The sequence below is a fragment of the Oncorhynchus kisutch genome, linkage group LG29 (assembly GCF_002021735.2).
Source record: "Oncorhynchus kisutch isolate 150728-3 linkage group LG29, Okis_V2, whole genome shotgun sequence".
In the NCBI taxonomy this organism is placed as follows: Eukaryota; Metazoa; Chordata; class Actinopteri; order Salmoniformes; family Salmonidae; genus Oncorhynchus; species Oncorhynchus kisutch.
The window spans coordinates 41996672-42140850 of record NC_034202.2 but is presented as its reverse complement, the minus strand read 5'-3'; the positions used below and the strand labels follow the sequence as shown (position 1 = coordinate 42140850).

Here is a 144179-nt window from a genome sequence, read left to right as displayed (position 1 = left end):
TTAGAGTACTGTCTGGTTATATGGTCAATCCCTGGTCCTATCACACTTAGAGTACTGTCTGGTTATATGGTTAATCCCTGGTCCTATCACACTTAGAGTACTGTCTGGTTATATGGTCAATCCCTGGTCCTATCACACTTAGAGTACTGTCTGGTTATATGGTTAATCCCTGGTCCTATCACACTTAGAGTACTGTCTGGTTATATGGTCAATCCCTGGTCCTATCACACTTAGAGTACTGTCTGGTTATATGGTCAATCCCTGGTCCTATCACACTTAGAGTACTGTCTGGTTATATGGTCAATCCCTGGTCCTATCACACTTAGAGTACTGTCTGGTTATATGGTTAATCCCTGGTCCTATCACACTTAGAGTACTGTCTGGTATATGGTCAATCCCTGATCCTATCACACTTAGAGTACTGTCTGGTTATATGGTCAATCCCTGGTCCTATCACACTTAGAGTACTGTCTGGTTATATGGTTAATCCCTGGTCCTATCACACTTAGAGTACTGTCTGGTTATATGGTCAATCCCTGGTCCTATCACACTTAGAGTACTGTCTGGTTATATGGTCAATCCCTGGTCCTATCACACTTAGAGTACTGTCTGGTTATATGGTTAATCCCTGGTCCTATCACACTTAGAGTACTGTCTGGTTATATGGTCAATCCCTGGTCCTATCACACTTAGAGTACTGTCTGGTTATATGGTTAATCCCTGGTCCTATCACACTTAGAGTACTGTCTGGTTATATGGTCAATCCCTGGTCCTATCACACTTAGAGTACTGTCTGGTTATATGGTCAATCCCTGGTCCTATCACACTTAGAGTACTGTCTGGTTATATGGTCAATCCCTGGTCCTATCACACTTAGAGTACTGTCTGGTTATATGGTTAATCCCTGGTCCTATCACACTTAGAGTACTGTCTGGTTATATGGTCAATCCCTGATCCTATCACACTCAGAGTACTGTCTGGTTATATGGTCAATCCCTGGTCCTATCACACTTAGAGTACTGTCTGGTTATATGGTTAATCCCTGGTCCTATCACACTTAGAGTACTGTCTGGTTATATGGTCAATCCCTGGTCCTATCACACTTAGAGTACTGTCTGGTTATATGGTCAATCCCTGGTCCTATCACACTTAGAGTACTGTCTGGTTATATGGTTAATCCCTGGTCCTATCACACTTAGAGTACTGTCTGGTTATATGGTCAATCCCTGGTCCTATCACACTTAGAGTACTGTCTGGTTATATGGTCAATCCCTGGTCCTATCACACTTAGAGTACTGTCTGGTTATATGGTCAATCCCTGGTCCTATCACACTTAGAGTACTGTCTGGTTATATGGTTAATCCCTGGTCCTATCACACTTAGAGTACTGTCTGGTTATATGGTCAATCCCTGATCCTATCACACTTAGAGTACTGTCTGGTTATATGGTTAATCCCTGGTCCTATCACACTTAGAGTACTGTCTGGTTATATGGTCAATCCCTGATCCTATCACACTTAGAGTACTGTCTGGTTATATGGTCTGCAGCAATGAAAGATATATAAAAAAAGCTCCAAATGCCTCTAAACAGGGCAGCCAGATTAACTCTCCATTGTTCTAACAGGGCAGCCAGATTAACTCTCCATTGTTCTAAACAGGGCTACCAGATTAACTCTCCATTGTTCTAAACAGGGCTACCAGATTAACTCTCCATTGTTCTAAACAGGGCAGCCAGATTAACTCTCCATTGTTCTAAACAGGGCAGCCAGATTAACTCTCCATTGTTCTAAACAGGGCTACCAGATTAACTCTCCATTGTTCTAAACAGGGCTACCAGATTAACTCTCCATTGTTCTAAACAGGGCAGCCAGATGAACTCTCCATTGTTCTAAACAGGGCAGCCAGATTAGCTCTCCATTGTTCTAAACAGGGCAGCCAGATTAACTCTCCATTGTTCTAAACAGGGCAGCCAGATTAACTCTCCATTGTTCTAAACAGGGCAGCCAGATTAACTCTCCATTGTTCTAAACAGGGCTACCAGATTAACTCTCCATTGTTCTAAACAGGGCTACCAGATTAGCTCTTCATTGTTCTAAACAGGGCTACCAGATTAACTCTCCATTGTTCTAAACAGGGCAGCCAGATTAACTCTCCATTGTTCTAAACAGGGCTACCAGATTAACTCTCCATTGTTCTAAACAGGGCAGCCAGATTAACTCTCCATTGTTCTAAACAGGGCAGCCAGATTAACTCTCCATTGTTCTAAACAGGGCTACCAGATTAACTCTCCATTGTTCTAAACAGGGCAGCCAGATTAACTCTCCATTGTTCTAAACAGGGCAGCCAGATTAACTCTCCATTGTTCTAAACAGGCAGCCAGATTAACTCTCCATTGTTCTAAACAGGGCTACCAGATTAACTCTCCATTGTTCTAAACAGGGCAGCCAGATTAACTCTCCATTGTTCTAAACAGGGCAGCCAGATTAACTCTCCATTGTTCTAAACAGGGCTACCAGATTAACTCTCCATTTTTCTAAACAGGGCAGCCAGATTAACTCTCCATTGTTCTAAACAGGGCAGCCAGATTAACTCTCCATTGTTCTAAACAGGGCTACCAGATTAACTCTCCATTGTTCTAAACAGGGCAGCCAGATTAACTCTCCATTGTTCTAAACAGGGCTACCAGATTAGCTCTTCATTGTTCTAAACAGGGCTACCAGATTAGCTCTTCATTGTTCTAAACAGGGCTACCAGATTAGCTCTTCATTGTTATAAACAGGGCTACCAGATTAGCTCTTCATTGTTCTAAACAGGGCAGCCAGATTAGCCCTTCATTGTTCTAAACAGGGCAGCCAGATTAGCTCTTCATTGTTCTAAACAGGGCTACCAGATTAGCTCTTCATTGTTCTAAACAGGGCAGCCAGATTAGCTCTTCATTGTTCTAAACAGGGCAGCCAGATTAGCTCTTCATTGTTCTAAACAGGGCAGCCAGATTAACTCTCCATTGTTCTAAACTGGGCTACCAGATTAACTCTCCATTGTTCTAAACAGGGCAGCCAGATTAACTCTCCATTGTTCTAAACAGGGCAGCCAGATTATATGACTGGACAGGAAATAGACAGAACATCTAATGTGATAGACCATATGACTGGACAGGAAATTGACAGAACATCTAATGTGATAGCCCATATGACTGGACAGGAAATTGACAGAACATCTAATGTGATAGCCCATATGACTGGACAGGAAATAGAAATAACATCTAATGTGATAGACCATATGACTGGACAGGAAATTGAAAGAACATCTAATGTGATAGACCATATGACTGGACAGGAAATAGAAATAACATCTAATGTGATAGACCATATGACTGGACAGGAAATAGAAATAACATCTAATGTGATAGACCATATGACTGGACATGAAATAGAAAGTATCAACTGAATGTTAAATGTTTCCTGTCAGGTATTTTAATGATCAGTATTGTCTACTTGTTGAATGTTTGTGAAGGCTTGATTGTGGTTGTTTGTAATGTCTTGTTAATTGGTGTTGGACCCCAGGAAGATCAGCTAGCGTTACGGCGTTAGCTAATGGGGATCCTAATAAAATAATAAATATTAGACTGGTGGAAATCTGTCCTTTGGTCTGATGAGTCCAAGTTTGAGATGTTTGGTTCCAACCACTATGTCTTTGTGAGACGCAGAGTAGGTGAACATATGATCTCCGCATGTGTGGTTCCCACCGTGAAGCATGGAAGAGGAGGTTTGATGGTGTGGGGGTGCTTTGCTGGTGACACTGTTAGTGATTTATTTAGAATTCAAGGCACACTTAAGCAGTATGGTTACCATAGCATTCTGCAGAAATACGCCATCCCATCTGGTTTGCGCTTAGTGGGACTATCATTTATTTTTCAACAGGACAATGACCCAACACACCTCCAGGCTATGTAAGGACTATTTGACCAAGAAGGAGAGTGATGGAGTGCTGCATCAGATGACCTGGCCTCCACAATCACCCATCCTCAACCCAATTGAGATGGTTTGGGATGAGTTGGACCGCAGAGTGAAGGAAAAGCAGCCAACTAGTGCTCAGCATATGTGGGAACTGCTTCAAACTGTTGGAAAAGTATTCCAGGTGAAGCTGGTGAGAGAATGCCAAGAGTGTGCAAGGCTGTCGTCAAGGCAAAGGGTGGCTATTTTGAAGAATCTGAAATATAAAATATATTTTGATTTGTTTAACACTTTTTTGGTTGCAACATGATTCAATTTGTGTTATATCATAGTTTTGATGTCTTCACTATTATTCTACAATGTAGGAAATAGTAAAAAATAAAGTAGGTGTGTCCGAACTTTTGACTGGTACTGTATCACACATTACATATACACACATTATATATACACATGTTATATACACACACATTATATATACACACATTATATATACACATGTTATATATACACACATTATATATACACACATTATATATACACATGTTATATATACACACATTATATATATACACACTTTATATATACACATGTTATATATACACACACATTATATATACACATGTTATATATACACACATTATATATACACATGTTATATATATACACACATTATATATACACACACATTATATATACACACATTATATATACCCATGTTATATATACACACATTATATATACACACATTATATATACACACATTATATATACCCATGTTATATATACACACATTATATATACACACATTATATATACACACACATATATACACATGTGGAATATATATATACACAGTATATTCTCTGTGATTCTACGTCAGAATGTCTAATCTAATATATTCTCTGGGATTCTACGTCAGACGGTATGATCTAGTTTATGCTGTGTTATTCTACGTCAGACGGTATGATCTAGTTTATGCTGTGTTATTCTACGTCAGACGGTATGATCTAGTAGATTCTGTGTTATTCTACATCAGACAGTCTGATCTAGTAGATTCTGTGTTATTCTACATCAGACAGTCTAATCTAGTAGATTCTTTGTGATTCTACGTCAGGTCCTAATTGGGTGGCGACACTGAATGCTGGGAAAGGAGGAGCTCATGCCAGCTACTACCATAGAGCTAACAAACAGGTACACATTGACAAACACAATACACACACACACACACACTAGAAACACTCAACACACCAAACCACACCCCACTACACCAGACCAAACAACACTACACTCCACCAGACCAAACACCACCACACTACACCAGACCAGACCCCACTACACCAGACCCCACTACACCAGACCAGACCCCACTACACCAGACTAGACCCCAGTACACCAGACCAGACCCCACTACACCAGACCAGACCCCACTACACCAGACCAGACCCCACTACACCAGACCAGACCCCACTACACCAGACCAGACCCCACTACACCAGACCAGACCCCACTACACCAGACCAGACCCCACTACACCAGACCACACTACACCAGACCAGACCCCACTACACCAGACCAGACCCCACTACACCAGACCAGACCCCACTACACCAGACCAGACCTCACTACACCAGACTACACTACACCAGACCAGACCCCACTACACCAGACCAGACCCCACTACACCAGACCCTATTACACTAGACCAGACCCCACTACACCAGACCACACTGCACCAGACCAGACCCCACTATACCAGACCAGACCCCACTACACCAGACTAGACCCCAGTACACCAGACCAGACCCCCCTACACCAGACCAGACCCCACTACACCAGACCAGACCCCACTACACCACACTACACCAGACCAGTCCCCACTACACCAGACACCATTACACCAGACTACACTACACCAGACCAGACCAGACCCCACTACACCAGACCAGACCCCACTACACCAGACCCCATTACACCAGACTACACTACACCAGACCAGACCAGACCCCACTACACCAGACCAGACCCCACTACACCAGACCAGACCCCAGTACACCAGACCAGACCCCACTACACCAGACCAGACCCCAGTACACCAGACCAGACCCCACTACACCAGACCAGACCCCACTACACCAGACCAGACCCCACTACACCAGACCAGACTGCATCAGACCAGAACCCACTACACCAGACCAGACCCCACTACACCAGACCCCATTACACCAGACCAGACCCCACTACACCAGACCAGACCCCACTACACCAGACTACACTACACCAGACCAGACCTCACTACACCAGACTACACTACACCAGACCAGACCCCACTACACCAGACCAGACCCCACTACACCAGACCCTATTACATTAGACCAGACCCCACTACACCAGACCCCACTACACCAGACCAGACCCCACTACACCAGACTAGACCCCAGTACACCAGACCAGACCCCACTACACCAGACCAGACCCCACTACACCAGACCAGACCCCACTACACCAGACCAGACCCCACTACACCAGACCAGACCCCACTACACCAGACCAGACCTCACTACACCAGACTACACTACACCAGACCAGACCCCACTACACCAGACCAGACCCCACTACACCAGACCCTATTACACTAGACCAGACCCCACTACACCAGACCACACTGCACCAGACCAGACCCCACTATACCAGACCAGACCCCACTACACCAGACTAGACCCCAGTACACCAGACCAGACCCCACTACACCAGACCAGACCCCACTACACCAGACCAGACCCCACTACACCACACTACACCAGACCAGTCCCCACTACACCAGACACCATTACACCAGACTACACTACACCAGACCAGACCAGACCCCACTACACCAGACCAGACCCCACTACACCAGACACCATTACACCAGACTACACTACACCAGACCAGACCAGACCCCACTACACCAGACCAGACCCCACTACACCAGACCAGACCCCACTACACCAGACCAGACCCCAGTACACCAGACCAGACCCCAGTACACCAGACCAGACCCCACTACACCAGACCAGACCCCAGTACACCAGACCAGACCCCACTACACCAGACCAGACCCCACTACACCAGACCAGACCCCAGTACGCGCGTGCGTGTGTGTGTGTGTGTATAGATCCAGGTGGGGGTAGAGTTTGAGGCCAGTACCAGGACCCAGGAGACGACGGCCTCCTTCGGGTACCAGATGGAACTACCAGAGGCTAACATGGTGTTCAGAGGTACAGTGGGGTGTGGTGGGGTTATTATGTAAATATCACAGGAAGTTGGTGGGGAGGACGGTCTCGTTGTAATGAGCAGAATCAGTGGAAAGGTATCAAATACTTGATGCCATTCCATTCGCTTTGTTCCAGACAGTATTATAAGCTGTCCTCCCCTCAGCAGCCTCCACTGGCAAATATGTATTCCTGATGACAAATGTTGACTGCAGCCTGTGTGTGTGTGTGTGTGTGTGTGTGTGTGTGTGTGTGTGTGTGTGTGTAGGCATGGTTAACAGTAGGTGTATAATTGGAGGAGTACTGGAGAAGAGTCTGTCTCCTCTCCCTGCTACACTGCTGATGGGAGCCTTCGTTAATCACCGTGGTGACAAACTGCAGGTGGGGGATGGTGTTGTTGTTTTGGTTATGGCGGTGGTGGTAGTGTGTACTTACCGTAGCATATCTGTGTGCAGGTGGGGCTGGGAATCAATGTGGGCTAGACTACAACACCCACAACCCTCTACAGAAGGGACTCCCTCACATGCCCCTCCCCCAGCCCTGTGGCCTCGTGGGAAACGGCGTTCCTGTTTTTGGAGGAAGAAAATGGTGCAGCAAGAATTTCCCCCCTAGCGACCACATGGCAACTGTTACATCACTTCCTGTTGAAAAACCTGAACTGGACAGACTCACGAGATGTCAGCTCCACACATAGAGAGCGATAGAGGACTAAATTTAGTATCTGTGACATTATATCATCTGACATAGCATGGGCATTTTGAAGTAGTACATTCTCTTCTTAAACGATTGGCTGATCAATCTTGATGACCCAGTTAAACATGGCTCCAATAGGTTCATCAGGAAGGATCAGCCAATAAAGTTGGAAGTCCCACCCAGTTGACTACATTAAAATGGTGGAATCCATCAATGGCGCTGTCCATGCTAATATGGCCTTTTGGCCACTAGAGGTCTCTATCATTCTCTATGACTCCCCCACACCTCATAATGCATAATGGACAGCTCATAGTAATAGCTGGAATCAAACCATGTGTTTGATACCATTCCAATGATTCCGTTCCAGCCATTACCACGAACCCATCCTTCCCATGTAAGGTACCACCAACCTCCTGTGCTCACCTCCCATCCCCCATAATGCACCTCACCTCCTATCCCCCATAATGCACCTCACATCCCCCATAATGCACCTCACCTCCCATCCCCCATAAGGCACCTGACCCTTCATCACCCATAATGCACCTCACCTCCCATCCCCCCATAATGTATCTCACACTCCATCACCCATAATGCACCTTACTTCCCACAACATACTCTATGTATACTATATATTGTAATATCATAATATATTTGTACTCTATGTGGGACCCTCTAGAGATTAAACTGATGTTGAGACTGGGACCCTCTAGAGATTAAACTGATGTTGAGACTGGGACCCTCTAGAGATTAAACTGATGTTGAGACTGGGACCCTCTAGAGATTAAACTGATGTTGAGACTGGGACCCTCTAGAGATTAAACTGATGTTGAGACTGGGACCCTCTAGAGATTAAACTGATGTTGAGACTGGGACCCTCTAGAGATGAAATTGATGTTGAGACTGGGACCCTCTAGAGATGAAATTGATGTTGAGACTGGGACCCTCTAGAGATTAAACTGATGTTGAGACTGGGACCCTCTAGAGATTAAACTGATGTTGAGACTGGGACCCTCTAGAGATTATACTGATGTTGAGACTGGGACCCTCTAGAGATTAAACAGATGTTGAGACTGGGACCCTCTAGAGATTATACTGATGTTGAGACTGGGACCCTCTAGAGATTAAACAGATGTTGAGACTGGGACCCTCTAGAGATTAAACTGATGTTGAGATTGTGGGGCCCTCTAGAGATTAAATTGATGTTGAGACTGGGACCCTCTAAAGATTAAACTGATGTTGAGACTGGGACCCTCTAGTGATTAAACTGATGTTGAGACTGTGGGGCCCTCTAGAGATAACGGCCAGCCAGAATTATCTCTAGAGATAACACCCAGACAGAATGATATCTAGAGATAACGGCCAGACAGAATTATCTCTAGAGATAACGGCCAGACAGAATTATCTCTAGAGATAACGGCCAGACAGGATGATCTCTAGAGATAACGGCCAGACAGAATGGTATCTAGAGATAACGGCCAGACAGAATTATCTCTAGAGATAACGGCCAGACAGGATGATCTCTAGAGATAACGGCCAGACAGAATGGTATCTAGAGATAACGGCCAGACAGAATGATCTCTAGAGATAACGGCCAGACAGTATGATCTCTAGAGATAACGGCCAGACAGAATGATCTCATCCTCCACAAGCCCAGGAGCAGGAGATATTACTATATTATACACTGAATGTACCAAATATTAAGAACACCTTCTTAATATTGAGTTGCACCCCCTATCTCCCCCTTTTGACCTCATAAGAGCCTCAATTCGTTGGGGCATGGACTTAAGGTGTCAAAAGCGTTCCAATGGATGCTGGCCAATGTTGATTCAAATAATTCCCAGTTATGTCAAGTTGGCTGGATATCCTTTGGGTAGTGGAACATTCTTGATACACACTGGAAACTGTTGAGCTTTAAAAACCCAGCATATTTGCAATTCTTGAAACAAGTCGGTGCGCCTGACACCTACTACCAAACTCTGTTCAAAGGCACTTAAATATTTTGTCTTGCCCATTCACCCTCTGAATGTCTCAGTTGACTCGAGGCTTAAAAATCCTCCTTTATTAACCTGTCTCCTCCCCTTCATTTACACTGATTGAAGTGGATTTAACAAGTGACATCAATAATGGATCCTAGCGTTCACCTGGATACACCTGGTCAGTCTATGTCATGGAAAAGAGCAGGTATTCTTAATGTTTTGTTAATGTTTTGTCTACAAATACATCATATATACAGCTAAAATCTGCAATGCCATGTAAAAACCTCAAAAACATTGAAGTTACACTGCAAAAAGTGATTTCTAAGCAAGCCTAAATATCTTGCATCAAGGTTTTTGTCCTTCTATTGAGGGATAAATCACTTCAAATGTGTTTTTTTTTTTTATTACCAAGATAAATTGGCTAAGCTCATTGGCAGAACATTTCTCTTATTTTAACCCAAAATGAATAATACAAGTGATTTATCTTATTTGAAGCTATTGTTGGGGGTAAAATATAAAATATCTTGATGCATAATGCATCTCCCATCCCCATAATGCACCTCCCCCATAATGCAGCCCACCTCCGCCATAATGCACCTCCCAGCTCCCAAAATGAACCTCCCCCATAATGCAGCTCATCTCCCCCATAATGCACCTCCCATCCCCATAATGCAGCTCACTTCCCCCATAATGCAGCTCACCTCCCCCATAATGCATCTCCGATCCCCATAATGCATCTCCCATCCCCCAAAATGCATCTCCCATCCCCCATAATGCACCTCCCATCCCCCACAATGCACCTCCCATCCCCATAATGCATCTCCCATCCCCTATAATGCACCTCCCATCCCCATAATGCACCTCCCATCCCCTAAAATGCACCTCCCATCCCCATAATGCAGCTCACCTCCCCCATAATGCACCTCCCATCCCCATAATGCACCTCCCCCATAATGCAGCTCATCTCCCCCATAATGCACCTCCCATCCCCATAATGCAGCTCACTTCCCCCATAATGCACCTCCCATCGGCCACAATGCACCTCCCATCCCCGTAATGCATCTCCCATCCCCCATAATGCACCTCCCATCCCCATAATGCACCTCCCATCCCCATAATGCAGCTCACCTCCCCCATAATGCACCACCCATCCCCTAAAATTCACCACTCATCCCCTAAAATGCACCGTCCATCCCCTAAAATGCACCTCCCATCCCCATAATGCACCTCCCCCATTATGCATCGCCCATCCTCCATAATGCACCTCCCATCCCCCATAATGCACCTCAACTCCCATCCCCATAATGCACCTCCCATCCCCCATAATGCACCTCCCATCCCCCATAATGCACCTCCCATCCCCCAAAATGCACCTCCCATCCCCTAAAATGCACCTCCCATCCCCTAAAATGCACCTCCCATCCCCCATAATTGACTGTATTTATACTATATACTGTAATACCATAATGTATTTATACTTAATGTTCTAAACATGTTAGGGCTCGCATCAAAGCTGAGACTCCTATGACCATGTACAGTTGACGTCTGATGTTTAGATACACCTTAACCAAATACATTTAAACTCAGTTTTTCACAATTCCTGACATTAAATCACGGTAAAAATTCCCTGTCTTAGGTCAGTTAGGTTCACCACTCTATTTTAATAATGTGAAATGTCAGAATTATAGTAGAGAGATTTATTTATTTCAGCTTTTATTTCTTTCATCACATCCACAGTGGGTCAGAAGTTTACATAAAGTCAATTAGTGTTTCGTAACATTGCCTTTAAATTGTTTAACTTGGGTCAAATGTTTCAGGTAGCCTTCCCTACTTCCCACAAGAAGTTGGGTGAATTTTGGCCCATTCCTCCTGACAGAGCTGGTGTAACTGAGTCAGGTTTGTAGGCCTCCTTGCTCGCACACGCTTTTTCAGTTCAGCCCACACATTTTCTATAGGATTGTGGTCAGGGCTTTGTGATGGCCACTCCAATAGCTTGACTTTGTTGTCCTTAAGCCATTTTGCCACAACTTTGGAAGTATGCTTGGGGTCATTGTCCATTTGGAAGACCAAGCTTTAACTTCCTGACTGATGTCTTGAGATGTTGCTTCAATATATCCACATAATTTTCCATCCTCATGATGCCATCTATTTTGTGAAGTGCACCAGTCTCTCCTGCAGCAAAGTGTAACGGATGTGAAACGCTAGCTTAGTTAGCGGTGGTGCGCTCTAAATAGTGTTTCAATCGGTGATGTCACTTGCTCTGAGGCCTTGAAGTAGTGGTTCCCCTTTGCTCTGCAACGGCCGTGGCTTTTGTGGAGCGATGGGTAACGATGCTTCGTGGGTGACTGTTGTTGATGTGTGCAGAGGGTCCCTGGTTCGCGCCTGGGTATGGGCGAGGGGACGGTCTAAAGTTATACTGTTACATCACCCCCACAACATGATGCTGCCACCCCCGTGCTTGGGATGGTGTTCTTCGGCTTGCAAGCGTCCCCCTTTTTCCTCCAAACACAACGATGGTCATTGTTGCAGTTCTATTTTTGTTTCATCAGACCAGAGGACATTTCTCCAAAAAGTACGATCTTTGTCCCCATGTGCAGTTGCAAACTGTAGTCTGGCTTTTTTATGGCAGTTTTGGAGCAGTGGATTCATCCTTGCTGAGTGGCCTTTCAGATTATGTCGATATAGGACTCGTTTTACTGTGGATATAGATACTTTTGTACCTGTTTCCTCCAGCACCTTCACAAGGTCCTTTGCTGTTGTTCTGAGATTGATTTGCACTTTTCACACCAAAGTACATTCATCTCTAGGAGACAGAACGCGCCTCCTTCCTGAGCGGTGTGACGGCTGCACTGAGTTTGAAGGTAGGCCTTGAAATACATCCACAGGTACACCTCCAATTGACTCAAATGATGTCAATTAGCCTATAAGAAGCTTCTAAAGTCATGACATTTTCTGGAATTTTCCAAGCTGTTTAAAGGCACAGTCAACTTAGTGTATGTAAACTTCTGAATTATAAGTGAAATAATCTGTCTGTAAACAATTGTTGGTAAAATTACCTGTGTCATGCACAAAGTAGATGTCCTACCTGACTTGCCAAAACTATAGTTTGTTATCAAGACATTTGTGGAGTGGTTGAAAAACGAGTTTTAATGATTCCAACCTAAGTGTATGTTAACTTCCGACTTCAACTGTACATGCAATCTGTTTTGCTCTATGACGCTCAGAAGCCAGGCAAGAGAAGATGGAAGGTACATAGACCCCAGGAAATCCCAGGACATAGTGTCTATAATACTGTAAGGGGTTCTACATAGACCCCAGGAAATCCCAGGACATAGTGTCTATAATACTGTAAGGGGTTCTACATAGACCCCAGGAAATCCCAGGACATAGTGTCTATAATACTGTAAGGGGTTCTACATAGACCCCAGGAAATCCCAGGACATAGTGTCTATAATACTGTAAGGGGTTCTACATAGACCCCAGGAAATCCCAGGACATAGTGTCTATAATACTGTAAGGGGTTCTACATAGACCCCAGGAAATCCCAGGTCATAGTGTAATAAGCTCACATAGTTACTGTCAGAAACTCCCCACAGTTGTCACTGGGTAGTTGGATATTTATTTCCCACTGAGCAAACTATTTCTGTACTTACAGGATTCTTATACATTCATTTTTTATCTGATTTTTGCTTGGCGGGCCTTATCTGTCAATAAAACTCATGAATGCAACTGTTTATGTCAATTATTTATGTTTTGTGTTCGACTTGTAGCCCTGATAAGAAAATTGTAAAACACTTCATTGTGAAGCTAAATATAAGGGCTGGACATGGAGATAAATAAAAGTAGTGAAAAAGAAAACAATTTTGCAGAGGTCCTCGGGCCTCTACCTAATTAACAATCTGAACCAATATTATACATATGAACTCTACCTAATTAACAATCTGAACCAATATTATACATATGAACTCTACCTAATGAACAATCTGAACCAATATTATACATATGAACTCTACCTAATTAACAATCTGAACCAATATTATACATATGAACTCTACATAATTAACAATCTGAACCAATATTATACATATGTCTTCAGTTATGTTGACAACAGTGTGTTTCCGGTTATGTTAACAACAGTGTGTCTTCAGTTATGTTGACAACAGTGTGTCTTCAGTTATGTTGACAACAGTGTGTCTTCAGTTATGTTGACAACAGTGTGTCTTCAGTTATGTTGACAACAGTGTGTTTCCGGTTATGTTGACAACAGTGTGTCTTCAGTTATGTTGACAACAGTGTGTCTTCAGTTATGTTGACAACAGTGTGTCTTCAGTTATGTTGACAACAGTGTGTCTTCAGTTATGTTGACAACAGTGTGTCTTCAGTTATGTTGACAACAGTGTGTCTTCAGCTATGTTGACAACAGTGTGTCTTCAGTTATGTTGACAACAGTGTGTCTTCAGTTATGTTGACAACAGTGTGTCTTCAGTTATGTTGACAACAGTGTGTCTTCAGTTATGTTGACAACAGTGTGTCTTCAGTTATGTTGACAACAGTGTGTCTTCAGTTATGTTGACAACAGTGTGTCTTCAGTTATGTTGACAACAGTGTGTTTTCCGGTTATGTTGACAACAGTGTGTTTCCGGTTATGTTGACAACAGTGTGTCTTCAGTTATGTTGACAACAGTGTGTTTCAGTTATGTTGACAACAGTGTGTCTTCAGTTATGTTGACAACAGTGTGTCTTCAGTTATGTTGACAACAGTGTGTTTCCGGTTATGTTGACAACAGTGTGTTTCCGGTTATGTTGACAACAGTGTGTCTTCAGTTATGTTGACAACAGTGTGTCTTCAGTTATGTTGACAACAGTGTGTCTTCAGTTATGTTGACAACAGTGTGTCTTCAGTTATGTTGACAACAGTGTGTCTTCAGTTATGTTGACAACAGTGTGTCTTCAGTTATGTTGACAACAGTGTGTCTTCAGTTATGTTGACAACAGTGTGTCTTCAGTTATGTTGACAACAGTGTGTTTCCGGTTATGTTGACAACAGTGTGTTTCCGGTTATGTTGACAACAGTGTGTCTTCAGTTATGTTGACAACAGTGTGTCTTCAGTTATGTTGACAACAGTGTGTCTTCAGTTATGTTGACAACAGTGTGTCTTCAGTTATGTTGACAACAGTGTGTCTTCAGTTATGTTGACAACAGTGTGTCTTCAGTTATGTTGACAACAGTGTGTCTTCAGTTATGTTGACAACAGTGTGTCTTCAGTTATGTTGACAACAGTGTGTTTTCCGGTTATGTTGACAACAGTGTGTTTCCGGTTATGTTGACAACAGTGTGTCTTCAGTTATGTTGACAACAGTGTGTTTTCAGTTATGTTGACAACAGTGTGTCTTCAGTTATGTTGACAACAGTGTGTCTTCAGTTATGTTGACAACAGTGTGTTTCCGGTTATGTTGACAACAGTGTGTCTTCAGTTATGTTGACAACAGTGTGTCTTCAGTTATGTTGACAACAGTGTGTTTCTGGTTATGTTGACAACAGTGTGTTTCCGGTTATGTTGACAACAGTGTGTCTTCAGTTATGTTGACAACAGTGTGTTTTCAGTTATGTTGACAACAGTGTGTCTTCAGTTATGTTGACAACAGTGTGTCTTCAGTTATGTTGACAACAGTGTGTTTCCGGTTATGTTGACAACAGTGTGTCTTCAGTTATGTTGACAACAGTGTGTCTTCAGTTATGTTGACAACAGTGTGTTTCTGGTTATGTTGACAACAGTGTGTTTCCGGTTATGTTGACAACAGTGTGTCTTCAGTTATGTTGACAACAGTGTGTTTCCGGTTATGTTGACAACAGTGTGTTTCTGGTTATGTTGACAACAGTGTGTCTTCAGTTATGTTGACAACAGTGTGTTTCCGGTTATGTTGACAACAGTGTGTCTTCAGTTATGTTGACAACAGTGTGTCTTCAGTTATGTTGACAACAGTGTGTCTTCAGTTATGTTGACAACAGTGTGTCTTCAGTTATGTTGACAACAGTGTGTCTTCAGTTATGTTGACAACAGTGTGTCTTCAGTTATGTTGACAACAGTGTGTCTTCAGTTATGTTGACAACAGTGTGTCTTCAGTTATGTTGACAACAGTGTGTTTCCGGTTATGTTGACAACAGTGTGTCTTCAGTTATGTTGACAACAGTGTGTCTTCAGTTATGTTGACAACAGTGTGTCTTCAGTTATGTTGACAACAGTGTGTCTTCAGTTATGTTGACAACAGTGTGTCTTCAGTTATGTTGACAACAGTGTGTCTTCAGTTATGTTGACAACAGTGTGTCTTCAGTTATGTTGACAACAGTGTGTCTTCAGTTATGTTGACAACAGTGTGTCTTCAGTTATGTTGACAACAGTGTGTCTTCAGTTATGTTGGATCTGTGTATAAAATGATATGTATATTTATTGTACATGGAATATACAGGTAGAAACCTACACTCTGCACTACTCACTCTCAGTCTGTCTGCCTGTTTGTCTGTCAGTATGGCTGGCAATCTGTCTGTCTGTCTGTATGGCTGGCTGGCTGTCAGTTTGGCTGGCTGTCTGTCTATCTGTCAGTCTGTATGGCTGTCTGTCTGTATGGCTGTCTGGCTGACTATTTCTCTTCTTGTCTGGCTGGCTGTCTATCTGTCAGTCTGTATGGCTAGCTGTCTGTCTATCTCTGTCAGTCTGTTTGTCTGGCTGGCTGTCTGTCTCTCTGTCTGTCTGGCTGTCTGTCAGTAATTGTTACGGCTTTCTTCCGTTGAAAGAGAGTCGGACCAAAATGCAGCGTGGTTAGAGTTAGTTAGATACATATTTAATGATGAAGAAAAAACAAACAAACCAAAACAACAAACGTAACGTGAAAACCTAAACAGCTTGTGCTAACACACACAGAGACATGAACAATCACCCACCAACACACAGTGAAACCCAGGCTACCTAAATATGGTTCCCAATCAGAGACAACGAGAATCACTTGACTCTGATTGAGAACGCCTCAGGCAGCCATAGACTATGCTAGACACCCCTACTCATCCACAATCCCAATACCTACTAAAACCCCAATACAAAAACACAACACAAAATAACCCCATGTCACACCCTGGCCTGACCAAATAAATAAACACAAAATACTAAGACCAGGGCGTGACAGTAATTCTGTCTGTCTATATCTCTGTCAGTCTGTTTGGCTCTGTCAGTCTGTTTGGCTCTCTGGTTGTCTGTCTATCTCTTTGTCTGTCTGTTTATCTGGCTGACTTTCTGTCTGTCTATCTCTCTGTCTGTGTCTGGCTTTCTGTCTGTCTCGTTGTCAGTCTGTTTGTCTGGTTGGCTGTCTGTCTATCTCTGTCCGTCTGTTTGTCTGACTGGCTGTCTGTATGGCTTTCTGTCTGTGTCTGTTTGTCTATCTCTCTGTCTGTCTGTTAGTCTGGCTGGCTGGCTTTCTGTCTGTGTCTGGTTGGCTTTCTGGCTATCTGTTTGTCTGTCTGTCTGTTTGTCTGGTTGGCTGTCTCTCTGTCTGTCTGTCTGTCAGTCATTCTGTCTGTCTATCTCTCTGTCAGTCTGTTTGGCTCTCTGGCTGTCTGTCTATCTCTTTGTCAGTCTGTTTGTCTGGCTGACTTTCTGTCTGTCTATCTCTCTGTCAGTCTGTTTGGCTCTCTGGCTGTCTGTCTGTCTATTTGTCTGTGTTTATCTGGCTAGCTGTCTGACTTTCAGTCTGGCTGTCTCTCTGTCAGTATGTTTGTCTGGTTGGCTGTCTGACTTTCTGTCTGGCTGTCTCTCTGTCAGTATGTTTGTCTGGTTGGCTGTCTGACTTTCTGTCTGGCTGTCTCTCTGTCAGTATGTTTGTCTGGTTGGCTGTCTGGCTTTCTGTCTGTCTGTCTCTCTGTCAGTATGTTTGTCTGGCTGGGTGTCTGGCTGGCTGTCTGTCTATCTCTCTCTCTTACTGGTTGGTAGGTGATCAAATACTTATGTCATGCAATAAAATGCAAATTAATTGCTTAGAAATCATACAATGTGATTTTCTGGATTTTAGATTCTGTCTCTCCCAGTTGAAGTGCACCTATGATAAAAATTACAGACCTCTACATGCTTTGTAAGTAGGAAAACCTGCAAAATCGGCAGTGTATCAAATACTTGTTCTCACCACTGTATATGTTGAAGAGGGTGGGGCTTAAGCTGCATCCCTGTTTCACCCCACGGCCATGTGGGAAGAAATGTTTTTTTTTGTGCCTATTTTAACCGCACACTTGTTGTTTGTGTATATGGATTTTATAATGTTGTGTGTTTTCCCCCCAACACCACTTTCCATCAATTTGTATAGCAGACCCTCATGCCAAATTGAGTCAAGCTTTTTTGAAATCAAAGAAGCATGAGAAGACTTTGCCTTTGTTTTGGTTGGTTTGTTTGTCAATTAGGGTGTGCAGTGTGAGTACGTGGTCTGTCGTACGGTAATTTGGTAAAAAGCCTATTTGACATTTGCTCAGTACATTGTTTTCACTGAGGACATGTACGAGTCTGCTGTTAATGATAATGCAGAGGATTTTCCCAAGGTTGTTGTTGACGCATATCCCACGGTAGTTAATGGGGTCAAACTTGTCTCCACTTTTGTGGATTGGGGTTCCTTGGTTCCAAATATTGGGGACGATGCCAGATCTGAGGATGAGGTTAAAGAGTTTAAGTGTAGCCAATTGGAATTTGTTGTCTGTATATTTGATCATTTCATTGAGGATACCATCAACACCACAGACCTTTTTTGATAGGAGGGTTTTTATTTTGTCCTGTAGTTCATTCAATGTAATTGGAGAATTCAGTGGGTTCTGGTCATTTTTAATAGTTGATTCTAAGATTTGTATTTGATCATGTATATGTTTTTGCTGGTTGTTCATTGTTAGAGCCAATAAGATTGGAGAAGTGGTTTACCCATACATCACCATTTTAGATAGATAATTCTTCATGTTGTTGTTTGTTTAGTGTTTTCCAATTTTCCCAGAAGTGGTTAGATTCTTCAATTACATTGAGCTGATTTCTGTCGTGCTGTTCCTTCTTTTTCCGTAGTGTATTTCTGTATTGTTTTAGTGATTCACCATAGTGAAGGCGTAGACTCTATGTTTTTGGTTGGACAGGTTTATCCATTTCTTTCTTAGATATTTGCATTCTTCATCAAACCATTTGTCATTGTTGTTTATTTTCTTCGGGTTTTCTATTTGCGATTTTTTGATTTGATAGGGAAGCTGAAAGGTCAAATATACTGTTAAGGTTTTCTACTGCCAAGTTTACACCTTCACTATTACAGTGGAATGTTTTGTCCAGGAAATTGTCTAGAAGGGATTGAATTTGTTGTTGCCTAATTGTTTTTTGGTAGGTTTCCAAACTGCATTCCTTCCATCTATAGCATTTCTTATTGTTACTCAGTTCCTTTGGCTTTGATGCCTCATGATTGAGTATTGCTCTGTTCGAGTAGACTGTGATTTTGCTGTGGTCTGATAGGGGTGTCAGTGGGCTGACTGTGAACACGCTGTGAGACTCTGGGTTGAGGTCAGTGATAAAGTAGTCTACAGTACTACTGCCAAGAGATGAGCTATAGGTGTACTTACCATAGGAGTTCCCTCGAAGCCTATCTTTGACTATGTACATACCCAGCGTGCGAAAGAGCTGCAGGAGTTGGGACCCGTTTTTGTTGATTATGTTGTCATAGTTGTGCCTAGGGCGGCATATGGGGGAGGGAATGCTGTCACCTCCAGGTAGGTGTTTGTCCCCCTGTGTGCTGAGGGTGTCAGGTTCTTGTCCGGTTCTGGCATTTAGGTCGCCATAGACTAGTACGTGTCCCTGGGCCTGGAAATGATTGATTTCCTCCTCCAGGATGGAGAAGCTGTCTTCATTAAAGTTTGGGGATTCTAGTGGGGGGATATAGGTAGCACACAGGAGGACATTTTTCTCTGTTAAGATGAGTTAGGTCTGCTCTATACCAAATTAGCATACCCCCTGAGTCCCTTCCCTGTTTCACACCTGGTAGTGTGGTGGATGGGACTACCAGCTCTCTGTAACCTAGGGGGAAACCAGTGGGTTTGTCTCCTCTATACCAGGTTTCTTGTAGGATGACAATGTCTGTATTTCTTTGAAGTCCAGGTTCCTGCTCTTTAGGCCAAAGGCAGATGACCTCAGGCCTTGGAAATTCCAGGATGAGATAGTGAAGGCTTTGTGTTCTATAAAGTGTCCAATGTTGTTGGTTGTGTGGTTTGGCCTCAGACCAGTAAGTTTGAGCAGAGCCTGCTGAGCATCTGGTACATTCCATTGGCTTGGGCTTGTTTAAGAGTGTGGGTTGGGCCTGTTTGCTTGCTTACAGCCTGGGCGTATGTGTGACTTCCATGTTGAGGCCCTCTTTGCTGGGGAGGGGTGCATGGGGTGGTCAGGAGGGGCATAGGTCTGATCTGAGGGGGCATAAATGGGGTGTGGGCATGGTTGACTTGGGGGATTGTTGATTGTTTGGGGTGGGGATGTGTATGTGGCTGGTGGTGTTGTGGTCTGGATGTGCGTGGGTCCTCTATGTGTAGGTCCAGGGGGAGGTCCCGCAGGTCTGGGAGAGTGTCGCTGGTATGGGCGGGGTGTTTATTGATCTGTTTCTCCTTTGTGAAGTGTAGGGGCTGCGTTTGAGAGCGATGTCCTTTAGAGTCCGGGCGAAGGTGGGCACTGCTGCCTTGTAGAGGTTGACCTGGTCATAAAGGCTGTTCAAGTCCAGGTTGGTGTGGTGGGCCAGGAAAACATTTGGTTTTCACTGGAAATGCTTGCATTTACCTGTTGTATGGTAGCAGGGTGGAAGTCTTTTTGTAGTAGCAGGGTGGAAGTCTTTTCGTGGTAGCAGGGTGGAAGTCTTTTCGTGGTAGCAGGGTGGAGATAGCCACTTGGGGAAAGTAGAAGAAGCTTTTTCAGTCACTCCCTTTCCTGCTGTGTTTCAGGTGGTTTGTGCCTGTGTGTATTATTATGTGGCTGGGTGAACCTAGTTGGTCCTCAGACAGAAGGTCTAGGGCACGCTGGGTGAACCTTGTTGGTCCTCAGACAGAATGTATAGGGCGCGCTGGGTGAACCTAGTTGGTTCTCAGACAGAATGTATAGGGCGCGCTGGGTGAACCTAGTTGGTCCTCAGACAGAAGGTCTAGGGCACGCTGGGTGAACCTAGTTGGTCCTCAGACAGAAGGTCTAGGGCGCGCTGGGTGAAGCTAGTTGGTACTCAGACAGAAGGAGGGCTATCATGGTGGGCTTGGGGTTCTTCATTTGTCTGTTCTGCTGTGATGTCAACGCTGTGGTCAGGATCTGGTGTGGACTTTTGTCAGGTGCTGAGGTGGGCTGTTCTGCTGGCTTCTCTGTGGGGGTGGCCACCTCTAGTGGGTTGTTCTCTGTCACACGCCATCTCTCTCTCTGTCTCTGTCAGTTTGTTTGTCTGTCTCGTTGTCTGTCAAATTCAATTCAATTCACTTTATTGGCATGACGTAACAATGTACATATTGCCAAAGCCTATTTTGGATATTTACAATAGAAAAATAAATAAAAATGAGAATCAAATTGTCAACAGGACAACAGTAACAACAATAACCAAGGGTCAAAAGAACCATACATTGAACAATAACAATAAGTATACAGTAGAGGACATGTGCAGGTTGATTGGGCCATCAGACACTGTCCCTCATCTTATTTGTTTGATTGTCTGTCTCTCTGTCAGTCAGTCTCTCTCTCTCTCTCTCGGTCTTAAAAGTCAAGTATCAGCCTTTAATCAAGAGAGTACTGAGTACATACACATTTTACCACAGGTTATAAACTGAAAATGACGTCAGCGTTTTCTAAATGTTCCGTCTCTTCTTGACACTGGTAGAAAGGCTCTATAGCTCTCAAACCTTCCCTCCTCGCCTAGAGCCAAGGTCAGTCAGTGTAGATAAGCATTCTAGTCAGTCTGGAGATATAGTTCATTCATTTGTACCAAGGAACAGACCGTCATTGTTCTAAACTCTTGACTACATTCACTACATTATATTCAATACTGGGATCAAGAGAGAAAATTCATACATGTACAGTAGCATAATAGTATTCTGATAGTACATCCTGATTGAAATGTATACATAATTAGTCATTATAGATCAAAAAAAATCCCTGAACAATATATAAAGTGAAATAAACAATAAAAATCTCTCTCTCTCTCTCTCTCTCTCTCCCTCTCTGTCTCTCTGTCAGTCAGTCAGTCTCTCTCTCTCTCTCTCTCTCTCTCTCTCTCTCTCTCCCTCTCTGTCTCTCTGTCAGTCAGTCAGTCTCTCTCTCTCTCTCTCTCTCTCTCTCTCTCTCTCTCTCTCTCTCTCTCTCTCTATCTCTCTCTCTCTGTCTTTCTCTGTCTCTGTCAGTCTGACTCTTTCTCTCTCTCTCTCTCTCTCTCTCTCTCTTTCTCAATTCAATTCAATTCAATTCAAGGGCTTTATTGGCATGGGAAACCTGTGTTAACATTGCCAAAGCAAGTGAGGTAGATAATATATAAAGTGAAATAAACAATAAAAATGAACAGCAAACATTACACATACAGAAGTTTCAAAACAATAAAGACATTACAAATGTCATATTATATATATATATACAGTGTTTTAACAATGTGCAAATAGTAAAGGACACAAGATAAAATAAATAAGCATAAATATGGGTTGTATTTACAATGGTGTGTGTTCTTCACTGGTTGCCCTTTTCTCGTGGCAACAGGACACAAATCTTGCTGCTGTGATGGCACATTGTGGAATTTCACCCAGTAGATATGGGAGTTTATCAAAATTGGATTTATTTTCAAATTCTTTGTGGATCTGTGTAATCTGAGGGAAATATGTATCTCTAATATGGTCATACGTTGGACAGGAGGTTAGGAAGTGCAGCTCAGTTTCCACCTCATTTTGTGGGCAGTGTGCACATAGCCTGTCTTCTCTTGAGAGCCAGGTCTGTCTACGGCGGCCTTTCTCAATAGCAAGGCTATGCTCACTAAGTCTGTACATAGTCAAAGCTTTCTTTAAGTTTGGGTCAGTCACAGTGGACAGGTATTCGGCCACTGTGTACTCTCTGTTTAGGGCCAAATAGCATTCTAGTTTGCTCAGTTTTCCAATGTGTCAAGTAATTATCTTTTTGTTTTCTCATGATTTGGTTGGGTCTAATTGTGCTGCTGTCCTGGGGCTCTGTGGGGTGTGTTTGTGTTTGTGAACAGAGCCCCAGGACCAGCTTGCTTAGGGGACTCTTCTCCAGGTTCATCTCTCTGTAGGTGATGGCTTTGTTATGGAAGGTTTGGGAATCGCTTCCTTTTAGGTGGTTGTAGGATTTAACAGCTCTTTTCTGGATTTTGATCATTAGTGGGTATCGGCCTAATTCTGCTCTGCATTATTTGGTGTTCTACGTTGTACACTGAGGATATTTTAGCAGAATTCTGTATGCAGAGTCTCAATTTGGTGTTTGTCCCATTTTGTGAAGTCTTGGTTGGTGAGCGGACCCCAGACCTCACAACCGTAAAGGGCAATGGGCTCTATGACTGATTCAAGTATTTTTTGCCAGATCCTAATTGGTATGTTGAATTTCATGTTCCTTTTGATGGCATAGAATGCCCTTCTTGCCTTGTCTCTCAGATCGTTTACAGCTTTGTGGAAGTTACCTGTGGCACTGATGTTTAGGCCAAGGTATGTATAGTTTTTTGTGTGCTCTAGGGCAACAGTGTCTAGATGGAATTTGTATTTGTGGTCCTGGCGACTGGACCTTTTTGGAACACCATTATTTTGGTCTTACTGAGATTTACTGTCAGGGCCCAGGTCTGACAGAATCTGTGCAGAAGATCTAGGTGCTGCTGTAGGCCCTCATTGGTTGGTGACAGAAGCACCAGATCATCAACAAACAGTAGACATTTGACTTCAGATTCTAGCAGGGTGAGGCCGGGTGCTGCAGACTTTTCTAGTGCCCGCGCCAATTTGTTGATATATATGTTGAAGAGGATCGCTACCTGCACCTACCCGCCTGTCCAACATCACTACTCTGGACGGCTCTGACTTAGAATACGTGGACAACTACAAATACTTAGGTGTCTGGTTAGACTGTAAACTCTCCTTCCAGACCCATATCAAACATCTCCAATCCAAAGTTAAATCTAGAATTGGCTTCCTATTTCGCAACAAAGCATCCTTCACTCATGCTGCCAAACATACCCTTGTAAAACTGACCATCCTACCAATCCTCGACTTTGGCGATGTCATTTACAAAATAGCCTCCAATACCCTACTCAACAAATTGGATGCAGTCTATCACAGTGCAATCCGTTTTGTCACCAAAGCCCCATATACTACCCACCATTGCGACCTGTACGCTCTCGTTGGCTGGCCCTCGCTTCATACTCGTCGCCAAACCCACTGGCTCCATGTCATTTACAAGACCCTGCTAGGTAAAGTCCCCCCTTATCGCAGCTCGCTGGTCACCATAGCATCTCCACCTGTAGCACACGCTCCAGCAGGTATATCTCTCTAGTCACCCCCAAAACCAATTCTTTCTTTGGCCGCCTCTCCTTCCAGTTCTCTGCTGCCAATGACTGGGCCGAACTACAAAAATCTCTGAAACTGGAAACACTTATCTCCCTCACTAGTTTTAAGCACCAACTGTCAGAGCAGCTCACAGATTACTGCACCTGTACATAGCCCACCTATAATTTTGCCCAAACAACTACCTCTTTCCCAACTGTATTTAATTTATTTATTTATTTTGCTCCTTTGCACCCCATTATTTTTATTTCTACTTTGCACATTCTTCCATTGCAAAACTACCATTCCAGTGTTTTACTTGCTATATTGTATTTACTTTGCCACCATGGCCTTTTTTGCCTTTACCTCCCTTCTCACCTCATTTGTTCACATTGTATATAGACTTGTTTATACTGTATTATTGACTGTATGTTTGTTTTACTCCATGTGTAACTCTGTGTCGTTGTATCTGTCGAACTGCTTTGCTTTATCTTGGCCAGGTCGCAATTGTAAATGAGAACTTGTTCTCAACTTGCCTACCTGGTTAAATAAAGGTGAAATAAAAAAAGGATGGGGCTTAAGCTGCATCCATGTCTCACCCCACGACCCTGTGTGAAGAAATGTGTGTGTTTTTTGCCAATTTTAACCGCACACTTGTTGTTTGTGTACATGGATTTTATAATGTCGGATGTTTTACCCCCAACACCACTTTCCATCAATTTGTATAGCAGACCCTCATGCCAAATTGAGTCGAAGGCTTTTTTGAAATCAACAAAGCATGAGAAGACTTTGTCTTTGTGTTGGTTTGTTTGGTTGTCAATTAGGGTGTGCAGGGTGAATACATGGTCTGTTGTACGGTAATTTGGTAAAAAGCCAATTTGACATTTGCTCAGTACATTGTTTTCATTGAGGAAATGTACGAGTCTGTTAATGATAATGCAGAGGATTTTCCCAAGGTTACTGTTCTCTCTCTCTCTCTCTCTCTATCTTCAGTCCAGTTCAGTACCTCTCTCTCTCTCTTCCTCTCTATCAGTCCACGTAGTCTCTCTCTCTCTCTCTCTCTCTTCTCTCTCTCCTCTCTTCTCCTCTCTCAGTCAGTTACGTCTCTCTCTCTCTCTCTCTCTCCCCTCTCTCTCTATCTCTCCAGTCACGTTGAAGTCTCTTCTCCTATCGAGTCAGTTAGTTCCTTCTCTCTCTCTCCTCTCTCTCTCTCTCTCTCCTTCTCTCTCTCCTCTCCTCTGTACCTTCTCTCTCTCTATCAGGATTTCTTAACTTTTGACTGCCTTTTATTGATTTGTAATAACAATAATAGTGATGTATTATATTAGTGTATATGTATTATTATAGTGATGACAGTTATATAATGTTAATGAATGTAATGTAACTACTGAATCATGCTTTTTATTACACCTTTTAGTTGTGATACAGGGAACTCTACCTGATGGAGAGAGAGTGTTATTTATACTTATTTTCCACCATAATTTGCAAATAAATTCATAAAAAATCCTACAATGTGATTTTCTGGATTTGTTTTCTTCTCATTTGTCTGTCATAGTTGAAGTGTACCTATGATTAAAATTACAGGCCTCTCTCATCTTTTTAAGTGGGGAGAACTTGCCACAATTGGTGGCTGACTAAATACTTTTTTGCCCCCACTGTGTGTGTGTGTGGGTGGGTGGGTCCTACAGAATTGGTTTCTGGTTTGCTTTGTGGTGTGTTAGCGTGTGTTAGTGTGTGTTAGCGCGTGTTAGTGTGTGCTTGAACAGGTAGAACAGGATGTCTGAAAGAACATGGCCCGACAGGTTTGTTATGAAGATAGGAAGTATATAACGCAGAGAAACAGACACCACCTGGACTGGGAGATACAGACACTAGCAACTAGAGAAACATACACACCTGGACTGGGACGCTTCTGACCTGGGAAAATTAGAAATCAATCAACTTCATTGACATTGTGTACTTCTGGGGACCTGTATGACATCACCATGACAACCCTGTTATGACCGTAACAGGGTCAGAAATGGCCAATGAGATGCTGCCCTGCTCCGAGACAGGTGAGGTACAACCACACCTCACAAGAGATCAACAAGGCTTCAGTTTTGACAGAGTAACAAACCACATGGACTGTGCTAGCTAACGTTTGCAAACTATTTCACTTGAAGAACGCACCTCAGGCATCCTCTCTCTCTTTCTCTCTCTCTCTCTCTCTCTCTTTCTCTCTACCTTTGTCTCTGTCTTATCTCTCTTCCTCTCTCGCTCAATTTCAATTCAAAGGGCTTTATTGGGAAACATGTAGTTTTAGTTTTACAGTAAACATTACACTCACATAAGTTCCAAAAGAATAAAGACATTACAAATGTCATATTATGTGTTGTAACGATGTGCAAATAGTAAGAATATATACATAATAATATAATAATAATATATAATATATAGTGTTGTAATGACGTACACATAGTTAAAGTACAAAAGGGAAAATAAATAAACATAAATATGGGTTGTATTTAAAATGATGTTTGTTGACCTTTTCTTGTGGCAACAGGTCACAAATCTTGCTGCTGTGATGTCACACTGTATTTGTATTGGTATTTATTATGGATCCCCATTAGTTCCTGCCAAGGCAGCAGCTACTCTTCCTGGGGTTTATTATGGATCCCCATTAGTTCCTGCCAAGGCAGCAGCTACTCTTCTGGGGGTTATTATGGATCCCATTAGTTACTGCAAGGCAGCAGCTACTCTTCCTGGGGTTTATTATGGATCCCCATTAGTTCCTGCCAAGGCAGCAGCTACTCTTCCTGGGGTTTATTATGGATCCCCATTAGTAGGGTTGGGGGCTGGGCAGCGTAGCCTAGTGGTTAGAGCGTTGGACTTAGTAACCGGAAGGTTGCGAGTTCAAACCCCCGAGCTGACAAGGTACAAATCTGTCGTTCTGCCCCTGAACAGGCAGTTAACCACTGTTCCTAGGCCGTCATTGAAAATACGAATATGTTCTTAACTGACTTGCCTGTTACATAAAGGTAAAATAAAAAAATAAAAAAGTTCCTGCCAAGGCAGCAGCTACTCTTCCTGGGGTTTATATGGATCCCCATTAGTTCCTGCCAAGGGCAGCAGCTACTCTCCTGGGTTTATTATGGAACCCCATTAGTTCCTGCCAAAGGGCAGCAGCTACTCTTCCTGGGGTTATATGGATCCCATTAGTTCCTGGGGTTTATTATAGATCCCCATTAGTTCCTGCCAAGGGCAGCAGCTACTCTTCCTGGGGTTTATTATGGAACCCCATTTAGTTCCTGCCAAGGCAGCAGCTACTCTTCCTGGGGTTGTATTATGGATCCCCATTAGTTCCTGCCAAGGCAGCAGCTACTCTTCCTGGGGTTTATTAGGATTCCCCATTAGTTCCTGCCAAGGCAGCAGCTACTCTTCCTGGGGTTTATTATGGATCCCCATTAGTTCCTGCCAAGGCAGCGCTACTCTTCCTGGGGTTTATTATGGATCCCCATTAGTTCCTGCCAAGGCAGCAGCGTACTCTTCCTGGGGTTTATTATGGATCCCCATAGTTCCTGCCAAGGCAGAAGCTACTCTTCCTGGGGTTTATTATGGATACCCATTAGTTCCTGCCAAAGCAGCAGCTACTCTTCCTGGGGTTTATTATGGATCCCCATTAGTTCCTGCCAAGGCAGCAGCTACTCTTCCTGGGGTTATTATGGATCCCCATTAGTTCCTGCCAAGGCAGCAGCTACTCTTCCTGGGGTTTATTATGGATCCCCATTAGTCCTGCCAATGCAGCAGCTACTCTTCCTGGGGTTTATTATGGATCCCCATTAGTTCCTGCCAAGGCAGCAGCTACTCTTCCTGAGGTTTATTATGGAACCCCATTAGTTCCTGCCAAGGCAGCAGCTACTCTTCCTGGGGTTTTATTATGGATCCCCATTAGTTCCTGGGGTTTATTATGGATCCCCATTAGTTCCTGCCAAGGCAGCAGCTACTCTTCCTGGGGTTTATTATGGAACCCCATTAGTTCCTGCCAAGGCAGCAGCTACTCTTCCTGGGGTTTATTATGGATCCCCATTAGTTCCTGCCAAGGCAGCAGCTACTCTTCCTGGGGTTTATTATGGATCCCATTAGTTCCTGGGGTTTATTATGGATCCCCATTAGTTCCTGCCAAGGCAGCAGCTACTCTTCCTGGGGTTTTATTATGGAACCCCATTAGTTCCTGCCAAGGCAGCAGCTACTCTTCCTGGGGTTTATTATGGATCCCCATTAGTTCCTGCCAAGGCAGCAGCTACTCTTCCTGGGTTTATTATGGATCCCCATTAGTTCCTGCCAAGGCAGCAGCTACTCTTCCTGGGGTTTATTATGGATCCCATTAGTTCCTGCCAAGGCAGCGCTACTCTTCCTGGGTTTATTATGGATCCCCATTAGTTCCTGCCAAGGCAGCAAGCTACTCTTCCTGGGGTTTATTATGGATACCCATTAGTTCCTGCCAAAGCAGCAGCTACTCTTCCTGGGGTTTATTATGGATCCCCATTAGTTCCTGCCAAGGCAGCAGCTACTCTTCCTGGGGTTTATTATGGATCCCCATTAGTTCCTGCCAAGGCAGCAGCTACTCTTCCTGGGGTTTATTATGGATCCCCATTAGTTCCTGCCAGGCAGCAGCTACTCTTCCTGGGGTTTATTATGGATCCCATTAGTTCCTGCCAAGGCAGCAGCTACTCTTCCTGAGGTTTATTATGGAACCCCATTAGTTCCTGCCAAGGCAGCAGCTACTCTTCCTGGGGTTTATTATGGATCCCCATTAGTTCCTGGGGTTTATTATGGATCCCCATTAGTTCCTGCCAAGGCAGCAGCTACTCTTCCTGGGGTTTATTATGGAACCCCATTAGTTCCTGCCAATGCAGCAGCTACTCTTCCTGGGGTTTATTATGGATCCCCATTAGTTCCTGCCAAGGCAGCAGCTACTCTTCCTGGGGTTTATTATGGATCCCCATTAGTTCCTGCCAAGGCAGCAGCTACTCTTCCTGGGGTTTATTATGGATCCCCATTAGTTCCTGCCAAGGCAGCGCTACTCTTCCTGGGGTTTATTATGGATCCCCATTAGTTCCTGCCAAGGCAGCAGCTACTCTTCCTGGGGTTTATTATGGATCCCCATTAGTTCCTGCCAAGGCAGAAGCTACTCTTCCTGGGGTTTATTATGGATACCCATTAGTTCCTGCCAAAGCAGCAGCTACTCTTCCTGGGGTTTATTATGGATCCCCATTAGTTCCTGCCAAGGCAGCAGCTACTCTTCCTGGGGTTTATTATGGATCCCCATAGTTCCTGCCAAGGCAGCAGCTACTCTTCCTGGGGTCTTATTATGGATCCCATTAGTTCCTGCCCAAGGCAGCAGCTACTCTGCCTGGGGTTTATTATGGATCCCCCATTAGTTCTGCCAAGGCAGCAGCTACTCTTCTGGGGTTTATAATGGATCCCCATTAGTTCCTGTCCAGGCAGCAGCTACTCTTCCTGGGGTTTATTAGGGATCCCCATTAGTTCCTGCAAGGCAAGCAGCTACTCTCCTGGGGTTTATTATGGATCCCCATTAGTCCTGCCAAGGCAGCGCTAATCTTCCTGGGGTTTATTATGGATCCCCATTAGTTCCTGCCAAGGCAGCAGCTACTCTTCCTGGGGTTTATTATGGATCCCCATTAGTTCTTGCCAAGGCAGCAGCTACTCTTCCTGGGGTTTATCTATGGATCCCCATTAGTTCCTGCCAAGGCAGCAGCTACTCTTGCCTGGTTTATTATGGATCCCCATTTAGTTCCTGCCAAGCAGCAGCTACTACTTCGCTGGGGTTTATTATGGATTCCCCCATTAGTTTCCATGCCAAGGCAGCAGCTACTTCTTCCTGGGGTTTATTACTGGATCCCCATTTAGTTCCAGCCAAGGCCAGCAGCTACTCTTCCTGGGTGGTATTATGGATCCCCATTAGTTCCGGCCCAAGGGCATGCAGCTACTCTTCCTGGGGTTATTATGGATCCCCATTTAGTTCCAGCCAAGGCAGCAGCTACTCTTTCCTGGGTTTATTATGGATCCCCATTAGTTTCCTGCCAAGGCAGTAGCTACTCTTCCTGGCGGGTTTATTATGACTGTGAAGACACATGAACCTGGTAGTAGGACCAGTCTCAACCTGACTGAGAAAGACACGATGACCTGGTAGTAGCCAGTCTCAACCTGACTGAGAAGACACATGACATGGTAGTAGACCAGTCTCAACCTGACTGAGAAGAAACATGACCTGGTAGTACACCAGTCTCAACATGACTGAGAAGACACATGACCTGGTAGTAGACCAGTCTCAACCTGACTGAGAAGACACATGACCTGGTAGTAGGCCAGTCTCAACCTGACTGAGAAGACACATGAGCTGGTAGTAGACCAGTCTCAACCTGACTGAGAAGACACATGACATGGTAGTAGACCAGTCTCATCCTGACTGAGAAGACACATGGCCTGGTAGTAGACCAGTTTCAACATGACTGAGAAGACACATGACCTGGTAGTAGACCAGTCTCAACCTGACTGAGAAGACACATGACATGGTATGAAAGACAAAAAAACTAAATGGGAAATATTATTGACATTACATTGTACTTTTCACTGGCTGTCCCTCAGGTTACGGCAGGAGGACACATATTTGGCTTTTCTCCCAATAAATATCAGATTTTTGTTCATCTTTTATAGTTTGAAATTTGTTGTATTGAATGATTCTCTTATGTCTGAGTATTTGTCACAGTGTAATAGGAAATGCAGCTCTGTCTCTACCTCTCCCCTGGAGCAGAGTGAGCACAGCCTGTCCTCTCTGGGCAACCAGGTTTGTCTGTGACGACTGGTCTCAATAGCCAGACTGTCCTCTCTGGGCAGCCAGGTTTGTTTGTGACGACCGGTCTCTATAGCCAGACTGTCCTCTCTGGGCAGCCATGTTTGACAGCACCACCAGGTCATCTGTCTACAGCAGACCCTCCTTAGTGGGAGACAGCAGACCCTCATTAGTGGAGACAGCAGCACCAGGTCATCTGTCTACAGCAGACCCTCCTTAGTGGGAGACAGCAGCACCAGGTCATCTGTCTACAGCAGACCCTCCTTAGTGGGAGACAGTAGCACCAGGTCATCTGCATACAGTAGACAGTGTTGTGTAGGTTGAGAGCAGGTGCTGCCGATTCCTCTGATGTGTTTGCCAATTCATTAATGTAGATGTTAAATAGTGTTGGACTTATTGGACAGCCCTGTTTCACTCCCCGTCCCTGAGAGAAGAAGTCTGTTGGCTTGATACCAATGTTAACCCACACATTTGTTTTTAGTGTACATTGATTTAAAAACCTAATTTGTTTTCCCTCCAATAACACTTTCTAATAGTTATGGACTGGAGGGGGTAGAGAGGGGGCTGGTGGATGTTGTGTTGCAAGGCTGCTGTCCTCACCTTGGTTAGGAGCTCTTCTAAGGTGTGGATGTCTGGTTGCTGTTTACACCTTGGTTAGGAGCTCCTCTAAGGATGTCTGGTTGCTGTTTACACCTTGGTTAGGAGCTCCTCTGAGGATGTCTGGTTGCTGTTTACACCTTGGTTAGCAGCCCCTCTAAGGATGTCTGGTTGCTGTTTACACCTTGGTGAGGAACTCCTCTCAGGTGTGGATGTCTGGTTGATGTTTACACCTTGGTTAGGAGCTCCTCTAAGTATGTCTGGTTGCTGTTTACACCTTGGTTAGGAGCCCCTCTAAGGATGTCTGGTTGCTGTTTACACCTTGGTTAGGAGCTCCTCTGAGGATGTCTGGTTGTTGTTTACACCTTGGTTAGCAGCCCCTCTAAGGATGTCTGGTTGATGTTTACACCTTGGTTAGGAGCTCCTCTAAGGTGTGGATGTCTGGTTGATGTTTACACCTTGGTTATGAGCCCCTCTAAGGATGTCTGGTTGATGTTTACACCTTGGTTAGGAGCCCCTCTAAGGATGTCTGGTTGCTGTTTACACCTTGGTTAGGAGCTCCTCTAAGGATGTCTGGTTGATGTTTACACCTTGGTTAGGAGCCCCTCTAAGGATGTCTGGTTGCTGTTTACACCTTGGTTAGGAGCTCCTCTGAGATGTGGTTGTCTAGTTGCAGTTTGCTCACGCTTTACCTCAGCAGATGCACCTCCCCCTCCAGTCTGGTGAACTCATCCCTCATGGCCGCCATGGTGGTGAGGAGGGCCTGAGCCTGCTTTGCACTGAGGGGGTTGCTCTCCTCCTGGGGTGTGTCCTCCACTATGGTGGGAAGAGAGGTGCTGGATGTGCCTTTTTGGGTGGGGAGAGTAGGGGTGAGGGTGGTGCAGGATGTGCCTTTTTGGGTGGGGAGAGTAGGGGTGAGGGTGGTGCTGGAGTTTGTCTTGTGGGAGTGCATGTCACTGGTGGTGTCCTGCTCTCTCTCTGCTCTCTCCTTAATGGTCTGAAAGTCTGTTTCAAACAGCCCTAATGTTACCTTGCACCATGACAGTCCCAGTCTGTTACCTTGCACCATGACAGTCCCAGTCTGTTACCTTGCACCATGACAGTCCCAGTCTGTTACCTTGCACCATGACAGTCCCAGTCTGTTACCTTGCACCATGACAGTCCCAGTCTGTTACCTTGCACCATGACAGTCCCAGTCTGTTACCTTGCACCATGACAGTCCCAGTCTGTTACCTTGCACCATGACAGTCCCAGTCTGTTACCTTGCACCATGACAGTCCCAGTCTGTTACCTTGCACCATGACAGTCCCAGTCTGTTACCTTGCACCATGACAGTCCCAGTCTGTTACCTTGCACCATGACAGTCCCAGTCTGTTACCTTGCACCATGACAGTCCCAGTCTGTTACCTTGCACCATGACAGTCCCAGTCTGTTACCTTGCACCATGACAGTCCCAGTCTGTTACCTTGCACCATGACAGTCCCAGTCTGTTACCTTGCACCATGACAGTCCCAGTCTTTTATTTTTGTTACCTTGCACCATGACAGTCCCAGTCTTTTACCTTGCACCATGACAGTCCCAGTCTGTTACCTTGCACCATGACAGTCCCAGTCTGTTACCTTGCACCATGACAGTCCCAGTCTTTTACCTTACACCATGACAGTCCCAGTCTGTTACCTTGCACCATGACAGTCCCAGTCTGTTACCTTGCACCATGACAGTCCCAGTCTGTTACCTTACACCATGACAGTCCCAGTCTGTTACCTTGCACCATGACAGTCCCAGTCTGTTACCTTGCACCATGACAGTCCCAGTCTGTTACCTGACACCATGACAGTCCCAGTCTGTTACCTGACACCATGAAAGTCCCAGTCTGTTACCTTGCACCATGACAGTCCCAGTCTGTTACCTGACACCATGACAGTCCCAGTCTGTTACCTTACACCATGACAGTCCCAGTCTGTTATAAACAGTCTGTTACCTTACACCATGACAGTCCCAGTCTGTTATAAACAGTCTGTTACCTACACCATGACAGTCCAAGTCTGTTATAAACAGTCTGTTACCTAACACCATGACAGTCCCAGTCTGTTACCTAACACCATGACAGTCCCAGTCTGTTATAAACAGCCTGTTACCTTACACCATGACAGTCCCAGTCTGTTATAAACAGTCTGTTACCTAACACCATGACAGTCCCAGTCTGTTACCTAACACCATGACAGTCCCAGTCTGTTATAACAGTCTGTTACCTTACACCATGACAGTCCCAGTCTGTTATAAACAGTCTGTTACCTTACACCATGACAGTCCCAGTCTGTTACCTTACACCATGACAGTCCCAGTCTGTTACCTACACCATGACAGTCCCAGTCTGTTATAAACAGTCTGTTACCTGACACCATGACAGTCCCAGTCTGTTACCTTACACCATGACAGTCCCAGTCTGTTATAAACAGTCTGTTACCTTACACCCTGACAGTCCCAGTCTGTTACCTTACACCATGACAGTCCCAGTCTGTTATAAACAGTCTGTTACCTTACACCCTGACAGTCCCAGTCTGTTACCTTACACCATGACAGTCCCAGTCTGTTATAAACATTCTGTTACCTGACACCATGACAGTCCCAGTCTGTCACCTTACACCATGACAGTCCCAGTCTGTTATAAACAGTCTGTTACCTGACACCATGACAGTCCCAGTCTGTTACCTTACACCATGACAGTCCCAGTCTGTTACCTTACACCATGACAGTCCCAGTCTGTTACCTTACACCATGACAGTCCCAGTCTGTTACCTTACACCATGACAGTCCCAGTCTGTTATAAACCGTCTGTTACCTTACACCATGACAGTCCCAGTCTGTTATAAACAGTCTGTTATAAACAGTCTGTTACCTTACACCATGACAGTCCCAGTCTGTTACCTTACACCATGACAGTCCTGTTTATGTTTGTCTGCTGCTAATGCTAGCTAGCTCTAATTTAGCACACAAAAAAACAGCAAAAAGAGTGAAAAATCTTCACACAAAAAACTGAAGATATGTTCAACATTAGAGTCTCTGCTCCTTTCTGGTTTACTCACTCAGTTTGGTCGTTTGATGTCGTTTTATTAACTCCCCTTGCTAGTAGGTTTGTTCTAGCTCAATTTTTCTGGCTAGCTTGTTAGCCCACTGGCTAGGTTTTCCTTGTGTAGCTAGCTAGCGAGAGTCAAAACTTAATCTAAACTTTGTTACCTCTTAATTTGAGGTGAAAAGTTACTTTTTCATCTATTCTTTTTAGATTCTTGTGTTTATCTCATTCGGGGCGGCAGGGTAGCCTAGTGGTTATAGCGTTGGACTAGTAACCGAAAGGTTCCCTGAGCTGACTAGGTACAAATCTGTTGTTCTGCCCCTGAACAGGCAGTTAACCCACTGTTCTTAGCCCGTCATTGAAAATAAGAATTTGTTCTTAACTGACTTGCCTAGTTAAATAAAGGTTTTTAAAAAATGAAATTCTAAAAACAAAGAACCTGAGAAATACATCTCTATATCTCTCTTCCTCTCTCTCTCTCTCTTCCTCTCTCTCTCTCTCTCTCTCCATCTATCTCTCTCTCTCTATCTCTCTCTCTATCTCTCTCCATCTATCTCTCTATCTCTCTCCATCTATCTCTCTCTCTCTCTCTCTCTCTCTCTCTCTCTCTCTCTCTCTCTCTCTCTCTCTCTCTCTCTCTCTCTCTGTCTCTCTCTGTCTCTCTCTCTCTCTCTCTCTCCATCTATCTCTCTTTTCCTCCATCTCTCTCTCTTCCTCTCTCTCTCTCTCTCTCCTCTCTCTCTCTCTCTCTCTCTTCTCTCTCTCTCTCTCTCTCTCTCTCTCTCTCTCTCTCTCTCTCTCTCTCTCCCTCTCTCTCTCCATCTATCTCTCTTTTCCTCCATCTCTCTCTCTCCCTCTCTCTCTCCATCTATCTCTCTCTCTCTCTCTCTCTCTCTCTCTCTCTCTCTCTCTCTCTCTCTCTCTCTCTCTCTCTCTCTCTGAGTTGGTGGGTTGATACATTTGATTTCCATTGATCATTTTTGTGTGATTTTGTTGTCAGCACATTCAACTATGTAAAGAAAAAAGTATTTAATAAGAATATTTCATTCATTCAGATCTAGGATGTGTTGTTTTAGTGTTCCCTTTATTTTTTTGAGCAGTGTACTAGGTCAAGATAAGGGCAACCTCAGAGGGGACATACAATAGTTACAGACACATTCCCAGAAGAAGAGGAGCCTCCATTCTGTCCTCCTCCCCTTCTGATATTCTTCATAGCATCACATGGTTTAACAGATACATTGACATATGAAGACAAGCCTGACCTCTCCCCTCTCTGGGCCCCAAGTGACTAAGCCCGAGCTGAGAAGGAATAACTGCAACTGCCAACAGTATAGTCCAAAAGAAGACATTCTAATGACAAGAATAAGATGAAACATCTTATTTATCTATGTAACCTCACTAATTCTGATTCAGCCACGACAGTACTCCTGACCAACAAAATCACGAAAGCTCTTCAGTCTTTCTACTCTGACGGTGAAAATATGAAAATATCTTTGTAAGCAGGTACTCAACATCAAGGGGAATCACATCCAAAGCTGTTCTGGCTGTGTTATGAATGGTGTGGGCAGGACAACCTAAGCCAATCACCTCCCGCTACAGAGCATTTTTAACTTTGGTATGGACATTGACCCTCCCCAGCCTATTCAGTCCTCCAAGGTTGGTATGGACATTGACCCTCCCCAGCCTATTCAGTCCTCCAAGGTTGGTATGGACATTGACCCTCCCCAGCCTATTCAGTCCTCCAAGGTTGGTATGGACATTGACCCTCCCCAGCCTATTCATTCCTCCAAGGTTGGTATGGACATTGACCCTCCCCAGCCTATTCAGTCCAAGGTTGGTATGGACATTGACCCTCCCCAGCCTATTCAGTCCTCCAAGGTTGGTATGGACATTGACCCTCCCCCAGCCTATTCAGTCCTCCAAGGTTGGTATGGACATTGACTCTCCCCAGCCTATTCAGTCCTCCAAGGTTGGTATGGACATTGACCCTCCGCAGCCTATCCAGTCCTCCAAGGTTGGTATGGACATTGACCCTCCCCAGCCTATCCAGTCCTCCAAAGTTGGTATTTGTGTTGTCGGCAGAGAATGCCACGACTTTGTTTTGCAGGCTACATTATTGGATGACCACCAGGACCTCAGCTGCAATCTCCTCTGCTGTTTCTCCTTTCAATTCAACACAATCAAGCAGTTTTGTTTCCACAGATGTGCTGCCATCATATATCTGACAATATCTGACTACTATTGGCAGCAGCTTTACATGTCCATGATTGGACACATCAATGGACAGGGACACAAATTCAACCTGGTCAAGGTCCTGTGTTACCAAAGTAGTTGCCGATGGTACTAACACGTTACTCACTATGGCTTCACATTGTGTCCTAGCACATGGTGCTAACACGTTACTCACTATGGCGTCACATTTTGTCCTAGCACATGGTGCTAACACGTTACTCACTACGGCGTCACATTGTGTCCTAGCACATGGTGCTAACACGTTACTCACTAGGGCTTCACATTGTGTCCTAGCACATGGTGCTAACACGTTACTCACTAGGGCTTCACATTGTGTCCTAGCACATGGTGCTAACACGTTACTCACTAGGGCGTCACATTTTGTCCTAGCACATGGTGCTAACACGTTACTCACTAGGGCGTCACATTGTGTCCTAGCACATGGTGCTAACACGTTACTCACTACGGCGTCACATTGTGTCCTAGCACATGTAAACTTTGGCTCATAAAGCTTCCATGTGAGTTGTGCTGTGCAGTTCATAGATCTGTAACTATGATTGTGTCGCATAGTGTGGTATGCAAAGACACCCTCCTGCACAGCTAAATCATATTGTTCATGGGAAGGCTCTACCTTCTTGAAGAATGTGGTGACAGAGGGCAGACCAACACAGCCAATCAGAGAGGCTTTATGCGTTTTTGTCTGTTGATGTTCCACCACTGCCGTTCTTCTCCGGCTGCCAATTGAAAGAGAGGAATGACAAAGGGTGCAGTGAACCATTCTATCGTCTTGACCTGAGCGTATACATGGAAATTCTCTCATCATGTTGTCATTCCTCCTCTATCTCACTCTTCCTCCTATCCAGGTCTTCCTCCTCTATCTCACTCTTCCTCCTATCCAGGTCTTCCTCCTCTATCTCACTCTTCCTCCTATCCAGGTCTTCCTCCTCTATCTCACTCTTCCTCCTATCCAGGTCTTCCTCCTCTATCTCACTCTTCCTCCTATCCAGGTCTTCCTCCTCTATCTCACTCTTCCTCCTATCCAGGTCTTCCTCCTCTATCTCACTCTTCCTCCTATCCAGGTCTTCCTCCTCTATCTCACTCTTCCTCCTATCCAGGTCTTCCTCCTCTATCTCACTCTTCCTCCTATCCAGGTCTTCCTCCTCTCCACTCTAACAAAAAACATTATGCTAATGTTATCCAGGAACATTTCTAAATATATATTTTCACACTACTTATAATGCCAAACCATTACAATTGTAATCTACAAATAAATATTCTCAGAATTATGCAATTCATTGAATATAATCATATTTTCAAAATAGCCCGTCCACTGCATGTTTACACGTGAAAATGTTTTAACCTAGCTACCGTGAAAGTAGCTAGTTAACCTAGCTACCATGAAAGTAGCTAGTTAACCTAGCTACCGTGAAAGTAGCTAGTTAACCTAGCTACCATGAACGTAGCTAGTTAACCTAGCTACCATGAAAGTAGCTAGTTAACCTAGCTACCATGAAAGTAGCTAGTTAACCTAGCTAGATAACGTTAACTTAGTCGACATAGCTAATGTTTAAAACCTATTTAAACTAGAAAATAAAAGAGAGACGCACTCTCTAGGAGCTCAGATGCAAAAATGTAATTACCAACGTTTAGACAGCCAAGCTGTCTTCATCAGGGTTTAATCACAGACACTGCAGGGTGACTCGTTTATGTAGTGTCAAAAGACACAGGTGTCTGTAATCATGGCCAAGAGTGGCCTAATATCATTGGTTCATTATCAAATATTAAAATGGCATACAAAGAACAGCATACAAACAACAAATGGATAGCATACGATCATAGATTCATTTGACTACACAAGCTTACAAACAATTACAATGGCAAAGTCACAATAATCACAAGAATGGCTTCACGACTGCATGGCCAGGCACGACTCCAACACCATCATTAAGTTTGCAGACGACACAACAGTGGTAAGCCTGATCACCGACAACGACGAGACAGACTATGGGGAGGAAGTCAGAGACCTGGCAGAGTGGTGCCAGAATACCATCCTGTCCCTCCACGTAACCAAGACTAAGGAGATGATTGTGGACTACAGGAAAAGGGGGACTGAGCACGCCCCCATTCTCATCGACGGGGCTGCAGTGGAGCAGGTTGAGAGCTTCAAATTCCTTGGTGTCACCATCAACATCAAACTAGAATGGTCCAAACACACCAAGATAGTCGTGAAGAGGGCACGACAAAACCTATTCCCGCCAGGAAACTAAAAAGATTTGGCATGGGTCAAATAGAACAAAAGGTTCTGCAGCTGGCGGTGTCAGAAGAAGGACCTAAAAATTGTCAAAGACCCCAGCCACACCAGTCATAGACTGTTCTCTCTACTACTGCATGGCAAGCGGTACCGGAGTGCCAAGTCTAGGACCAAAAGCCTTCTCAACAGTTTTTACCCCCAAGTCACAAGACTCCTGAACGGGTAGTCAAATGGCTACCCAGACTACTTGCATTGTCCCGCCCCCCCAACCCCTCGTTTTACGCTGCTGCTACTCTCTGTTTATCATATATGCATTGTCATTTTAACTATACATTCATGTACTTACTACCTCAATCAGCATGACAACACAACATGGTAACAACACATGACAACACAGCATGGTAACAACACATGACAACACAGCATGGTAACAACACATGACAACACAGCATGGTAGCAACACAACATGACAACACAACATGGTAACAACACATGACAACAACAACATGGTAGTAACACAACATGACAACACAGCATGGTAACAACACATGACAACACAGCATGGTAACAACACATGACAACACAGCATGGTAACAACACATGACAACACAGCATGGTAACAACACATGACAACACAGCATGGTAACAACACATGACAACACAGCATGGTAACAACACAAGACAACACAATATGGTAACAACACATGACAACACAGCATGGTAACAACACAAGACAACACAACATGGTAACAACACATGACAACACAACATGGTAACAACACATGACAACACAGCATGGTAACAACACATGACAGCACAGCATGGTAACAACACATGACAACACAGCATGGTAACAACACATGACAGCACAGCATGGTAGCAACACAACATGACAACACAGCATGGTAGCAACACAACATGACAACACAGCATGGTACCAACACATGACAACACAGCATGGTAACAACACATGACAACACAGCATGGTAACAACACAAGACAACACAACATGGTAACAACACATGACAACACAGCATGGTAACAACACAAGACAACACAGCATGGTAACAACACATGACAACACAGCATGGTAACAACACATGACAACACAGCATGGTAACAACACATGACAACACAGCATGGTAACAACACAGCATGGTAACAACACAAGACAACACAGCATGGTAACAACACATGACAACAACAACATGGTAGCAACACATGACAACACAGCATGGTAGCAACACAACATGACAACACAACATGGTAACAACACAAGACAACACAGCATGGTAACAACACAACATGACAACAACAACATGACCACAGCGTGGTAACAATACAACATGACAACACAACATGATGACAACAACAACATGACAACAACAACATGACAACACAGCATGGTAACAACAACAACATGACAACAACAACATGACAACACAGCATGGTAAGAACACAACATGACAACATGACAACACACAGCATGGTAGCAACACAATATGACAACACAACATGGTAACAACACATGACAACAACAACATGGTAGTAACACAACATGACAACACAGCATGGTAACAACACATGACAACACAGCATGGTAACAACACATGACAACACAGCATGGTAACAACACATGACAACACAGCATGGTAACAACACATGACAACACAGCATGGTAACAACACATGACAACACAGCATGGTAACAACACATGACAACACAGCATGGTAACAACACAAGACAACACAATATGGTAACAACACATGACAACACAGCATGGTAACAACACAAGACAACACAACATGGTAACAACACATGACAACACAACATGGTAACAACACATGACAACACAGCATGGTAACAACACATGACAGCACAGCATGGTAACAACACATGACAACACAGCATGGTAACAACACATGACAGCACAGCATGGTAGCAACACAACATGACAACACAGCATGGTACCAACACATGACAACACAGCATGGTAACAACACATGACAACACAGCATGGTAACAACACAAGACAACACAACATGGTAACAACACATGACAGCACAGCATGGTAACAACACATGACAACACAGCATGGTAACAACACATGACAGCACAGCATGGTAGCAACACAACATGACAACACAGCATGGTACCAACACATGACAACACAGCATGGTAACAACACATGACAACACAGCATGGTAACAACACAAGACAACACAACATGGTAACAACACATGACAACACAGCATGGTAACAACACAAGACAACACAACATGGTAACAACACATGACAACACAGCATGGTAACAACACAAGACAACACAGCATGGTAACAACACATGACAACACAGCATGGTAACAACACATGACAACACAGCATGGTAACAACACAAGACAACATAGCATGGTAACAACACAGCATGGTAACAACACAAGACAACACAGCATGGTAACAACACATGACAACAACAACATGGTAGCAACACATGACAACACAGCATGGTAGCAATACAACATGACAACACAACATGGTAACAACACAAGACAACACAGCATGGTAACAACACAACATGACAACAACAACATGACCACAGCGTGGTAACAATACAACATGACAACAACAACATGACAACACAGCATGGTAAGAACACAACATGACAACATGACAACACAGCATGGTAGCAACACAACATGACGGCAACAACAACATGACAACAACAACATGACAACACAGCATGGTAACAACACAACATGACAACAACAACATGACAACACAGCATGGTAAGAACACAACATGACAACATGACAACACAGCATGGTAGCAACACAACATGACAACAACAACAACATGACAACACAGCATGGTAGCAACACAATATGGCATCAGCATATCATGGTAGCAACAGAAACATGGTACAAACATTGTAAGGCACGGACAACAGCACGAGGGGCAAAAAGGTAGAGACAACAATACATCATGCAAATCCTAACCCTGGGTTAATCTGTTGGCCAACCCTAACCTAACCCTGAATTAATTGGTTGGCCAACCCTAACCTAACCCTGGGTGAAAATGTTGGCCAACCCTAACCTAACCCTGAATTAATCTGTTGGCCAACCCTAACCTAACCCTGGGTTAATCTGTTGGCCAACCTTAACTTAATCCTGGGTTTATGCCACCACAGGGCTGCAGTGTCCATGCTGTACAAATTGACCAGGTGAGATTGAGAGGGAGATGTCTCCATGGTGATGTGGCTTCAGTGTTCCATCTGTCTCTGGATCTTCCTCTGGCCTTCAGCAGGTAAAACCTGACTACACACACACTAATCTAACCGTGATTAACACCCTGATTAACAAAGATTCACTCACTTATTCACACTCTCACTAATTGTGTGTGTGTGTGTGTGTGTGTGTGTGTGTGTGTGTGTGTGTGTGTGTGTGTGTGTGTGTGTGTGTGTGTGTGTGTGTATGTGTGTGTGTGTGTGTGTGTGTGTGTGTGTGTGTGTGTGTGTGTGTGCGTGTGTGTGTGTGTGTGTGCGTGCGTGTGTGTGTGTGTGTGTGTGTCAGGGTGTCTCTCCCCCCCTCAGAATGTGACTGTAGAGTTTCTGGACTTCCAAGGGAGAGTCCACTGGCTGGCCGGAGGTGGCAACACCAACCATACCCACTACTCTGTAGAGATTCGAGCACTCGGGTTAGTGGGGGGGGGGGGGGGGGTCAGTATGGGCCTTTCTGCGTGTGGTTGGATGACTGGATGACTGGATGGATAGGTGACTAGATGACTGGATGGTTGGAATACTGGATGACTGGATGACTAGATGACTGGATGACTGGATGGTTGGATGACTGGATGACTGGATGACTAGATGACTGGATGACTGGATGACTGGATGGTTGGATGACTGGATGACTGGATGACTAGATGACTGGATGACTGGATGACTGGATGACTGGATGGTTGGATGACTGGATGACTAGATGACTGGATGACTGGATGGTTGGATGACTGGATGACTGGATGACTGGATGGTTGGATGACTGGATGACTGGATGGTTGGATGACTGGATGGTTGGATGACTGGATGACTGGATGGTTGGATGACTGGATGACTGGATGACTGGATGGTTGGATGACTGGATGACTGGATGGTTGGATGACTGGATGTTGGATGACTGGATGACTGGATGGTTGGATGACTGGATGACTGGATGACTGGATGTTGGATGACTGGATGACTGGATGGTTGGATGACTGGATGACTAGATGACTGGATGACTGGATGGTTGGATGACTGGATGACTAGATGACAGGATGGTTGGATGACTGGATGACTGGATGACAGGATGGTTGGATGACTGGATGACTGGATGACTAGATGGCTGGATGACTAGATGGCTGGATGACTGGATGGTCAGATGACTGGATGACTAGATGACTGGATGGCTGGATGACTGGATGGGTGGATGGCTGGATGACTGGATGGCTGGATGGATGGATGACTGGAAGACTAGATGACAAGATGGCCGGATGACTGGATGGTTGGATGACTGGATGGTTGGATGACTGGATGACTGGATGACTAGATGACTGGATGACTAGATGACTGGATGACTAGATGACTAGATCACTGGATGGTTGGATGACTGGATCGTTGAATGACTGGATTGACTAGATGGCTGGATGACTAGATGATGGATGGCTGGATGAATAGATGACTAGATGGCTGGATGACTGGATGACTAGATGACTGGAGGACTGGATGTCTAGATGACTAGATGACTGGATGACTGGATGACTGGATGGCTGGATGACTGGATGGCTGGATGACTGGATGACTAGATGACTAGATGACTGGATGGCTGGATGACTGGATGACTGGATGGATGGCTGGATGACTAGATGACTAGATGGCTGGATGACTGGATGACTGGATGGATGGCTGGATGACTAGATGACTAGATGACTGGATGACTAGATGACTGGATGGCTGGATGACTGGATCATTGAATGACTGGATGGTTGGATGACTGGATGACTAAATGCCTAGATGACTGGATGACTAGATGACTAGATGACTGGATGGTTGGATGACTGGATGGTTGGATGACTGGATGACTGGATGACTAGATGATTGGATGACTAGATGACTGGATGGTTGGATGACTGGATGACTGGATGACTGGATGGATGACTGGATGACTAGATGACTAGATGGCTGGGTGGCTGGATGACTGGATGGATGGCACGATGGCTGGATGACTGGATGACTGGATGACTAGATGACTGGATGGCTGGATGACTAGATGACTGGATGACTGGATGACTAGATGACTAGATGACTGGATGGCTGGATGACTGGATGACTAGATGATGGATGGCTGGATGACTGGATGACTGGATGACTAGATGATGGATGGCTGGATGACTGGATGACTGGATGACTAGATGACTAGATGACTAGATGACTGGATGACTAGATGACTAGATGACTAGATGATGGATGGCTGGATGACTGGATGACTGGATGACTAGATGACTGGATGACTAGATGACTAGATGACTAGATGACAGGATGACTGGATGACTGGATGACTGGATGACTAGATGGCTGGATGACTGGATGACTAGATGACTGGATGGCTGGATGACTGGATGGTTGGATGACTGGATGACTAGATGACTGGATGACTAGATGACTGGATGGCTGGATGACTGGATGGTTGGATGAGTAGATGACTGGATGACTGGATGGCTGGATGACTGGATGACTGGATGACTAGATGACTAGATGACTGGATGGATGGTTGGATGACTGGATGACTAGATGGTTGGATGACTAGATGACTAGATGACTGGATGACTGGATGGATGGATGGCTGGATGACTGGATGACTAGATGACTGGATGGCTGGATGACTGGATGGTTGGATGACTGGATGACTAGATGACTGGATGACTAGATGACTGGATGACTGGATGGTTGGATGAGTAGATGACTGGATGACTGGATGACTGGATGGCTGGATGACTGGATGACTGGATGACTAGATGACTAGATGACTGGATGGATGGTTGGATGACTGGATGACTAGATGGCTGGATGACTGGATGGCTAGATGACTGGATGAGTGGATGACTGGATGACTGGATGGCTGGATGACTGGATGACTGGATGGCTGGATGACCTGGATGACTGGATGGCTGGATGACTGGATGGCTGGATGACTGGATGGCTGGATGACTGGATGACTAGATGACTAGATGACTAGATGACTGGATGGTTGGATGACTGGATGACTAGATGACTGGATGGTTGGATGACTGAAGACTGGATGACTAGATGACTAGATGACTGGATGGATGGATGGCTGGATGACTGGATGGCTGGATGACTGGATGACTAGATGACTAGATGACTGGATGGTTGGATGACTGGATGACTATATGACTGGATGGTTGGATGACTGGATGACTAGATGACTGGATGGTTGGATGACTGGAAGACTAGATGACTAGATGACTGGATGGATGGATGGCTGGATGACTGGATGGCTGGATGACTGGATGACTAGATGACTGGATGGTTGGATGGCTGGATGACTAGATGACTGGATGGTTGGATGACTGGATGACTGGATGACTAGATGACTAGATGACTGGATGGATGGTTGGATGACTGGATGACTGGATGACTAGATGACTGGATGGATGGTTGGATGACTGGATGACTGGATGACTAGATGACTAGATGACTGGATGACTAGATGACTGGATGACTGGATGACTAGATGACTGGATGGATGGCTGGATGGCTGGATGACTGGATGGATGGTTGGATGACTGGATGACTGGATGGCTGGATTGATGGTTGGATGACTGGATGACTAGATGGATGGATGGCTGGATGACTGGATGACTGGATGGATGGTTGGATGGATGGATGACTGGATGACTGGATGGATGGATGGATGGTTGGATGGCTGGATGGATGACTGGATGACTGGATGACTGGATGGATGGTTGGATAGCTGGATGGTTGGATAGCTGGATGGCTGGATGGATGGATGGTTGGATGGCTGGGTGGATGGTTGGATGGATGGATGGTTGGATGGATGGATGGTTGGATGGCTGGATGACTGGATGGATGACTGGTTGGATGGCTGGATGACTGGATGGATGGTTGGATGGCTGGATGACTGGATGGATGACTGGATGGATGACTGGATGACTGGATGACTGGATGGATGGTTGGATGGCTGGATGACTGGATGGGTGACTGGATGACTGGATGGATGGTTGGATGGCTGGATGACTGGATGGGTGACTGGATGACTGGATGCATGGTTGGATGGCTGGATGACTGGATGGGGTACAGGGATAAGAAGAGAATGTGATAAGTAGAGCAAAGCAGGATGAGGGGGAGGGATTGAAAGAAAGTGTGAAAGAGAGTGGAAGTAGAGAGAGTGAAGGAGAGAGAGCGTGAAAGAGAGAAGGAGAGAGAGAGTGAAGGAGAGAAGGAGAGAGAGAGTGAAGGAGAGAAGGAGAGAGAGTGAAGGAGAGAAGGAGAGAGAGAGTGAAGGAGAGAGAAAAGAGAGAGAGTGATGGAGAGAAGGAGAGAGACGAGAGAAGGGAGGAGAAGTAATGATGTGTCCTCTTGTGATGTAGTGAGTCATGGTGGCAACCCTGTAACTGCAGCAACCCGGTTGCCATGGCGTGCCCCCTGGACATTCCGCTGGAGGACCTTTTAAAGAATTACAACGTCAGAGTGAGGGCGGAGCTGGAAGAGCAGACGTCAGACTGGAAATACCTGGAGAACACAGTACAGCCCTACTCAGACAGTAAGACACAGTACAGCCCTACTCAGACAGTAAGACACAGTACAGCCCTACTCAGACAGTAAGACACAGTACAGCCCTACTCAGACAGTAAGACACCGTACAGCCCTACTCAGACAGTGAGACACAGTACAGCCCTACTCAGACAGTAAGACACAGTACAGCCCTACTCAGACAGTAAGACACAGTACAGCCCTACTCAGACAGTAAGACACAGTACAGTTCCTACTCAGACAGTGACACACACAGTACAGTCCTACTCAGACAGTGAGAGACAACATGCTGTGGGTGTGTGTGTGTGTGTGTGTGTGTGTGTGTGTGTGTGTGTGTGTGTGTGTGTGTGTGTGTGTGTGTGTGTGTGTGTGTGTGTGTGTGTGTGTGTGTGTTGTGTGTGTGTGTGTGTGTGTGTGTGTGTGTGTGTGTGCGTGTGTGTGTGTTTGTGTGTGTGTGTTCTGCAGCAGTATTGAGTGCCCCAGGTCTGGAGTTGTGGGTGGAGAACCAGAGTCTATGTGTCGAGCTTCACCATCCTGCTCAGAACATCTTCAAATTTTACAACATCACACTGCTGATGAATGTTCAGGAACACAACGCCACGGTGAGAACACACACACACACACACACACACACACACACACACACACACACACACACCAAAATCACATTTTCAACAGAGTTCTCATTGATTTGTGTGTGTAGGTTATGTCAGACATTGAGTCGGGCTCAAAGAGAGTGTTCTCCCATCTCAGTCCAGACCACACCTACTGCCTCTTGGCCTCAGCCAATCACTACAGCATACGCCGTCACATGACTGCTCAGGGGTGTGTCAATCTGACGAGACACAGGCCAGATACACAAGGTACTGTACAGCACACAGTCCACCTCTATTCACACACACACATCCCACCTCTATGCACACACACAGCCCACCTCTATAAAAATAGCCCACCTCTACACACACATCCCACCTCTATACACACATCCCACCTCTATACACACATCCCACCTCTATACACACATCCCACCTCTATACACACATCCCACCTCTATACACACATCCCACCTCTACACACACATCCCACCTCTATAAAAATAGCCCACCTCTACACACATCCCACCTCTATACACACATCCCACCTCTATACACACATCCCACCTCTACACACACAGCCCACCTCTATAAAAATAGCCCACATCTACACACACATCCCACCTCTATACACACATCCCACCTCTATACACACATCCCACCTCTATACACACATCCCACCTCTATACACACATCCCACCTCTACACACACAGCCCACCTCTATAAAAATAGCCCACCTCTACACACACATCCCACCTCTATACACACATCCCACCTCTATACACACATCCCACCTCTATACACACATCCCACCTCTACACACACAGCCCACCTCTATAAAAATAGCCCACCTCTACACACACATCCCACCTCTATACACACATCCCACCTCTATACACACATCCCACCTCTATACACACATCCCACCTCTATACACACATCCCACCTCTATACACACATCCCACCTCTATAAAAATAGCCCACCTCTACACACACATCCCACCTCTATACAACACATCCCACCTCTACACACACATCCCACCTCTATACACACATCCCACCTCTACACACACATCCCACCTCTACACACACATCCCACCTCCATACACACATCCCACCTCTACAACACACATCCCACCTCTATAAAAATAGCCCACCTCTACACACACATCCCACTCTATACACACATCCCACCTCTACACACACATCCCACCTCTACACACATCCCACCATCTATACACACATCCCACCTCTATACACACATCCCACCTCTACACACACATCCCACCTCTACACACATCCCACCTCCCATACACACATCCCACCTCTACACACACATCCCACCTCTATAAAAATAGCCCACCCTCTATACACACATCCCACCTCTATACACACATCCCACCTCTACACACACATCCCACCTCTACACACATCCCACCTCTATACACACATCCCACCTCTATACACACATCCCACCTCTACACACACATCCCACCTCTACACACATCCCACCTCCATACACACATCCCACCTCTACACACACATCCCACCTCTATAAAAATAGCCCACCTCTACACACATCCCACCTCTATACACACATCCCACCTCTACACACACATCCCACCTCTACACAACATCCCCCTCTATACACACATCCCACCTCTACACACACAGCCCACCTCTATACACACATCCCACCTCTACACACACATCCCACCTCTACACACACATCCCACCTCCATACACACATCCCACCCTCTACACACAAATCCCACCTCTATAAAAATAGCCCACCTCTACACACAACATCCCACCTCTACACACATCCCACCTCTATACACACATCCCCACCTCTATAAAATAGCCCACCTCTATACACACATCCACCTCTTACACACATCCCACCTCTATACACACATCCCACCTCTACACACACATCCCACCTCTATAAAAATAGCCCACCTCTACACACACATCCCACCTCTACACACATCCCACCTCTACACACACATCCCACCTCTATAAAAATAGCCCACCTCTATACACACATCCCACCTCTACACACACATCCCACCTCTATAAAAATAGCCCACCTCTACACACACATCCCACCTCTATAAAAATAGCCCACCTCTATACACACATCCCACCTCTACACACACATCCCACCTCTATAAAAATAGCCCACCTCTACACACACATCCCACCTCTATAAAAATAGCCCACCTCTACACACACATCCCACCTCTACACACACATCCCACCTCTATAAAAATAGCCCACCTCTACACACACATCCCACCTCTATAAAAATAGCCCACCTCTACACACACATCCCACCTCTATAAAAATAGCCCACCTCTACACACACATCCCACCTCTATAAAAATAGCCCACCTCTACACACACATCCCACCTCTACACACACATCCCACCTCTATACACACATCCCACCTCTACACACACATCCCACCTCTACACACACATCCCACCTCTATACACACATCCCACCTCTACACACACATCCCACCTCTACACACACATCCCACCTCCATACACACATCCCACCTCTACACACACATCCCACCTCTACACACACATCCCACCTCTACACACACAGCCCACCTCTATAAAAATAGCCCACCTCTACACACACATCCCACCTCTATACACACATCCCACCTCTATACACACATCCCACCTCTATACACACATCCCACCTCTATACACACATCCCACCTCTACACACACATCCCACCTCTATACACACAGCCCACCTCTATACACACATCCCACCTCTACACACATCCCACCTCTATACACACATCCCACCTCTATACACACATCCCACCTCTATACACACATCCCACCTCTACACACACATCCCACCTCTATACACACATCCCACCTCTATACACACAGCCCACCTCTATACACACATCCCACCTCTATACACACATCCCACCTCTATAAAAATAGCCCACCTCTACACACACAGCCCACCTCTACACACATCCCACCTCTACACACACATCCCACCTCTATACACACATCCCACCTCTATACACACATCCCACCTCTATACACACATCCCACCTCTACACACACATCCCACCTCCATACACACATCCCACCTCTACACACACATCCCACCTCTACACACACATCCCACCTCTATACACACATCCCACCTCCATACACACATCCCACCTCTACACACACATCCCACCTCTACACACACATCCCACCTCTATACACACATCCCACCTCTACACACACATCCCACCTCTACACACACATCCCACCTCCATACACACATCCCACCTCTACACACATCCCACCTCTATACACACATCCCACCTCTATAAAAATAGCCCACCTCTATACACACATCCCACCTCTACACACACATCCCACCTCTACACACACATCCCACCTCTATACACACATCCCACCTCTACACACACATCCCACCTCTACACACACATCCCACCTCTATACACACATCCCACCTCTACACACACATCCCACCTCTATACACACATCCCACCTCTATACACACATCCCACCTCTACACACACATCCCACCTCTATACACACATCCCACCTCTACACACACATCCCACCTCTATACACACATCCCACCTCTATACACACATCCCACCTCTATAAAAATAGCCCACCTCTACACACATCCCACCTCTATACACACATCCCACCTCTATACACACATCCCACCTCTATACACACATCCCACCTCTACACACACAGCCCACCTCTATACACACAGCCCACCTCTATACACACATCCCACCTCTATACACACATCCCACCTCTATACCACACATCCCACCTCTACTACACACATCCCACCTCTATACCACCACAGCCCCACCTCTATACACACATCCCACCTCTATCACACATCCCACCTCTATACACACAGCCCACCTCTATAACACAATCCACCTCTATACACACATCCCACCTCTACACCATCCCACCTCTATACACACATCCCACCTCTACAACACACCATCCCACCTCTATACACACATCCCACCTCTATACACACATCCCACCTCTATAAAAATAGCCCACCTCTACACACATCCCACCTCTATACACACATCCCACCTCTATACACAACATCCCACCTCTATACACACATCCCACCTCTACACACACAGCCCACCTCTATAACACATCCCACCTCTACACACATCCCACCTCTATAACACATCCCACACCTCTATACACACAGCCCACCCTCTATACACACATCCCACCTCTACACACACATCCCACCTCTATACACACAGCCCACCTCTATACACACATCCCACCTCTATACACACATCCACCTCTACACACACATCCCACCCTCTATACACACATCCCACCTCTATACACACATCCCACCTCTATACACACAGCCCACCTCTATACACACATCCACCTCTATACACACATCCTCACCCTCTATACACACATCCCACCTCTATACACACATCCCACCTCTATACACACATCCCACCTCTACACACACAGCCCACCTATACACACAGCCCACCCTCTAGTTACAACAATCCCACCTCTATACACACATCCACCTCTACACACAATCCCCCACCTCTATACACACATCCCACCTCTATACACACACCCACCTCTATAACACATCCCACCTCTATACACACATCCCACCTCTATACACACATCCCACCTCTACACACACATCCCACCTCTACACACATCCCACTCTACTACACACATCCCACCCCTCTATACACACATCCCACCTCTATACACACATCCCACCTCTATACACACATCCCACCTCTACTACACACATCCCACCTCTATACACACAGCCCCACCTCTATACCACAGGTCCCAACCTCATTACACACATCCCACCTCTACTACCACACATCCCCACCTTCTATACACACATCCCACCTCTCATACCACACATGCCCACCTCTACTACAAAACATCCCACCCTCGACACACCATCCCACCTCTACACACATCCCACCTCTACACAACATCCCACCTATACACATCATTCCCACCTCTATACACACATCCCACCTCTCTACCACACATCCCACCTCTACACCACCCATCCCACCTCTATACACACAGCCCACCTCCTATACACACATCCCACCTCTATACAACACAGCCCCACCTCTACAACACACATCCCACCTCTATACCACACATCCCACCTCTATACACAACATCCCACCTCTATACACACAGCCAACCTCTCCACCAACACATCCCACCTCTAACACACATCCCACTCTACACACCACAGCCCACCTCTACACACATCCCACTCTTATACACACATCCCACCGCTATACACGACATCCCACCTCTATAAAAATAGCCCACCTCTACACACACATCCCACCTTCTATACACACATCCCACCTCTATACACCACATCCCACCTCTATACACACATCCCACCTCTACACACCAAATCCCACCTCTTATACACATCATCCCACCTCTATACACACATCCCACATCTATACCACACATCCCACCTCTTATACACACATCCCACCCTCTATACACACATCCACATCTATTCACCACATCCAACCTCTATACACACATCCCACCTCTACACACACATCACACCCTTCTATACACACATCCCACCCTCTATACACACATCCACCTACTATACACCACAATCCCACCTCTCTACAACAACATCCCACCTCTATTACACACATCCCACCTCCTATACACACATCCCACCTCCTATACACACATCCCACCTCTATTACACACATCCCACCTCTACACACCCCATCCCACCTTCTATACACAAACCCATCTCATACACACATCCCACCTCTATACACACCCACCTCTATACACACATCCCACCTCTATACACACATCCCCCCCCTCTATCCACAATCCCTCTATACACACATCCCACCTCTATACACACATCCCACCTCTATACACACATCCCACCTCTATACACACATCCCACCTCTACACACACATCCCACCTCTATCACACAATCCCACCTCTATACACACATCCCACCTCTATACACACATCCCACCTCTATAAAAATAGCCCACCTCTACACACACAGCCCACCTCTATACACAGCCCACCTTCTACACACAGCCCACCTCTACACACACAGCCCACCTCTACACACAGCCCACCTCTACACACACAGCCCACCTCTATACACACATCCCACCTCTATACACACAGTCCACCTCTATACACACAGTCCACCTCTATATACACAGCCCACCTCTATACACACAGCCCACCTCTATACACACACACAGTCCACCTCTATACACACAGTCCACCTCTACACACACACACACAGTCCACCTCTATACACACAGTCCACCTCTACACACACACACAGCTCCACCTCTACACATACACACAGTCCACCTCTATACACACAGTCCACCTCTATACACACAGTCCACCTCTATATACACAGTCCACCTCTATACACACAGTCCACCCTCTATACACACAGCCCACCTCTATACACACACACAGTCCACCTCTATACACACAGTCCACCTCTACACACCACACACAGTCCACCTCTATACACACAGTCCACCTCTACACACACACACAGTCCACCTCTACACATACACACAGTCCACCTCTATACACACAGTCCACCTCTATATACACAGCCCACCTCTATACACACAGCCCACCTCTATACACACAGCCCACCTCTACACACAGCCCACCTCTATATACACAGCCCACCTATATACACAAACAAGCCCACCTCTATACACACAGCCCACCTCTATATACACAGCCCACCTCTATACACACAGCCCACCTCTATACACACAGCCCACCTCTATACACACAGCCCACCCTCTATACACACAGCCCACCTCTATACACACAGCCCACCTCTATACACACAGCCCCACCTCTATATACACAGCCCACCTCTATACACACAGCCCACCTCTATACACACAGCCCACCTCTAACACTCTACACACACACAGCCCACCTCTATACACACAGCCCACCTCTATACACACAGCCCACCTCTATACACACAGCCCACCTCTATACACACAGCCCCACCTCTATACACACAGCCACCTCTATACACACAGCCCACCTCTATATACACAGCCCACCTCTATACACACAGCCCACCTCTATACACACAGCCCACCTCTACACACACACACAGCCCACCTCTACACACACACACAGCCCACCTCTATACACACAGCCCACCTCTATACACACAGCCCACCTCTACACACACACACAGCCCCACCTCTATACACACAGCCCACCTCTATACACACAGCCCACCTCTATACACACAGCCCACCTCTATACACACAGCCCACCTACACACACACACACAGCCCACCTCTACACACACAGCCCACCGCTATACACACAGCCCACCTCTATATACACAGCCCACCTCTATACACACACACAGCCCACCTCTATACACACACACAGCCCACCTCTATATACACAGCCCACCTCTATACACACAGCCCACCTCTATACACACAGCCCACCTCTATACACACAGCCCACCTCTACACACAGCCCACCTCTACACACAGCCCACCTCTATACACACAGCCCACCTCTATACACACAGCCCACCTCTATATACACAGCCCACCTCTATACACACAGCCCACCTCTATATACACAGCTCACCTCTATACACACAGCCCACCTCTATACACACAGCCCACCTCTATATACACAGCCCACCTCTATACACACACACAGCCCACCTCTACACACACAGCCCGCCTCTATACACAGACATAAACTACCCTCAGACAAAGGATCTCAATACCAAACCACATAACTACCCTTAGACAAAGGAACTCAATGCCATATTTGAAGAAGCTGATCTACAACACATATTTAGAAACAAGTTATGATGCAACGCCAACGTGATCAAAAGTTACTTGTAGAAGGCCAGCATCCCGGAGTCGCCTCTTCACTGTTGACGTTGAGACTGGTGTTTTGTGGGTACTATTTAATGAAGCTGCCCCTTGAGGACTTGTGAGGCGCCTGTTTCTAAAACTAGACACTCTAATGTACTTGTCCTCTTGCTCAGTTGTGCACCGGGGCCTCTCACTCTTTCTATTCTGGTTAGAGTCAGTTTGCGCTGTTCAGTGAAGGGAGTAGTACACAGCATTGTACGAGTTCTTCAGTTTCTTGGCAATTTCTCGCATGGAATAGCCTTCATTTCTCAGAACAAGAATAGACTGACGAGTTTCCAAAGAAAGGGCTTTGTTTCTGGCTTAATGCGTTTGAGCCAATCAGTTGTGACAAGGTAGGGTTGGTATACAGAAGATAGCCCTATTTGGTAAAAGACGAAGTCCATACTATGGCAAGAACAGCTCAGATAAGCAAAGATAAATGACAGTCCATCATTTCTTTGTGACATGAAGGTCAGTCAAGAACTTTGAAAGTTTTTTCAAAAGCAGTCGCAAATTTACCAACTCTAGAGCAACTCTATAAAGCCATAAGCAAAGAAGAAAATGCTCACCTAGAAGCAGCACTCCTAGTGGCCGGGGACTTTAATGCAGGAAAACTTAAATCAGTTTTACAACATTTTTACCAGCATGTCACGTGCAACCAGAGAAAAAAACAACTAAAGCAGGAAGTACCGGTGACTCAATACGGAAGTGGTCAGATGAGCTACAGGACTGTTTTGCTAGCACAGACTGGAATATGTTCCGGGATTCATCCAATGGCATTGAGGAGTCATCGACTTCATCAATAAGTGCATTAACGACATCGTCCCCACAGTGACTGTACGTACATATCCCAACCAGAAGCCTTGGGTTACAGGCAACATCTGCATCGAGCTAAAGAGCGGGAGACTAATCCGGATGCTTTTAAGAAATCCCGCTCTGCCCTCAGACGAACCATCAAACAAGCAAAGCGTCAATACAGGATTAAGGTTGAATCCTACTACACCGGTTCTGATGCTCGTTGGATGAGGCTTGAAAACTACAGACTACAAAGGGAAACCCAGGCGTGAGCTGCCCATTGACACGAGCCTCCTGCCATTTATGCTTGCTTTGAGTCAAGCAACACTGAAGCACGAGAGAACCAACTTTTTAGATTCCTTTGTAGGCATGTTGGGAGAGTTGGAACAGGTGGATTTTGAATCAAACGCGCCAAATAAACTGACATTTTTGGCATATAAAGAAGGACTTTATCGAACAAAACGACTATTCATTGTGTAAGTGGGACCCTTTGGATTGCAAAAAGATGAAGATCTTCAAAGGTAAGTGATTCATTTTATCGCTGTTTTTGAGTATTGTGACACCTGTGTAGGTTATGAATTCATGTTAATGCAGGAAGTGGATGAGGCGCTGTCCTCAGAAGATCAAATGCTATGCTTTCACTGTAAAGCCTATTGTAAATCGGACAAAGCAGTTCTATTACCAAGATTCTAAACTAAAGAATAACACTTGTATTTTTATGAATATTTAATATTACTACTTTTGTTTTTTGAATTTCGTGCTCTGCAATATCACAGGATGTTGCGTCCCAAAGATCCAAAAGAACTTAACTAAGAAAAAAGAAGAAGTTAGCAAAGTCTTGTCGGTTACTTTGTGTTTCGGACATCTACATCGACACAAGTCATTTTTACAACAATTGCTAACAGATCGTATCACAATTCCAGTTGTACTGCCTATCAGGGACCTTGTTGCATTACTCTCTTTGCACTCTTCACAGTACTACTGGTCTCTGACATTGCTTTGCAAAGTCTCAAGTTTTGTCGGTTAGGACATCTACTTTGTGCATGACACAAGTAATTTTTACAACAATTGCTAACAGATCGTATCACAATTCCAGTGGGTCAGAAGTTTACATAGACTAAATTGACTGTGCCTTTTTAAACAGCTTAGAAAATTCCAGAAAATGATGTCATGGCTTTAGAAGCTTCTAATAGGCTGAGTGAATTTGAGTCAATTGGAGGTGTACCTGTGGATGTATTTCAAGGCCTACCTTCAAACTCAGTGCCTCTTTGCTTGATATCATGGGAAAATCAAAAGAAATCAGCCAAGACCTCAGAAAATAAATTGTAGACCTCCACAAGTCTGGTTCATCCTTGGGAGCAAATTTCAATGCCTGAAGGTACCACGTTAATCTCTACAAACAATTGTACCCAAGTATAAACACCATGGGACCACGCAGCTGTCATACTGCTCAGGAAGCAGACACGTTCTGTCTCCTAGAAATGAGCGTACTTTGGTGCGAAATGTGCCAATCAATCACAGAACAACAGCAAAGGACCTTGTGAAGATGCTGGAGGAAACAGGTACAAATGTATCTACATCCACAGTAAAACGAGTCCTATCTCGACATAACCTGAAAGGCCGCTTAGCAAGGAAGAAGCCACTGCTCCAAAACCGCCATAAAAAAGCCAGACTATGGTTTGTAACTGCACATGGGGACAAAGATCGTACTTTTTGGAGAAATGTCCTCTGGTCTGACGAAACAAAAATAGAACTGTTTGGCCATAATGACCATCGTTATGTTTGGAGGAAAAAGAGGGAAGCTTGCAAGCTGAAGAACACCATCCCAACCATGAAGCACGGGGGTGGCAGCATCATGTTGTGGGGGTGCGTTGCTGCAGGAGGGACTGGTGCACTTCACAAAATATATGGCATCATGGCATCATGAGGTAGGAAACTTAAGTGGATATATTGAAGCAACATCTCAAGACATCAGTCAGGAAGTTAAAGCTTGGTCGCAAATGGGTCTTCCAAATGGACAATGACCCCAAGCATACTTCCAAAGTTGTGGCAAAATGGCCAACAAAGTCCATCACAAAGCCCTGACCTCAATCCCATAGAAAATGTGTGGGCAGAACTGAAAAAATCATGTGCGAGCACAGAGGCCTACAAACCTCGCTTGCATTTCCTACCACTTCCACTAGATGTCACCAGTCTTTAGAAATTGGTTGAGGTTTCTCCTTTGTGTAATGAAGAAGTAGCCCTGTTCAAAACGAGGGTCACTTCAAGTGTACTGTTAGATAGAGGCGTGTGACCAGAAAGCTAGCTACAGTTTGTTTTCCTCCTGTATTGAAAACAGATCATCCCGTCTTCAATTTTCGATTATTTACAATAAAAAATACCTAAAGTTGTATTACAAAAGTAGTTTGAAATGTTTTGGCAAAGTTTACAGGTAACTTTTGAGATATTTTGTCACTTTGCGCAAGTTGGAACCGGTGTTTTTCTGGATCAAACTCGCCAAATACATGGACATGTTGGATATATAGACGGAATTAATCGAACAAAAGGACCATTTGTTTATGGGACATATTGGAGCCAACAGAAGAAGCTCATCAAAGGCATGATTTATATTTTTATTTCTGTGTTTTGTGTCGCGCCTGCAGGGTTGAAATATGTTTTCTCTCTCTTTGTTTAAGGAGGTGCTATCCTCAGATAATAGCATTGTTTACTTTTGCCGAAAAGCCTTTTTGAAATCTGACATGTTGGCTAGATTCACAACACGTGTAGCTTTAATTTGATATCTTACATGTGATTTCATGAAAGTTAGATTTTTATAGTAATTTATTTGAATTTGGCGCTCTGCATTTTCACTGGCTTTTGGCCAGGTGAGACGCTACATATCCCAGAGGTTAACGCTGCACGGTCGAGAGCATTCTGTGTGGTTTGGCTCTGTGGTCGACCGGAAGGCCCTGCAACAGGTGGTGAAAACCGCCCAGCACATCACGGTGCCCAGCTCCCTGCCGTCGTAGACCTCCAGTGCAAGCGGTGTCTGCTTAGGGTGCGCGGCATCATCAGAACCTTTCACATCCATGCCAAAAACTGTTTTCCCTCCTACCATCAGGCAGGCGGTGCAGGTCTCTACATTCCCACACTAGCAGCCTCAAGAACAGTTTCTTTCCAGCTACTGTAACCCTGCTGAACTCTGGGGCACGGGACTAGCCATATCCACCCGTCCACATCTTTGTACTGCCTCTCAGGGACCTTGTTGCATTACTCTCTTTGCACTCTTCACAGTACTACTGGTCTCTGACATTGCTTTGCAAAGTCTCATTAACTTCATTAGGGTAGGGGGCACTATTTTCACCTCCAGATGAAATGCATGTCCAAAGTAAACTGCCTGTTACTCAGGCCCATTAGATCAAACTTTCAGACTGAACAGAGCTTCATTAGATCCAACTGTTTCAGACTGAACAGAGCTTCATTAGATCAAACTGTTTCAGACTGAACAGAGCTTCATTAGATCAAACTGTTTCAGACTGAACAGAGCTTCATTAGATCCAACTGTTTCAGACTGAACAGAGCTTCATTAGATCAAACTGTTTCAGACTGAACAGAGCTTCATTAGATCAAACTGTTTCAGACTGAACAGAGCTTCATTAGATCCAACTGTTTCAGACTGAACAGAGCTCCATTAGATCAAACTGTTTCAGACTGAACAGAGCTCCATTAGATCAAACTGTTTCAGACTGAACAGAGCTTCATTAGATCCAACTGTTTCAGACTGAACAGAGCTTCATTAGATCAAACTGTTTCAGACTGAACAGAGCTTCATTAGATCCAACTGTTTCAGACTGAACAGAGCTTCATTAGATCCAACTGTTTCAGACTGAACAGAGCTTCATTAGATCCAACTGTTTCAGACTGAACAGAGCTTCATTAGATCCAACTGTTTCAGACTGAACAGAGCTTCATTAGATCAAACTGTTTCAGACTGAACAGAGCTTCAGTAGATCCAACTGTTTCAGACTGAACAGAGCTTCATTAGATCCAACTATTTCCTTCCTTGTTTCTGTTACAGGTTAGATAGATCCTTTTTACTTTGTGTGTATGTGTATGTGTGTGTGTGTGTGTGTGTGTGTGTGTGTGTGTGTGTGTGTGTGTGTGTATGTGTGTGTGTGAGTGTGAGTGTGTGTGTGTGTGTGTGTGTGTGTGTGTGTGTGTGTGTGTGTGTGTGTGTGTGTGTGTGTGTGTGTGTGTGTGTGTGTCTGTGTGTGTGTGTGTGTCTGTGTGTGTGTGTGTGTGTCTTTCCAGGTCAGCAGAGATTGGTGGGCATGGCTGTGGGCGTGTTCCTGCTTCTGGCTGTTCTGATTGGTCTGATCGCTGTGACACGCTATGTCCTGAAGAGCACAGACCACACCCCCACAGCTCTGGTACCCACCCACTAAACCATAACAATAATATATGTCCTGAAGAGCACAGACCACACCCCCACAGCTCTGGTACCCACCCACTAAACCATAACAATAATATATGTCCTGAAGAGCACAGACCACACCCCCACAGCTCTGGTACCCACCCACTAAACCATAACAATAATATATGTCCTGAAGAGCACAGACCACACCCCCACAGCTCTGGTACCCACCCACTAAACCATAACAATAATATATGTCCTGAAGAGCACAGACCACACCCCCACAGCTCTGGTACCCACCCACTAAACCATAACAATAATATATGTCCTGAAGAGCACAGACCACACCCCCACAGCTCTGGTACCCACCCACTAAACCATAACAATAATATATGTCCTGAAGAGCACAGACCACACCCCCACAGCTCTGGTACCCACCCACTAAACCATAACAATAATATATGTCCTGAAGAGCACAGACCACACCCCCACAGCTCTGGTACCCACCCACTAAACCATAACAATAATATATGTCCTGAAGAGCACAGACCACACCCCCACAGCTCTGGTACCCACCCACTAAACCATAACAATAATATATGTCCTGAAGAGCACAGACCACACCCCCACAGCTCTGGTACCCACCCACTAAACCATAACAATAATATATGTCCTGAAGAGCACAGACCACACCCCCACAGCTCTGGTACCCACCCACTAAACCATAACAATAATATATGTCCTGAAGAGCACAGACCACACCCCCACAGCTCTGGTACCCACCCACTAAACCATAACAATAATATATGTCCTGAAGAGCACAGACCACACCCCCACAGCTCTGGTACCCACCCACTAAACCATAACAATAATATATGTCCTGAAGAGCACAGACCACACCCCCACAGCTCTGGTACCCACCCACTAAACCATAACAATAATATATGTGTGTTTGCAACAAGATCTCATTGTTTCACGGTGAAATTTGACACATTATTGACAAAAGTAATTTTTTTGACCCTGTTTAGGACTGCTTTCATTCCATGTGTTTAGAGATTTTACAACAGGGTTGAATCAGAAACACCTTTACAGGTAACAGTTAAGACATTAATTCAGACTGGTTAAGAATAGGACTAAGGTTTGGGATGATGTTAAATATATATATATATTATGGTGATAGCTTCGTGGAGTAAGCTGTTGCCTATGGCTCTGAGGTGCGTGGGTTTGACCCCAGTGCTAAGCAGTAAGCTGTTGCCTATGGCTCTGAGGTGCGTGGGTTTGACCCCAGTGCTAAGCAGTAAGCTGTTGCCTATGGCTCTGAGGTTCGTGGGTTTGACCCCAGTGCTAAGCAGTAAGCTGATCAGTTTTTAATGTTTGGGGAACATGGACAAACATCTAATATTGAAGTCCAAATTTTGTGATCTCCCTGGTGTGTGCTTGTGTGTGTTTGGGTGTTAACTCTGTCTCGGTGTGTGTGTGTGTGTGTGTGTGCAGGGTGTGTGTGTGCGTTCAGCAGGGTGCATGGTGACTCCGGAACAGGTGATGTGTCACCCAGTGATGTGTGGGACTGCCACCTCTGGTTATCTGAGAGCTGTCATGACTTTTCACCTTGACATCCGCCTGGAGGCAGAGACTCTCCTTCCCTGTTCCCTTGACAACCACCTAGAGACAGAGACTCTCCTACCCTGTTCCCTTGACGACCACCTGGCGACAGAGACCCTCCTATCCTGTTCCCTTGACGACCACCTGGAGACAGAGACCCTCCTACCCTGTTCCCTTGACAACCACCTGGAGACAGAGACTCTCCTACCCTGTTCCCTTGACGACTACCTGGAGACAGAGACCCTCCTATCCTGTTCCCTTGACGACCACCTGGAGACAGAGACCCTCCTGCCCTGTTCCCTACATACAGATATAGGATTAGCTTCCCCTCTCACAGTCTTTACCTTAACCATGAGTGGAGGAAATACAAAATGGACCCAAGATCAGCGTCTAGGGGCAACTTCACCTCACACCCTACTATCCCTGTCTACCTCTCCCTCTCCCTTGTCTTCCTCGTCTCTCTCCCCCTCTCTCTCCTCTCCCTCCTCCACTCTCTCCACTGGCTATGCTCTGGCCTGGGACAGTGTATCCAACCAGAGCGACACAGAGACACACACAGACAGAACTACTGACAGAACTACTGACATAACCACTGACGTAACTGCTGACAGAACGGCAGACGGAACAACTGACAGATGGGACAGGAGGTCCCAGCAGTCTCAGGATAGACTATCTGACTGTAAACTGTATTCTCCCGAGTTAGAGGTCAGGGGTCAGGGGTCGTGCTTAGATGTGCATTCTCCCGGAGCTAGTCTATGCTCCTTCAGTACATATGAACCTCGTCCTGACCCAACCCTAAACCTACCCTGACCTCTAAACCCTGACTCCTAATTATGTATGGGTAAGGATGGCAGGGCTACTTATATTTCTGATGCACATATTTACCTGTTTATTTTGAGTTGATTGTTTTAGTCCTGCCTGTCTTTCCCACCAAGGACCAATTGGTGTTGGGGCCCAAATCTTACCTTTATGATTGACTAATAAAGGCACACACCCTGCACACACCCTGCACACACCCTGCACACACCCTGCACACACCCTGCACACACCCTGCACACACCCTGCACACACCCTGCACACACCCTGCACACACCCTGCACACACCCAGAACTTGTCCTTTGGAATGAGCATGGGAACCCCTGTCCTCGGTCTGACGTGGCAGTCGCTACAGTTGGAAATAAGTGTTGTTGCTGTCATGTGTTTTTGTACTCTGTTGTCGGTTCTCTGTACAATGTTTTTATTCAAAATAAACCAATCAGATGTTCTCTACAATGTTTCTATTAAAAAATAAACCAATCAGATTCATGTTCAGAGTGTTCAATAGTCACATGTCCAGGGTTGAGGTGTGACTGCAGGGTACAGTGTTTAATATCCAGGCTGTATCACATCCGGCCGTGATTGGGAGTCCCATAGGGCGGCGTACAATTGGCCCAGCGTCATCCGGGTTTGGCCAGGGTAGGTCCGTATTGTAAAGAAGAATGGGGTCCCTGATGATCTTCTTGGCCTTCCTGCGACACCTGGTGGTGTAGCTGTCCTGGAGGGCAGGCAGTGCGTACTCAATGGTGCGTTCGGCTGCACATATCACCCTCTGAAGCACCTTGCAGTCCACGGCGGGGGATTTGCCGTACCAATCTGTGATGCAGCCCGACCATATGCTCTCGAAGAACACTGTGAGGGCCCTCGGGACATGCCGAATTTCTTCAGCAACTTGAGGATGAAGAGTCGCTGTCATGCCTTCTTCACCACGGTGTCCATATGGTTAGATAATTTAAAATTCTCTGGGGTCTCAACGTCAACAGTGAAGAGGCGACTCCGGGATGCTGGCCTTCTAGGCAGAGTTGCAAAGAAAAAGCCATATCTCAGAATAGCCAATGAAAAGAAAAGATTAAGATGGGCTAAAGAACACAGACACTGGACAGAGGAACTGTTGGCGTTGAGACTGGTGTTTTGCGGGTACTATTTAATGTACTTGTCCTCTTGCTCAGTTGTGCACCGGGGCCTCCCACTCCTCTTTCTATTCTGGTTAGGGCCAGTTTGTGCTGTTCTGTGAAGGGAGTAGTACACAGCGTTGTACGAGGTCTTCAGTTTCTTAGCAATTTCTCACATGGAATAGCCTTCATTTCTCAGAACAAGAATAGACTGACGAGTTTCAGAAGAAAGGTCTTTGTTTCTGGCCATTTTGAGCCTGTAATCGAACACACAAATGCTGATGCTCCAGATACTCAACTTGTCTAAAGGCCAGTTTTATCTCTTCTTTATTCAGGACAACAGTTTTCAGCTGTACACAGGAGTGATGGTTGCTGATAATGGGCCTCTGTACGCCTATATAGATATTCCATAAGAAAGCAGCCGTTTCCAGCTACAATAGTCACTGACAACATTAACAATGTCTACACTGTATTTCTGATCAATTTGATGTTATTTTAATGGACAAAAAATGTTCTTTTCTTTCAAAAACAAGGTCATTTCTAAGTGACTCCAAACTTTTGAATGGTAGTGTATATATGTATATAAACACAATAGTATCATGAATGTATATACTGTATATAAACACAATAGTATCATGAATATACTGTATATAAACACAATAGTATCATGAATATACTGTATATAAACACAATAGTATCATGAATATACTGTATATACAGCTCCTTGCATAATGTTTTCAAGACCCCTTGGATTTCTTCATATTTTATTGTGTTATGAAAATGTGGGATGAAAAAAATTATTTCATTGTCATAAATCCATAAAGGGCTGAATAATTTTGCAAGGCACTGTATATACACAGTAGAACATTCTAAATATACACAGTAGAACATTCTAAATATGCACAAGAGCACATTCTAAATATGCACAGTAGAACATTCTAAATATGCACAGTAGAACATTCTAAATATGCACAGTAGAACATTCTAAATATGCACAGTAGAACATTCTAAATATGCACAGGAGAACATTCTAAATATACACAGTAGAACATTCTAAATATGCACAAGAGCACATTCTAAATATGCACAGTAGAACATTCTAAATATGCACAAGAGCACATTCTAAATATGCACAGTAGAACATTCTAAATATGCACAGGAGAACATTCTAAATATACACAGTAGAACATTCTAAATATGCACAAGAGCACATTCTAAATATGCACAGTAGAACATTCTAAATATGCACAGGAGAACATTCTAAATATACACAGTAGAACATTCTAAATATGCACAGTAGAACATTCTAAATATGCACAGTAGAACATTCTAAATATACACAGTAGAACATTCTAAATATACACAGTAGAACATTCTAAATATGCACAAGAGCACATTCTAAATATGCACAGTAGAACATTCTAAATATGCACAGGAGAACATTCTAAATATGCACAAGAGCACATTCTAAATATGCACAGTAGAACATTCTAAATATACACAGGAGAACATTCTAAATATGCACATTAGAACATTCTAAATATACACAGTAGAACATACTAAATATACACAGTAGTACATTCTCAACATTACATGGGCGTGGTATAGTATTGTAATGAGCCTGTAAGGCCACCGACAGGCGCATGTAGTTTGTTGACTAGCGTAAACAGTCTAGGACACTGATTTCCCATAAAATAATCAACTTGTAATTTATTTGGATGAACACATACAGTGCACACCAGCACTGACCCGCTGCACAAACGCCTCACCAAAAACTACCCCCAGTATCCTCACATACAGGAACTAATTTGCATAACATTGTGTGATAGGCTGAGAGACTTTCGAATGTGTAAAACATTACAGTATAAACTAAATATCTAACCATGTGATCTATATTTCAATATTTACATCAAATACCTGTCCTCTCTTTCCCTCTCTCCCCCATTTCTATGTCCCTCCATCTCTCTATTCATCTCCTTTAAAGAGAGAAGAGAAGAATCCTCCTTTCCCTCTCTCTCCTCTGACTCTCATGGACCGAGTTCTCTGCAGCCCCATCCTCTTGCTCTCTTTCTCTTGTTCCTTTTCTCTCTCTTTCTCCTCTGCCTGCTGTTGCACCTGCTGACTTATCAGCAGCCGCATGTCCTCCTGAAAGAGAGAGAGAGAGAGGGGTGAGCGGGAGAGAGAGAAAGGGGAGAGCGAGGGGAGAGGAGAGAGAGAGAAGGGAGAGAGAGCGGAGTGGAGAGAGCGAGAGGGGGAGGGGAGAGTGAGGGGGGAGAGGCCGAGAGGGGGGAGAGGCCGAGAGGGGGGGAAGAGAGCGAGAGGGAGGGGGGAGAGAGAGGTAGGGAGAGAGAGAGGGAGGAGAGAGGGAGGGAGGGTGAGAAGGAGGGGAGAGAGAGGTAGGGAGAGAGGGAGGGAGGAGAGAGGGAGGGAGGGTGAGAAGGAGGGGAGAGAGCGAGAGAGAGCGATAGAAGGGGTTGAAAGTGGGGAAGAGAGCGAGAGGGAGGGGGGAGAGAGAGGTAGGGAGAGAGAGAGGGAGGAGAGAGGGAGGGAGGGTGAGAAGGAGGGGAGAGAGCGAGAGAGAGCGATAGAAGGGGTTGAAAGTGGGGAAGAGAGGTCGATAAAATAAAATGGTAAATTGAAATGTTTTCTTCTTTGTACTGTAACTGTCAGTCTGAGAAAACAAGCCCACCGTCCCCCCCCAGACCCACCGTCCCCCCCAGACCCACCGTCACCCCCCAGCCCACCGTCACCCCCCAGACCCACCGTCACCCCCCAGGCCCATCGTCACCCCCCCAGCCCACCGTCACCCCCCAGACCCACCGTCACCCCCCAGGCCCACCGTCACCCCCCAGGCCCACCGTCACCCCCCAGCCCACCGTCACCCCCCAGACCCACCGTCACCCCCCAGGCCCATCGTCACCCCCCCAGCCCACCGTCACCCCCCAGACCCACCGTCACCCCCCAGGCCCACCGTCACCCCCCAGACCCACCGTCACCCCCCAGGCCCACCGTCACCCCCCCAGCCCCACCGTCACCCCCCAGACCCACCGTCACCCCCCAGACCCACCGTCACCCCCCAGACCCACCGTCACCCCCCAGCCCACCGTCACCCCCCAGACCCACCGTCACCCCCCAGACCCACCGTCACCCCCCAGACCCACCGTCACCCCCCAGACCCACCGTCACCCCCCCAGACCCACCGTCACCCCCCAGACCCACCGTCACCCCCCAGCCCACCGTCACCCCCCAGACCCACCTGCCATGCGTCGACCTCCTGCGACAGCACCACCTTGTGTTGAATGGTGTTCAGCAGCTGCTGGGTCAGACTGTCTCTCTCCGCTCGCACCGTACACACCTCGCTCTCCAGGGAGCTACACACATACAGAGAGAGAGAGAGAGATCTTCAAAACCAAATGTTTGGTCTGAGGCCAAACCACACAACCAACAACATTGGACACTTTATGGAACACAAAGCCTTCACTATCTCATCCTGGAATTTCCAAGGCCTGAGGTCATCTGCCTTTGGCCTAAAGAGCAGGAACCTGGACTTAAAAGAAATACAGACATTGTCATCCTACAAGAAACCTGGTATGGAGGAGACAAACCCACTGGTTGACCTCTAGGTTACAGAGAGCTGGTAGTCCCATCCACCACACTACCAGGTGTGAAACATGGTATAGAGGAGATGGACCCACTGGTTGACCTCTAGGTTACAGAGAGCTGGTAGTCCCATCCACCACACTACCAGGTGTGAAACATGGTATAGAGGAGATGGACCCACTGGTTACCCTCTAGGTTACAGAGAGCTGGTAGTCCCATCCACCACACTACCAGGTGTGAAACATGGTATAGAGGAGATGGACCCACTGGTTACCCTCTAGGTTACAGAGAGCTGGTAGTCCCATCCACCACACTACCAGGTGTGAAACATGGTATAGAGGAGATGGACCCACTGGTTGACCTCTAGGTTACAGAGAGCTGGTAGTCCCATCCACCACACTACCAGGTGTGAAACATGGTATAGAGGAGACGGACCCACTGGTTACCCTCTAGGTTACAGAGATCTGGTAGTCCCATCCACCAAACTACCAGGTGTGAAACAGGGAAGGGACTCAGGGGGTATGATCATTTGGTATAGAGAATACATAACTCACTCTATTAAATTAATCAAAACAGGAACAGTTTACATTTGGCTAGAAATTCCAAAGGAAATGATCACACCAGAGAAAAATGTCCTCCTGTGTGCTACCAATATCCCCCCACTAGAATCCCTGTACAACAGGGACAAATGTCCTCCTGTGTGCTACCAATATCCCCCCACTAGAATCCCTGTACAACAGAGAAAAATGTCCTCCTGTGTGCTACCAATATCCCCCCACTAGAATCCCTGTACAACAGAGAAAAATGTCCTCCTGTGTGCTACCTCTATCCCCCCACTAGAATCCCTGTACAACAGAGAAAAATGTCCTCCTGTGTGCTACCAATATCCCCCCACTAGAATCCCTGTACAACAGAGAAAAATGTCCTCCTGTGTGCTACCTCTATCCCCCCACTAGAATCCCTGTACAACAGAGAAAAATGTCCTCCTGTGTGCTACCAATATCCCCCCACTAGAATCCCTGTACAACAGAGAAAAATGTCCTCCTGTGTGCTACCTCTATCCCCCCACTAGAATCCCTGTACAACAGAGAAAATGTCCTCCTGTGTGCTACCAATATCCCCCCACTAGAATCCCTGTACTTTAACCAAGACAGCTTCTCCATCCTGGAGGGGGAGATCAACCAGCCTTTCAAAGCACTGTCTGGAGCCACTACCGGTTCCTCATCGTCTCTAGTCTCATATCTCTGGACTTACAGTAGGCCTACAGTATGTGTTCTATATGATTACAGTATGTGTTCTAGAAGATTACAGTAGGACTACGGTATGTGTTCTAGAAGATTACAGTAGGACTACGGTATGTGTTCTAGAAGATTACAGTAGGACTACGGTATGAGTTTATATGATTGCAGTATGTGTTCTAAATGTTTACAGTAGGACTTCAGTATGTGTTTATATGATTACAGTATGTGTTCTAGAAGATTACAGCAGGCCTACAGTATGTGTTCTATATGATTACAGTAGGACTACAGTATGTGTTTATATGATTACAGTATGACTACAGTATGTGTTCTATATGATTACAGTATGTGTTCTAGAAGATTACAGTAGGACTACGGTATGTGTTTTATATGATTACAGTAGGACTACGGTATGTGTTCTAGAAGATTACAGTAGGACTATAGTATGTGTTTTATATGATTACAGTATGTGTTCTAGAAGATTACAGTAGGACTACGGTATATGTTCTATATGATTACAGAATGTATTCTAAATGTTTACAGTAGGCCTACAGTATGTGTTCTATATGATTACAGTATGTGTTCTAGAAGATTACAGTAGGACTACGGTATGTGTTCTAGAAGATTACAGTAGGACTACGGTATGTGTTCTAGAAGATTACAGTAGGACTACGGTATGAGTTTATATGATTGCAGTATGTGTTCTAAATGTTTACAGTAGGACTACAGTATGTGTTTATATGATTACAGTAGGACTACAGTATGTGTTCATATGATTACAGTATGTGTTCTAGAAGATTACAGTGGGCCTACAGTATGTGTTCTATATAATTACAGTAGGACTACAGTATGTGTTTATATGATTACAGTATGACTACAGTATGTGTTCTATATGATTACAGTATGTGTTCTAGAAGATTAAAGTAGGACTACGGTATGTGTTTTATATGATTACAGTAGGACTACGGTATGTGTTCTAGAAGATTACAGTAGGACTATAGTATGTGTTCTATATGATTACAGTAGCACTACAGTATGTGTTCTATATGATTACAGTAGGACTACAGTATGTGTTCTATATGATTACAGTAGCACTACAGTATGTGTTCTATATGATTACAGTAGGACTACAGTATGTGTTCTATATGATTACAGTAGGACTACAGTATGTGTTTATATATGATTACAGTAGGCCTACAGTATGTGTTCTATATGATTACAGTAGGCCTACAGTATGTGTTATATATGATTACAATGTGTTCTATATGATTACAGTAGGACTACAGTATGTGTTTATATGATTACAGTATGTGTTCTATATGATTACAGTAGGCCTACAGTATGTGTTATATATGATTACAATGTGTTCTATATGATTACAGTAGGACTACAGTATGTGTTTATATGATTACAGTATGTGTTCTATATGATTACAGTAGGCCAACAGTATGTGTTTTACATGATTACAGTAGGATTACAGTGTCTGAGTCTGTAATATCAACCTGTCCCTGTCTGAGTCTGTAATACCAACCTGTCCCTGTCTGAGTCTGTAATACCAACCTGTCCCTGTCTGAGTCTGTAGTACCAACCTGTCCCTGTCTGAGTCTGTAGTACCAACCTGTCCCTGTCTGAGTCTGTAATACAACCTGTCCCTGTCTGAGTCTGTAATACCAACCTGTCCCTGTCTGAGTCTGTAATACCAACCTGTCCCTGTCTGAGTCTGTAGTACCAACCTGTCCCTGTCTGAGTCTGTAGTACCAACCTGTCCCTGTTTGAGTCTGTAATACCAACCTGTCCCTGTCTGAGTCTGTAATACCAACCTGTCCCTGTCTGAGTCTGTAATACCAACCTGTCCCTGTCTGAGTCTGTAATACAACCTGTCCCTGTCTGAGTCTGTAGTACCAACCTGTCCCTGTCTGTAGTACCAACCTGTCCCTGTCTGAGTCTGTAATACCAACCTGTCCCTGTCTGAGTCTGTAGTACCAACCTGTCCCTGTCTGAGTCTGTAATACCAACCTGTCCCTGTCTGAGTCTGTAATACCAACCTGTCCCTGTCTGAGTCTGTAATACCAACCTGTCTCTGTCTGAGTCTGTAATACCAATCTGTCCCTGTCTGTAGTACCAACCTGTCCCGGTCTAAGTCTGTAGTACCAACCTGTCCCTGTCTGAGTCTGTAATACCAACCTGTCCCTGTCTGAGTCTGTAGTACCAACCTGTCCCTGTCTGAGTCTGTAATACAACCTGTCCCTGTCTGAGTCTGTAGTACCAACCTGTCCCTGTCTGTAGTACCAACCTGTCCCTGTCTGAGTCTGTAATACCAACCTGTCCCTGTCTGAGTCTGTAATACAACCTGTCCCTGTCTGAGTCTGTAGTACCAACCTGTCCCTGTCTGTAGTACCAACCTGTCCCTGTCTGAGTCGGTAATACCAACCTGTCCCTGTCTGAGTCTGTAGTACCAACCTGTTCCTGTCTGAGTCTGTAGTACCAACCTGTCCCTGTTTGAGTCTGTAATACCAACCTGTCCCTGTCTGAGTCTGTAATACCAACCTGTCCCTGTCTGAGTCTGTAATACAACCTGTCCCTGTCTGAGTCTGTAGTACCAACCTGTCCCTGTCTGTAGTACCAACCTGTCCCTGTCTGAGTCTGTAATACCAACCTGTCCCTGTCTGAGTCTGTAGTACCAACCTGTCCCTGTCTGAGTCTGTAGTACCAACCTGTCCCTGTTTGAGTCTGTAATACCAACCTGTCCCTGTCTGAGTCTGTAATACCAACCTGTCCCTGTCTGAGTCTGTAATACCAACCTGTCCCTGTCTGAGTCTGTAATACCAACCTGTCTCTGTCTGAGTCTGTAATACCAATCTGTCCCTGTCTGTAGTACCAACCTGTCCCGGTCTAAGTCTGTAGTACCAACCTGTCCCTGTCTGAGTCTGTAATACAACCTGTCCCTGTCTGTAGTACCAACCTCTCCCTGTCTGAGTCTGTAGTACCAACCTGTCCCTGTCTGAGTCTGTAGTACCAACCTGTCCCTGTTTGAGTCTGTAATACAACCTGTCCCTGTCTGAGTCTGTAATACCAACCTGTCCCTGTCTGAGTCTGTAGTACCAACCTGTCCCTGTCTGAGTCTGTAGTACCAACCTGTCCCTGTTTGAGTCTGTAATACAACCTGTCCCTGTCTGAGTCTGTAATACCAACCTGTCCCTGTCTGAGTCTGTAGTACCAACCTGTCCCTGTCTGAGTCTGTAGTACCAACCTGTCCCTGTTTGAGTCTGTAATACCAACCTGTCCCTGTCTGAGTCTGTAATACCAACCTGTCCCTGTCTGAGTCTGTAATACCAACCTGTCCCTGTCTGAGTCTGTAATACAACCTGTCCCTGTCTGAGTCTGTAGTACTAACCTGTCCCTGTCTGTAGTACCAACCTGTCCCTGTTTGAGTCTGTAATACCAACCTGTCCCTGTCTGAGTCTGTAGTACCAACCTGCCCCTGTCTGAGTCTGTAATACCAACCTGTCCCTGTCTGAGTCTGTAGTACCAATCTGTCCCTGTCTGTAGTACCAACCTGTCCCTGTCTGTAGTACCAACCTGTCCCTGTCTGAGTCTGTAATACCAACCTGTCCCTGTCTGAGTCTGTAATACCAACCTGTCCCTGTCTGAGTCTGTAGTACCAACCTGTCCATGTCTGTAGTACCAACCTGTCTGAGTCTGTAATACCAACCTGTCCCTGTCTGAGACTGTAATACCAACCTGTCCCTGTCTGAGTCTGTAATACCAACCTGTCCCTGTCTGAGTTTGTAGTACCAACCTGTCCCTGTCTGAGTCTGTAATACAACCTGTCCCTGTCTGAGTCTGTGATACCAACCTGTCCCTGTCTGAGTCTGTAGTAACCAACCTGTCCCTGTCTGAGTCTGTAGTACCAACCTGTCCCTGTTTGAGTCTGTAATACCAACCTGTCCCTGTCTGAGTCTGTAGTACCAACCTGTCCCTGTCTGTAGTACCAACCTGTCCCTGTCTGAGTCTGTAATACCAACCTGTCCCTGTCTGAGTCTGTAGTACCAACCTGTCCCTGTCTGAGTCTGTAGTACCAACTTGTCCCTGTCTGAGTCTGTAATACCAACCTGTCCCTGTCTGAGTCTGTAATACCAACCTGTCCCTGTCTGAGTCTGTAATACCAACCTGTCTCTGTCTGAGTCTGTAATACCAATCTGTCCCTGTCTGTAGTACCAACCTGTCCCGGTCTAAGTCTGTAGTACCAACCTGTCCCTGTCTGTCTGTAATACCAACCTGTCCCTGTCTGAGTCTGTAGTACCAACCAGTCCCTGTCTGAGTCTGTAATACAACCTGTCCCTGTCTGGGTCTGTAGTACCAACCTGTCCCTGTCTGTAGTACCAACCTGTCCCTGTCTGAGTCTGTAATACCAACCTGTCCCTGTCTGAGTCTGTAATACAACCTGTCCCTGTCTGAGTCTGTAGTACCAACCTGTCCCTGTCTGTAGTAACAACCTGTCCCTGTCTGAGTCTGTAATACCAACCTGTCCCTGTCTGAGTCTGTAGTACCAACCTGTCCCTGTCTGAGTCTGTAGTACCAACCTGTCCCTGTTTGGGTCTGTAATACCAACCTGTCCCTGTCTGAGTGTAATACCAACCTGTCCCTGTCTGAGTCTGTAATACCAACCTGTCCCTGTCTGAGTCTGTAATACAACCTGTCCCTGTCTGAGTCTGTAGTACCAACCTGTCCCTGTCTGTAGTACCAACCTGTCCCTGTCTGAGTCTGTAATACCAACCTGTCCCTGTCTGAGTCTGTAATACCAACCTGTCCCTGTCTGAGTCTGTAATACCAACCTGTCCCTGTCTGAGTCTGTAATACCAACCTGTCCCTGTCTGAGTCTGTAATACCAACCTGTCCCTGTCTGAGTCTGTAATACCAACCTGTCTCTGTCTGAGTCTATAATACCAATCTGTCCCTGTCTGTAGTACCAACCTGTCCCGGTCTAAGTCTGTAGTACCCAACCTGTCCCTGTCTGAGTCTGTAATACAACCTGTCCCTGTCTGTAGTACCAACCTGTCCCTGTCTGAGTCTGTAGTACCAACCTGTCCCTGTCTGAGTCTGTAATACAACCTGTCCCTGTCTGAGTCTGTAATACCAACCTGTCCCTGTCTGAGTCTGTAGTACCAACCTGTCCCTGTTTGAGTCTGTAATACAACCTGTCCCTGTCTGAGTCTGTAATACCAACCTGTCCCTGTCTGAGTCTGTAGTACCAACCTGTCCCGTTTGAGTTGTAATACAACCTGTCCCTGTCTGTAGTACCAACCTGTCCCTGTCTGAGTCTGTAATACCAATCTGTCCCTGTCTGAGTCTGTAGTACCAACCTGTCCCTGTCTATAGTACCAACCTGTCCCTGTCTGAGTCTGTAGTACCAACCTGTCCCTGTCTGAGTCTGTAGTACCAACCTGTCCCTGTTTGAGTCTGTAGTACCAACCTGTCCCTGTTTGAGTCTGTAATACCAACCTGTCCCTGTCTGAGTCTGTAGTACCAACCTGTCCCTGTCTGAGTCTGTAATACCAACCTGTCCCTGTCTGAGTCTGTAATACCAACCTGTCCCTGTCTGAGTCTGTAGTACCAACCTGTCCCTGTCTGTAGTACCAACCTGTCTGAGTCTGTAATACCAACCTGTCCCTGTCTGAGTCTGTAATACCAACCTGTCCCTGTCTGAGTCTGTAATACCAACCTGTCTCTGTCTGAGTCTGTAATACCAATCTGTCCCTGTCTGTAGTACCAACCTGTCCGGGTCTAAGTCTGTAGTACCAACCTGTCCCTGTCTGAGTCTGTAATACAACCTGTCCCTGTCTGTAGTACCAACCTGTCCCTGTCTGAGTCTGTAGTACCAACCTGTCCCTGTCTGAGTCTGTAGTACCAACCTGTCCCTGTTTGAGTCTGTAATACAACCTGTCCCTGTCTGAGTCTGTAATACCAACCTGTCCCTGTCTGAGTCTGTAGTACCAACCTGTCCCTGTTTGAGTCTGTAATACAACCTGTCCCTGTCTGTAGTACCAACCTGTCCCTGTCTGAGTCTGTAATACCAATCTGTCCCTGTCTGTAGTACCAACCTGTCCCTGTCTGAGTCTGTAGTACCAACCTGTCCCTGTCTGTAGTACCAACCTGTCCCTGTCTGAGTCTGTAGTACCAACCTGTCCCTGTCTGAGTCTGTAGTACCAACCTGTCCCTGTTTGAGTCTGTACTACCAACCTGTCCCTGTTTGAGTCTGTAATACCAACCTGTCCCTGTCTGAGTCTGTAGTACCAACCTGTCCCTGTCTGAGTCTGTAATACCAACCTGTCCCTGTCTGAGTCTGTAGTACCAATCTGTCCCTGTCTGTAGTACCAACCTGTCCCTGTCTGTAGTACCAACCTGTCCCTGTCTGAGTCTGTAATACCAATCTGTCCCTGTCTGAGTCTGTAATACCAACCTGTCCCTGTCTGAGTCTGTAGTACCAACCTGTCCCTGTCTGTAGTACCAACCTGTCTGAGTCTGTAATACCAACCTGTCCCTGTCAGAGACTGTAATACCAACCTGTCCCTGTCTGAGTCTGTAGTACCAACCTGTCCCTGTTCGAGTCTGTAATACAACCTGTCCCTGTCTGAGTCTCTGATACCAACCTGTCCCTGTCTGAGTCTGTAGTACCAACCTGTCCCTGTCTGAGTCTGTAGTACCAACCTGTCCCTGTTTGAGTCTGTAATACCAACCTGTCCCTGTCTGAGTCTGTAATACCAACCTGTCCCTGTCTGAATCCGTAATACCAACCTGTCTCTGTCTGAGTCTGTAGTACCAACCTGTCCCTGTCTGAGTCTGTAATACAACCTGTCCCTGTCTGTAGTACCAACCTGTCCCTGTCTGAGTGTGTATTACCAACCTGTCCCTGTCTGAGTCTGTAATACAACCTGTCCCTGTTTGAGTCTGTAATACAACCTGTCCCTGTCTGAGTCTGTAATACCAACCTGTCCCTGTCTGAGTCTGTAGTACCAACCTGTCCCTGTTTGAGTCTGTAATACAACCTGTCCCTGTCTGAGTCTGTAATACCAACCTGTCCCTGTCTGAGTCTGTAGTACCAACCTGTCCCTGTTTGAGTCTGTAGTACAACCTGTCCCTGTCTGTAGTACCAACCTGTCCCTGTCTGAGTCTGTAATACCAACCTGTCCCTGTCTGAGTCTGTAGTACCAGCCTGTCCCTGTTTGAGTCTGTAGTACCAACCTGTCCCTGTTTGAGTCTGTAATACCAACCTGTCCCTGTCTGAGTCTGTAGTACCAACCTGTCCCTGTCTGAGTCTGTAATACCAACCTGTCCCTGTCTGAGTCTGTAATACCAACCTGTCCCTGTCTGTAGTACCAACCTGTCTGAGTCTGTAATACCAACCTGTCCCTGTCTGAGTCTGTAGTACCAACCTGTCTGAGTCTGTAATACCAACCTTTCCCTGTCTGAGTCTGTAATACCAACCTGTCCCTGTCTGAGTCTGTAATACCAACCTGTCCCTGTCTGAGTCTGTAGTACCAACCTGTCCCTGTCTGTAGTACCAACCTGTCTGAGTCTGTAATACCAACCTGTCCCTGTCTGAGTCTGTAGTACCAACCTGTCCCTGTTTGAGTCTGTAATACAACCTGTCCCTGTCTGTAGTACCAACCTGTCCCTGTCTGAGTCTGTAATACCAATCTGTCCCTGTCTGAGTCTGTAGTACCAACCTGTCCCTGTCTGTAGTACCAACCTGTCCCTGTCTGAGTCTGTAGTACCAACCTGTCCCTGTCTGAGTCTGTAGTACCAACCTGTCCATGTCTGAGTCTGTAGTACCAACCTGTACCGGTTTGAGTCTGTAGTACCAACCTGTCCCTGTTTGAGTCTGTAATACCAACCTGTCCCTGTCTGAGTCTGTAGTACCAACCTGTCCCTGTCTGAGTCTGTAATACCAACCTGTCCCTGTCTGAGTCTGTAGTACCAATCTGTCCCTGTCTGTAGTACCAACCTGTCCCTGTCTGTAGTACCAACCTGTCCCTGTCTGAGTCTGTAATACCAACCTGTCCCTGTCTGAGTCTGTAATACCAACCTGTCCCTGTCTGAGTCTGCAGTACCAACCTGTCCCTGTCTGTAGTACCAACCTGTCTGAGTCTGTAATACCAACCTGTCCCTGTCTGAGACTGTAATACCAACCTGTCCCTGTCTGAGTCTGTAATACCAACCTGTCCCTGTCTGAGTCTGTAGTACCAACCTGTCCCTGTCTGAGTCTGTAATACAACCTGTCCCTGTCTGAGTCTGTGATACCAACCTGTCCCTGTCTGAGTCTGTAGTAACCAACCTGTCCCTGTCTGAGTCTGTAGTACCAACCTGTCCCTGTTTGAGTCTGTAATACCAACCTGTCCCTGTCTGAGTCTGTAGTACCAACCTGTCCCTGTCTGTAGTACCAACCTGTCCCTGTCTGAGTCTGTAATACCAACCTGTCCCTGTCTGAGTCTGTAGTACCAACCTGTCCCTGTCTGAGTCTGTAGTACCAACCTGTCCCTGTCTGAGTCTGTAATACCAACCTGTCCCTGTCTGAGTCTGTAATACCAACCTGTCTCTGTCTGAGTCTGTAATACCAATCTGTCCCTGTCTGTAGTACCAACCTGTCCCGGTCTAAGTCTGTAGTACCAACCTGTCCCTGTCTGTCTGTAATACCAACCTGTCCCTGTCTGAGTCTGTAGTACCAACCTGTCCCTGTCTGAGTCTGTAATACAACCTGTCCCTGTCTGAGTCTGTAGTACCAACCTGTCCCTGTCTGTAGTACCAACCTGTCCCTGTCTGAGTCTGTAATACCAACCTGTCCCTGTCTGAGTCTGTAATACAACCTGTCCCTGTCTGAGTCTGTAGTACCAACCTGTCCCTGTCTGTAGTACCAACCTGTCCCTGTCTGAGTCTGTAATACCAACCTGTCCCTGTCTGAGTCTGTAGTACCAACCTGTCCTTGTCTGAGTCTGTAGTACCAACCTGTCCCTGTTTGGGTCTGTAATACCAACCTGTCCCTGTCTGAGTGTAATACCAACCTGTCCCTGTCTGAGTCTGTAATACCAACCTGTCCCTGTCTGAGTCTGTAATACAACCTGTCCCTGTCTGAGTCTGTAGTACCAACCTGTCCCTGTCTGTAGTACCAACCTGTCCCTGTCTGAGTCTGTAATACCAACCTGTCCCTGTCTGAGTCTGTAATACCAACCTGTCCCTGTCTGAGTCTGTAATACCAACCTGTCCCTGTCTGAGTCTGTAATACCAACCTGTCCCTGTCTGAGTCTGTAATACCAACCTGTCTCTGTCTGAGTCTATAATACCAATCTTTCCCTGTCTGTAGTACCAACCTGTCCCGGTCTAAGTCTGTAGTACCAACCTGTCCCTGTCTGAGTCTGTAATACAACCTGTCCCTGTCTGAGTCTGTAATACAACCTGTCCCTGTTTGAGTCTGTAATACAACCTGTCCCTGTCTGAGTCTGTAATACCAACCTGTCCCTGTCTGAGTCTGTAGTACCAAACCTGTCCCTGTTTGAGTCTGTAATACAACCTGTCCCTGTCTGAGTCTGTAATACCAACCTGTCCCTGTCTGAGTCTGTAGTACCAACCTGTCCCTGTTTGAGTCTGTAATACAACCTGTCCCTGTCTGTAGTACCAACCTGTCCTTGTCTGAGTCTGTAATACCAATCTGTCCCTGTCTGAGTCTGTAGTACCAACCTGTCCCTGTCTATAGTACCAACCTGTCCCTGTCTGAGTCTGTAGTACCAACCTGTCCCTGTCTGAGTCTGTAGTACCAACCTGTCCCTGTTTGAGTCTGTAGTACCAACCTGTCCCTGTTTGAGTCTGTAATACCAACCTGTCCCTGTCTGAGTCTGGAGTACCAACCTGTCCCTGTCTGAGTCTGTAATACCAACCTGTACCTGTCTGAGTCTGTAATACCAACCTGTCCCTGTCTGAGTCTTGTAGTACCACCTGTCCCTGTCTGTAGTACCAACCTGTCTGAGTCTGTAATACCAACCTGTCCCTGTCTGAGTCTGTAATACCAACCTGTCCCTGTCTGAGTCTGTAATACAACCTGTCTCTGTCTGAGTCTGTAATACCAATCTGTCCCTGTCTGTAGTACCAACCTGTCCCGGTCTAAGTCTGTAGTACCAACCTGTCCCTGTCTGAGTCTGTAATACAACCTGTCCCTGTCTGTAGTACCAACCTGTCCCTGTCTGAGTCTGTAGTACCAACCTGTCCCTGTCTGAGTCTGTAGTACCAACCTGTCCCTGTTTGAGTCTGTAATACAACCTGTCCCTGTCTGAGTCTGTAATACCAACCTGTCCCTGGTCTGAGTCTGTAGTACCAACCTGTCCCTGTTTGAGTTCTTGTAATACAACCTGTCCCCTGTCTGTAGTACCAACCTGTCCCTGTCTGAGTCTGTAATACCAATCTGTCCCTGTCTGTAGTACCAACCTGTCCCTGTCTGAGTCTGTAGTACCACCTGTCCCTGTCTGTAGTACCAACCTGTCCCTGTCTGAGTCTGTAGTACCAACCTGTCCCTGTCTGAGTCTGTAGTACCAAACCTGTCCCTGTTTGAGTCTGTAAGTACCAACCTGTCCCCTGTTTGAGTCTGTAATACCAACCTGTTCCCTGTCTGAGTATGTAATACCAACCTGTCCCCTGTCTGAGTCTGTAGTACCAACCTGTCCCTGTTTGAGTCTGTAATACAACCTGTCCCTGTCTGAGTCTGTAATACCAACCTGTCCCTGTCTGAGTCTGTAGTACCAACCTGTCCCTGTTTGAGTCTGTAATACAACCTTCGGCCTGTCTGTAGTACCAACCTGTCCTTGTCTGAGTCTGTAATACCAATCTGTCCCTGTCTGAGTCTGTAGTACCAACCTGTCCCTGTCTATAGTACCAACCTGTCCCTGTCTGAGTCTGTAGTACCAACCTGTCCCTGTCTGAGTCTGTAGTACCAACCTGTCCCTGTTTGAGTCTGTAGTACCAACCTGTCCCTGTTTGAGTCTGTAATACCAACCTGTCCCTGTCTGAGTCTGTAGTACCAACCTGTCCCTGTCTGAGTCTGTAAAACCAACCTGTACCTGTCTGAGTCTGTAATACCAACCTGTCCCTGTCTGAGTCTGTAATACAACCTGTCCCTGTCTGTAGTACCAACCTGTGAGAGTCTGTAATACCAACCTGTCCCTGTCTGAGTCTGTAATACCAACCTGTCCCTGTCTGAGTCTGTAATACCAACCTGTCTCTGTCTGAGTCTGTAATACCAATCTGTCCCTGTCTGTAGTACCAACCTGTCCCGGTCTAAGTCTGTAGTACCAACCTGTCCCTGTCTGAGTCTGTAATACAACCTGTCCCTGTCTGTAGTACCAACCTGTCCCTGTCTGAGTCTGTAGTACCAACCTGTCCCTGTCTGAGTCTGTAGTACCAACCTGTCCCTGTTTGAGTCTGTAATACAACCTGTCCCTGTCTGAGTCTGTAATACCAACCTGTCCCTGTCTGAGTCTGTAGTACCAACCTGTCCCTGTTTGAGTCTGTAATACAACCTGTCCCTGTCTGTAGTACCAACCTGTCCCTGTCTGAGTCTGTAATACCAATCTGTCCCTGTCTGTAGTACCAACCTGTCCCTGTCTGAGTCTGTAGTACCAACCTGTCCCTGTCTGTAGTACCAACCTGTCCCTGTCTGAGTCTGTAGTACCAACCTGTCCCTGTCTGAGTCTGTAGTACCAACCTGTCCCTGTTTGAGTCTGTAGTACCAACCTGTCCCTGTTTGAGTCTGTAATACCAACCTGTCCCTGTCTGAGTCTGTAGTACCAACCTGTCCCTGTCTGAGTCTGTAATACCAACCTGTCCCTGTCTGAGTCTGTAGTACCAATCTGTCCCTGTCTGTAGTACCAACCTGTCCCTGTCTGTAGTACCAACCTGTCCCTGTCTGAGTCTGTAATACCAACCTGTCCCTGTCTGAGTCTATAATACCAACCTGTCCCTGTCTGAGTCTGTAGTACCAACCTGTCCCTGTCTGTAGTACCAACCTGTCTGAGTCTGTAATACCAACCTGTCCCTGTCAGAGACTGTAATACCAACCTGTCCCTGTCTGAGTCTGTAGTACCAACCTGTCCCTGTCTGAGTGTGTAATACAACCTGTCCCTGTCTGAGTCTCTGATACGAACCTGTCCCTGTCTGAGTCTGTAGTACCAACCTGTCCCTGTCTGAGTCTGTAGTACCAACCTGTCCCTGTTTGAGTCTGTAATACCAACCTGTCCCTGTCTGAGTCTGTAGTACCAACCTGTCCCTGTCTGTAGTACCAACCTGTCCCTGTCTGAGTCTGTAATACCAACCTGTACCTGTCTGAGTCTGTAGTACCAACCTGTCCCTGTCTGAGTCTGTAGTACCAACCTGTCCCTGTCTGAGTCTGTAATACCAACCTGTCCCTGTCTGAGTCTGTAATACCAACCTGTCCCTGTCTGAATCCGTAATACCAACCTGTCTCTGTCTGAGTCTGTAATACCAATCTGTCCCTGTCTGTAGTACCAACCTGTCCCGGTCTAAGTCTGTAGTACCAACCTGTCCCTGTCTGTCTGTAATACCAACCTGTCCCTGTCTGAGTCTATAGTACCAACCTGTCCCTGTCTGAGTCTGTAATACAACCTGTCCCTGTCTGAGTCTGTAGTACCAACCTGTACCTGTCTGTAGTACCAACCTGTCCCTGTCTGAGTCTGTAATAACAACCTGTCCCTGTCTGAGTCTGTAATACAACCTGTCCCTGTCTGAGTCTGTAGTACCAACCTGTCCTTGTCTGTAGTACCAACCTGTCCCTGTCTGAGTCTGTAATACCAACCTGTCCCTGTCTGAGTCTGTAATACAACCTGTCCCTGTCTGAGTCTGTAGTCCCAACCTGTCCCTGTCTGTAGTACCAACCTGTCCCTGTCTGAGTCTGTAATACCAACCTGTCCCTGTCTGAGTCTGTAATACCAACCTGTCCCTGTCTGAGTCTGTAATACCAACCTGTCCCTGTCTGAGTCTGTAATACCAACCTGTCCCTGTCTGAGTCTGTAATACCAACCTGTCTCTGTCTGAGTCTATAATACCAATCTGTCCCTGTCTGTCGTACCAACCTGTCCCGGTCTAAGTCTGTAGTACCAACCTGTCCCTGTCTGAGTCTGTAATACAACCTGTCCCTGTCTGTAGTACCAACCTGTCCCTGTCTGAGTGTGTATTACCAACCTGTCCCTGTCTGAGTCTGTAATACAACCTGTCCCTGTTTGAGTCTGTAATACAACCTGTCCCTGTCTGAGTCTGTAATACCAACCTGTCCCTGTCTGAGTCTGTAATACCAACCTGTCCCTGTTTGAGTCTGTAATACAACCTGTCCCTGTCTGAGTCTGTAGTTCCAACCTGTCCCTGTTTGAGTCTGTAATACAACCTGTCCCTGTCTGAGTCTGTAATACCAACCTGTCCCTGTCTGAGTCTGTAGTACCAACCTGTCCCTGTTTGAGTCTGTAATACAACCTGTCCCTGTCTGTAGTACCAACCTGTCCCTGTCTGAGTCTGTAATACCAATCTGTCCCTGTCTGAGTCTGTAGTACCAACCTGTCCCTGTCTGTAGTACCAACCTGTCCCTGTCTGAGTCTGTAGTACCAACCTGTCCCTGTCTGAGTCTGTAGTACCAGCCTGTCCCTGTTTGAGTCTGTAGTACCAACCTGTCCCTGTTTGAGTCTGTAATACCAACCTGTCCCTGTCTGAGTCTGTAGTACCAACCTGTCCCTGTCTGAGTCTGTAATACCAACCTGTCCCTGTCTGAGTCTGTAATACCAACCTGTCCCTGTCTGAGTCTGTAGTACCAACCTGTCCCTGTCTGTAGTACCAACCTGTCTGAGTCTGTAATACCAACCTGTCCCTGTCTGAGTCTGTAATACCAAACTGTCCCTGTCTGAGTCTGTAGTACCAACATGTCTGAGTCTGTAATACCAACCTTTCCCTGTCTGAGTCTGTAATACCAACCTGTCCCTGTCTGAGTCTGTAATACCAACCTGTCCCTGTCTGAGTCTGTAGTACCAACCTGTCCCTGTCTGTAGTACCAACCTGTCTGAGTCTGTAATACCAACCTGTCCCTGTCTGAGTCTGTAGTACCAACCTGTCCCTGTTTGAGTCTGTAATACAACCTGTCCCTGTCTGTAGTACCAACCTGTCCCTGTCTGAGTCTGTAATACCAATCTGTACCTGTCTGAGTCTGTAGTACCAACCTGTCCCTGTCTGTAGTACCAACCTGTCCCTGTCTGAGTCTGTAGTACCAACCTGTCCCTGTCTGAGTCTGTAGTACCAACCTGTCCCTGTCTGAGTCTGTAGTACCAACCTGTCCCTGTTTGAGTCTGTAGTACCAACCTGTCCCTGTTTGAGTCTGTAATACCAACCTGTCCCTGTCTGAGTCTGTAGTACCAACCTGTCCCTGTCTGAGTCTGTAATACCAACCTGTCCCTGTCTGAGTCTGTAGTACCAATCTGTCCCTGTCTGTAGTACCAACCTGTCCCTGTCTGTAGTACCAACCTGTCCCTGTCTGAGTCTGTAATACCAACCTGTCCCTGTCTGAGTCTGTAGTACCAAACCTGTCCCTGTCTGAGTCTGTAGTACCAACCTGTCCCTGTTTGGGTCTGTAATACCAACCTGTCCCTGTCTGAGTGTAATACCAACCTGTCCCTGTCTGAGTCTGTAATACCAACCTGTCCCTGTCTGAGTCTGTAATACAACCTGTCCCTGTCTGAGTCTGTAGTACCAACCTGTACCTGTCTGTAGTACCAACCTGTCCCTGTCTGAGTCTGTAATAACAACCTGTCCCTGTCTGAGTCTGTAATACAACCTGTCCCTGTCTGAGTCTGTAGTACCAACCTGTCCTTGTCTGTAGTACCAACCTGTCCCTGTCTGAGTCTGTAATACCAACCTGTCCCTGTCTGAGTCTGTAATACAACCTGTCCCTGTCTGAGTCTGTAGTCCCAACCTGTCCCTGTCTGTAGTACCACCTGTCCCTGTCTGAGTCTGTAATACCAACCTGTCCCTGTCTGAGTCTGTAATACCAACCTGTCCCTGTCTGAGTCTGTAATACCAACCTGTCCCTGTCTGAGTCTGTAATACCAACCTGTCCCTGTCTGAGTCTGTAATACCAACCTGTCTCTGTCTGAGTCTATAATACCAATCTGTCCCTGTCTGTAGTACCAACCTGTCCCGGTCTAAGTCTGTAGTACCAACCTGTCCCTGTCTGAGTCTGTAATACAACCTGTCCCTGTCTGTAGTACCAACCTGTCCCTGTCTGAGTGTGTATTACCAACCTGTCCCTGTCTGAGTCTGTAATACAACCTGTCCCTGTTTGAGTCTGTAATACAACCTGTCCCTGTCTGAGTCTGTAATACCAACCTGTCCCCTGTCTGAGTCTGTAATACCAACCTGTCCCTGTTTGAGTCTGTAATACAACCTGTCCCTGTCTGAGTCTGTAGTACCAACCTGTCCCTGTTTGAGTCTGTAATACAACCTGTCCCTGTCTGAGTCTGTAATACCAACCTGTCCCTGTCTGAGTCTGTAGTACCAACCTGTCCCTGTTTGAGTCTGTAATACAACCTGTCCCTGTCTGTAGTACCAACCTGTCCCTGTCTGAGTCTGTAATACCAATCTGTCCCTGTCTGAGTCTGTAGTACCAACCTGTCCCTGTCTGTAGTACCAACCTGTCCCTGTCTGAGTCTGTAGTACCAACCTGTCCCTGTCTGAGTCTGTAGTACCAGCCTGTCCCTGTTGAGTCTGTAGTACCAACCTGTCCCTGTTTGAGTCTGTAATACCAACCTGTCCCTGTCTGAGTCTGTAGTACCAACCTGTCCCTGTCTGAGTCTGTAATACCAACCTGTCCCTGTCTGAGTCTGTAATACCAACCTGTCCCTGTCTGAGTCTGTAGTACCAACCTGTCCCTGTCTGTAGTACCAACCTGTCTGAGTCTGTAATACCAACCTGTCCCTGTCTGAGTCTGTAATACCAAACTGTCCCTGTCTGAGTCTGTAGTACCAACCTGTCTGAGTCTGTAATACCAACCTTTCCCTGTCTGAGTCTGTAATACCAACCTGTCCCTGTCTGAGTCTGTAATACCAACCTGTCCCTGTCTGAGTCTGTAGTACCAACCTGTCCCTGTCTGTAGTACCAACCTGTCTGAGTCTGTAATACCAACCTGTCCCTGTCTGAGTCTGTAGTACCAACCTGTCCCTGTTTGAGTCTGTAATACAACCTGTCCCTGTCTGTAGTACCAACCTGTCCCTGTCTGAGTCTGTAATACCAATCTGTACCTGTCTGAGTCTGTAGTACCAACCTGTCCCTGTCTGTAGTACCAACCTGTCCCTGTCTGAGTCTGTAGTACCAACCTGTCCCTGTCTGAGTCTGTAGTACCAACCTGTCCCTGTCTGAGTCTGTAGTACCAACCTGTCCCTGTTTGAGTCTGTAGTACCAACCTGTCCCTGTTTGAGTCTGTAATACCAACCTGTCCCTGTCTGAGTCTGTAGTACCAACCTGTCCCTGTCTGAGTCTGTAATACCAACCTGTCCCTGTCTGAGTCTGTAGTACCAATCTGTCCCTGTCTGTAGTACCAACCTGTCCCTGTCTGAGTCTGTAGTACCAACCTGTCCCTGTCTGAGTCTGTAGTACCAGCCTGTCCCTGTTTGAGTCTGTAGTACCAACCTGTCCCTGTTTGAGTCTGTAATACCAACCTGTCCCTGTCTGAGTCTGTAGTACCAACCTGTCCCTGTCTGAGTCTGTAATACCAACCTGTCCCTGTCTGAGTCTGTAATACCAATCTGTCCCTGTCTGGAGTCTGTAGTACCAACCTGTCCCTGTCTGTAGTACCAACCTGTCCCTGTCTGAGTCTGTAGTACCAACCTGTCCCTGTTTGAGTCTGTAGTACCAGCCTGTCCCTGTTTGAGTCTGTAGTACCAACCTGTCCCTGTTTGAGTCTGTAATACCAACCTGTCCCTGTCTGAGTCGGTAGTACCAACCTGTCCCTGTCTGAGTCTGTAATACCAACCTGTCCCTGTCTGAGTCTGTAATACCAACCTGTCCCTGTCTGAGTCTGTAGTACCAACCTGTCCCTGTCTGTAGTACCAACCTGTCTGAGTCTGTAATACCAACCTGTCCCTGTCTGAGTCTGTAATACCAAACTGTCCCTGTCTGAGTCTGTAGTACCAACCTGTCTGAGTCTGTAATACCAACCTTTCCCTGTCTGAGTCTGTAATACCAACCTGTCCCTGTCTGAGTCTGTAATACCAACCTGTCCCTGTCTGAGTCTGTAGTACCAACCTGTCCCTGTCTGTAGTACCAACCTGTCTGAGTCTGTAATACCAACCTGTCCCTGTCTGAGTCTGTAGTACCAACCTGTCCCTGTCTGAGTCTGTAATACAACCTGTCCCTGTCTGTAGTACCAACCTGTCCCTGTCTGAGTCTGTAATACCAACCTGTCCCTGTCTGAGTCTGTAGTACCAACCTGTCCCTGTCTGTAGTACCAACCTGTCCCTGTCTGAGTCTGTAGTACCAACCTGTCCCTGTCTGAGTCTGTAGTACCAACCTGTCCCTGTCTGAGTCTGTAGTACCAACCTGTCCCTGTCTGAGTCTGTAGTACCAACCTGTCCCTGTCTGAGTCTGTAATACCAACCTGTCCCTGTCTGAGTCTGTAGTACCAACCTGTCCCTGTCTGAGTCTGTAATACCAACCTGTCCCTGTCTGAGTCTGTAGTACCAACCTGTCCCTGTCTGTAGTACCAACCTGTCCCTGTCTGTAGTACCAACCTGTCCCTGTCTGAGTCTGTAATACCAACCTGTCCCTGTCTGAGTCTGTAGTACCAACCTGTCCCTGTCTGAGTCTGTAGTACCAACCTGTCCCTGTCTGAGTCTGTAATACCAACCTGTCCCTGTCTGAGTGTAATACCAACCTGTCCCTGTCTGAGTCTGTAATACCAACCTGTCCCTGTCTGAGTCTGTAATACAACCTGTCCCTGTCTGAGTCTGTAGTACCAACCTGTCCCTGTCTGTAGTACCAACCTGTCCCTGTCTGAGTCTGTAATACCAACCTGTCCCTGTCTGAGTCTGTAGTACCAACCTGTCCCTGTCTGAGTCTGTAGTACCAACCTGTCCCTGTCTGGGTCTGTAATACCAACCTGTCCCTGTCTGAGTGTAATACCAACCTGTCCCTGTCTGAGTCTGTAATACCAACCTGTCCCTGTCTGAGTCTGTAATACAACCTGTCCCTGTCTGAGTCTGTAGTACCAACCTGTCCCTGTCTGTAGTACCAACCTGTCCCTGTCTGAGTCTGTAATACCAACCTGTCCCTGTCTGAGTCTGTAATACCAACCTGTCCCTGTCTGAGTCTGTAATACCAACCTGTCCCTGTCTGAGTCTGTAATACCAACCTGTCCCTGTCTGAGTCTGTAATACCAACCTGTCCCTGTCTGAGTCTATAATACCAATCTGTCCCTGTCTGTAGTACCAACCTGTCCCTGTCTTAGTCTGTAGTACCAACCTGTCCCTGTCTGAGTCTGTAATACAACCTGTCCCTGTCTGAGTCTGTAATACAACCTGTCCCTGTTTGAGTCTGTAATACAACCTGTCCCTGTCTGAGTCTGTAATACCAACCTGTCCCTGTCTGAGTCTGTAGTACCAACCTGTCCCTGTCTGAGTCTGTAATACAACCTGTCCCTGTCTGAGTCTGTAATACCAACCTGTCCCTGTCTGAGTCTGTAGTACCAACCTGTCCCTGTTGAGTCTGTAATACAACCTGTCCCTGTCTGTAGTACCAACCTGTCCCTGTCTGAGTCTGTAATACCAACCTGTCCCTGTCTGAGTCTGTAGTACCAACCTGTCCCTGTCTGTAGTACCAACCTGTCCCTGTCTGAGTCTGTAGTACCAACCTGTCCCTGTCTGAGTCTGTAGTACCAACCTGTCCCTGTTTGAGTCTGTAGTACCAACCTGTCCCTGTTTGAGTCTGTAATACCAACCTGTCCCTGTCTGAGTCTGTAGTACCAACCTGTCCCTGTCTGAGTCTGTAATACCAACCTGTCCCTGTCTGAGTCTGTAATACCAACCTGTCCCTGTCTGAGTCTGTAGTACCAACCTGTCCCTGTCTGTAGTACCAACCTGTCTGAGTCTGTAATACCAACCTGTCCCTGTCTGAGTCTGTAATACCAACCTGTCCCTGTCTGAGTCTGTAATACCAACCTGTCCCTGTCTGAGTCTGTAATACCAACCTGTCCCTGTCTGTAGTATACCAACCTGTCCCTGTCTGAGTCTGTAGTACCAACCTGTCCCTGTCTGAGTCTGTAATACAACCTGTCCCTGTCTGTAGTACAAACCTGTCCCTGTCTGAGTCTGTAGTACCAACCTGTCCCTGTCTGAGTCTGTAGTACCAACCTGTCCCTGTCTGAGTCTGTAATACAACCTGTCCCTGTCTGAGTCTGTAATACCAACCTGTCCCTGTCTGAGTCTGTAGTACCAACCTGTCCCTGTTTGAGTCTGTAATACAACCTGTCCCTGTCTGTAGTACCAACCTGTCCCTGTCTGAGTCTGTAATACCAATCTGTCCCTGTCTGAGTCTGTAGTACCAACCTGTCCCTGTCTGAGTCTGTAGTACCAACCTGTCCCTGTCTGAGTCTGTAGTACCAACCTGTCCCTGTTGAGTCTGTAGTACCAACCTGTCCCTGTCTGAGTCTGTAGTACCAACCTGTCCCTGTCTGAGTCTGTAGTACCAACCTGTCCCTGTCTGAGTCTGTAATACCAACCTGTCCCTGTCTGAGTCTGTAGTACCAACCTGTCCCTGTCTGTAGTACCAACCTGTCCCTGTCTGTAGTACCAACCTGTCCCTGTCTGAGTCTGTAATACCAACCTGTCCCTGTCTGAGTCTGTAATACCAACCTGTCCCTGTCTGAGTCTGTAGTACCAACCTGTCCCTGTCTGTAATACCAACCTGTCCCTGTCAGAGACTGTAATACCAACCTGTCCCTGTCTGAGTCTGTAGTACCAACCTGTCCCTGTCTGAGTCTGTAATACAACCTGTCCCTGTCTGAGTCTGTATACCAACCTGTCCCTGTCTGAGTCTGTAGTACCAACCTGTCCCTGTCTGAGTCTGTAGTACCAACCTGTCCCTGTCTGAGTCTGTAATACCAACCTGTCCCTGTCTGAGTCTGTAGTACCAACCTGTCCCTGTCTGTAGTACCAACCTGTCCCTGTCTGAGTCTGTAATACCAACCTGTCCCTGTCTGAGTCTGTAGTACCAACCTGTCCCTGTCTGAGTCTGTAGTACCAACCTGTCCCTGTCTGAGTCTGTAATACCAACCTGTCCCTGTCTGAGTCTGTAATACCAACCTGTCCCTGTCTGAGTCTGTAATACCAACCTGTCCCTGTCTGAGTCTGTAATACCAACCTGTCCCTGTCTGAGTCTGTAATACCAACCTGTCCCTGTCTGTAGTACCAACCTGTCCCTGTCTGAGTCTGTAGTACCAACCTGTCCCTGTGAGTCTGTAATACCAACCTGTCCCTGTCTGAGTCTGTAGTACCAACCTGTCCCTGTCTGAGTCTGTAATACAACCTGTCCCTGTCTGAGTCTGTAGTACCAACCTGTCCCTGTCTGTAGTACCAACCTGTCCCTGTCTGAGTCTGTAATACCAACCTGTCCCTGTCTGAGTCTGTAATACAACCTGTCCCTGTCTGAGTCTGTAGTACCAACCTGTCCCTGTCTGTAGTACCAACCTGTCCCTGTCTGAGTCTGTAATACCAACCTGTCCCTGTCTGAGTCTGTAGTACCAACCTGTCCCTGTCTGAGTCTGTAGTACCAACCTGTCCCTGTCTGAGTCTGTAATACCAACCTGTCCCTGTCTGAGTCTGTAATACCAACCTGTCCCTGTCTGAGTCTGTAGTACCAACCTGTCCCTGTCTGAGTCTGTAATACAACCTGTCCCTGTCTGAGTCTGTAGTACCAACCTGTCCCTGTCTGTAGTACCAACCTGTCCCTGTCTGAGTCTGTAATACCAACCTGTCCCTGTCTGAGTCTGTAATACCAACCTGTCCCTGTCTGAGTCTGTAGTACCAACCTGTCCCTGTCTGAGTCTGTAATACCAACCTGTCCCTGTCTGAGTCTGTAATACAACCTGTCCCTGTCTGAGTCTGTAGTACCAACCTGTCCCTGTCTGTAGTACCAACCTGTCCCTGTCTGAGTCTGTAATACCAACCTGTCCCTGTCTGAGTCTGTAGTACCAACCTGTCCCTGTCTGAGTCTGTAGTACCAACCTGTCCCTGTTTGAGTCTGTAATACCAACCTGTCCCTGTCTGAGTCTGTAATACCAACCTGTCCCTGTCTGAGTCTGTAATACCAACCTGTCCCTGTCTGAGTCTGTAATACAACCTGTCCCTGTCTGAGTCTGTAGTACCAACCTGTCCCTGTCTGTAGTACCAACCTGTCCCTGTCTGAGTCTGTAATACCAACCTGTCCCTGTCTGAGTCTGTAATACCAACCTGTCCCTGTCTGAGTCTGTAATACCAACCTGTCCCTGTCTGAGTCTGTAATACCAACCTGTCCCTGTCTGAGTCTGTAATACCAACCTGTCCCTGTCTGAGTCTGTAATACCAACCTGTCCCTGTCTGTAGTACCAACCTGTCCCTGTCTGAGTCTGTAGTACCAACCTGTCCCTGTCTGAGTCTGTAATACAACCTGTCCCTGTCTGTAGTACCAACCTGTCCCTGTCTGAGTCTGTAATACCAACCTGTCCCTGTCTGAGTCTGTAATACAACCTGTCCCTGTTTGAGTCTGTAATACAACCTGTCCCTGTCTGAGTCTGTAATACCAACCTGTCCCTGTCTGAGTCTGTAATACCAACCTGTCCCTGTCTGAGTCTGTAATACCAACCTGTCCCTGTCTGAGTCTGTAATACCAACCTGTCCCTGTCTGAGTCTGTAATACCAACCTGTCCCTGTCTGTAGTACCAACCTGTCCCTGTCTGAGTCTGTAGTACCAACCTGTCCCTGTCTGAGTCTGTAATACAACCTGTCCCTGTCTGTAGTACCAACCTGTCCCTGTCTGAGTCTGTAGTACCAACCTGTCCCTGTCTGAGTCTGTAATACAACCTGTCCCTGTTTGAGTCTGTAATACAACCTGTCCCTGTCTGAGTCTGTAATACCAACCTGTCCCTGTCTGAGTCTGTAGTACCAACCTGTCCCTGTCTGAGTCTGTAATACAACCTGTCCCTGTCTGAGTCTGTAATACCAACCTGTCCCTGTCTGAGTCTGTAGTACCAACCTGTCCCTGTTGAGTCTGTAATACAACCTGTCCCTGTCTGAGTCTGTAATACCAACCTGTCCCTGTCTGAGTCTGTAGTACCAACCTGTCCCTGTCTGAGTCTGTAATACCAATCTGTCCCTGTCTGAGTCTGTATACCAACCTGTCCCTGTCTGTAGTACCAACCTGTCCCTGTCTGAGTCTGTAGTACCAACCTGTCCCTGTCTGAGTCTGTAGTACCAACCTGTCCCTGTTTGAGTCTGTAGTACAAACCTGTCCCTGTTTGAGTCTGTAATACCAACCTGTCCCTGTCTGAGTCTGTAGTACCAACCTGTCCCTGTCTGAGTCTGTAATACCAACCTGTCCCTGTCTGAGTCTGTAATACCAACCTGTCCCTGTCTGAGTCTGTAGTACCAACCTGTCCCTGTCTGTAGTACCAACCTGTCTGAGTCTGTAATACCAACCTGTCCCTGTCTGAGTCTGTAATACCAACCTGTCCCTGTCTGAGTCTGTAGTACCAACCTGTCCCTGTCTGTAGTACCAACCTGTCTGAGTCTGTAATACCAACCTGTCCCTGTCTGAGTCTGTAATACCAACCTGTCCCTGTCTGAGTCTGTAGTACCAACCTGTCCCTGTCTGTAGTACCAACCTGTCTGAGTCTGTAATACCAACCTGTCCCTGTCTGAGTCTGTAAAACCAACCTGTCCCTGTCTGAGTCTGTAATACCAACCTGTCCCTGTCTGAGTCTGTAGTACCAACCTGTCCCTGTCTGTAGTACCAACCTGTCTGAGTCTGTAATACCAACCTGTCCCTGTCTGAGTCTGTAATACCAACCTGTCCCTGTCTGAGTCTGTAGTACCAACCTGTCCCTGTCTGAGTCTGTAATACCAACCTGTCCCTGTCTGAGTCTGTAGTACCAACCTGTCCCTGTCTGTAGTACCAACCTGTCCCTGTCTGAGTCTGTAATACCAACCTGTCCCTGTCTGAGTCTGTAATACAACCTGTCCCTGTCTGAGTCTGTAGTACCAACCTGTCCCTGTCTGAGTCTGTAATACCAACCTGTCCCTGTCTGAGTCTGTAATACCAACCTGTCCCTGTCTGAGTCTGTAGTACCAACCTGTCCCTGTCTGTAGTACCAACCTGTCTGAGTCTGTAATACCAACCTGTCCCTGTCTGAGTCTGTAAAACCAACCTGTCCCTGTCTGAGTCTGTAATACCAACCTGTCCCTGTCTGAGTCTGTAGTACCAACCTGTCCCTGTCTGTAGTACCAACCTGTCTGAGTCTGTAATACCAACCTGTCCCTGTCTGAGTCTGTAATACCAACCTGTCCCTGTCTGAGTCTGTAGTACCAACCTGTCCCTGTCTGAGTCTGTAATACCAACCTGTCCCTGTCTGAGTCTGTAGTACCAATCTGTCCCTGTCTGTAGTACCAACCTGTCCCTGTCTGAGTCTGTAATACCAACCTGTCCCTGTCTGAGTCTGTAATACAACCTGTCCCTGTCTGAGTCTGTAGTACCAACCTGTCCCTGTCTGTAGTACCAACCTGTCCCTGTCTGAGTCTGTAATACCAACCTGTCCCTGTCTGAGTCTGTAATACAACCTGTCCCTGTCTGAGTCTGTAGTACCAACCTGTCCCTGTCTGTAGTACCAACCTGTCCCTGTCTGAGTCTGTAATACCAACCTGTCCCTGTCTGAGTCTGTAATACCAACCTGTCCCTGTCTGAGTCTGTAGTACCAACCTGTCCCTGTCTGAGTCTGTAATACCAACCTGTCCCTGTCTGAGTCTGTAATACCAACCTGTCCCTGTCTGAGTCTGTAATACCAACCTGTCCCTGTCTGAGTCTGTAATACAACCTGTCCCTGTCTGAGTCTGTAGTACCAACCTGTCCCTGTCTGTAGTACCAACCTGTCCCTGTCTGAGTCTGTAATACCAACCTGTCCCTGTCTGAGTCTGTAATACCAACCTGTCCCTGTCTGAGTCTGTAATACCAACCTGTCCCTGTCTGAGTCTGTAATACCAACCTGTCCCTGTCTGAGTCTGTAATACCAACCTGTCCCTGTCTGAGTCTGTAATACCAACCTGTCCCTGTCTGTAGTACCAACCTGTCCCTGTCTGAGTCTGTAGTACCAACCTGTCCCTGTCTGAGTCTGTAATACAACCTGTCCTGTCTGTAGTACCAACCTGTACCTGTCTGAGTCTGTAGTACCACAACCTGTCCCTGTCTGAGTCTGTAATACAACCTGTCCCTGTTTGAGTCTGTAATACAACCTGTCCCTGTCTGAGTCTGTAGTAACCAACTGTCCTGTCTGTAGTACCAACCTGTCCGCTGTCTGTAGTACAACCTGTCCCTGTCTGAGTCTGTAATACCAACCTGTCCTGTCTGAGTCTGTAATACCAACCTGTCCTGTCGGAGTCTGTAGTACCAACCTGTCCCTGTCTGTAATACCAACCTGTCCCTGTCAGAGACTGTAATACCAACCTGTCCTGTCTGAGTTCTGTAGTACCAACCTGTCCCTGTCTGAGTCTGTAATACAACCTGTCCCTGTCTGAGTCTGTGATACCAACCTGTCCCTGTCTGAGTCTGTAGTACCAACCTGTCCCTGTCTGAGTCTTAGTACCAACCTGTCCCTGTTTTGAGTCCTGTAATACCAACCTGTCCCTGTCTGAGTCTGTAGTACCAAACCTGTCCCTGTCTGTAGTACCAACCTGTCCCTGTCTGAGTCTGTAATACCAACCTGTCCCAATCTGAGTCTGTAGTACCAACCTGTCCCTGTCTGAGTCTGTAGTACCAACCGTGTCCCCTGTCTGAGTCTGTAATACCAACCTGTCCCTGTCTGAGTCTGTAATACCAACCTGTCCCTGTCCTGAGTCTGTAAATACCAACCTGTCCCTGTCTGAGTCTGTAATACCAACCTGTCTCTGTCTGAGTCTGTAATACCAATCTGTCCCTGTCTGTAGTACCAACCTGTCCCGGTCTAAGTCTGTAGTACCAACCTGTCCCTGTCTGTCTGTAATACCAACCTGTCCCTGTCTGAGTCTGTAGTAACCAACCTGTCCCTGTCTCAGTCTGTAATACAACCTGTCCCTGTCTGAGTCTGTAGTACCAACCTGTCCCTGTCTGTAGTACCAACCTGCCCCTGTCTGAGTCTGTAATACCAACCTGTCCCTGTCTGAGTCTGTAATACAACCTGTCCCTGTCTGAGTCTGTAGTACCAACCTGTCCCTGTCTGTAGTACCAACCTGTCCCTGTCTGAGTCTGTAATACCAACCTGTCCCTGTCTGAGTCTGTAGTACCAACCTGTCCCTGTCTGAGTCTGTAGTACCAACCTGTCCCTGTTTGAGTCTGTAATACCAACCTGTCCCTGTCTGAGTCTGTAATACCAACCTGTCCCTGTCTGAGTCTGTAATACCAACCTGTCCCTGTCTGAGTCTGTAATACAACCTGTCCCTGTCTCGAGTCTGTAGTACAACCTGTCCCTGTCTGTAGTAACCAACCTGTCCCTGTCTGAGTCTGTAATACCAACCTGTCCCTGTCTGAGTCTGTAATACCAACTTGTCCCTGTCTGAGTCTGTAATACCAACCTGTCCCTGTCTGAGTCTGTAATACCAACCTGTCCCCTGTTTGGAGTCTGTAATACCAACCTGTCTCTGTCTGAGTCTATAATACCAATCTGTCCCTGTCTGTAGTACCAACCTGTCCCGGTCTAAGTCTGTAGTACCAACCTGTCCCTGTCTGAGTCTGTATACAACCTGTCCCTGTCTGTAGTACCAACCTGTCCCTGTCTGAGTCTGTAGTACCAACCTGTCCCTGTCTGAGTCTGTAATACAACCTGTTCCTGTTTGAGTCTGTAATACAACCTGTCCTGGTCTGAGTCTGTAATACCAACCTGTCCCTGTCTGAGTCTGTAATACCAACCTGTCCCTGTCTGAGTCTGTAATACCAACCTGTCCCTGTCTGAGTCTGTAATACCAAACCTGTCCCTGTCTGAGTCTGTAATACCAACCTGTCTCTGTCTGAGTCTATAATACCAATCTGTCCCTGTCTGTAGTACCAACCTGTCCCGGTCTAAGTCTGTAGTACCAACCTGTCCCTGTCTGAGTCTGTAATACAACCTGTCCCTGTCTGTAGTACCAACCTGTCCCTGTCTGAGTCTGTAGTACCAACCTGTCCCTGTCTGAGTCTGTAATACAACCTGTTCCTGTTTGAGTCTGTAATACAACCTGTCCCTGTCTGAGTCTGTAATACCAACCTGTCCCTGTCTGAGTCTGTAGTACCAACCTGTCCCTGTTTGAGTCTGTAATACAACCTGTCCCTGTCTGAGTCTGTAATACCAACCTGTCCCTGTCTGAGTCTGTAGTACCAACCTGTCCCTGTTTGAGTCTGTAATACAACCTGTCCCTGTCTGAGTCTGTAATACCAACCTGTCCCTGTCTGAGTCTGTAGTACCAACCCTGTCCCTGTCTGAGTCTGTAATACCAATCTGTCCCTGTCTGAGTCTGTACTACCAACCTGTCCCTGTCTGTATACCAACCTGTCCCTGTCTGAGTCTGTAGTACCAACCTGTCCCCTGTCTGAGTCCTGTAGTACCAGCCTGTCCCTGTTTGAGTCTGTAGTACAAACCTGTCCCTGTTTGAGTCTGTAATACCAACCTGTCCCTGTCTGAGTCTGTAGTACCAACCTGTCCCTGTCTGAGTCTGTAATACCAACCTGTCCCTGTCTGAGTCTGTAATACCAACCTGTCCCTGTCTGAGTCTGTAGTACCAACCTGTCCCTGTCTGTAGTACCAACCTGTCTGAGTCTGTAATACCAACCTGTCCCTGTCTGAGTCTGTAATACCAACCTGTCCCTGTCTGAGTCTGTAGTACCAACCTGTCCCTGTCTGTAGTACCAACCTGTCTGAGTCTGTAATACCAACCTGTCCCTGTCTGAAGTCTGTAATACCAACCTGTCCCTGTCTGAGTCTGTAGTACCAACCTGTCCCTGTCTGTAGTACCAACCTGTCTGAGTCTGTAATACCAACCTGTCCCTGTCTGAGTCTGTAAAACCAACCTGTCCCTGTCTGAGTCTGTAATACCAACCTGTCCCTGTCTGAGTCTGTAGTACCAACCTGTCCCTGTCTGTAGTACCAACCTGTCTGAGTCTGTAATACCAACCTGTCCCTGTCTGAGTCTGTAATACCAATCTGTCACTGTCTGAGTCTGTAGTACCAACCTGTCCCTGGTCTGAGTCTGTAATACCAACCTGTCCCTGTCTGAGTCTGTAGTACCAATCTGTCCCTGTCTGTAGTACCAACCTGTCCCTGTCTGAGTCTGTAATACCAACCTGTCCCTGTCTGAGTCTGTAATACAACCTGTCCCTGTCTGAGTCTGTAGTACCAACCTGTCCCTGTCTGAGTCTGTAATACCAACCTGTCCCTGTCTGAGTCTGTAATACCAACCTGTCCCTGTCTGAGTCTGTAGTACCAACCTGTCCCTGTCTGTAGTACCAACCTGTCTGAGTCTGTAATACCAACCTGTCCCTGTCTGAGTCTGTAAAACCAACCTTTCCCTGTCTGAGTCTGTAATACCAACCTGTCCCTGTCTGAGTCTGTAGTACCAACCTGTCCCTGTCTGTAGTACCAACCTGTCTGAGTCTGTAATACCAACCTGTCCCTGTCTGAGTCTGTAATACCAATCTGTCCCTGTCTGAGTCTGTAGTACCAACCTGTCCCTGTCTGAGTCTGTAATACCAACCTGTCCCTGTCTGAGTCTGTAGTACCAATCTGTCCCTGTCTGTAGTACCAACCTGTCCCTGTCTGAGTCTGTAATACCAACCTGTCCCTGTCTGAGTCTGTAATACAACCTGTCCCTGTCTGAGTCTGTAGTACCAATCTGTCCCTGTCTGTAGTACCAACCTGTCCCTGTCTGAGTCTGTAATACCAACCTGTCCCTGTCTGAGTCTGTAATACAACCTGTCCCTGTCTGAGTCTGTAGTACCAACCTGTCCCTGTCTGAGTCTGTAGTACCAACCTGTCCCTGTTTGAGTCTGTAGTACAAACCTGTCCCTGTTTGAGTCTGTAGTACAAACCTGTCCCTGTTTGAGTCTGTAGTACCAACCTGTCCCTGTCTGAGTCTGTAATACCAACCTGTCCCTGTCTGAGTCTGTAGTACCAATCTGTCCCTGTCTGTAGTACCAACCTGTCCCTGTCTGTAGTACCAACCTGTCCCTGTCTGAGTCTGTAATACCAACCTGTCCCTGTCTGAGTCTGTAATACCAACCTGTCCCTGTCTGAGTCTGTAGTACCAACCTGTCCCTGTCTGTAGTACCAACCTGTCTGAGTCTGTAATACCAACCTGTCCCTGTCAGAGACTGTAATACCAACCTGTCCCTGTCTGAGTCTGTAGTACCAACCTGTCCCTGTCTGAGTCTGTAATACAACCTGTCCCTGTCTGAGTCTGTGATACCAACCTGTCCCTGTCTGAGTCTGTAGTACCAACCTGTCCCTGTCTGAGTCTGTAGTACCAACCTGTCCCTGTTTGAGTCTGTAATACCAACCTGTCCCTGTCTGAGTCTGTAGTACCAACCTGTCCCTGTCTGTAGTACCAACCTGTCCCTGTCTGAGTCTGTAATACCAACCTGTCCCAATCTGAGTCTGTAGTACCAACCTGTCCCTGTCTGAGTCTGTAGTACCAACCTGTCCCTGTCTGAGTCTGTAATACCAACCTGTCCCTGTCTGAGTCTGTAATACCAACCTGTCCCTGTCTGAGTCTGTAATACCAACCTGTCCCTGTCTGAGTCTGTAATACCAACCTGTCTCTGTCTGAGTCTGTAATACCAATCTGTCCCTGTCTGTAGTACCAACCTGTCCCGGTCTAAGTCTGTAGTACCAACCTGTCCCTGTCTGTCTGTAATACCAACCTGTCCCTGTCTGAGTCTGTAGTACCAACCTGTCCCTGTCTCAGTCTGTAATACAACCTGTCCCTGTCTGAGTCTGTAGTACCAACCTGTCCCTGTCTGTAGTACCAACCTGCCCCTGTCTGAGTCTGTAATACCAACCTGTCCCTGTCTGAGTCTGTAATACAACCTGTCCCTGTCTGAGTCTGTAGTACCAACCTGTCCCTGTCTGTAGTACCAACCTGTCCCTGTCTGAGTCTGTAATACCAACCTGTCCCTGTCTGAGTCTGTAGTACCAACCTGTCCCTGTCTGAGTCTGTAGTACCAACCTGTCCCTGTTTGAGTCTGTAATACCAACCTGTCCCTGTCTGAGTCTGTAATACCAACCTGTCCCTGTCTGAGTCTGTAATACCAACCTGTCCCTGTCTGAGTCTGTAATACAACCTGTCCCTGTCTGAGTCTGTAGTACCAACCTGTCCCTGTCTGTAGTACCAACCTGTCCCTGTCTGAGTCTGTAATACCAACCTGTCCCTGTCTGAGTCTGTAATACCAACTTGTCCCTGTCTGAGTATGTAATACCAACCTGTCCCTGTCTGAGTCTGTAATACCAACCTGTCCCTGTTTGAGTCTGTAATACCAACCTGTCTCTGTCTGAGTCTATAATACCAATCTGTCCCTGTCTGTAGTACCAACCTGTCCCGGTCTAAGTCTGTAGTACCAACCTGTCCCTGTCTGAGTCTGTAATACAACCTGTCCCTGTCTGTAGTACCAACCTGTCCCTGTCTGAGTCTGTAGTACCAACCTGTCCCTGTCTGAGTCTGTAATACAACCTGTTCCTGTTTGAGTCTGTAATACAACCTGTCCCTGTCTGAGTCTGTAATACCAACCTGTCCCTGTCTGAGTCTGTAATAACAACCTGTCCCTGTCTGAGTCTGTAATACCAACCTGTCCCTGTCTGAGTCTGTAATACCAACCTGTCTCTGTCTGAGTCTATAATACCAATCTGTCCCTGTCTGTAGTACCAACCTGTCCCGGTCTAAGTCTGTAGTACCAACCTGTCCCTGTCTGAGTCTGTAATACAACCTGTCCCTGTCTGTAGTACCAACCTGTCCCTGTCTGAGTCTGTAGTACCAACCTGTCCCTGTCTGAGTCTGTAATACAACCTGTTCCTGTTTGAGTCTGTAATACAACCTGTCCCTGTCTGAGTCTGTAATACCAACCTGTCCCTGTCTGAGTCTGTAGTACCAACCTGTCCCTGTTTGAGTCTGTAATACAACCTGTCCCTGTCTGAGTCTGTAATACCAACCTGTCCCTGTCTGAGTCTGTAGTACCAACCTGTCCCTGTTTGAGTCTGTAATACAACCTGTCCCTGTCTGAGTCTGTAATACCAACCTGTCCCTGTCTGAGTCTGTAGTACCAACCTGTCCCTGTCTGAGTCTGTAATACCAATCTGTCCCTGTCTGAGTCTGTACTACCAACCTGTCCCTCTCTGTAGTACCAACCTGTCCCTGTCTGAGTCTGTAGTACCAACCTGTCCCTGTCTGAGTCTGTAGTACCAGCCTGTCCCTGTTTGAGTCTGTAGTACAAACCTGTCCCTGTTTGAGTCTGTAATACCAACCTGTCCCTGTCTGAGTCTGTAGTACCAACCTGTCCCTGTCTGAGTCTGTAATACCAACCTGTCCCTGTCTGAGTCTGTAATACCAACCTGTCCCTGTCTGAGTCTGTAGTACCAACCTGTCCCTGTCTGTAGTACCAACCTGTCTGAGTCTGTAATACCAACCTGTCCCTGTCTGAGTCTGTAATACCAACCTGTCCCTGTCTGAGTCTGTAGTACCAACCTGTCCCTGTCTGTAGTACCAACCTGTCTGAGTCTGTAATACCAACCTGTCCCTGTCTGAGTCTGTAATACCAACCTGTCCCTGTCTGAGTCTGTAGTACCAACCTGTCCCTGTCTGTAGTACCAACCTGTCTGAGTCTGTAATACCAACCTGTCCCTGTCTGAGTCTGTAAAACCAACCTGTCCCTGTCTGAGTCTGTAATACCAACCTGTCCCTGTCTGAGTCTGTAGTACCAACCTGTCCCTGTCTGTAGTACCAACCTGTCTGAGTCTGTAATACCAACCTGTCCCTGTCTGAGTCTGTAATACCAATCTGTCACTGTCTGAGTCTGTAGTACCAACCTGTCCCTGTCTGAGTCTGTAATACCAACCTGTCCCTGTCTGAGTCTGTAGTACCAATCTGTCCCTGTCTGTAGTACCAACCTGTCCCTGTCTGAGTCTGTAATACCAACCTGTCCCTGTCTGAGTCTGTAATACAACCTGTCCCTGTCTGAGTCTGTAGTACCAACCTGTCCCTGTCTGAGTCTGTAATACCAACCTGTCCCTGTCTGAGTCTGTAATACCAACCTGTCCCTGTCTGAGTCTGTAGTACCAACCTGTCCCTGTCTGTAGTACCAACCTGTCTGAGTCTGTAATACCAACCTGTCCCTGTCTGAGTCTGTAAAACCAACCTTTCCCTGTCTGAGTCTGTAATACCAACCTGTCCCTGTCTGAGTCTGTAGTACCAACCTGTCCCTGTCTGTAGTACCAACCTGTCTGAGTCTGTAATACCAACCTGTCCCTGTCTGAGTCTGTAATACCAATCTGTCCCTGTCTGAGTCTGTAGTACCAACCTGTCCCTGTCTGAGTCTGTAATACCAACCTGTCCCTGTCTGAGTCTGTAGTACCAATCTGTCCCTGTCTGTAGTACCAACCTGTCCCTGTCTGAGTCTGTAATACCAACCTGTCCCTGTCTGAGTCTGTAATACAACCTGTCCCTGTCTGAGTCTGTAGTACCAATCTGTCCCTGTCTGTAGTACCAACCTGTCCCTGTCTGAGTCTGTAATACCAACCTGTCCCTGTCTGAGTCTGTAATACAACCTGTCCCTGTCTGAGTCTGTAGTACCAACCTGTCCCTGTCTGTAGTACCAACCTGTCCCTGTCTGATTCTGTAATACCAACCTGTCCCTGTCTGAGTCTGTAATACCAACCTGTCCCTGTCTGAGTCTGTAGTACCAACCTGTCCCTGTTTGAGTCTGTAATACCAACCTGTCCCTGTCTGATTCTGTAATACCAACCTGTCCCTGTCTGAGTCTGTAATACCAACCTGTCCCTGTCTGAGTCTGTAATACAACCTGTCCCTGTCTGAGTCTGTAGTACCAACCTGTCCCTGTCTGTAGTACCAACCTGTCCCTGTCTGAGTCTGTAATACCAACCTGTCCCTGTCTGAGTCTGTAATACCAACCTGTCCCTGTCTGAGTCTGTAATACCAACCTGTCCCTGTCTGAGTCTGTAATACCAACCTGTCCCTGTCTGAGTCTGTAATACCAACCTGTCTCTGTCTGAGTCTATAATACCAATCTGTCCCTGTCTGTAGTACCAACCTGTCCCGGTCTAAGTCTGTAGTACCAACCTGTCCCTGTCTGAGTCTGTAATACAACCTGTCCCTGTCTGTAGTACCAACCTGTCCCTGTCTGAGTCTGTAGTACCAACCTGTCCCTGTCTGAGTCTGTAATACAACCTGTCCCTGTTTGAGTCTGTAATACAACCTGTCCCTGTCTGAGTCTGTAATACCAACCTGTCCCTGTCTGAGTCTGTAGTACCAACCTGTCCCTGTTTGAGTCTGTAATACAACCTGTCCCTGTCTGAGTCTGTTATACCAACCTGTCCCTGTCTGAGTCTGTAGTACCAACCTATCCCTGTTTGAGTCTGTAATACAACCTGTCCCTGTCTGAGTCTGTAATACCAACCTGTCCCTGTCTGAGTCTGTAGTACCAACCTGTCCCTGTCTGAGTCTGTAATACCAATCTGTCCCTGTCTGAGTCTGTACTACCAACCTGTCCCTGTCTGTAGTACCAACCTGTCCCTGTCTGAGTCTGTAGTACCAACCTGTCCCTGTCTGAGTCTGTAATACCAACCTGTCCCTGTCTGAGTCTGTAATACCAACCTGTCCCTGTCTGAGTCTGTAGTACCAACCTGTCCCTGTCTGTAGTACCAACCTGTCTGAGTCTGTAATACCAACCTGTCCCTGTCTGAGTCTGTAATACCAACCTGTCCCTGTCTGAGTCTGTAGTACCAACCTGTCCCTGTCTGAGTCTGTAATACCAACCTGTCCCTGTCTGTAGTACCAACCTGTCCCTGTCTGAGTCTGTAATACCAACCTGTCCCTGTCTGAGTCTGTAATACCAACCTGTCCCTGTCTGAGTCTGTAATACCAACCTGTCCCTGTCTGAGTCTGTAATACCAACCTGTCCCTGTCTGAGTCTGTAATACCAACCTGTCTCTGTCTGAGTCTATAATACCAATCTGTCCCTGTCTGTAGTACCAACCTGTCCCGGTCTAAGTCTGTAGTACCAACCTGTCCCTGTCTGAGTCTGTAATACAACCTGTCCCTGTCTGTAGTACCAACCTGTCCCTGTCTGAGTCTGTAGTACCAACCTGTCCCTGTCTGAGTCTGTAATACAACCTGTCCCTGTTTGAGTCTGTAATACAACCTGTCCCTGTCTGAGTCTGTAATACCAACCTGTCCCTGTCTGAGTCTGTAGTACCAACCTGTCCCTGTTTGAGTCTGTAATACAACCTGTCCCTTTCTGAGTCTGTAATACCAACCTGTCCCTGTCTGAGTCTGTAATACCAACCTGTCCCTGTCTGAGTCTGTAATACCAACCTGTCCCTGTCTGTAATTACCAACCTGTCTGAGTCTGTAGTACCAACCTGTCCCTGTCTGAGTCTGTAATACAAACCTGTCCCTGTTTGAGTCTGTAATACCAACCTGTCCCTGTCTGAGTCTGTAGTACCAACCTGTCCCTGTCTGAGTCTGTAGTACCAACCTGTCCCTGTCTGAGTCTGTAGTACCAACCTGTCCCTGTCTGAGTCTGTAGTACCAACCTGTCCCTGTCTGTAGTACCAATCTGTCCCTGTCTGTAGTACCAACCTTTCCCTGTTTGAGTCTGTAATACCAACCTGTCCATGTCTGAGTCTGTAATACCAACCTGTCCCTGTCTGAGTCTGTAATACCAACCTGTCCCTGTCTGAGTCTGTAATACCAACCTGTCCCTGTCTGAGTCTGTAATACCAACCTGTCTGAGTCTGTAATACCAACCTGTCCCTGTCTGAGTCTGTAATACAAACCTGTCCCTGTCTGAGTCTGTAATACCAACCTGTCCCTGTCTGAGTCTGTAGTACCAGCCTGTCCCTGTCTGTAATACCAACCTGTCCATGTCTGAGTCTGTAATACCAACCTGTCCATGTCTCAGTCTATTTTACCAACCTGTCCCTGTCTGTAGTACCAATCTGTCCCTGTCTGTAATACCAACCTGTCCCTGTCTGAGTCTGTAATACCAACCTGTCCCTGTCTGAGTCTGTAATACCAACCTGTCCCTGTCTGAGTCTGTAATACAACCTGTCCCTGTCTGAGTCTGTAGTACCAACCTGTCCATGTCTGAGTCTGTAATACCAACCTGTCCCTGTCTGAGTCTGTAATACCAACCTGTCCCTGTCTGAGTCTGTAATACCAACCTGTCCCTGTTTGAGTCTGTAATACCAACCTGTCCCTGTCTGAGTCTGTAATACCAACCTGTCCCTGTCTGAGTCTGTAGTACCAACCTGTCCCTGTCTGAGTCTGTAATACCAACCTGTCCCTGTCTGTAGTACCAACCTGTCCCTGTCTGTAGTACCAACCTGTCCCTGTCTGAGTCTGTAATACCAACCTGTCCCTGTCTGAGTCTGTAATACAACCTGTCCCTGTCTGAGTCTGTAGTACCAACCTGTCCATGTCTGAGTCTGTAATACCAACCTGTCCCTGTCTGAGTCTGTAATACCAACCTGTCCCTGTCTGAGTCTGTAATACCAACCTGTCCCTGTTTGAGTCTGTAATACCAACCTGTCCCTGTCTGAGTCTGTAATACCAACCTGTCCCTGTCTGAGTCTGTAGTACCAACCTGTCCCTGTCTGAGTCTGTAATACCAACCTGTCCCTGTCTGTAGTACCAACCTGTCCCTGTCTGTAGTACCAACCTGTCCCTGTCTGAGTCTGTAATACCAACCTGTCCCTGTCTGAGTCTGTAATACCAACCTGTCCCTGTCTGTAGTACCAATCTGTCCCTGTCTGTAGTACCAACCTGTCCCTGTTTGAGTCTGTAATACCAACCCTGTGCCCAAGAACACCAAGGTAACCTGCCTAAATGACTACCGACCCGTAGCACTCGCGTCTGTAGACATGAAGTCCTTTGAAAGGCTGGTAATGGCTCACATTACCAGCCTGAGTGTGAGTGTGTGTGTGAGTATGAGTGTGTGTGTGTGTGAGTGCGTGTAAGTGTGTGTGAGTGTGTGTGTGTAAGTGTGTGTAAGTGTGTGTGAGTGCATACGGGTGTACCTGTAGCTGGGTTTTCCTTGACAGCTCCTGAATGGCTGTAGCTCCTCCCTCAGAGAATCAAGCTCCGCCTCTCTGGAGCATAGCTGAGGAGAACAAGAGCGAGAGGTTAGAGAGAGGTTAGAGAGAGATTAGTGTGTTAGAGAGAGGTAGAGAGAGGTTAGAGAGAGGTGTGTGTGTTAGAGAGAGGTTAGAGAGAGGTTAGTGTGTTAGAGAGAGGTTAGTGTGTTAGAGAGATGTTAGAGAGAGGTTAGAGGTTAGAGAGAGCTTAGAGAGAGGTTAGAGAGAGGTTAGTGTGTTACAGAGAGGTCTGTGTGTTAGAGAAAGGTTAGAGAGATGTTAGAGGTTAGAGAGAGGAGCGTGTGTTAGAGAGAGGTGTTAGTGTGTTAGAGAGAGCTTAGTGTGTTAGAGAGAAGTTAGTGTGTTAGAGAGAGGTTAGTGTGTTAGAGAGAGGTTAGTGTGTTAGAGAGAGGTTAGTGTGTTAGAGAGAGGTTAGTGTGTTAGAGAGAGGTTAGTGTGTTAGAGAGATGTTAGTGTGTTAGAGAGAGGTTAGCGTGTTAGAGAGAGGTTAGTGTGTTAGAGAGAGGTTAGTGTGTTAGAGAGAGGTTAGTGTGTTAGAGAGAGGTTAGCGTGTTAGAGAGAGGTTAGAGAGAGGTTAGTGTGTTAGAGAGTGTTAGAGAGAGGTTAGTGTGTTAGAGAGAGGTTAGAGAGAGGTTAGAGAGAGGTTAGAGAGAGGTTAATGTGTTAGAGAGAGGTTAGTGTGTTAGAGAGAGGTTAGTGTGTTAGAGAGAGGTTAATGTGTTAGAGAGAGGTTCGTGTGTTAGAGAGAGGTTAGAGAGAGGTTAGAGAGAGGTTAGACAGAGGTTAATGTGTTAGAGAGAGGTTAGAGAGAGGTTAGAGAGAGGTTAATGTGTTAGAGAGAGGTTAATGTGTTAGAGAGAGGTTAGAGAGAGGTTAGAGAGAGATACGTGTGTTAGAGAGAGGTTAGACAGAGATTAATGTGTTAGAGAGAGGTTAGAGAGAGGTTAGTGTGTTAGAGAGAGGTTAGAGAGAGGTTAGAGAGAGGTTAGAGAGAGGTTAGACAGAGGTTAATGTGTTAGAGAGAGGTTAGAGAGAGGTTAGAGAGAGGTTAGACAGAGGTTAATGTGTTAGAGAGAGGTTAGAGAGAGGTACGTGTGTTAGAGAGGTAAGACAGCGAGTCTTACCTGGCTCCAACATTAAACTAAAAATACATTATAGACAAAAGACTACAATTTACATCCAGTGCCAGTCAAACGTTTGGACACACCTACACCTACTCACCTACACCTACACCTACTCATTCATTTTTTGTGTGTTTTTTTTACTATTTTCTACGTTGTAGAATAATAGCGAAGACATCAAAACTATGAAATAACACATGGAATCATGTAAAAAGTGTTAAACAAATAAAAACATTATTTATATTTGAGATTCTTCAAAGTAGCCACCCTTTGCCTTGATGACAGCATTACACACTTAAATAAGCTTAAATAAGCAAAGATAAATGACAGTCCATCAAAGCACACTTAACCAGCATGGATACCACAGCATTCTGCAGCGATATGCCATCCCATCTGGTTTGTGCTTAGTGGCATCATCAGCATACATGGACCCACATGCTTTTTTTAATGCCAGTGGCAGATCATTGGTAAAAATAGAAAATAGTAGAGGGCCTAGAGAGCTGCCCTGTGGTACACCACACTTTCCATGTTTGACATTAGAGAAGCTTCCATTAATCCCCTAAGGTCGATGTCCTCAGAAATCGAATTAGTATAATAAATAAAATCCCCATTAAAATCTTTCAATTTAAGATAGAGACACAGTATCTGTTCTTTTTCATTGGATGTGACTCAATCCACCATATCCGCCTATGTCACACTTCCGCATCTGTGGGAAAGAGCTAGAGCGATGTCTGTCAGACCATGAGACATCTGTGGTGGAAGGTGACAGCTAGAGCGATGTTTGTCAGACCATGAGACATCTGTGGTGAAAGAGCTAGAGCGATGTCTGTCAGACCATGAGACATCTGTGGTGGAAGGTGACAGAGCTAGAGCGATGTCTGTCAGACCATGAGACATCTGTGGTGAAAAGTGACAGATAGAGCGATGTCTGTCAGACCATGAGACATCTGTGGTGGAAGGTGACAGAGCTAGAGCGATGTTTGTCAGACCATGAGACATCCCATCTGTGGTGAAAGGTGACAGAGCTAGAGTGATGTCTGTCAGACCATGAGACATCCCGAAAATCGGTCTTCTCACAAAATTATTTTTAGCTTCTGAACGGTTTGTCCTACAAACTATTAAAATATTAACTACTGTGGAAAGGTGAGACTCTCACAAACACATACATATTGGTTGTTTTGCTCTAGGATGCCCAGAGGCTTGAATGTCCCCAGGTACCAGTTGAAAGAACTAATGGAAGTACAGTATATATTGAGACTTTAGTAACAAAAAATTAGGGGTTAAATACATCAACAAAAAATATATATGTTTTCTGATCTTTCTTATATCGCTCTGATAAAGGACAGACAGAATAAACCTCCTTTAGGAGTACTATCTGTTGCTCCATATAGTGGTCTTCAAAATCAAATAGCAAAATTATCCCTGATAGGACCTTTTTAAAACAATTTCCACATAGCAAGAGGTAGCTTTTGGGAGTCTCAACCCGTTGGAATGTTGTCAAGGAGGGCGGTGTGTAAGGCCTGAGCCGAAAGAGGGGGACGTGGTACTCGCAATACAAGCAGAGTGATGTCCTTTACATGTGTGTGTGTATTAACTCACCTTTTCTCTCAGTGTGTCTATCTCCTGGTCTTTGTCTTGTAGGATGGTAGAGTGGGCCAACAGTGTCTCTGTAGCCTGGACAACAAGACACACTGTCATAGCAACAACGCACTGTCATAGCAACAACACACACTGTCATAGCAACAACACACACTGTCATAGCAACAACACACACTGTCATAACAACAACACACACTGTCATAACAACAACACACACTGTCATAACAACAACAAACACTGTCAGAGCAACAACACACACTGTCATAACAACAACAAACACTGTCATAACAACAACACACACTGTCATAACAACAACAAACACTGTCAGAGCAACAACACACATGGTCATAGCAACAACAACACACACTGTCATAACAACAACACACACTGTCATAACAACAACACACACTGTCATAGCAACAACACACACTGTCATAGCAACAACACGCACTGTCGTAATAACAACACACACTGTCATAACAACAACAAACACTGCAATAACAACAACACACACTGTCATAACAACAACAAACATTGTCATAGCAACAACACACACTAATATAACAACAACACACACTGTCATAGCAACAACAAGACACACTGTCATATCAACAACACACACTATCATAACAACAAGACACACTGTCATAGCAACAACACACACTGTCATAACAACAACAGTACAAACTGTCATGACAACAACAACATACACTGGCATAACAACAACAACACGCACTGTCATAACAACAACACAAACTGTCATAAAAACAACAGTACAAAATAAGCTCGAGATTCCATCCTAGCTGTGCTATAGAGGTGTCGGAGATTCCATCCTAGCTGTGCTATAGAGGGGTCTGGGATTCCATCCTAGCTGTGCTATAGAGGTGTCGGAGATTCCATCCTAGCTGTGCTATAGAGGGGTCTGGGATTCCATCCTAGCTGTGCTATAGAGGTGTCGGAGATTCCATCCTAGCTGTGCTATAGAGGTGTCGGAGATTCCATCCTAGCTGTGCTATAGAGGTGTCGGAGATTCCATCCTAGCTGTGCTATAGAGGTGTCGGAGATTCCATCCTAGCTGTGCTATAGAGGTGTCGGAGATTCCATCCTAGCTGTGCTATAGAGGTGTCGGAGATTCCATCCTAGCTGTGCTATAGAGGGGTTGGTTGTTTAGCAACAAAACTGAGGCGGGCGCAACTATGTGGCAAAACAGACGGGGTTGGCTTAAACTGATGACAACATGTAAACTATATTTAGTCTCAAATGTTTGTTGAAAACATAAATATATTTGTACAATGAGCACTTGTTGTCTCTCCTTAGTGTTATTGGTTAGCTATCGAAAAGCCATATTAGCATATTGTTATGAAATCAGTCAAAACAAGAACAAGATGATACTAGCTGAAACAGGCCACATGGCAGGGTCTTGTCATTGTTGTTAGCTATGTGGCGATCCAGAATCACAACACCTTACTGACTTTGAAGAGAGTGCATTGTTTTCGTGCCGTTGTCAGCTAACCCCTCTATAGTGCAAGTCACTATACAGCCAACAACCTTTTTTAAGGCCTTAACTTAGACGTTCACAAAGATCACATTCATGATGAACGCTGTGCAGTGGGCTCAACCATAAATAACCTTTAAAAGTCTGTAACAGTGAACTGTGATATAGCACTGCATTACTCCACTGCTTTCCAGTCTTTAAAAACGGTACAGAAAACAGGCTGTTAGTATTTTAGTTTGTGTGCCAAAGGAGGTTGGTGGCACCTTAATTGGGGAGGACAGGCTTGTGGAATTGGCTGGAGCCAAATCAGTTGAATGGTGTCAAATACATGGTTTCCATGGTTTCCATGTTTTTGATGCCATTCCATTTGCTCCGTTCCAGACATTATTAGGAGCCGTCCTTCCCTCAGCAGCCTCCACTGGTGTGTGAGTACCTGAGGCTGCTGTATCTCACTGAGCAGGGACAGAGGGTGTGTGAGTACCTGAGTCTGCTGTATCTCACTGAGCAGGGACAGAGGGGGTGTGAGTACCTGAGTCTGCTGTATCTCACTGAGCAGGGACAGAGGGTGTGTGTAAGTGTGTGTGTCATCCAGACTGGTGTCCTCTTCCAGCCTCTGGACTCTCCGCTCTAGAGAACGGCTCAGTGTCCGCAACTCAAACACCACACTCTGTTCCTGCTCCAACTACACACACACACACACACACACACACACACACACACACACACACACACACACACACACACACACACACACACACACACACACACACACACACACACACACACACACACACACACACAGGCTTGGGTTAGCAGGGTTAGTTCCTCCCACCCCCCTACCCTACTCCCTGACTCTTTCCCCAATGTCCCTCCCCCCCCCCCCCCACCCTACTCCCTGTCTCTATCACAATGTCCCTCCCACCTCCCCACCCTACTCCATGTCTCTATCCCCAATGTCACTCCCCCCCCACCCTACTCCCTGTCTCTATCCCAATGTCCCTCCCACCTCCCCACCCTACTCCATGTCTCTATCCCCAATGTCACCCCCCCCCCCCCACCCTACTCCCTGTCTCTATCCCCAATGTCCCTCCCCCCACCCCCCCTCCTACTCCCTGTCTCTATCCCAATGTCCCTCCCAATCCCCCACCCTACTCCCTGTCTCTATCCCCAATGTCCCTCCACCTACATCCAAATTAAGCAATCAACCCAGTCCCTCCAAGACCCACCCACTGTGTTCTCACCTGGGCTTCTCTCTCTCGCAGATTGGTCTGTAGATCTGTCAGTCTTTCTCTCTGCCTCTCCCTCTCTCCTCTCAGCCTATCACAGTCCTCCTGCCACAGCCTCAACTGTTCCTCCATATTACCCAGCCTCTCCTTCAACACCCTGTTCTGAAGAGGAGAGGAGAGAGGGATGAGAGGAGAGAGGGAGGAGTGTGTGTGTGTGTGTGTGTGTGTGTGTGTGTGTGTGTGTGTGTGTGTGTGTGTGTGTGTGTGTGTGTGTGTGTGTGTGTGTGTGTGTGTGTGTGTGTGTGTGTGTGTGTGTGTGTGTGTGTGCGTGCGTGTGTGTGTGTGTGTACCTCTGCTTGTGTGTTGTCTAGTTGTGTAGAACTAATGGTTTTGCTGAGGGAGGAGTCTTCCATCTCTTCTCGGAGTGAACGGAGTTCCACACGTAATGAGTGTTCTACTGACACCGCCTGGGGGAGTAGAACAGGATGGGGAGGGGGGAGGACAGGGAGGGAGGAGAGGGGGAGGACAGGGTAGGAGGAGAGGAGGGAGGGAGGAGAGGAGGGAGGGGGGAGGACAGGGTGGGAGGAGAGGAGGGAGGGGGGAGGACAGGGTAGGAGGAGAGGAGGGAGGGAGGAGAGGAGGGAGGGGGAGGACAGGGTGGGAGGAGGGAGGGAGGGGGAGGACAGGGTAGGAGGAGAGGAGGGAGGGAGGAGAGGAGGGAGGGGGGAGGACAGGGTGGGAGGAGAGGAGGGAGGGAGGAGAGGAGGGAGGGGGGAGGACAGGGAGGGAGGAGAGGAGGGAGGGAGGAGAGGAGGGAGGGGGGAGGACAGGGAGGGAGGAGAGGAGGGAGGGGGGAGGACAGGGAGGGAGGAGGAGGGAGGAGCGGAGGGGAGGGAGAAAGGGGGGGGGAGGGGGGAGGACAGGGAGGGAGAGAGGGAGGAGAGGCGAGAACGAGATGTATTGTGTTGTCTGTCTGACGTGTGATTAATGTAGGTGTGGTTGATTCAGCTGGCTGGTCTACATTCCATTCCACAGACCGTGGTCGAGTTCCTGTCTGACTACATTGAAGAAGTTGCATTGCATCAACCAATTGTGTGCCACACCACAGTTTGAAGGTTTGAAGACATCTCCCAATGTCCTTGTGACCTGGACGAACGTCAACTATTCCACTGGATCTGGTGTGGCCACCCTCGTTAAACCCCTTTCCAGGAGTGAGATCTAGCAGGCGTCTACAATGTAGTCAGCCTGGAACTCATCTATGTGTGTGCTTGTCTGTACCTCTGCCAACTCTTCCACCAGGCGGTGGTTGTGATTGGCCAGCTCAGTCAGCTGTGTGTTCTCCTCCCGCTTCTGGCCCTGCCCCCGGCTGTGATGTCGGTCCAGCTCGGCCAGTAAAGAGGAGAGTTCGGAGGTTAGCTCCGCCTCTCTCTGTTGTGACGACAGCTCACATACCTCCAATCTCCTCCGGAGAACATGCTTCTCCTGCTGCAGGACCTGACACACACACACAACCACACACGCACACACATGCACACACATACACACACAATCACACACGCACACACACACATGCACACACATACAGTCACAACCACAGAAAACACTACATCTATACATCGTTGCTCCTAAAACACTGGTTCTCTCTTAGCTGTCTGTCTCTCTGTGTCAGTTGTCTCTCCTCTACCTGTCTGTGTCAGTTGTCTCTCCTCTACCTGTCTGTGTCAGTTGTCTCTCCTCTACCTGTCTGTGTCAGTTATCTGCTCTCTGTCAATTATCTCTCCTCTACCTGTCGGTGTCAGTTATCTCTCCTCTACCTGTCTGTGTCAGTTGTCTCTCATCTACCTGTCTGTGTCGGTTATCTCTCCTCTACCTGTCTGTGTCAGTTATCTCTCCTCTACCTGTCCGTGTCAGTTATCTCTCCTCTACCTGTCTGTGTCAGTTGTCTCTCCTCTACCTGTCTGTGTCAGTTATCTCACCTCTACCTGTCTGTGTCATTTATCTCTCCTCTACCGGTCTGTGTCAGTTATCTGCTCTCTGTCAGTTATCTCTCCTCTACCTGTCTGTTTCAGTTGTCTCTCCTCTACCTGTCTGTGTCAGTTATCTCTCCTCTACCTGTCTGTGTCAGTTATCTGCTCTCTGTCAGTTATCTCTCCTCTACCCATCTGTGTCAGTGGTCTCTCCTCTACCTGTCTGTGTCAGTTATCTGCTCTCTGTCAGTTATCTCTCCTCTACCTGTCTGTGTCAGTTGTCTCTCATCTACCTGTCTGTGTCAGTTATCTCTCCTCTACCTGTCTGTGTCGGTTATCTGCTCTCTGTCAGTTATCTCTCCTCTGCCTGTCTGTGTCAGTTATCTGCTCTCTGTCAGGTATCTCTCCTCTACCTGTCTGTATCAGTTGTCTCTCATCTACCTGTCTGTGTCAGTTATCTCTCCGCTACCTGTCTGTCTCAGTTATCTCTCCTCTACCTGTCCGTGTCAGTTATCTCTCCTCTACCTGTCTGTGTCAGTTGTCTCTCCTCTACCTGTCTGTGTCAGTAATCTCTCCTCTACCTGTCTGTGTCAGTTATCTGCTCTCTGTCAGTTATCTCTCCTCTACCTGCCTGTGTCAGTGGTCTCTCCTCTACCTGTCTGTGTCAGTTATCTGCTCTCTGTCAGTTATCTCTCCTCTACCTGTCTGTGTCAGTTATCTGCTCTCTGTCAGTTATCTCTCCTCTACCTGTCTGTGTCAGTTATCTCTCCTCTACCTGTCTGTGTCAGGTATCTTGCCTCTACCTGTCGGTGTCAGTTATCTGCTATCTGTCAGTTATCTCTCCTCTACCTGTCTGTGTCAGGTATCTTGCCTCTACCTGTCTGTGTCAGTTATCTGCTCTCTGTCAGTTATCTCTCCTCTACCTGTCTGTGTCAGTTATCTCTCCTCTACCTGTCTGTGTCGGTTATCTCTCCTCTACCTGTCTCTGTCAGTTGTCTCTCCTCTACCTGTTTGTGTCAGCTGTCCATCCTCTACCTGTCTGTGTCAGTTGTCTCTCCTCTACCTGTCTGTGTCAGTTATCTCTCCTCTACCTGTCTGCGTCAGTTGTCTATCCTCTACCTGTCTGTGTCAGTTGTCTTTCCTCTACCTGTCTGTGTCAGTGGTCTCTCCTCTACCTGTCTGTGTCAGTTATCTGCTCTCTGTCAGTTATCTCTCCTCTACTTGTCTGTTTTCAGTTGTCTCTCCTCTATCTGTCTGTGTCAGTTGTCTCTCATCTACCTGTCTGTGTCAGTTATCTGCTCTCTGTCAGTTATCTCTCCTCTACCTGTCTGTGTCAGCTGTCTATCCTCTACCTGTCTGTGTCAGTTGTCTCTCCTCTACCTGTCTATGTCAGTTGTCTCCCCTCTACCTGTCTGTGTCAGTCGTCTATCCTATACCTGTCTGTGTCAGTTGTCTCTCCTCTACCTGTCTGTGTCAGTTATCTCTCCTCTACCTGTCTGTGTCGGTTATCTGCTCTCTGTCAGTTATCTCTCCTCTGCCTGTCTGTGTCAGTTATCTCTCCTCTACCTGTCTGTGTCAGTTATCTCTCCTCTACCTGTCTGTGTCAGTTGTCTCTCCTCTACCTGTCTGTGTCAGTTATCTCTCCTCTACCTGTCTGTGTCAGTTGTCTCTCCTCTACCTGTCTGTGTCAGTTATCTCTCCTCTACCTGTCTGTGTCGGTTATCTGCTCTCTGTCAGTTATCTCTCCCCTACCTGGCTGTGTCAGTTGTCTCTCCTCTACCTGCCTGTGTCAGTTATCTCTCCTCTACCTGTCTGTGTCAGTTATCTCCCCTCTACCTGTCAGTGTCAGTTATCTCTCCTCTACCTGTCTGTGTCGGTTGTCTCTCCTTTACCTGTCTGTGTCAGTGGTCTCTCCTCTACCTGTCTGTGTCAGTTATCTGCTCTCTGTCAGTTATCTCTCCTCTACCTGTCTGTGTCAGTTATCTCTCCTCTACCTGTCTGTGTCAGTTATCTCTCCTCTACCTGTCTGTGTCAGTTGTCTCTCCTCTACCTGTCTGTGTCAGTTATCTCTCCTCTACCTGTCTGTGTCGGTTATCTGCTCTCTGTCAGTTATCTCTCCCCTACCTGGCTGTGTCAGTTGTCTCTCCTCTACCTGCCTGTGTCAGTTATCTCTCCTCTACCTGTCTGTGTCAGTTATCTCCCCTCTACCTGTCAGTGTCAGTTATCTCTCCTCTGCCTGTCTGTGTCGGTTGTCTCTCCTTTACCTGTCTGTGTCAGTGGTCTCTCCTCTACCTGTCTGTATCAGTTATCTGCTCTCTGTCAGTTATCTCTCCTCTATCTGTCTGTGTCAGTTATCTGCTCTCTGTCAGTTATCTCTCCACTACCTGTCGGTGTCAGTTATCTCTCCTCTACCTGTCTGTGTCAGTTGTCTCTCATCTACCTGTCTGTGTCAGTTATCTCTCCTCTATCTGTCTGTGTCAGTTATCTGCTCTCTGTCAGTTATCTCTCCTCTACCTGTCTGTGTCAGTTATCTCTCCTCTACTTGTCTGTTTTCAGTTGTCTCTCCTCTATCTGTCTGTGTCAGTTGTCTCTCATCTACCTGTCTGTGTCAGTTATCTGCTCTCTGTCAGTTATCTCTCCTCTACCTGTCTGTGTCAGCTTTCTATCCTCTACCTGTCTGTGTCAGTTGTCTCTCCTCTACCTGTCTATGTCAGTTGTCTCCCCTCTACCTGTCTGTGTCAGTCGTCTATCCTATACCTGTCTGTGTCAGTTGTCTCTCCTCTACCTGTCTGTGTCAGTTATCTCTCCTCTACCTGTCTGTGTCGGTTATCTGCTCTCTGTCAGTTATCTCTCCTCTGCCTGTCGTGTCAGTTATCTCTCCTCTACCTGTCTGTGTCAGTTATCTCTCCTCTACCTGTCTGTGTCTGTTGTCTCTCCTCTACCTGTCTGTGTCAGTTATCTCTCATCTACCTGTCTGTGTCAGTTGTCTCTCCTCTACCTGTCTGTGTCAGTTATCTCTCCTCTACCTGTCTGTGTCAGTTATCTCTCCTTTACCTGTCTGTGTCAGTTATCTCTCCTCTACCTATCTGTGTCAGTTATCTCTCCTCGACCTGTCTGTGTCAGTTATCTCTCCTCTACCTGTCTGTGTCAGTTATCTCTCCTCTACCTGTCTGTGTCAGTTATCTCTCCTCTATCTGTCTGTGTCAGTTGTCTCTCCTCTACCTGTCTGTGTCAGTTATCTCTCCTCTACCTGTCTGTGTCAGTTATCTCTCATCTACCTGTCTGTGTCAGTTATCTCTCAGTTGTCTCTCCTCTACCTGTCTGTGTCAGTTGTCCAGCCTCTACCTGTCTATGTCAGTTGTCTCCCCTCTACCTGTCTGTGTCAGTCGTCTATCCTATACCTGTCTGTGTCAGTTGTCTCTCCTCTACCTGTCTGTGTCAGTTATCTCTCCTCTACCTGTCTGTGTCAGTTATCTGCTCTCTGTCAGTTATCTCTCCTCTACCTGTCTGTGTCAGTTATCTCTCCTCTACTTGTCTGTTTTCAGTTGTCTCTCCTCTATCTGTCTGTGTCAGTTGTCTCTCCTCTACCTGTCTGTGTCAGTTATCTGCTCTCTGTCAGTTATCTCTCCTCTACCTGTCTGTGTCAGCTGTCTATCCTCTACCTGTCTGTGTCAGTTGTCTCTCCTCTACCTGTCTATGTCAGTTGTCTCCCCTCTACCTGTCTGTGTCGGTTATCTGCTCTCTGTCAGTTATCTCTCCTCTGCCTGTCTGTGTCAGTTGTCTCTCATCTACCTGTCTGTGTCAGTTATCTCTCCTCTATCTGTCTGTGTCAGTTATCTGCTCTCTGTCAGTTATCTCTCCTCTACCTGTCTGTGTCAGTTATCTGCTCTCTGTCAGTTATCTCTCCTCTACCTGTCTGTGTCAGCTTTCTATCCTCTACCTGTCTGTGTCAGTTGTCTCTCCTCTACCTGTCTATGTCAGTTGTCTCCCCTCTACCTGTCTGTGTCAGTCGTCTCTCCTCTACCTGTCTGTGTCAGTTATCTCTCCTCTACCTGCCTGTGTCGGTTATCTGCTCTCGGTCAGTTATCTCTCCCCTACCTGGCTGTGTCAGTTGTCTCTCCTCTACCTGCCTGTGTCAGTTATCTCTCCTCTACCTGTCTGTGTCAGTTATCTCCCCTCTACCTGTCAGTGTCAGTTATCTCTCCTCTACCTGTCTGTGTCGGTTGTCTCTCCTTTACCTGTCTGTGTCAGTGGTCTCTCCTCTACCTGTCTGTGTCAGTTATCTGCTCTCTGTCAGTTATCTCTCCTCTACCTGTCTGTGTCAGTTATCTCTCCTCTACCTGTCTGTGTCAGTTATCTCTCCTCTACCTGTCTGTGTCAGTTGTCTCTCCTCTACCTGTCTGTGTCAGTTATCTCTCCTCTACCTGTCTGTGTCGGTTATCTGCTCTCTGTCAGTTATCTCTCCCCTACCTGGCTGTGTCAGTTGTCTCTCCTCTACCTGCCTGTGTCAGTTATCTCTCCTCTACCTGTCTGTGTCGGTTGTCTCTCCTTTACCTGTCTGTGTCAGTGGTCTCTCCTCTACCTGTCTGTATCAGTTATCTGCTCTCTGTCAGTTATCTCTCCTCTATCTGTCTGTGTCAGTTATCTGCTCTCTGTCAGTTATCTCTCCACTACCTGTCGGTGTCAGTTATCTCTCCTCTACCTGTCTGTGTCAGTTGTCTCTCATCTACCTGTCTGTGTCAGTTATCTCTCCTCTATCTGTCTGTGTCAGTTATCTGCTCTCTGTCAGTTATCTCTCCTCTACCTGTCTGTGTCAGTTATCTCTCCTCTACTTGTCTGTTTTCAGTTGTCTCTCCTCTATCTGTCTGTGTCAGTTGTCTCTCATCTACCTGTCTGTGTCAGTTATCTGCTCTCTGTCAGTTATCTCTCCTCTACCTGTCTGTGTCAGCTTTCTATCCTCTACCTGTCTGTGTCAGTTGTCTCTCCTCTACCTGTCTATGTCAGTTGTCTCCCCTCTACCTGTCTGTGTCAGTCGTCTATCCTATACCTGTCTGTGTCAGTTGTCTCTCCTCTACCTGTCTGTGTCAGTTATCTCTCCTCTACCTGTCTGTGTCGGTTATCTGCTCTCTGTCAGTTATCTCTCCTCTGCCTGTCGTGTCAGTTATCTCTCCTCTACCTGTCTGTGTCAGTTATCTCTCCTCTACCTGTCTGTGTCTGTTGTCTCTCCTCTACCTGTCTGTGTCAGTTATCTCTCATCTACCTGTCTGTGTCAGTTGTCTCTCCTCTACCTGTCTGTGTCAGTTATCTCTCCTCTACCTGTCTGTGTCAGTTATCTCTCCTTTACCTGTCTGTGTCAGTTATCTCTCCTCTACCTATCTGTGTCAGTTATCTCTCCTCGACCTGTCTGTGTCAGTTATCTCTCCTCTACCTGTCTGTGTCAGTTATCTCTCCTCTACCTGTCTGTGTCAGTTATCTCTCCTCTATCTGTCTGTGTCAGTTGTCTCTCCTCTACCTGTCTGTGTCAGTTATCTCTCCTCTACCTGTCTGTGTCAGTTATCTCTCATCTACCTGTCTGTGTCAGTTATCTCTCAGTTGTCTCTCCTCTACCTGTCTGTGTCAGTTGTCCAGCCTCTACCTGTCTATGTCAGTTGTCTCCCCTCTACCTGTCTGTGTCAGTCGTCTATCCTATACCTGTCTGTGTCAGTTGTCTCTCCTCTACCTGTCTGTGTCAGTTATCTCTCCTCTACCTGTCTGTGTCAGTTATCTGCTCTCTGTCAGTTATCTCTCCTCTACCTGTCTGTGTCAGTTATCTCTCCTCTACTTGTCTGTTTTCAGTTGTCTCTCCTCTATCTGTCTGTGTCAGTTGTCTCTCCTCTACCTGTCTGTGTCAGTTATCTGCTCTCTGTCAGTTATCTCTCCTCTACCTGTCTGTGTCAGCTGTCTATCCTCTACCTGTCTGTGTCAGTTGTCTCTCCTCTACCTGTCTATGTCAGTTGTCTCCCCTCTACCTGTCTGTGTCGGTTATCTGCTCTCTGTCAGTTATCTCTCCTCTGCCTGTCTGTGTCAGTTGTCTCTCATCTACCTGTCTGTGTCAGTTATCTCTCCTCTATCTGTCTGTGTCAGTTATCTGCTCTCTGTCAGTTATCTCTCCTCTACCTGTCTGTGTCAGTTATCTCTCCTCTACTTGTCTGTTTTCAGTTGTCTCTCCTCTATCTGTCTGTGTCAGTTGTCTCTCATCTACCTGTCTGTGTCAGTTATCTGCTCTCTGTCAGTTATCTCTCCTCTACCTGTCTGTGTCAGCTTTCTATCCTCTACCTGTCTGTGTCAGTTGTCTCTCCTCTACCTGTCTATGTCAGTTGTCTCCCCTCTACCTGTCTGTGTCAGTCGTCTATCCTATACCTGTCTGTGTCAGTTGTCTCTCCTCTACCTGTCTGTGTCAGTTATCTCTCCTCTACCTGTCTGTGTCGGTTATCTGCTCTCTGTCAGTTATCTCTCCTCTGCCTGTCTGTGTCAGTTATCTCTCCTCTACCTGTCTGTGTCAGTTATCTCTCCTCTACCTGTCTGTGTCAGTTGTCTCTCCTCTACCTGTCTGTGTCAGTTGTCTCTCCTCTACCTGTCTGTGTCAGTTATCTCTCGTCTACCTGTCTGTGTCAGTTGTCTCTCCTCTACCTGTCTGTGTCAGTTATCTCTCCTCTACCTGTCTGTGTCAGTTATCTCTCCTTTACCTGTCTGTGTCAGTTATCTCTCCTCTACCTGTCTGTGTCAGTTATCTCTCATCGACCTGTCTGTGTCAGTTATCTCTCCTCTACCTGTCTGTGTCAGTTATCTCTCCTCTACCTGTCTGTGTCAGTTATCTCTCCTCTATCTGTCTGTGTCAGTTGTCTCTCCTCTACCTGTCTGTGTCAGTTATCTCTCCTCTACCTGTCTGTGTCAGTTATCTCTCATCTACCTGTCTGTGTCAGTTATCTCTCAGTTGTCTCTCCTCTACCTGTCTGTGTCAGTTGTCCAGCCTCTACCTGTCTATGTCAGTTGTCTCCCCTCTACCTGTCTGTGTCAGTCGTCTATCCTATACCTGTCTGTGTCAGTCGTCTATCCTATACCTGTCTGTGTCAGTTATCTCTCCTCTACCTGTCTGTGTCAGTTATCTCTCCTCTACTTGTCTGTTTTCAGTTGTCTCTCCTCTATCTGTCTGTGTCAGTTGTCTCTCCTCTACCTGTCTGTGTCAGTTATCTGCTCTCTGTCAGTTATCTCTCCTCTACCTGTCTGTGTCAGCTGTCTATCCTCTACCTGTCTGTGTCAGTTGTCTCTCCTCTACCTGTCTATGTCAGTTGTCTCCCCTCTACCTGTCTGTGTCGGTTATCTGCTCTCTGTCAGTTATCTCTCCTCTGCCTGTCTGTGTCAGTTATCTCTCCTCTACCTGTCTGTGTCAGTTATCTCTCCTCTACCTGTCTGTGTCTGTTGTCTCCCCTCTACCTGTCTGTGTCAGTTATCTCTCCTCTACCTGTCTGTGTCAGTTGTCTCTCCTCTACCTGTCTGTGTCAGTTATCTCTCCTCTACCTGTCTGTGTCAGTTATCTCTCCTCTACCTGTCTGTGTCAGTTATCTCTCCTCTACCTGTCTGTGTCAGTTATCTCTCCTCGACCTGTCTGTGTCAGTTATCTCTCCTCTACCTGTCTGTGTCAGTTATCTCTCCTCTACCTGTCTGTGTCAGTTATCTCTCCTCTATCTGTCTGTGTCAGTTGTCTCTCCTCTACCTGTCTGTGTCAGTTATCTCTCCTCTACCTGTCTGTGTCAGTTATCTCTCCTCTACCTGTCTGTGTCAGTTATCTCTCAGTTGTCTCTCCTCTACCTGTCTGTGTCAGTTGTCTATCCTCTACCTGTCTATGTCAGTTGTCTCCCCTCTACCTGTCTGTGTCAGTCGTCTATCCTATACCTGTCTGTGTCAGTTGTCTCTCCTCTACCTGTCTGTGTCAGTTATCTCTCCTCTACCTGTCTGTGTCGGTTATCTGCTCTCTGTCAGTTATCTCTCCTCTGCCTGTCTGTGTCAGTTATCTCTCATCTACCTGTCTGTGTCAGTTATCTCTCCTCTACCTCTCTGTGTCAGTTGTCTCTCCTCTACCTGTCTGTGTCAGTTATCTCTCCTCTACCTGTCTGTGTCAGTTGTCTCTCCTCTACCTGTCTGTGTCAGTTGTCTCTCCTCTACCTGTCTGTGTCAGTTATCTCTCCTCTACCTGTCTGTGTCAGTTATCTCTCCTTTACCTGTCTGTGTCAGTTATCTCTCCTCTACCTGTCTGTGTCAGTTATCTCTCCTCGACCTGTCTGTGTCAGTTATCTCTCCTCTACCTGTCTGTGTCAGTTATCTCTCCTCTACCTGTCTGTGTCAGTTATCTCTCCTCTATCTGTCTGTGTCAGTTGTCTCTCCTCTACCTGTCTGTGTCAGTTATCTCTCCTCTACCTGTCTGTGTCAGTTATCTCTCCTCTACCTGTCTGTGTCAGTTATCTCTCAGTTGTCTCTCCTCTACCTGTCTGTGTCAGTTGTCCATCCTCTACCTGTCTGCGTCAGTTGTCTCTCCTCTACCTGTCTGTGTCAGTTATCTCTCCTCTACCTGTCTGTGTCAGTTGTCTATCCTCTACCTGTCTGTGTCAGTTATCTCTCCTCTACCTGTCTGTGTCAGTTGTCTCACCTCTACATGTCTGTCTCTCTGTATCAGTGCCTCGGCCAGCTCTTCATTCCTCTCCAACAGAGCCTGGCCCAACTCAGCAGCCAGGATCAGATCTGTCTCTAGACCCTCCTCCAGCTCTGCCTTCAACCCCGCCTTCCCCATGGAGCCACTCCCACCCTGGCAGCAGGAGGAGGAACTGGAGGAGGGATAATTGAGAGAGAGAGAATGGGAGGAGGTGGAGGAGAGGGGGAAGAAGGAGTCTTCCAAGCTGGGGGAGGGAAGGCTGTCCTTTCTGGAGAACATCGGAGGAGCCACAGGGGTTGGAGGTTACACCACCTTGTTAGTGTCAGGGGTCAGAGAGCCCTACCCCTCATCTCTCAGTCCGCTACGCCTTAAACAACTTGATTGGGACTGGTCTGGTCTGGTTTGAACTGGTTTAGTTCTGGTCTGGGTCTGGTTCTGATCTGGACTGGTCTGATCTGGTCTGGTCTGGGATAGGGTGGAGAGGTGAAGGCCCCCCTGGATTGGTTGGATCTCTGAAACTAAAACAAACAGAAACAGTCCCTGATTGGCTGAATGGTGATGACGTGAAAGCTGATTGGTTAAATGGTGATGATGTGAAAGCTGATTGGCTGAATGGTGATGATGTGAAAGCTGATTGGATGAATGGTGATGATGTGAAAGCTGATTGGATGAATGGTGATGATATGAATTGTAAGACGTTATTACGTTTACTTAATACAATACTACCCCTATACTACCACTATACTACAATATTACCACAATACTACCCCTATACTACCACTATACTACAATATTACCACAATACTGCTGCTATACTACCACGAAACGACCACTATACTACAATATCTACACTATACTGCTACAATACTAACAGTATACTACAATATGGTCACAATGCTACTCCCTGCTACCACTATACTGCGGTACTGCCACTATTCTACTACATTGACACCACTATACTACAACACTACCGCTAATAAACCACAATACTAACACTATTCTACAACAATACTACCACTGCCCTAAAATACTACCGTCATACTACTGTGATACTACCACTATACCACAATACTACCACTATACTACAACACTGCCACGATACCACAATGCTACCACTATACTACAACACTGCCAATAAACTACAACACTACCACTATGCTACTATGCGGAGACTATACTACAACACTACCACTATACTACAACACTACCACTATACTATTATACCGACACTATACTACTATGCTGACACTATATTACTATACTGACACTATACTAAAATACTGCCACTATGCTATTATACTGACACTAAACTACAATAATACCACCATACTACTATGCTGACACTATACTACAACACTAACAATATACTACTATGCTGACACTATACTACAATACTGCCACTATGCTATTATACTGATACTAAACTACAATAATACCACCATACTACTATGCTGACACTACACTACAACACTACCACTATACTACTACACTGACACTATACTACAACAATATGACTACACTACAGCACTACCACTACACTACAACACTACCACTACACTACAACACTATGACTACACTACAGCACTTCCACTACACTACAACACTACCACTACACTACAACACTACCACTATACTACAACACTACCACTATAATACTATGCTGACACTATACTACTACACTACCACTATACTACATCACTACCACTATACTACAACACTACCACTATACTACAACACTACCACTATACTACAACAGTACCACTACACTACAGCACTACCACTATACTACAACACTACCACTATACTACAACACTACCACAATACTACAACACTACCACTATACTACTACGCTGACACTATACTACAGCACTACCTCTATACTACAACACTACCACTATACTACTACGCTGACACTATACTACAACACTACCACTACACTACAATACTACAACACTGCCACTATACTACTACACTGCCACTATACTACAACACTACCACTACACTGCCACTATACTACAACACTACCACTACACTACAGCACTACCACTATACTACAACACTGCCACTATACTACAACACTACCACTATACTACAACACTACCACTATACTACAACACTACCACTACACTACACAGCAGTACCACTATACTACAACACTATGACTACACTACAGCACTACCGCTACACTACAACACTACCACTACACTACAGCACTACCACTACACTACAACACTACCACTATACTACAACACTACCACTATACTACAACACTACCACTATACTACTATGCTGACACTATACTACTATGCGGACACTATACTACAACACTACCACTATGCTACAGCACTACAACTGTACTACAACACTACCACTATACTACAACACTACCACTATACTACTACGCTGACACTATACTACTACACTACCACTATACTACATCACTACCACTATACTACAACACTACCACTATACTACAACACTACCACTACACTACAGCACTACCACTATACTACAACACTACCACTACACTACAACACTACCACTACACTACCAACACTACCACTATACTACAACACTACCACTATACTACAGTACAAGCACTATACTACTACGCTAACACTATACTACAACACTACCACTATACTACAGCACTACCACTATACTACTACACTGCCACTATACTACATCACTACCACTATTCTACATCACTACCACTATACTACTATGCTGACACTATATGACTACGCTGACACTATACTACAACACTACCACTATGCTACTACACTGCCACTATACTACAACACTACCACTACACTGCCACTATACTACAACACTACCACTACACTACAGCACTACCACTATACTACAACACTGCCACTATACTACAACACTACCACTATACTACAACACTACCACTATACTACAACACTACCACTACACTACAGCAGTACCACTATACTACAACACTATGACTACACTACAGCACTCCCGCTACACTACAACACTACCACTACACTACAGCACTACCACTACACTACAACACTACCACTATACTACAACACTACCACTATACTACAACACTACCACTATACTACTATGCTGACACTATACTACTATGCGGACACTATACTACAACACTACCACTATGCTACAGCACTACAACTGTACTACAACACTACCACTATACTACAACACTACCACTATACTACTACGCTGACACTATACTACTACACTACCACTATACTACATCACTACCACTATACTACAACACTACCACTATACTACAACACTACCACTACACTACAGCACTACCACTGCACTACAGCACTACCACTATACTACTACGCTGACACTATACTACAACACTACCACTATACTACAGCGCTACCACTATACTACTACGCTGACACTATACTACAACACTACCACTATACTACAGCGCTACCACTATACTACAACACTACCACTATACTACAACACTACCACTATACTACAGCGCTACCACTATACTACTACGCTGACACTATACTACAACACTACCACTATACTACTACGCCGACACTATACTACAGCGCTACCACTATACTACAACGCTACCACTATACTACAACACTACCACTATACTACAGTGCTACCACTATACTACTACGCTGACACTATACTACAACACTACCACTATACTACAGCGCTACCACTATACTACCGCACGAGCACTATACTACAACACTACCACTATACTACAGCACTACCACTATACTACAACACTACCACTATACTACTACACTGCCACTATACTGCATCACTAGCACTATACTACATCACTAACACTATACTACAACACTACCACTATACTACTACGCTAACACTATACTACAACACTACCACTATACTACAACACTATGACTACACTACAACACTACCACTATACTACAGCACTACCACTATACTACAACACTACCACTATACTACTACACTGCCACTATACTACAACACTACCACTATACTACAACACTACCACTATACTACAGCACTACCACTATACTACTACGCTAACACTATACTACAACACTACCACTACACTACAGCAGTACCACTATACTACAACACTACCACTATACTACAACACTACCACTATACTACTATGCTGACACTATACTACTATGCGGACACTATACTACAACACTACACTATGCTACAGCACTACAACTGTACTACAACACTACCACTATACTACAACACTACCACTATACTACTACGCTGACACTATACTGCTACACTACCACTATACTACATCACTACCACTATACTACAACACTACCACTATACTACAACACTACCACTACGCTACAGCACTACCACTGCACTACAGCACTACCACTATACTACTACGCTGACACTATACTACAACACTACCACTATACTACAGCGCTACCACTATACTACTACGCTGACACTATACTACAACACTACCACTATACTACTACGCTGACACTATACTACAGCGCTACCACTATACTACAACGCTACCACTATACTACAACACTACCACTATACTACAGCGCTACCACTATACTACCGCACGAGCACTATACTACAACACTACCACTATACTACAGCACTACCACTATACTACAACACTACCACTATACTACTACACTGCCACTATACTACATCACTAGCACTATACTACATCACTAACACTATACTACAACACTACCACTATACTACTACGCTAACACTATACTACAACACTACCACTATACTACAACACTATGACTACACTACAACACTACCACTATACTACAGCACTACCACTATACTACAACACTACCACTATACTACTACACTACCACTATACTACAACACTACCACTATACTACAACACTACCACTATACTACAGCACTACCACTATACTACTACGCTGACACTATACTACAACACATCGCTATACTACTGTGCTGACACTATACTATTATACTGCTACAATGCTGCTGCAGTAATGATGCAATACTACCACTATACTACTATGCTGACACTATACTATTATACTACTACAATACTACCACTATACTGCTGCAATACTACCACTATACTACTATGCTGACACAATACTATTATACTACTACAATACTACCACTATACTGCTGCAATACTGCCACTATACTACTACATTACTATAAATAGCAGTTTCAGTGGCATACCCTATCCACCTCCCCATTCCACAGTCACACCGATACACACCCTTCTCTAAAAGCTGGTTTGGGTTGCATAAACAGACAGTATGGAACAGAGAGAACTCTACTGTCCTCTACACACACACTAACCGTTAACACCAAACACTAACCGTTAACACCAAACACTAACCGTTAACACCAAACACTAACTATTAACACCAAACACTAACTATTAACACCAAACACTAACCGTTAACACCAAACACTAACCGTAAACACCAAACACTAACTATTAACACCAAACACTAACTATTAACACCAAACACTAACCGTAAACACCAAACACTAACCGTAAACACCAAACACTAACCGTTAACACCAAACACTAACCGTAAACACCAAACACTAACCGTTAACACCAAACACTAACCGTTAACACCAAACACTAACTATTAACACCAAACACTAACTATTAACACCAAACACTAACCGTTAACACCAAACACTAACTATTAACACCAAACACTAACCTGTGTGTGTTGTGTCTCCTACCTGCTCCTGCTGCCGTTGCTGCCAAACAACTTCTACTGCTCTTCCTGTTTGCCTCCTCAGGTGTGATTCATCGGGTTTCTGTGGGGCTGCCCCTCACCCTCTGCATATTAGTAGGTGGGAGTGGGATGTATGATGGGGGGTTACTCCACGTATTCATGTATTTATGTGGACGTAGAAGCACTCTCTATTGTCCTAGTCAATTTTCACCATTGCGGACCATAAAATATATCATATCATATCTGCGTCTACGGGAGCGGGGCATGCAAATGAGGCTGGAAGCTCCACCTACAAGTGACACAAAGAACAGTCAGTGATTGTCCTCTCTCTCTCTCTCTCTCTCCTCTCTCTCTCTCTGTCTTTCTCTGTCTTTCTCTCTACCCCCCCCCCTCTCTCTCTCTCTCTCTTTTCTCTCCCTTTCTCTCTTTTCTCTCTTTTCTCTCTTTTCTCTCTCTCTCTCTCTCTCTCTCTCTCTCTCTCTCTCTCTTTCTTTCTCCCACTCTACTCTCTCTCTTTTCACATATCTCTCTCTCTCTGATGTTACCCTCTCTCTCTCTCCCTCTCTCCCCTTGATCCCAATCTTGAGTTCAGATTGCTTTATTGGCATGAAATACAAAGTGTCTCCTCACCTGTAGTGGTACAGCTCTCTCTGTCTCCTCACCTGTAGTGGTACAGCTCTCTATGTCTCTCCACACCTGTCCGTTCTGTCTCTCCTCACCTGTAGTGGTACAGCTCTCTATGTCTCCTCACCTGTAGTGGTACAGCTCTCTATGTCTCCTCACCTGTAGTGGTACAGCTCTCTCTGTCTCCTCACCTGTAGTGGTACAGCTCTCTATGTCTCTCCTCACCTGTGGTGGTACAGCTCTCTATGTCTCTCCTCACCTGTAGTGGTACAGCTCTCTCTGTCTCTCCTCACCTGTCCGCTCTGTCTATCCTCACCTGTAGTGGTACAGCTCTCTCTGTCTCCTCACCTGTCCTCTCTGTCTCTCCTCACCTGTAGTGGTACAGCTCTCTCTGTCTCTCCTCACCTGTAGTGGTACAGCTCTCTCTGTCTCTCCTCACCTGTCCTCTCTGTCTCTCCTCACTTGTAGTGGTATAGCTCTCTCTGTCTCTCCTCACCTGTCCGCTCTGTCTCTCCTCACCTGTAGTGGTACAGCTCTCTCTGTCTCTCCTCACCTGTCCTCTCTGTCTCTCCTCACCTGTCTTCTCTGTCTCTCCTCACCTGTAGTGGTACAGCTCTCTCTGTCTCTCCTCACCTGTCCGCTCTGTCTCTCCTCACCTGTAGTGGTACAGCTCTCTCTGTCTCTCCTCACCTGTCTTCTCTGTCTCTCCTCACCTGTAGTGGTACAGCTCTCTCTGTCTCTCCTCACCTGTAGTGGTACAGCTCTCTCTGTCTCTCCTCACCTGTCCTCTCTGTCTCTCCTCACCTGTCTTCTCTGTCTCTCCTCACCTGTAGTGGTACAGCTCTCTCTGTCTCTCCTCACCTGTAGTGGTACAGCTCTCTCTGTCTCTCCTCACCTGTCCTCTCTGTCTCTCCTCACCTGTAGTGGTACAGCTCTCTCTGTCTCTCCTCACCTGTAGTGGTACAGCTCTCTCTGTCTCTCCACACCTGTAGTGTTATAGCTCTCTCTGTCTCTCCTCACCTGTCCTCTCTGTCTCTCCTCACCTGTCTTCTCTGTCTCTCCTCACCTGTAGTGGTACAGCTCTCTCTGTCTCTCCTCACCTGTCCTCTCTGTCTCTCCTCACCTGTAGTGGTACAGCTCTCTCTGTCTCTCCTCACCTGTCTTCTCTGTCTCTCCTCACCTGTAGTGGTACAGCTCTCTCTGTCTCCTCACCTGTCCTCTCTGTCTCTCCTCACCTGTAGTGGTACAGCTCTCTCTGTCTCTCCTCACCTGTCCGCTCTGTCTCTCCTCACCTGTAGTGGTACAGCTCTCTCTGTCTCCTCACCTGTCCTCTCTGTCTCTCCTCACCTGTAGTGGTACAGCTCTCTCTGTCTCTCCTCACCTGTAGTGGTACAGCTCTCTCAGTCTCTCCTCACCTGTCCTCTCTGTCTCTCCTCACCTGTAGTGGTACAGCTCTCTCTGTCTCTCCTCACCTGTAGTGGTACAGCTCTCTCTGTCTCTCCTCACCTGTCCTCTCTGTCTCTCCTCACCTGTAGTGGTACAGCTCTCTCTGTCTCTCCTCACCTGTAGTGGTACAGCTCTCTCTGTCTCTCCTCACCTGTCGTCTCTGTCTCTCCTCACCTGTAGTGGTACAGCTCTCTCTGTCTCTCCTCACCTGTCGTCTCTGTCTCTCCTCACCTGTAGTGGTACAGCTCTCTGTCTCTCCTCACCTGTAGTGGTACAGCTCTCTATGTCTCTCCTCACTGTAGTGGTATAGCTCTCTCTGTCTCTCCTCACCTGTCCTCTCTGTCTCTCCTCACCTGTAGTGGTACAGCTCTCTCTGTCCTCTCCTCACCTGTAGTGGTACAGCTCTCTCTGTCTCTCCTCACCTGTCGTCTCTGTCTCTCCTCACCTGTAGTGGTACAGCTCTCTCTGTCTCTCCTCACCTGTCCTCTCTGTCTCTCCTCACCTGTAGTGGTACAAGCTCTCTCTGTCTCTCCTCACCTGTAGTGGTACAGCTCTCTCTGTCTCTCCTCACCTGTCGTCTCTGTCTCTCCTCACCTGTAGTGGTACAGCTCTCTCTGTCTCTCCTCACCTGTCCTCTCTGTCTCTCCTCACCTGTAGTGGTACAGCTCTCTCTGTCTCTCCTCACCTGTCCTCTCTGTCTCTCCTCACCTGTAGTGGTACAGCTCTCTCTGTCTCTCCTCACCTGTAGTGGTACAGCTCTCTCTGTCTCCTCACCTGTCCTCTCTGTCTCTCCTCACCTGTAGTGGTACAGCTCTCTCTGTCTCTCCTCACCTGTAGTGGTACAGCTCTCTCTGTCTCTCCTCACCTGTCGTCTCTGTCTCTCCTCACCTGTCCTCTCTGTCTCTCCTCACTTGTAGTGGTATAGCTCTCTCTGTCTCTCCTCACCTGTCCGCTCTGTCTCTCCTCACCTGTAGTGGTACAGCTCTCTCTGTCTCTCCTCACCTGTCCTCTCTGTCTCTCCTCACCTGTCTTCTCTGTCTCTCCTCACCTGTAGTGGTACAGCTCTCTCTGTCTCTCCTCACCTGTAGTGGTACAGCTCTCTCTGTCTCTCCTCACCTGCCCTCTCTGTCTCTCCTCACCTGTAGTGGTACAGCTCTCTCTGTCTCTCCTCACCTGTAGTGGTACAGCTCTCTCTGTCTCTCCACACCTGTAGTGGTATAGCTCTCTCTGTCTCTCCTCACCTGTCCTCTCTGTCTCTCCTCACCTGTCTTCTCTGTCTCTCCTCACCTGTAGTGGTACAGCTCTCTCTGTCTCTCCTCACCTGTCCTCTCTGTCTCTCCTCACCTGTAGTGGTACAGCTCTCTCTGTCTCTCCTCACCTGTCTTCTCTGTCTCTCCTCACCTGTAGTGGTACAGCTCTCTCTGTCTCCTCACCTGTCCTCTCTGTCTCTCCTCACCTGTAGTGGTACAGCTCTCTCTGTCTCTCCTCACCTGTCCGCTCTGTCTCTCCTCACCTGTAGTGGTACAGCTCTCTCTGTCTCCTTACCTGTCCTCTCTGTCTCTCCTCACCTGTAGTGGTACAGCTCTCTCTGTCTCTCCTCACCTGTAGTGGTACAGCTCTCTCTGTCTCTCCTCACCTGTCCTCTCTGTCTCTCCTCACCTGTAGTGGTACAGCTCTCTCTGTCTCTCCTCACCTGTAGTGGTACAGCTCTCTCTGTCTCTCCTCACCTGTCCTCATCTGTCTCTCCTCACCTGTAGTGGTACAGCTCTCTCTGTCTCTCCTCACCTGTAGTGGTACAGCTCTCTCTGTCTCTCCTCACCTGTCCTCTCTGTCTCTCCTCACCTGTAGTGGTACAGCTCTCTCTGTCTCTCCTCACCTGTCGTCTCTGTCTCTCCTCACCTGTAGTGGTACAGCTCTCTGTCTCTCCTCACCTGTAGTGGTACAGCTCTCTATGTCTCTCCTCACCTGTAGTGGTATAGCTCTCTCTGTCTCTCCTCACCTGTCCTCTCTGTCTCTCCTCACCTGTAGTGGTACAGCTCTCTCTGTCTCTCCTCACCTGTCATCTCTGTCTCTCCTCACCTGTAGTGGTACAGCTCTCTCTGTCTCTCCTCACCTGTAGTGGTACAGCTCTCTCTGTCTCTCCTCACCTGCCCTCTCTGTCTCTCCTCACCTGTAGTGGTACAGCTCTCTCTGTCTCTCCTCACCTGTAGTGGTACAGCTCTCTCTGTCTCTCCACACCTGTAGTGGTATAGCTCTCTCTGTCTCTCCTCACCTGTCCTCTCTGTCTCTCCTCACCTGTCTTCTCTGTCTCTCCTCACCTGTAGTGGTACAGCTCTCTCTGTCTCTCCTCACCTGTCCTCTCTGTCTCTCCTCACCTGTAGTGGTACAGCTCTCTCTGTCTCTCCTCACCTGTCTTCTCTGTCTCTCCTCACCTGTAGTGGTACAGCTCTCTCTGTCTCCTCACCTGTCCTCTCTGTCTCTCCTCACCTGTAGTGGTACAGCTCTCTCTGTCTCTCCTCACCTGTCCGCTCTGTCTCTCCTCACCTGTAGTGGTACAGCTCTCTCTGTCTCCTTACCTGTCCTCTCTGTCTCTCCTCACCTGTAGTGGTACAGCTCTCTCTGTCTCTCCTCACCTGTAGTGGTACAGCTCTCTCTGTCTCTCCTCACCTGTCCTCTCTGTCTCTCCTCACCTGTAGTGGTACAGCTCTCTCTGTCTCTCCTCACCTGTAGTGGTACAGCTCTCTCTGTCTCTCCTCACCTGTCCTCTCTGTCTCTCCTCACCTGTAGTGGTACAGCTCTCTCTGTCTCTCCTCACCTGTAGTGGTACAGCTCTCTCTGTCTCTCCTCACCTGTCCTCTCTGTCTCTCCTCACCTGTAGTGGTACAGCTCTCTCTGTCTCTCCTCACCTGTCGTCTCTGTCTCTCCTCACCTGTAGTGGTACAGCTCTCTGTCTCTCCTCACCTGTAGTGGTACAGCTCTCTATGTCTCTCCTCACCTGTAGTGGTATAGCTCTCTCTGTCTCTCCTCACCTGTCCTCTCTGTCTCTCCTCACCTGTAGTGGTACAGCTCTCTCTGTCTCTCCTCACCTGTCATCTCTGTCTCTCCTCACCTGTAGTGGTACAGCTCTCTCTGTCTCTCCTCACCTGTCCTCTCTGTCTCTCCTCACCTGTAGTGGTACAGCTCTCTCTGTCTCTCCTCACCTGTAGTGGTACAGCTCTCTCTGTCTCTCCTCAACCTGTCGTCTCTGTCTCTCCTCACCTGTAGTGGTACAGCTCTCTCTGTCTCTCCTCACCTGTCCTCTCTGTCTCTCCTCACCTGTAGTGGTACAGCTCTCTCTGTCTCTCCTCACCTGTAGTGGTACAGCTCTCTCTGTCTCTCCTCACCTGTCCTCTCTGTCTCTCCTCACCTGTAGTGGTACAGCTCTCTCTGTCTCTCCTCACCTGTAGTGGTACAGCTCTCTCTGTCTCCTCACCTGTCCTCTCTGTCTCTCCTCACCTGTAGTGGTACAGCTCTCTCTGTCTCTCCTCACCTGTAGTGGTACAGCTCTCTCTGTCTCTCCTCACCTGTCGTCTCTGTCTCTCCTCACCTGTAGTGGTACAGCTCTCTCTGTCTCTCCTCACCTGTCCGCTCTGTCTCTCCTCACCTGTAGTGGTATAGCTCTCTCTGTCTCTCCTCACCTGTCCTCTCTGTCTCTCCTCACCTGTCTCTCTGTCTCTCCTCACCTGTAGTGGTACAGCTCTCTCTGTCTCTCCTCACCTGTCCGCTCTGTCTCTCCTCACCTGTAGTGGTACAGCTCTCTCTGTCTCTCCTCACCTGTCTTCTCTGTCTCTCCTCACCTGTAGTGGTACAGCTCTCTCTGTCTCTCCTCACCTGTAGTGGTACAGCTCTCTCTGTCTCTACCTCACCTGTCTTCTCTGTCTCTCCTCACCTGTAGTGGTACAGCTCTCTCTGTCTCCTCACCTGTCCTCTCTGTCTCTCCTCACCTGTAGTGGTACAGCTCTCTCTGTCTCTCCTCACCTGTAGTGGTACAGCTCTCTCTGTCTCTCCTCACCTGTCGTCTCTGTCTCTCCTCACCTGTCCTCTCTGTCTCTCCTCACTTGTAGTGGTATAGCTCTCTCTGTCTCTCCTCACCTGTCCGCTCTGTCTCTCCTCACCTGTAGTGGTACAGCTCTCTCTGTCTCTCCTCACCTGTCCTCTCTGTCTCTCCTCACCTGTCTTCTCTGTCTCTCCTCACCTGTAGTGGTACAGCTCTCTCTGTCTCTCCTCACCTGTCCGCTCTGTCTCTCCTCACCTGTAGTGGTACAGCTCTCTCTGTCTCTCCTCACCTGTCTTCTCTGTCTCTCCTCACCTGTAGTGGTACAGCTCTCTCTGTCTCTCCTCACCTGTCCTCTCTGTCTCTCCTCACCTGTCTTCTCTGTCTCTCCTCACCTGTAGTGGTACAGCTCTCTCTGTCTCTCCTCACCTGTAGTGGTACAGCTCTCTCTGTCTCTCCTCACCTGCCCTCTCTGTCTCTCCTCACCTGTAGTGGTACAGCTCTCTCTGTCTCTCCTCACTTGTAGTGGTACAGCTCTCTCTGTCTCTCCACACCTGTAGTGGTATAGCTCTCTCTGTCTCTCCTCACCTGTCCTCTCTGTCTCTCCTCACCTGTCTTCTCTGTCTCTCCTCACCTGTAATGGTACAGCTCTCTCTGTCTCTCCTCACCTGTCCTCTCTGTCTCTCCTCACCTGTAGTGGTACAGCTCTCTCTGTCTCTCCTCACTTGTCTTCTCTGTCTCTCCTCACCTGTAGTGGTACAGCTCTCTCTGTCTCCTCACCTGTCCTCTCTGTCTCTCCTCACCTGTAGTGGTACAGCTCTCTCTGTCTCTCCTCACCTGTCCGCTCTGTCTCTCCTCACCTGTAGTGGTACAGCTCTCTCTGTCTCCTCACCTGTCCTCTCTGTCTCTCCTCACCTGTAGTGGTACAGCTCTCTCTGTCTCTCCTCACCTGTAGTGGTACAGCTCTCTCTGTCTCTCCTCACCTGTCCTCTCTGTCTCTCCTCACCTGTAGTGGTACAGCTCTCTCTGTCTCTCCTCACCTGTAGTGGTACAGCTCTCTCTGTCTCTCCTCACCTGTCCTCTCTGTCTCTCCTCACCTGTAGTGGTACAGCTCTCTCTGTCTCTCCTCACCTGTAGTGGTACAGCTCTCTCTGTCTCTCCTCACCTGTCCTCTCTGTCTCTCCTCACCTGTAGTGGTACAGCTCTCTCTGTCTCTCCTCACCTGTCGTCTCTGTCTCTCCTCACCTGTAGTGGTACAGCTCTCTGTCTCTCCTCACCTGTAGTGGTACAGCTCTCTATGTCTCTCCTCACCTGTAGTGGTATAGCTCTCTCTGTCTCTCCTCACCTGTCCTCTCTGTCTCTCCTCACCTGTAGTGGTACAGCTCTCTCTGTCTCTCCTCACCTGTCATCTCTGTCTCTCCTCACCTGTAGTGGTACAGCTCTCTCTGTCTCTCCTCACCTGTCCTCTCTGTCTCTCCTCACCTGTAGTGGTACAGCTCTCTCTGTCTCTCCTCACCTGTAGTGGTACAGCTCTCTCTGTCTCTCCTCACCTGTCGTCACTGTCTCTCCTCACCTGTAGTGGTACAGCTCTCTCTGTCTCTCCTCACCTGTCCTCTCTGTCTCTCCTCACCTGTAGTGGTACAGCTCTCTCTGTCTCTCCTCACCTGTAGTGGTACAGCTCTCTCTGTCTCTCCTCACCCCTGTCCTCTCTGTCTCTTCCATACCTGTAGTGGTACAGCTCTCTCTGTCTCTCCTCACCTGTAGTGGTACAGCCTCTCTCTGTCTCCTCACCTGTCCTCTCTGTCTCTCCTCACCTGTAGTGGTACAGCTCTCTCTGTCTCTCCTCACCTGTAGTGGTACAGCTCTCTCTGTCTCTCCTCACCTGTCGTCTCTGTCTCTTCCTCACCTGTAGTGGTTATAGCTCTCTCTGTCTCTCCTCACCTGTCCGCTCTGTCTCTCCTCACCTGTAGTGGTACAGCTCTCTCTGTCTCTCCTCACCTGTCCTCTCTGTCTCTCCTCACCTGTCTTCTCTGTCTCTCCTCATCTGTAGTGGTACAGCTCTCTCTGTCTCTCCTCACCTGTCCGCTCTTCTCTCCTCACCTGTAGTGGTACAGCTCTCTCTGTCTCTCCTCACCTGTCTTCTCTGTCTCTCCTCACCTGTAGTGGTACAGCTCTCTCTGTCTCTCCTCACCTGTAGTGGTACAAGCTCTCTCTGTCTCTCCTCACCTGTCTTCTCTGTCTCTCCTCACCTGTAGTGGTACAGCTCTCTCTGTCTCTCCTCACCTGTAGTGGTACAGCTCTCTCTGTCTCTCCTCACCTGTCCTCTCTGTCTATCCTCACCTGTCTTCTCTGTCTCTCCTCACCTGTAGTGGTTACAGCTCTCTCTTGTCTCTCCTCACCTGTAGTGGTACAGCTCTCTCTGTCTCCCTCACCTGCCCTCTCTGTCTCTCCTCACCTGTAGTGGTAACAGCTCTCTCTGTCTCTCCTCACCTGTAGTGGTACAGCTCTCTCTGTCTCTCCACACCTGTAGTGGTATAGCTCTCTCTGTCTCTCCTCACCTGTCCTCTCTGTCTCTCCTCACCTGTCTTCTCTGTCTCTCCTCACCTGTAGTGGTACAGCTCTCTCTGTCTCCTCACCTGTCTTCTCTGTCTCTCCTCACCTGTAGTGGTACAGCTCTCTCTGTCTCCTCACCTGTCCTCTCTGTCTCTCCTCACCTGTAGTGGTACAGCTCTCTCTGTCTCTCCTCACCTGTCCGCTCTGTCTCTCCTCACCTGTAGTGGTACAGCTCTCTCTGTCTCCTCACCTGTCCTCTCTGTCTCTCCTCACCTGTAGTGGTACAGCTCTCTCTGTCTCTCCTCACCTGTAGTGGTACAGCTCTCTCTGTCTCTCCTCACCTGTCCTCTCTGTCCTCTCCTCACCTGTAGTGGTACAGCTCTCTCTGTCTCTCCTCACCTGTAGAGGTACAGCTCTCTCTGTCTCTCCTCACCTGTCCTCTCTGTCTCTCCTCACCTGTAGTGGTACAGCTCTCTCTGTCTCTCCTCACCTGTCCTCTCTGTCTCTCCTCACCTGTAGTGGTACAGCTCTCTCTGTCTCTCCTCACCTGTCGTCTCTGTCTCTCTTCACCTGTAGTGGTACAGCTCTCTCTGGTCTCTCCTCACCTGTAGTGGTACAGCTCTCTATGTCTCTCCTCACCTGTAGTGGTATAGCTCTCTCTGTCTCTCCTCACCTGTCCTCTCTGTCTCTCCTCACCTGTAGTGGTACAGCTCTCTCTGTCTCTCCTCACCTGTAGTGGTACAGCTCTCTCTGTCTCTCCTCCCACCTGTCGTCTCTGTCTCTCCTCACCTGTAGTGGTACAGCTCTCTCTGTCTCTCCTCACCTGTCCTCTCTGTCTCTCCTCACCTGTAGTGGTACAGCTCTCTCTGTCTCTCCTCACCTGTAGTGGCACAGCTCTCTCTGTCTCTCCTCACCTGTCGTCTCTGTCTCTCCTCACCTGTAGTGGTACAGCTCTCTCTGTCTCTCCTCACCTGTCCTCTCTGTCTCTCCACACCTGTAGTGGTACAGCTCTCTCTGTCTCTCCTCACCTGTAGTGGTACAGCTCTCTCTGTCTCTCCTCACCTGTCCTCTCTGTCTCTCCTCACCTGTAGTGGTACAGCTCTCTCTGTCTCTCCTCACCTGTAGTGGTACAGCTCTCTCTGTCTCCTCACCTGTCCTCTCTGTCTCTCCTCACCTGTAGTGGTACAGCTCTCTCTGTCTCTCCTCACCTGTAGTGGTACAGCTCTCTCTGTCTCTCCTCACCCTGTCGTCTCTGTCTCTCCTCACCTGTCCTCTCTGTCTCTCCTCACTTGTAGTGGTATAGCTCTCTCTGTCTCTCCTCACCTGTCCGCTCTGTCTCTCCTCACCTGTCTTCTCTGTCTCTCCTCACCTGTAGTGGTACAGCTCTCTCTGTCTCTCCTCACCTGTCTTCTCTGTCTCTCCTCACCTGTAGTGGTACAGCTCTCTCTGTCTCTCCTCACCTGTAGTGGTACAGCTCTCTCTGTCTCCTCACCTGTCCGCTCTGTCTCTCCTCACCTGTAGTGGTACAGCTCTCTCTGTCTCCTCACCTGTCCTCTCTGTCTCTCCTCACCTGTAGGGGTACAGCTCTCTCTGTCTCTCCTCACCTGTAGTGGTACAGCTCTCTCTGTCTCTCCTCACCTGTCCTCTCTGTCTCTCCTCACCTGTAGTGGTACAGCTCTCTCTGTCTCTCCTCACCTGTAGTGGTACAGCTCTCTCTGTCTCTCCTCACCTGTAGTGGTACAGCTCTCTCTGTCTCTCCTCACCTGTCCTCTCTGTCTCTCCTCACCTGTAGTGGTACAGCTCTCTCTGTCTCTCCTCACCTGTCGTCTCTGTCTCTCCTCACCTGTAGTGGTACAGCTCTCTGTCTCTCCTCACCTGTAGTGGTACAGCTCTCTATGTCTCTCCTCACCTGTAGTGGTATAGCTCTCTCTGTCTCTCCTCACCTGTCCTCTCTGTCTCTCCTCACCTGTAGTGGTACAGCTCTCTCTGTCTCTCCTCACCTGTCGTCTCTGTCTCTCCTCACCTGTAGTGGTACAGCTCTCTCTGTCTCTCCTCACCTGTCCTCCTCTGTCTCTCCTCACCTGTAGTGGTACAGCTCTCTCTGTCTCTCCTCACCTGTAGTGGTACAGCTCTCTCTGTCTCTCCTCACCTGTCGTCTCTGTCTCTCCTCACCTGTAGTGGTACAGCTCTCTCTGTCTCTCCTCACCTGTCCTCTCTGTCTCTCCTCACCTGTAGTGGTACAGCTCTCTCTGTCTCTCCTCACCTGTAGTGGTACAGCTCTCTCTGTCTCTCCTCACCTGTCCTCTCTGTCTCTCCTCACCTGTAGTGGTACAGCTCTCTCTGTCTCTCCTCACCTGTAGTGGTACAGCTCTCTCTGTCTCCTCACCTGTCCTCTCTGTCTCTCCTCACCTGTAGTGGTACAGCTCTCTCTGTCTCTCCTCACCTGTAGTGGTACAGCTCTCTCTGTCTCTCCTCACCTGTCGTCTCTGTCTCTCCTCACCTGTAGTGTTACAGCTCTCTCTGTCTCTCCTCACCTGTCCTCTCTGTCTCTCCTCACTTGTAGTGGTATAGCTCTCTCTGTCTCTCCTCACCTGTCCGCTCTGTCTCTCCTCACCTGTAGTGGTACAGCTCTCTCTGTCTCTCCTCACCTGTCCTCTCTGTCTCTCCTCACCTGTCTTCTCTGTCTCTCCTCACCTGTAGTGGTACAGCTCTCTCTGTCTCTCCTCACCTGTCCTCTCTGTCTCTCCTCACCTGTCTTCTCTGTCTCTCCTCACCTGTAGTGGTACAGCTCTCTCTGTCTCTCCTCACCTGTCTTCTCTGTCTCTCCTCACCTGTAGTGGTACAGCTCTCTCTGTCTCTCCTCACCTGTAGTGGTACAGCTCTCTCTGTCTCTCCTCACCTGTCTTCTCTGTCTCTCCTCACCTGTAGTGGTACAGCTCTCTCTGTCTCTCCTCACCTGTAGTGGTACAGCTCTCTCTGTCTCTCCTCACCTGTCCTCTCTGTCTCTCCTCACCTGTCTTCTCTGTCTCTTCTCACCTGTAGTGGTACAGCTCTCTCTGTCTCTCCTCACCTGTAGTGGTACAGCTCTCTATGTCTCTCCTCACCTGCCCTCTCTGTCTCTCCTCACCTGTAGTGGTACAGCTCTCTCTGTCTCTCCTCACCTGTAGTGGTACAGCTCTCTCTGTCTCTCCACACCTGTAGTGGTATAGCTCTCTCTGTCTCTCCTCACCTGTCTTCTCTGTCTCTCCTCACCTGTAGTGGTACAGCTCTCTCTGTCTCTCCTCACCTGTCCTCTCTGTCTCTCCTCACCTGTAGTGGTACAGCTCTCTCTGTCTCTCCTCACCTGTCTTCTCTGTCTCTCCTCACCTGTAGTGGTACAGCTCTCTCTGTCTCCTCACCTGTCCTCTCTGTCTCTCCTCACCTGTAGTGGTACAGCTCTCTCTGTCTCTCCTCACCTGTCCGCTCTGTCTCTCCTCACCTGTAGTGGTACAGCTCTCTCTGTCTCCTCACCTGTCCTCTCTGTCTCTCCTCACCTGTAGTGGTACAGCTCTCTCTGTCTCTCCTCACCTGTAGTGGTACAGCTCTCTCTGTCTCTCCTCACCTGTCCTCTCTGTCTCTCCTCACCTGTAGTGGTACAGCTCTCTCTGTCTCTCCTCACCTGTAGTGGTACAGCTCTCTCTGTCTCTCCTCACCTGTCCTCTCTGTCTCTCCTCACCTGTAGTGGTACAGCTCTCTCTGTCTCTCCTCACCTGTAGTGGTACAGCTCTCTCTGTCAATCCTCACCTGTCCTCTCTGTCTCTCCTCACCTGTAGTGGTACAGCTCTCTCTGTCTCTCTTCACCTGTCGTCTCTGTCTCTCCTCACCTGTAGTGGTACAGCTCTCTGTCTCTCCTCACCTGTAGTGGTACAGCTCTCTATGTCTCTCCTCACCTGTAGTGGTATAGCTCTCTCTGTCTCTCCTAACCTGTCCTCTCTGTCTCTCCTCACCTGTAGTGGTACAGCTCTCTCTGTCTCTCCTCACCTGTCGTCTCTGTCTCTCCTCACCTGTAGTGGTACAGCTCTCTCTGTCTCTCCTCACTTGTCCTCTCTGTCTCTCCTCACCTGTAGTGGTACAGCTCTCTCTGTCTCTCCTCACCTGTAGTGGTACAGCTCTCTCTGTCTCTCCTCACCTGTCGTCTCTGTCTCTCCTCACCTGTAGTGGTACAGCTCTCTCTGTCTCTCCTCACCTGTCCTCTCTGTCTCTCCTCACCTGTAGTGGTACAGCTCTCTCTGTCTCTCCTCACCTGTAGTGGTACAGCTCTCTCTGTCTCTCCTCACCTGTCCTCTCTGTCTCTCCTCACCTGTAGTGGTACAGCTCTCTCTGTCTCTCCTCACCTGTAGTGGTACAGCTCTCTCTGTCTCCTCACCTGTCCTCTCTGTCTCTCCTCACCTGTAGTGGTACAGCTCTCTCTGTCTCTCCTCACCTGTAGTTGTACAGCTCTCTCTGTCTCTCCTCACCTGTCGTCTCTGTCTCTCCTCACCTGTAGTGGTACAGCTCTCTCTGTCTCTCCTCACCTGTCCTCTCTGTCTCTCCTCACTTGTAGTGGTATAGCTCTCTCTGTCTCTCCTCACCTGTCCGCTCTGTCTCTCCTCACTTGTAGTGGTATAGCTCTCTCTGTCTCTCCTCACCTGTCCGCTCTGTCTCTCCTCACCTGTAGTGGTACAGCTCTCTCTGTCTCTCCTCACCTGTCCTCTCTGTCTCTCCTCACCTGTCTTCTCTGTCTCTCCTCACCTGTAGTGGTACAGCTCTCTCTGTCTCTCCTCACCTGTCCGCTCTGTCTCTCCTCACCTGTAGTGGTACAGCTCTCTCTGTCTCTCCTCACCTGTCTTCTCTGTCTCTCCTCACCTGTAGTGGTACAGCTCTCTCTGTCTCTCCTCACCTGTAGTGGTACAGCTCTCTCTGTCTCTCCTCACCTGTCTTCTCTGTCTCTCCTCACCTGTAGTGGTACAGCTCTCTCTGTCTCTCCTCACCTGTAGTGGTACAGCTCTCTCTGTCTCTCCTCACCTGTCCTCTCTGTCTCTCCTCACCTGTCTTCTCTGTCTCTCCTCACCTGTAGTGGTACAGCTCTCTCTGTCTCTCCTCACCTGTCCTCTCTGTCTCTCCTCACCTGTCTTCTCTGTCTCTCCTCACCTGTAGTGGTACAGCTCTCTCTGTCTCTCCTCACCTGTAGTGGTACAGCTCTCTCTGTATCTCCACACCTGTAGTGGTATAGCTCTCTCTGTCTCTCCTCACCTGTCCTCTCTGTCTCTCCTCACCTGTCTTCTCTGTCTCTCCTCACCTGTAGTGGTACAGCTCTCTCTGTCTCTCCTCACCTGTCCTCTCTGTCTCTCCTCACCTGTAGTGGTACAGCTCTCTCTGTCTCTCCTCACCTGTCTTCTCTGTCTCTCCTCACCTGTAGTGGTACAGCTCTCTCTGTCTCCTCACCTGTCCTCTCTGTCTCTCCTCACCTGTAGTGGTACAGCTCTCTCTGTCTCTCCTCACCTGTCCGCTCTGTCTCTCCTCACCTGTAGTGGTACAGCTCTCTCTGTCTCCTCACCTGTCCTCTCTGTCTCTCCTCACCTGTAGTGGTACAGCTCTCTCTGTCTCTCCTCACCTCTAGTGGTACAGCTCTCTCTGTCTCTCCTCACCTGTCCTCTCTGTCTCTCCTCACCTGTAGTGGTACAGCTCTCTCTGTCTCTCCTCACCTGTAGTGGTACAGCTCTCTCTGTCTCTCCTCACCTGTCCTCTCTGTCTCTCCTCACCTGTAGTGGTACAGCTCTCTCTGTCTCTCCTCACCTGTAGTGGTACAGCTCTCTCTGTCTCTCCTCACCTGTCGTCTCTGTCTCTCCTCACCTGTAGTGGTACAGCTCTCTCTGTCTCTCCTCACCTGTCGTCTCTGTCTCTCCTCACCTGTAGTGGTACAGCTCTCTGTCTCTCCTCACCTGTAGTGGTACAGCTCTCTATGTCTCTCCTCACCTGTAGTGGTATAGCTCTCTCTGTCTCTCCTCACCTGTCCTCTCTGTCTCTCCTCACCTGTCCTCTCTGTCTCTCCTCACCTGTCCTCTCTGTCTCTCCTCACCTGTAGTGGTACAGCTCTCTCTGTCTCTCCTCACCTGTCCTCTCTGTCTCTCCTCACCTGTCTTCTCTGTCTCTCCTCACCTGTAGTGGTACAGCTCTCTCTGTCTCTCCTCACCTGTCCGCTCTGTCTCTCCTCACCTGTAGTGGTACAGCTCTCTCTGTCTCTCCTCACCTGTCTTCTCTGTCTCTCCTCACCTGTAGTGGTACAGCTCTCTCTGTCTCTCCTCACCTGTAGTGGTACAGCTCTCTCTGTCTCTCCTCACCTGTCCTCTCTGTCTCTCCTCACCTGTCTTCTCTGTCTCTCCTCACCTGTAGTGGTACAGCTCTCTCTGTCTCTCCTCACCTGTCCTCTCTGTCTCTCCTCACCTGTCTTCTCTGTCTCTCCTCACCTGTAGTGGTACAGCTCTCTCTGTCTCCCCTCACCTGTAGTGGTACAGCTCTCTATGTCTCTCCTCACCTGTAGTGGTATAGCTCTCTCTGTCTCTCCTCACCTGTCCTCTCTGTCTCTCCTCACCTGTCCTCTCTGTCTCTCCTCACCTGTCCTCTCTGTCTCTCCTCACCTGTAGTGGTACAGCTCTCTCTGTCTCTCCTCACCTGTCTTCTCTGTCTCTCCTCACCTGTAGTGGTACAGCTCTCTCTGTCTCTCCTCACCTGTCCTCTCTGTCTCTCCTCACCTGTAGTGGTATAGCTCTCTCTGTCTCTCCCCACCTGTCCGCTCTGTCTCTCCTCACCTGTAGTGGTACAGCTCTCTCCGTATCTCCCTACCTGTCCTCTCTGTCTCTCCTCAGCTGTAGTGGTACAGCTCTCTCTGTCTCTCCTCACCTGTCTTCTCTGTCTCTCCTCACCTGTCCTCTCTGTCTCTCCTCACCTGTCTTCTCTGTCTCTCCTCACCTGTAGTGGTACAGCTCTCTCTGTCTCTCCCCACCTGTCCTCTCTGTCTCTCCTCACCTGTAGTGGTACAGCTCTCTCTGTCTCTCCTCACCTGTCTTCTCTGTCTCTCCTCACCTGTAGTGGTACAGCTCTCTCTGTCTCTCCTCACCTGTCCTCTCTGTCTCTCCTCACCTGTAGTGGTACAGCTCTCTCTGTCTCTCCTCACCTATAGTGGTACTGCTCTCTCTGTCTCTCCTCACCTGTAGTGGTATAGCTCTCTCTGTCTCTCCTCACCTGTAGTGGTACAGCTCTCTCTGTCTCTCCTCACCTGTCCGCTCTGTCTCTCCTCACCTGTAGTGGTATAGCTCTCTCTGTCTCTCCTCACCTGTCCTCTCTGTCTCTCCTCACCTGTAGTGGTACAGCTCTCTCTGTCTCTCCTCACCTGTAGTGGTACAGCTCTCTCTGTCTCTCCTCACCTGTAGTGATACAGCTCTCTCTGTCTCTCCTCACCTGTAGTGGTACAGCTCTCTCTGTCTCTCCTCACCTGTCGTCTCTGTCTCTCCTCTCCTGTCCTCTCTGTCTCTCCTCACCTGTAGTGGTAAGGTAATAGTAGTAGTAATAGTAATGGAAGTAATAGTAGTAGTAATAGTAGCAATAGTAGTAATGGTAGTAATAGTAACAGTTTTAGTAGTAGTAGTAGTTGTAATAGTAGTAGTAGTCGTAATAGTAGTAGTAATAGTAGTAGTGGTAGTAATAGTAGTAGTAGTGGTAATAGTAGTAGTAATAGTAGTAGTAGTAGTAATAGTAGTAGTAATAGTAGTAGTAGTGGTAATAGTAGTAGTAATAGTAGTAGTAGTAATAGTAGTAGTAGTAGTAATAGTAGTAGTAGTGGTAATAGTAGTAGTTATAGTAGTAGTAGTGGTAATAGTAGTAGTAATAGTAGTAGTAATAGTAGTAGTAGTAGTAATAGTAGTAGTAGTGGTAATAGTAGTAATAGTAGTAGTAGTAATAGTATTAAGAGTAGCAATGATAGTACTTATAGTAATAGTAACAGTAGTAGTAGTAGTAATAGTAGTAGTGGTAGTAATAGTAGTAGTAATAGTAGTAGTAGTGGTAATAGTAGTAGTAATAGTAGTATTAGTAGTAATAGTAGTAGTAGTGGTAATAGTAGTAGTAATAGTAGTAGTGGTAGTAATAGTAACAGTAGTAGTAGTAGTAGTAATAGTATTAAGAGTAGCAATGATAGTACTTATAGTAATAGTAACAGTAGTAGTGGTAGTAATAGTAGTAATAGTAACAGTAGTAGTAGTAGAAGTAGTAATAGTAGCGGTAGTAGTAATAGTAGTTGTAATAGTAATAGTAATAGTAGTAGTAGTAGTTGTAATAGTAATAGTAATAGTACTAGTAGTTGTAGTAGTTGTAATAGTAATTTTTATTTATTTATTTTACCTTTATTTAACTAGGCAAGTCAGTCAAGAACAAATTCTTATTTTCAATGACGGCCTAGGAACAGTGGGTTAACTGCATGTTCAGGGGCAGAACGACAGATTTGTACCTTGTCAGCTTCCAGTTACTAGTCCAACGCTCTAACCACTAGGCTACCCTGCCGCCCCGATATTAATAGTAATAGTAATAGTAGCAGTAATAGTAATAGCAGTAGTAAGAG

The 144179-nt window shown here is 46.9% G+C and overlaps 3 protein-coding genes across 7 annotated transcripts in view; 2 read left to right on the top strand and 1 right to left on the bottom strand.

The window, feature by feature from the left end:
- si:dkey-71l1.1 (Porin3_Tom40 domain-containing protein) overlaps window positions 1-9662 on the top strand; it is a 62849-nt gene extending 53187 nt beyond the window's left edge. The window contains exons 8-11 of the mRNA XM_031808942.1: window positions 5068-5144; window positions 7108-7210; window positions 7473-7585; window positions 7660-9662. Of these exons, the coding sequence (XP_031664802.1) occupies window positions 5068-5144; window positions 7108-7210; window positions 7473-7585; window positions 7660-7686 (320 nt within the window). The 3' untranslated portion in view covers window positions 7687-9662. The remainder of the gene's footprint in view (window positions 1-5067; window positions 5145-7107; window positions 7211-7472; window positions 7586-7659) is intronic.
- Window positions 9663-26090: 16428 nt separating this feature from the next.
- On the top strand, window positions 26091-63953 carry crfb12 (cytokine receptor family member B12). The gene is made up of 8 exons (XM_031808939.1): window positions 26091-26460; window positions 42600-42715; window positions 42982-43105; window positions 47078-47250; window positions 47706-47842; window positions 47944-48103; window positions 60948-61066; window positions 62545-63953. Exons 2-8 carry the CDS (start codon window positions 42658-42660, stop codon window positions 63460-63462), a joined length of 1689 nt encoding a protein of 562 aa, XP_031664799.1. The 5' UTR covers window positions 26091-26460; window positions 42600-42657; the 3' UTR covers window positions 63463-63953.
- A 937-nt stretch (window positions 63954-64890) lies between these two features.
- bicdl2 (BICD family like cargo adaptor 2) lies at window positions 64891-127131 on the bottom strand. 5 transcript variants are annotated; one of them, XM_031809596.1, is made up of 10 exons: window positions 126874-127121; window positions 121166-121686; window positions 111794-112009; window positions 110866-110982; window positions 110531-110677; window positions 109771-109971; window positions 107795-107869; window positions 104997-105079; window positions 67837-67951; window positions 64891-66725 (listed from the first exon to the last, which is right to left on the bottom strand). In XM_031809596.1, exons 2-10 carry the CDS (start codon window positions 121445-121447, stop codon window positions 66546-66548), a joined length of 1416 nt encoding a protein of 471 aa, XP_031665456.1. In that variant the 5' UTR covers window positions 121448-121686; window positions 126874-127121; the 3' UTR covers window positions 64891-66545. The 5 variants fall into 5 exon arrangements, with proteins under 5 accessions (XP_031665456.1, XP_031665455.1, XP_031665458.1 ...); XM_031809595.1 differs by having other exon boundaries at window positions 126896-127121; XM_031809598.1 differs by having other exon boundaries at window positions 109819-109971; window positions 126874-127120.
- Window positions 127132-144179: the final 17048 nt, after the last annotated feature.

Bases quoted from the DNA above. Each gene is read 5' to 3' on its own strand.
- bicdl2 (XM_031809596.1), bottom strand. From the start codon at position 121,447: ATGTTCTCCAGAAAGGACAGCCTTCCCTCCCCCAGCTTGGAAGACTCC. The intron at 110,983-111,793 runs GTACAGACAAGC...CTACTCCCCCAG, and splicing joins TGGTGGAAGAGTTGGCAGAG to GCGGTGTCAGTAGAACACTC. The intron at 66,726-67,836 runs GTGGGTCTGGGG...TCTCTCTTTCAG, and splicing joins AGGAGGTCGACGCATGGCAG to GAGGACATGCGGCTGCTGAT.
- crfb12 (XM_031808939.1), top strand. From the start codon at position 42,658: ATGGTGATGTGGCTTCAGTGTTCCATCTGTCTCTGGATCTTCCTCTGG. The intron at 48,104-60,947 runs GTACTGTACAGC...GTGTCTTTCCAG, and splicing joins ACACAGGCCAGATACACAAG to GTCAGCAGAGATTGGTGGGC. The intron at 61,067-62,544 runs GTACCCACCCAC...GTGTGTGTGCAG, and splicing joins ACCACACCCCCACAGCTCTG to GGTGTGTGTGTGCGTTCAGC.